The sequence below is a fragment of the Solea senegalensis genome, linkage group LG8, assembly GCF_019176455.1.
Source record: "Solea senegalensis isolate Sse05_10M linkage group LG8, IFAPA_SoseM_1, whole genome shotgun sequence".
NCBI classification, from domain to species: domain Eukaryota; kingdom Metazoa; phylum Chordata; class Actinopteri; order Pleuronectiformes; family Soleidae; genus Solea; species Solea senegalensis.
In genome coordinates this window covers 23,664,515-23,797,065 of record NC_058028.1, presented here as the reverse complement: position 1 = coordinate 23,797,065, position 132,551 = coordinate 23,664,515, and the positions used below count along the sequence as shown (strand labels likewise).

Here is a 132,551-nt window from a genome sequence, read left to right as displayed (position 1 = left end):
TTAAATAACATTTATTATAAAGTTATATAAGACAAACAACACAAAACAAGTCTCTTTAAAAACAAAACAATGGCATGAGTCAGTGTTTCCAACATAGTGTGTTGCTCATTGAATCAAATGATCAAGATAGAAGAATTGTTACACGCTGAACTTAGCTGAACTTACTTAGCCACGAACCATGGATGAGTAAGAAATACATGAATGGTAAAATACATAGTTTACTCAGGAAGATTTTCTGCATTTTATTGTTAGGGGAATAATTAAATGCTACAATAACAAGGTTGCAAAACATAAGGGCAAAATGTCTTCCACAGTTTCAGTGAATTTTCTCCATGTCTAGTAACCTTTGTCTCATTGAAGCCTGGTTTGAGTAATCCAAATTCTCTTAGACTTGTATACGTTGAAAGCTGTGTGACTACATTTCAGCCGATGCTGACTTATTTTCAGAAGCAGACCTCTCTGTCTCTGGTACAGTATGTCATTCAGGCTGGATGTGTTCACACTGTAAACGCCACAGGCTTTCAAGTCACATGGGGATTTCATGTCTGTCCTGTCCTGTGATTTACATTGTGATGAAAGTGCCTCAAGTGCGTACTTTCAGTGGGAGGAGCAAAGCATTTGCCGGTCTATAGAGTGGATCAAAGAACCCAGCAATACAATGTGGAGACATGATCAGCAACATCTGGTGACAGCCAGCGTAATCCTGCCTCTATAGTGAGAAATGCACGGTACCAGTCTTTAATAAAAGTCCAATAAGTTCCATTCATTTATTATCACCTGAAAAAAAATCACTTACTTTTATACATTTCTCAAAGAGCTCAACCATCTTCATATCAACGCCACAGAGACAAAGGACATGGTGACCGTCTTCTGCAGGAAGGTGATCATCGAGGGTTTGGACATTGGGATCATGGGTAAATATGGAAACCTGGGTGTTTACTTCAACAACAAACTTAACTGAATTATGAATACAGATGTCCTGTAAGAAGAGCCAAAGTCATGTTGAGAGGGACAGGAAAAGGCTGGATAAGCATGCAGCTCAGTCCTGGACTAACCTCTGGACCCTAGTGAGGAAAGTGGGTGAGATGGTGGCAAACAACACTCACCCCCTACAGTGGATAGAGTGCTGTGTAGAACACTGAAGAAACACTGTATCAGTATAAACTTGTGAAGTAATAATCCTGTGTCACAGCACATCTTCAGGCCTCTGTCTGCAGTGAAATGCTGTGTTTTGTATATTATGTGTTACTCTGTTTTCCTTGTGTCTTGTTGGTTTCCTGTTTTATTTTGAAGCCCTTTCTGGTGTGTGTGTTTGTGTGTGTGTGTGCGCCTACTGTGGTTAGTTTTACTTCCTGTCCTGCCCGCCCTGATGTGATTCACTCGCATCTTATTAGATTCACCTGTGTTGAATAATCCATGGTCCCTTGTGCATTTAGTCATGCTCCGTAATGTCCTTGTAAACCTTTCCTGTTTGTTCCTTTATGTTTCCATGTGATAATGTTCTGCTCCCTGTTCCTTTCCCTTTATTCTGTCTTATTTCAAACATCAGTTCAAACATCTGTCCAGCAATTGGTTCCTCTTTTTTTTGTTGTCAAAATTGACATTATGTACGTATCTCAATTTATTTTTTAATGTCTTCTATTATTTTGTTGTCTAAACATTAACTGTATTTTCTCTTTCTTATTCTATTCACATTTTGTACTTTGTCACTTGTCTACTCTCTGACCCTAGTAGCTAGTGCATTTCTCCTGTGTGGGATCAATAAAGTTCAAATCTAATCTAATCCAAAATGGCAGCACATCGTGGATTACCTGCAAAAGTGTGCCACATGCTCAAAATCCTTGGTTTATCTCGATGTCAATGTCAGCGCCATCAGAATGACAAGTCCATGTAACATTGTTTACAAACATGATGGTAAGAAATATTAATGGATAAGCTGTATATTATATAATTATAGTGTCAATATAATATACTGCATATATAGTGATTGAAAACACAGTGCTGCATGGGGGAGACTGATAAAAAAGACACTGGACAGTATTCATGTTGAATATATTTTATATTTAATTGACCTGTAACATTACAGTACCTTTTCACTGCAATACATAAAATAGAAAGTAAGGTGTTTTTTTCTTTAGCATTGTGTGATATTACATTTATAGATTGCCAAATCTATGCAAATGGACCATGAGAGTTCATTAAAATAAATACAAACAAACGTTTTTCATTTTAATTACGTTTTACACAACCATAAAATATTTTACTAAGTCATCAGAAATAATAAAACCAAGCAATGGGATGTGAAGTATGTGTTCTTCCTGTCTATATACAGTCTGTAACAGTTTTGTTTGCACTGCAGCTAATAGCATGTATTGTATTGTTCATCATCTCTTGGTAAGGGTTAGGGTTAGTTGCCCTCTGACAGGTCAGCCAAAACTCACAGACAAGCTCTTTCCAAAAGCAATCAGAAAATACTGTGAGGTTTCCATCCAAAGTGTGACCTGGGGCCAAAGCCAGCCTGGCCCTGGAGACTGAATTCCATGTGGACCTTTATATGGACATGCACACATTATTGCTTAATTCATTTCTATCACAGAGATGGGCATTAGGGAACTTCATAATGGGAACCATGGGAAACAAAGTTTGCTTTAGAGGTCACTGTAAATATTTCAAATAAATAATTATGAAATTTAAATGGATTACTCACACACATAATGGGTCTTTGCAGCATATCTCATTGTCTGAAGGACCGAAACAACACCTTGTTGTTAATAAAGAATTCTTACCTTGGAGGAAGAACTGATTACACCTTTCTTGCTTTCATCCTCTGATGAGGTTGATCACCTGAGTTTGTTCAATAGAAAAAACAAACTAGTATAGAATAGTATACTGTATACATACAGACTGCAGGCCCCTCTGTTAGTAGGAATGAGGTGGAGGATTGAGAGAAATCATAATTTCTTAATGGAAGAATTTGAAGCGACAGGATTGTTTAAAGAAGGAGTTGGAACTTTGGACTTAGTTGAAGAGGTTGGGACTACGGGCATTTTGGAAGCAGCCAGTAGAGGGCGACAGCTGCACAGGCGTCAACACATCATGTGTTAGAAGAAGAAGGACTGACGTCAGCGCGCTTGAGCATGCCTACTTCGCTCCAACATAAACAAAGACAGGACGCAGCACAAGAGAAACTGCTCTCTCCGTTTATTTTATATGCTAATATTATAAAGACATTTGGGAGCGACTTATTCCTGGAGCAATGGAAAACGCGTTACTGATGCGAGTGAGTGTGTTTACTGACCAGGGAGGGAGGAAATACATGGAAGATGTGACCGAGATTATAGTGGAGCCCGAGCCGGGAGAAGATGAGCCGACGTCGGGTGAGCAGGAGGAGACAGGCGGTGGAGACTGTGCGGTCAACTGTCCGGCGGAAAAAATACACAAGCTCCATAACGGTGAAGTCACCGGCTCCCCCGAACTACCAGGTTTAACCTTTGACCCAGAGCCAAAAGCAGACGATAGTTCATCGGCGACTCCGTGTTCACCGGGAGGTCAGAGCACACCGGGAGATCTGCAGACAGCGGCCAGCCGTTCCCGCCGTTCCGTCGCGTTCTTCGCAGTGTTTGACGGTCACGGGGGTCGCGAGGCTGCGCAGTTTGCGCAAGACTATTTGTGGGAGTTCATGAAGAAGCAACGCGGCTTCTGGTCCAATTGTGACCGGGAAGTATGCGCCGCTATAAGTAAAGGATTTGTGGCGTGTCACCACGCGATGTGGAAGAAGCTGCGTAAGTTTGCTGACACTTTCCTCAAGTTATAGCGTTTGAACACATCAACTGTCAACGTGGGGCTGTTTAATTGATGTAAACATGTGTTAAACGTCCACTGCCGACAACAGTCTGGCCTACTGCCGCTTAGTTTGGCCGGTTTTATGGTGCGTGCTGCACACTCAGCTAGCTAATAAAGAGAAAACCTCGAATATTCTTTAGACTCTGTAATCCACTCTCGTTCAGTTACATCCTAAAACTCTACTAACATCATGTTCTCTTTCTACAAGATGATATCACGGGTTTCACGGAGATAACCCATTTAGCTATGTTAGCATTAGCCGGTTCATTATAATAACAAAGCCTGCTACAGCAGTTCCCTCTCAAACACACACACACACACACACGTGTGTGTATATATACATACATACATGCACTCAACTATACACGTGTTTAAAGTGTACTGTTTTTGGCGGCTTACGTTTTTATTGTCGTCTAGGAGCCGCTGTATCTGCTGTCATACAACATGTTATTACAACACGCAATTTGTTTAGGTGTGGATGTGGATATGTCTGGACAAGTCAGCTGTTTTACAGCTGTTGTGTGCGTGCGCACACGTTCTCAAACATAGGGTGTGTGCAAGGCACAATACTCCGTTTCTTCGGGACAGACCTGTTCATTCGATCCTGAAAATGTAATAACAATTGTGGGTATAATGCTACTACTAATCATTTTATCGATCAAGCCCTTTTCAATCAAATAAGTTCACAAGAGGCACTTAAAACCCATACATGAGCTCAAAAACATTGGTTGATTCATTCATTTGGACAGTCAAAGCCAAGCCTTCTTCCTAACCCTAACCAGGTAACGCTGGAGTGTGTAATATTTAAATATAAACAAATGTCTATTACATTCAAATCCACTGTCAAATAAGTTCACATAATGCTCATAATACTTTATCTCCTGTCTAACAGTTTACTCTGCTGTTAAATGTGTGGTTCATTGTACTTGAGGTGGAGGTGTAATATGAGCAGTTATAAGCAGCAGAGGGTTATAACCTTTGTAAATACTGTATATTAATTTGTCTGTCTTATCTTCTCTCAGCGGAATGGCCAAAGACTCTCACAGGCCTTCCAAGCACATCAGGCACCACAGCCAGTGTTGTGGTTATCAGAGGGAACCGCATGTATGTGGCCCACGTTGGGGACTCTGCAGTAGTTCTAGGGATCCAGGATGATCCCACAGTTCCATTCATCAGAGCTGTGGAAGTTACACAAGACCACAAACCCGAACTCCCCAGAGAGAGGGAGCGTATTGAAGGTTTAGGAGGGAGGTAAGGCTTCATGCACAAGTCACCCTGCCTTTGTATTTTATTCAAATACAATAATAATGTTATTAGTTCCCTGGTGTAGCTGACTTCCTGCAATCAAATTTAGTATTTCGCAGCCTGCCCTGAACACCGTTATCCACATCACACCACATTTTATTTAGCAATAATCACATTTTTAATATTTTGTGACAATTGTGGGTAAAATAAATGATTACTAATTATTATGTTTCTAAATGATATTACCTCTGTAAATTGCTGTATGAACCCTGTCTCATTGACCTACTGAACTCTATTGAGTTGCATTTGGGAATCAATGACAATAATGGGAATTCTGTGTAGTTTTTATTTCTCTTTTGAGGAACAAGACAAACTTCAGATTAGTAACAGCTTTCATGTAGCAATACCCTCACCTCCCCGCTTTCTGGTTTATAAAGTGGGGATTGTTAACCAAGGAGCATCTCTCTTTTTTACACTAGTAGAGCAAAATGTTATCTGTATCAGGGATAAAGTTCTTTCTACCGTCTGTGGCACATTTACTGATAAGATTTCATAGTGATTTGCCCTTTGTTGTTCAATCAAATCTTTATACTGACAAAGCTGTGGGTAAACTCCACCGTTTCAAGAGTTAACGTTGTGCAAGTGGTTACAGAAGTGTTATGGAGTAGACAACACTATTACTACATCACTTAAAAGCCCTTCTCCACCTGGTTTAAAATCCAACCAACACCATCAAATATCTGGCTTCTGTCTTTATTGGGAATTGAAATTGCAGTTTTTTATTTATTTATCCGTTTCTGATCAATATGACACACTTGTGTTGCGAGTCCACAGTTCAAGTAGTGAGCTAAAATAGTTAAATTGCTTCAGCTTTTGAAAGAGGGGCTAAAGTGAAAGATGTATAACCACCTTTCCCCTATCAGTGCCATCCATGGTGCTGTCTCCTCTTGTGTGTTTCACAATGATTGTTTATGCAAAGTTTGTGATAACAAATAAAGACTCGCGTTAGGGAAGATAACAGAACTTTACTGGCAATGGGAGATGAGTGTATAGCCTTTAAATAGATTTGATTGTGTTTGAAAAAGCCACAGAGTATATCGTTGGTGTAAAAGATATAGAATGATTAGAAAAGGAGGATTAAGTTGAATTTAAATTAAACACACAAACTGAAAACCGTTACTTTGATACAAGTAGAATTTATCACAAAGAAAGTGCGGTTGATTAATGAACTGGCAGTTGAGTGTAATTGTTGTTGCAGCAGCACATGAATAACCTCTGATATAGTTTTTAAATCACCCTCTCTGTTCTCTCTCCCCTGTTTGTGCTGATAGTGTGATCAAGAAATCTGGAGTGAATCGTGTGGTCTGGAAGAGGCCAAGACTGAGTCACAACGGCCCAGTGCGTCGCAGCACTGTCATCGACCAGATACCATTCTTGGCAGTAGCCAGGGCACTAGGTGGCGTACTGTTGACATTAATGCCAAGCTATACTGTAAAAACAATTGGATCCGATTAGCCAGTCATGTTTTTGTCAAAACCAGTGGTGTCTTCATCATTGTCTGTCTTCTCTCCACAGGTGATCTGTGGAGCTACGACTTCTACAGTGGCGAGTTTGTTGTTTCTCCTGAGCCAGACACCTGTGTGGTGACCCTGGACCCCAAAAAACATCGCTACATCATCCTCGGCAGTGACGGTCTGTGGAACATGGTGCCACCTCAGGAGGCCGTCTCCATGTGTCAGAACAACAGCGAAGTGACAGTGAGTGTAAGCTGCATTAGCAAAGACTTTTTATGTAAATATAAAGTACAGTACTGGCTGTAACCGTAACTGTTGTTCCGAGCTTCTCTTTTTGTAGCTTGTCTGGCTGTTGCATTTGAGTACCGTGGGAAAAGCTGGACTCTACTTGACCTATGTCATACTGAGTGCCGCTTGATCGCTGCAGTTAACATAGTGGGAAAGTGTAGTGTCAAAAATGTATTAAAATTGTCCAGCTGACGGGAACCCTGTGTTTTACTACATACTGTTTAATAATTAATCAACTCTTTGGTAATATTTTTTGGTCTGATATAGTTTAATCTGAACTGACGGCCCTAAAAAGTCACCGCTGTGTTACTTCTCAGCTGTGACGCGTTGGCTGATGCTCGTAAAACCCGCTTGCTCGCTGACTCTCGCTCTCTTCTCCTCTCACACAGCATTGCACACACATATACACGTTTCCTGCCTCCAGTACTGGTAGGGCCAATCTGTCTTGTCCTCACTGTCCATACACAAAACCTACGCCCTTGGTTATAACGGTCCACTAAATAAAAATGTTGGGTTAAATTGTGCTCATAATTTCTGGGTCAGGTCGGGTCAGCCCAGACATTGTGAACAGGTTCGGGTCAGGCTGTTTTTTTTTTTTGGGTCTGATCTAAACTCTACTGACAATGACAGATGGCCACCTTGTGGCCTGCCTGAGACTTGCAATCAGCTCCTACTGCCCTGAGTACAAGAAACTAGCTTCCTCTTCTCATTGTCAGAAGTCACGCTAATGTAGGAAAATGCATTAATTGTCATGTTTCAGCAACTCACAAAATACTTTATTTAATAATATCTGGATGGATCGGTTTCTTGTGTACATTGTAATTACTTAATTGAAATGCTGTCAGTAAGCGATGTGAACTAGTAGATCTCGACAGACTAGAGTAGATCTTGGTGTAATATGTCTGTTTTTAGTTTTTGCTCAATCACACTCACACTTGCTTTGGTTTGATATGCCTGCACTCAGTTTTGCATTTTGAAAAATTTATTTAAATACCCGATGGTCACTTGTGTGGACTCCAGGGACCCTGTGTAGATTAAGGACTGGTTTCCTTTAGATGTGAGAAGCATACTGCTTTACGTTTTACACTACAATTTTACCATTTACTCACACATTCCTAAAGCACTTCTATATGTAACTCCCCTTTTAAAGGTTATAAAAAGTATGTGGTTTTAAAGTGGTTAAAAGGCCCTGCAATGATACTTGAAAAACAATCCAATAAAAATATGGGTGTAATAACAACACTCTCTGTTTCAGGCACCTTGTGGTGTATCAAGTGCCAGACAGCTCGTCAGCCATGCTCTTCTACGGTGGCGCCAGCGGATGTTGCGCGCTGATAACACCAGTGCCATTGTAATAGCCCTGCAGGAGTCGGGCACATCGCAGGACACGCTGCACCACGAGGAGGTGCTTCTTGACCTGTCCAAGGTGTCCCAGTGTCCTCCCACCTCCTTATCCCGTGCTGACACTCCTCTACTCCAGGTGTGCGCAAGGACACAATACCACCTATTAGATAACAAAACACACCTTTTACACAGATTTTTTCATTCGTATTATATTATGATATTTCACAATTCTAATGACTAATTGCTAATGTTTTTATTTGTAGGTGTAAGTACATTACATTACTTTACATTACATGTCATTTAGCAGACGCTTTTATCCAAAGCGACTTACAAAAGTGCATTTAAACATTTGGGTACAAATAAGAGCTAGGAGTAAGTAAGAGCTTCAAGTAGATCAAACTATGAAGTGCTAGTCATAAGTGCGATGTACTTAGTCGAGGTAGAGTCGGAAGAAATGTGTTTTTAGTCGGCGGCGGAAGATGTGGAGGCTTTCAGCTGTCCGGATGTCGATGGGGAGATCGTCCCACCATTTGGGAGTGAGGACAGTGAACAGTCTCGAGTTCTGCGAGTGCCTCTGCAATCCTCTCAGTGAGGGGGCAGCGAGCCGGTTTGCCGATGCAGAGCGGAGTGGGTGGGCTGGGGTGTAGGTTTTGATCATGTCCTGGATGTAGGCTGGACCGGATCCGTTTGACAAAAGTACAGTTTTTCATCCCTTGTTTTTTTCTTTTCCCCTGCAGCGGCCTCTAGAGGAAGACCCTCCCTCTGACATGTGTGATTTCCTCCCTGCCCTGGAGCGTCGAGATGGCTTATCAGGAAGCAGCAGCCTGTACCACGTGAATTTGTCTGACCCGTTTGCTCTGACTCCACTGTGTCCAAACAGTAGCACTGAGCTGCCCAGTCAGTCCAGTCCCAGTGACAGGACAGCTGGCAGAAGGACACCCAGCAACAAAAGAACTAATGATGGATCATCATCATCATCATCATCATCATCATCATCAGGCCACTCGGCCAAGAAAAGCCGGCGCAGGTCTGTAGACAGGCCACCACTGGTGCAGCACAACGCAGAGAAGAAACAGAAGGAGTCCCCTAACGGCTCCCCCATTCTCCAACAGCACAACAAGACAACTGTGTGTGTGTACTGAACAAGGTTGCAGTACTCACATCCAGGACTCTGACATTTTTTAAGGCCTTGGAGTTGAGCATTTGGACTTGACAGAACCGAGAACCTGAACTTTTATTTGAAATCTGAAATTGAGACAAATGTGACCTCAGCTCTCTGACCCATCACCCTCTGAGCAGGGCCACTTGTTCTGGGGCGAACACTCCAGTCATGTGCTACAACTTATGGCCACGCACGCACTTTGCAGTTGCTTATGACGGAGCACTGCTACCTTGATCAGCAATTTTTGATCACAGTTAGGTTTATTTCTGATTTACACATCATGTAAAGTTCAGGCTACAGCATATTAAGCCAACTCTAGAGTTGAAAAAACATTCTGGAGGCACTCATGTGTATTTCCTTTTGAGTAATTGACCAATTAATAGTTTGATCAGAAAATAATCTATGAACTTGGATCAGATAAAAAAACAAAATAGTACATATAGTATGTACTATAAAAATATCACAATGATTTTAATTGATGAATTTAGAATCTTCACAGACCTTCTGGCTGTGCTGGGACCCCCACCCGCCATGGTTCCAAAAGAGGCACCCAATCACTTCCCTAAAGAAGAAAATCCATCTGCTTCAGCCCAAACAAAAATGTACTGTGTGTCCTGTGCATGCACGTCATGTAAGAACACTCCAGATCAGCTAACCACTTGCTAATACAGCTATAATCATTAGAAGGTCTGATAAGAGAAAGGAATCCATTGTGTTGTTGGAGACTGATGAAATATCAGAAAAGCCTCTTGTGTGAGCATTTTTAGTTGAAGCTGTATTTGTTTGTTTGGTTGTATCACTTCAGTTTTACTTCTCTTGTGGTGAGTCGTGAAGCTAACAGCCATTCAGAGTGATTCCTATTTCATTTACACCTTTGCTGCTAATTCCCAGCCTTTAAACAGACCAGTTTGACTTTGACTCAGATTCAAACAGTGAAGACTCTTTTAAAGCACTGCTACTAAATCACACACACACACACACACACACACACACACACACACACACACACACCAGGGTTCCCACGGGCCCTTGAAGTCCTTGAAAGTTTGTGAATTTTAAAAAGGAATTTAGTGCCCTAAATAAACATGGATCCTTGAATGTGCTTGCATTTTGTGCAAGAAAGAAGTTAAGTTGATATTTAGGTCTCCCTGCATTGCTTGATGTGTGTAGACTAGGCCTACACAGAACAAACGTTAGAACTTATATAGTTCTAATTGTTGTTTTGGACACTGTCCACTGTCTCTCTCTGTCGTTGACGTGAGATTCCATGCAGAACAATGAGCGAGTAAGAGCGGGTGAATCGGCTCTTATTAGTTGCCCTCCCATCTTAAGCTGTGCCAGCACATCTGGTCCTTAAATTTTAGGGACTTGGTCTTGGAAAGTCCTTGAATTTGATGTCAATCAAAGTGTGGGAACCCTGACACACACACACACACACACACACACACACACACACACACACACACACACACACACACACACACACACACACACACACACACACACACACAGACCTAGCTGCCTCCCACTGTCATCCATGTGTCCCTGGCATCCACTTGTGTTTGCAGTTGTCCTGCACATTCTGGCAACTCAAAACAAGCTTATAAAAAGTCTGGTCTTCTTGCTCAGTACAGTACAGAACAATACAATACAATACAGTGCATCTTGTCGGTGTTTTAAAAAAAGAAGTAATCATTCTGAAAGGCTTCACTTTTGTCTGCAAACACTTGTATTTACTTGTGTAAATATTACACATTTTACAGTAGTGTCTTAAGAAGTAAGAAACAGTGTTCATTTAAAACAAATATATATATTTTTATACATTATTATATTGTATTATATATATATATATATATATATATATATATATATATATAAAATAATAACACATGGAATTTCCTTTTAGATCCACCTCAGCTTAGTGTCCTCTCAAGTTCCAAATAGCAGTGTGTACACCCTGTATTTTTATTCTTCTCATTTTATTTAATCACTGGAGATTTGTCTTGAATATGAAGGTGCTGCTAAAGTCACAAATCAGTAAGCTATTGCATCGTTTATGATGGGTGAATATATGTAGTGGGTGTTGTTTTTGTTTTTTATATATTTGACATGACAACATCTACCCTGGTGAAGTTTTGTTTTTAGGTTTTGTATCTGAATGCCTAAATCCCGCAAACGGTCATGTTACATTGTTGTGATATTTTTTTTCTCTGTGTTTCCATGAATGCCTTTCAGCAGTGCTCAAGCTTTGGCAGGAGTTGGTGTGTCTGTCTTTATCAGTATGGATTTTTTCCCTTCCCTTGGTTCATAAGGACCAAAAAAATATTGTTGTTTACAATCAATGTTTGTGATTAGTTAGCGCTGCCAGACTTCCATTGTGGCTGCACAACATCACGTCTTACATGTATTGCAATAAGAAAAATGCTCTGTCACAAGCACGTTGAACCCCACACATGTGACTGTTTCATCACCATCGTATCCTGCCACCTTATTTTATTTTGTTTGCACCAAGGTTACTTGGTTTTTATAGTGTTCTCCTTATACAAGCCATTGTTCCTTCCACTCTGCAGCGATACTGTTACTGATGTATGCACAAGGGTCATTTGTGAATAAATAACACACTGCGTTGACTTTCTGAGGGAATATTTTTGCACTACTATAGTGACGTAATGTCTCTGCGAAGGGACTTTTTTCATTTTCAAGACGACGTGGAAAGAATCGAATGTCATAATTTAAGAAGAAGGGTGTTCTGATTTGAATGAACACTACAGGAGGATTACACAGATGGAACCGATGTCTAAATCCTTGTAAAACCTTGTTTTATGATAATGTATTTTCATGGAGCCAAGTATGATTTTAACTAGAATTTGTAACATGGATTTTGAATCATTCAAAAATATTGTACATTATCGATTAAAATGTCAAGTAATGATAATGCTGATGTTTGATGTGTTCTTTCTGCAAATACAATCTCTTTTCTGAATTGATGTGCTGTTCTATTTTTATATAATCTCATAAATCTGCTCATTTACTCTGTTGAATGATGATACACCAGATTGATTCAGATGGTTGTACTACAGTACACAGTGCAAATGTAAAGCTGGACATAAAATTTAAATATGAGTCTTTCTGAGATAAACACATTATTAATGTGCTGTGTAAAAATACTGCTTGTTTAGCTTTGAAATACAATCATTTGAAATACATTTATGTAACACATTGTCATATGTTGAGGACATGACTTAAAAAGGTCAGGGTTTTACACTGAACAAACATACTGTGACTCAAACAAATTGAAGTCAATCTGTTTGAATTGTTTTGTTTTTTAAAGTAAGTGATTATTAGGTGTTTCACCAGTAAATGTCAATATGAGCTGATTCACTTGCTCCTCTGCCAATAAACAAAATCTTTAATTTGGAGACAAAACAAGGAATTTGACCACATCAACATTTTTAGGATTGGTAAATGCAGACTGACACTTTCCACTATTTTTCGATATTTAATGGACAAACCACTAATTATGAAATAAATAATTATGATTCAACAATTATACATCATCATGTCAGTGTTTACTTACATAACAAGCGCAGGTGTTTCTAATAATATTAATGGTCCTACTGTTTAGTATTACATTGGAGCAGTTAAATGCTATTAAGTCACCATTCGTGTTGTTATATACATATGTAGTTTTCGTAAAATACAAGTCAAGTTAAAATATTTGCAGTAAAAACAGTCCACTGCTATCTTTGCCGTAGAAAAATAAAACAGGTAAACGTTGGCTTTGAACCGTTCAATCGAACACATGTAAACATTGGAATAGCCGGTACCACGCGCATGTTTGTCTACGTAATTTCCGCAGCCGACTGTAAAGTTTGCTATCCAGGAACAATGCCACCAAGCAAGCCGCTTCAGACTTCAAAATAAAAACCCCGAACGCGTTAAAATAACCACTTAACAGAAATGCTGTTGATGCTAAGCAGTTTGTAAGAACGTCCAGTGTAAGTAATTTTTTCACCAAGATTATGTTATATGGAAAATATTGTCATAAATTCAGGATTATTAAATATAATTGTTTTATTTTGAAAGATATTACAGGAAAGTCAATGTGCACTTAGTCTAGTTTCCTGTCATGTGCCACAATCTAATTTGTTTGAGCGGGAATGCCTATCACACACAGGCAGGAAGAGAGTCAAGAGAACGAAACAGTCTGTGTTTGTTCGTACACTTTTACACTTTTATTTGGAGAAATTCAATGTGCAATAGCGCTTGTTATCGTTAAATATAAACACTAATGGGTCAAGGGAGCAACGCCGGTAAACACTGGTTGTATTAGGTAGTTAGCAGTTAGCTAACGAGTGACGTCTCAGGTTGGTGACAAATAACAACACACATGTTGGCATGTTCAGTTCAGTAATAAGCTTGCTAGTTAATGTCAACTGATGTTAACTGAAGCACCTAATTTTACACTCACTTGTTTGTCCGTGTAGTAATAAATTATGGTTTATATTAGCTTAATTAATGTTGTATGTATGTTTGCTTTAAAGTCACATTTCTGTGTAGCTGAGGGTGATCATGGCTACATCATCAGTGGAATATACAATAGGAGGGGTGAAGATCCACTTCCCCTGTAAGGCTTATCCATCCCAGCTGGCCATGATGAATTCAGTGAGTAACACCTTTACCACTCCAGAAGTTAAACAAGATAATAAGCTTGAATATGGATGTGTTCAAATGTGTAGATAATTATTACGCATTAATGCGAGTCATAATGTATTAGTAATGCATTCATACACTTGAAAACAAACAAACAAATAATGAAATTATGGAATCATGTGACGCTATTAGAACCTTTGGTGATGCAGCCTTGTTGTGCACAGTGCAGCGTGTTTGTAACTGGTCTATTAACCGGTGCTTCAGGTGTGTTCTTGTCTGAACTGGAGTCCTCATACAAGCCAGTCAAATTAAATACTCTTTGGATCTCAAAGCATTGTTGTATCCCTTAGTAGAGTATCGAGAAAATAGTTTGGTCCATAAAATGTCAGAAAATGTTAATCAGTGTTTTTCAAACCTGGAAATGACGATTTTAGTCTTTAGTTCTTAAACTTATTCAGTTTCAATGCTTTCTTTGTTATATGGAGCAAAGAAAGTAGAACATTTCACATTTAAGAAGCTGAAAAACACTCAAATCGATTAATGGATTCTCAAAATAGTTGACAATTAATCAAGTAATGGTTTCAGCCCTACTCAAAACAATGACTTAAGTCACTAATCCTTTGAGAGACATCCAACCACTCTACTGTAAATCTACGGTCAATTTAGTCTCATTAATTAAACTAACCCAATCTGCCCATATTTGGTTTGTGCATGAAGCCAGATAACCTGGAGAAAACCCTCACAGGGAGAACATGCAAATTCTGCATAGTATGGGATTCTAACCGGGGTCCTCCTTGCTGTCAGTGTGCCTGAATATGATAGTATGTCAAACAAAGTTATTGATGCTAAATATCATTAATTACTTAGTGTGGAGGAAACACTGTACTACGCAACACATTATAGAGTTAGTTTTGAACTACAGATGCTCTGAGTTTAAAGGGTAAATGTGTGTATCTTGTCTGCAGATTATAAGAGGGCTGAACAAGGGTGAGCACTGCTTGCTGGAGAGTCCCACAGGAAGCGGGAAAAGCTTGGCCTTGCTATGCTCTGCTCTGGGATGGCAGCAGGCTCAGTTTGGTAAGTATGAGGGCAAGTGGGTTGAGCTATTTTCAAAACTTGTGAACCTGTGTAGACCTTAGAAGATCCGGAGGGAGTGGGTCTTCTCACTAGACGGTTGGTGGTTCAAGTTCCAGCCCCCCCAGTCTGTATGCTGAATTGTCCCGTTTTCCCCCAACAGATAATTGATTAGGATTGCTAAGAAACAGAAAATGATATTGGCATTGTTGTAAATAAAGTTTTGTTAATTGCATTTCCTTCCGCATACAGACCGATAACAAGTTTCACTGTTCTATCCATGTTTCATTGTGTTTTGACAGCTAAACTGAAAGAAGGAGGAAGTCAAGCGGAGGACAAGAAAAAGTCAGCCTCTGGAGAATGTAAGAAGTCAGAGTTTGCCACTCCCTGTCAGTGTGTCTGTCATAGTCAAACTAGTGGAGCGTCAGTGTCAACAGCAGATACACCTGTTGTTGTGGACCTGACTGAGTCACCGTGTAAAGAGCCCAGCACAACAACACCACAGCTGCACCCATCATCTGAACATAGTAAGTCTGTTTGTGGTTACATGAAACTTTTTCTGATCACCCACCCTGTACACTGCTAACTGATCAATCAAATTAAAAGATTTCCAATTTTCTAGCTCTTGAAAATTTTGATTGATACTTACGCAATTCGTCAATTTGGGTTTTATATTATTACATTACATGTCATTTAGCAGACGCTTTTATCCAAAGCGACTTACAATAAGTGCATTTAAACATTTGGGTACAAATAAGAGCTAGAAGTAAGTAAGAGCTTCAAGTAAACCAAACTATGAAGTGCTAGTCATAAGTGCGATGTATACGTTACTTGTATACTTGTAATCTATTTAAATTAGTCTGTAGAGCCTTCCCTTCCCTCATAAACAGTCCATCCTCTACATCCATTGCAATCAATACACACAATGAAGAGTAAAAAACTAGTAATAATGCATTCTTCTGTCGTTGTATAATTTTGAGCAGCATGTAAATGTATTGTACTGGAGATCTTTGCACCTCTTTAGTTTTGTCCCTGTTTAAAACTTTCCATCATTCTCTCAAAATGTGAAGACATTCTCCTCCCTTGACCATAACTTTGGTATAATTAACTAACAAAGCCACTTGAGAACTCAGTTTCTGGCTCTTTAATCCAAACATTGTTTATATTGTTTCAGAGCTGTTCGATGTGGAGCCGCCTCCCAAGAAACAATCCATAGCCTCCCGCTTGTCCGAGAAGTTTCAGTCGTCACTGACCTCTGTCGATGAAGACGATGATGACTTCCAGCCAGACAGGAGAAACTTACACACTGAGAACAAGGTAGCTGTTGTTGTTTTTACCATGAATTTACTATGTATTAAATAGTATGTCAATGTATGTCAATGTACGTCTTCTTGGCATTATGTCATCAACACACAATATATAGTGGTTTGATGAATTTCTGTTCTATGTAACAGGAGTGAAAATTTGATACTGAGGTTAGTTTAAAGATATGTCAATAAGGAATGCACAATATTTTTAGGATTGGGCACGCAATGTAATGCCAGTATTGCACCTGCTGCTTTACAGTCAGCAGGTAGCTGACTGAATTAAAACATTAAACACGTTTCAGTGTCTGAGCTGATTCCATGAATGCCAATCCAACCACATCACCCAGTTTGCTTTGCAGCTCTGAACTGTGTTCTTAGTCTCTTGACAAGCTCAGTGATTTCTTCTACCTGACACTATATGACACAAAGGAGTATGTGACGCAAACATATTATTTAAACTAACTGCTTAAGTTTTAAATACCGTGTAATGCAAATACAGAGATGGAATAAAGAATGAAAAGTCTTTCTCGCCAGTCTTCTGTTCAGGATGTGTCTAAAAGTATAACCCTATGATGCACCAGAGCCATAGTTGGCATAACTCCTCCTCAAGAGCTGTATTATGTCAACGTGGAGGGACAAGTGTGCTGTTGGTGGCTGCACAGTGGAGCACAGTGTTTTACACAAACATCCAGCCTCAGAGAATTTTATATATGAAGCTAATGTGCTGGATAAAGTCAGCAAACGTGTGTTCGTGTGTTCGCACTACTTTGCATCAGACTGCGGCCAGCGGTCCCCGTATTTAGTCAGCGACCGTATTTCACCGACGTACAAACACACGCATTTTTAAGAAAAGGTCACATAGAGCTCATAACTGACCATTCTGACACTGTCCTAATTAAAAATATTTGTTCAGTACGTCCTCCATGACCGGAGCACAGACTCAGTCTGATACAGTCACATATAGCAGCAGTTTATGCAGCTTGCCGCTGGCGATCAGCGGTGCGTTCCCTAAGTATCCATGTGTCGGAGGTCTCTTCCTGTGACGGCACTCTCTGTGAAAATCAGTGAGGAGACCTCTGACGAGCGGCGAGCTGCCTAAACATACAGCGGCAGTTTAGGCAGCTCGTCGCTGGTGATCAGCGGCGAGCTGAATTTAATATTTTGTACACACTTACGAACAACTGGTCTGTATGTGTGTGTGGCTGTGGATTAGCAGGAGGGGACAGAGCTTACTGAACACAGACTCACATGCACACTTTAGGTGAGACCAAAGCAGTTGAATGTGTAGTAGGTCTGTGTGTGAGTGTTCGGTTCTTCCAGTAGACAACGTTTCAGAGCAGAGGATGTTGTTGAATTTTACATGAGTTGAAACCTAATACTAAACACTTGGTGACTGTTATAATCATTCAAATTTGTAAAGATGATTAGTAACACGTGTATGGTTTGAAGGGTTATTTGTGTCACTTCAGACAGTCTTCGAGTTTGTCCCAACACCAGCTTGAGACTCTGATACTGCTGCTGTGAGATTTTTTAACTTCTTTTATCTGACTGTGCAGAATCTGCTGCTTCCACATCCAACACGATTTTAAAGCAAGCACATTAAAGGGTGAATTGAGTCATAAAGGAGTGAATATGGTGTGAGGAACTGACACTACCACCTACAGTAAATGTAGATATGGTGTTATTAAGAGAAAACCTCAGAATTTAACATGCACTTGGCCAAGTTACATACTGCAGAACTTTAGAAGTAAATTAAATGAGTGAATCATTGGTGCTTCTGTATGTAATGCACAAATGATGACTTGTGTGTGATTGTTCCCCAGTGCCGTAAAAGGAAGCGTCAGGAGAGGGGAGTTGTATTCATTGACGACGATGAACCAGAGCTGGAAAAGAAGCCCCCGAATCAGACATGGGTCTCGGAGTCGAACAGCCCCCCAGCAGCCAGTATGTCCTCTTGCAGTGTGAGTACACCCTACACTCATGATGCACAGTTACACGAGTCGGACACCTTAGACGTTGTTGATGTGATGTGGTTTGAAAGACTGTCCAAATATTCAGCATTGGCATCAGCATAATATATGAGTGTAGTCCACACTCCATCCAGCAAGAATACAGGGTCTCAGTTCATGTGAACCGGAAACTGAAATTAGCTGTAAAACAAATACAGTGAATACAATTTAATTTTAGAAAAATCAGTATTTAAGATTCAATATTAATTGACAGCATTTTTGATGTAAAGCAGTGTTAATAATAGAAAAATAAAGAATACACTAGTACAGGTTTTCCTGCTTGTCCAGGATACACAACATTAAGGCCCTCACACATCATCAAAGCTGCTGTTGGCGATGTTGCCATTATTTTTATCAGAATTTGATGCATCCTGTAATTTTTGCTAATATTATTAGCAGTCAAAGGTTTTGGGTAACTTCCTATTCCTTACAACAACACTTTTCTTTGTTTGGGGACGGGCCTTAGGAAGCTGCCTGCTGATTGGCTACTGATTCTTGGAGCGACTCAATAGACTGGAAGTCATCACAGGCTTGGAGTCGCTATCTGTCTGGAACTCGTTCCCCAAGTTTTAACATCTAACGTTTGTCCGATTATAATCATTAGATATTTACAATAATTTTGTCGGATGACGACGGAGAACAGGTTCCAGACGGACAGTGACTCACCCTGCGACGTCTTCCGGTCCATTGAGATGTCACTCCAAAACTCAGTCGCCAATCAGCAGGCATCTTCCTAAGGCCCGCCCGCAAACAAAAAAACCACATCACAAAGAACAAGTGTATTTTCGAACAATAAAATACAATATTTTTGAATTATTAAATACATTTTTTTTGCTTCTTAAAAAGTGCTGTTTGAAAATATTGACACAAATCTAATTCTATGTTTAACTGATTTATGATCAAAATAGGCCCTTCATTTAGTAATCGATTAATAATTAGTCATTGCAGCCCCATACTCTAAATCAATGATAGCTGTCAGAATATCGAGCTATTTAAGACAGATTTAATAATAAAACAATCCTGATATAAGGATTTCACTGATGGTAGCTTTAATAAAATGAATTATAATATAAAAAGGTTTGACTCCACCAGTGAGACACTTTAAATGGCAGAGAGCCTCTCATACTATTATTTGTGCTTGTCCTTCCTCCTCTTCTATAGTTTGTTAAATCTGTGTAATACGAGTCTGCTGCACTATATCAGTGTCATGAATGTTAAAGACGCACCGATTGTTTAACACACCATGAACTATGTCGGTGCAGAAGAATTTAACTAATTTTGGAGACAGATGAGTTTTTGTGGTCACAACTTGTCAGCAACAGGTTTAGAATTACGTCACTATTCACTGTCACCACTAGGTGGTGTTACACTACAACACAAAACTGGTCAAGGCGAGAGTGCAGTTTGTACATGTAGATGAAAGAAATGTGAATATAATGGTTAATGAATGAATCTACTGACAGCTCCTATATGTAATGATTTTTATTTCTTTTGAATAAAAATTGCTCTGCATATTATGATCTACAAATTATTTAATTTAATTTAATAAGAGTCCTTTTAACATCAATGACCATTTTCTTCCAGTCAATGAAAATATGAATTCCAACAGCCATGAAAAATATGGAAAAAAGAATGGTAAAATAAAACTAATGTACCATTGTTCATTAGTACAGATTTTTAGGTAATATGAAGGTATTTGGCAGGTAGTATGTTCTGAGCATCATGTCGAGTGTTCTACAAATCTCTTTTGTCTGCTGGGATTGACTCGATCTCCCACTGCGACCCACCAAAGGATACGTACCAGAGAATGAATGAAGTAATGTTTTGAAGGGTGCATGTGTGGCAGTATCAGGTTCAAAGGTCAAAGGGAAATGTATCATTTTGGCACTTATATCTCAGTTGGGTACATTATGCAATTGTATTTGGCACCCTTCCATTCGGGTACCAAGCACAGTTTTCCAGCTCCTTTTTAAGGGTTGAGCTAGACACACTAAAGTTGGTTGATTGGTTAATTGTCACTTAAGTAATTTCTGTACAGTTTTTTTCTGCAGCCTTTTTTCAAACAAAGCTTGATGACTTTTTGTGATAAATAGCAACTCATCAAGAGGAAAAAACACGAAAAGCTTGATGTCCTCCATTGTTGACCTTTGTTTACTGTGTTGCGTTCTTCTTTGTGTAATTTATTGGTGGGCTACACTGTGTCATGCTGGTATGACATCATGCTGTTTACGTAGCTGACACAGCTATCACTATCTGGCCCACACTTTGTGGTTGAAATGCAAGCCAGATCAGAGTGTACTGTTCCAAACCACACCGTGGCAAGTTGAACTGCGCTGTACCGCTTAGTGGAAATGAGGTTTATTAAGCCACCAGAGGAAGTGCTTCCAGTAACACCTTGTTCATGTTCAATATCAGATGCTATCTCTGGTGAATAATCAGTGAGCCATAATCATTAGACCACTCACTCACTCATCTTCTACTGCTTTATCCTCCCCATGAGGGTCGTGGGGGGTGCTTGCGTCAATCTCAGCTGACATAGATCGAAAAGCGGGGTGCACCCTAGACAGTTCGCCAATCCATTACAGGGCCACACATATAGAGATGAACAACCATTCACTCTTACTCTCACACCTACGGTATATTTAGAGTGTCCAATTTTACCCAATCCCCATATTGCATGTTTTTGCAATTGACTGTGGGAGGGAACTGGCGAACCCATGCAAACTCCATGCAGAAAGACGCTTATTCCGACCAGGTTTACGGACCCGGGTCTACTTGTTCCAAAGGCAACAGTGCTATCATTAGACCACATGACCACATAAACTGCTGATGCAAAGCTTTACAGGAATGGTTGAACTCTCACAGCTTTGTCTAAACCTGCCACAGGTGTGTGGCTTGGATTTAGATCCTTGGATGACGGGAGGTGGAAAAAGAGGAGGAGGGAAAGTGAAGTTGAAAAAGTGAGTCCGTCTCTAGTTTCCCTGAAGCTATATAACCCAGGCTCCTTTGTCCTGTGAGTGCTGACTGACGGCCTGAATGGGGCCCTTTGAAGCAAGCTCCAGTTTTAATTAAGAGGGTTTGCCTCGCCTGGGCCGCTGATCTGTGAAAGCCACAGGGATAAATATTGAATGGGGTTCACCCGCTGGTTACTGTGCCTGAGGGATAAACAGGTGCTTCGGAGGGCAGATAACTGCCATAGACCCTCCTTGCACAGTGCGGTCATATCAGGAGGAGGGGGTGTTTGGTGTCATGTCTTCTGAGGTATTGACTATTGAAACACACCTTACTGGAATGAATTCCAAGCCCTTGAAAGCTGTGGAATGAGGAGCAAATTGGCGTCCAGCAAGAGGCGCCACTGATACCCAAGTGATCCAGTGCCTGCGGCCCCTTGGTGCCCTCTGACTGGCCCCCCGGAGTGTGAGATTTCCATCTATCAGGTGTTGGCAGGGAGAACGGCAACAGAAGCCTACCTGTGAATATTCTGAGGTGTTCAGTAACACCGCTGACCTCTGTTCCGTCAATTCCAGACAGCTTTAGCCACTGCATGCACTCACACCTGGTAGTGTGGTTATATGCAGAAAAGTATCACACCTGAGAGATTTTGGTACAGCTAAGAAAGGTTGCATACCCCTACTGAATAAACAATATCATTTAAGAAGTATGAACCTTTAGAAACTCACACTTTTTTGACAGTCTACATAATTGCTGGACCAATAGAAAAATATTTTGCTCACACAATGTGATACTTGACAGACGGCATTGTCATTTTTAGCGGCACCCAAGAGCAACACCAGTGAAAAGTCCTGTGGTGAAAGGACCATTATGTTCTTGTGGCGAGCAGAGCTGGTGTCCTGTTTGCCCCTTTTGCCAGTTATCTGCATTCCTTTCTAGGGGGGTGTCTGCACTGGGTTGTGGGGCCAAGCTTGAAACCTTGTTGTCCTGGCATCTCGGGAGGCAGGTATGTAAAAGGATACTCTTGTGTCAGCTGTTTCCTGCTGCAGCTTTTGACAAGGGCCTCTATTCATCAGCAAGGCCTTCTACTCTGCCCTACCCATCCCTCCTTCCCCCTCCTGCCAATGAATAAGTAATTATTGGCCATCTTGGAGCAGGATATTTGGATGCCTCTATTTAATGTGGCAGCAGGAGGTAAGGTGATCGGGCCCAGGGCCCAGGCTGTGAAGCGTAACTGTTCCAGAAGAGAAAGGTAACTTGAACTGGTGTTGGGGCCCTACAGCACCTCTGTTTATTTTTCACATGGGCTCAGGGCTCGTTATCCTCTTAACTCTGAAGGATGGCTCTCTAAGGGTTCTATCTGGCCCACACTCCACCACACAATGTAATATTTGATGGGAAAACAAGCTTGAAGAATCTGGGCTGATGGGTAATCTGAGCCACTTGTCTGTCATTAAGAGTCCTACCATTGAAAGTTGTGATGCGTGACAACACATACCAGTCATTCTTATCTAAAACCATTTGGGGAATATTGTGAGAATTTAGGGACAGATTTTATTTCTGAGCATGCGATTAGTGTTAATTAATGAAGAACTGTTCACAAACGTTTAAGGCAAGAGTTTCTCTCACTCATTGATAAAATCTTTTTATGTAGTTTTTTAATGCAGAAATTAAAAATATATAGTCAATTGATGTGGATGATGTGTTTTTCAAGGCCAATGCCAATCTTTGATAAATGCAAATACCTCTAACTTCAGAAAAGTGTGTAATATGTGTAAACATGGTGTATGTAAGCTGTGTGTATTAGAGCATCTTGAATAGAGGTCGAATGATATGGGGTTTTCTATGGCCAATTTTTAGAAATCAGGGCAGTTGATGGCTGACAATTGGTGCAGATTTTTTTTTATTCCATCTGATAATATATAACATTTTAAAGATCACAAATTATCGAAAAATTACTTCAGTAACCAGTTGTTGAACAATACTAAAAGTCTCTCAATCTACATTTCATGTCTGCCTTGCTGTGCAATTATATACAGTATTTTCAATACAAATAATATATAAACTAAATAGTAAATAGATGAAATGAAAAAAATTAACTTTTAGCAACATTTGTTTCTGGTAGCAAAATGCATAATTTGTAATAATTGGCTGATGAATGAATCATTATCCAACACTGTCTCTTAAAAAATGAAAGATTTCAGCCCAACTAATCAGTTGGGCCTTCAATTTTATCTTCAAGGCCAATGTCAATCTTTAGTCATCAGTGGAGCAGTTTTTTTGATGAAAAAACTTGTGTAACTTTAATCAACAATTATTGAATATTATACAGCACATAGCTGTATATTTTTGAGCTTTCTTTTTTCTTGGTGCTGGACACACATGCACCACATGTGGAGAATATGGTTGACTTATTTCCTCATCTCTGTAGAGCCAATCCCAGCTGACTTTGGGTTTCGCTCCACTGAACTTTTAGTATGCATTTATCTTTATAATGAGGGGTTCATGCACCACAGCGCTACCTTAACATTCCTCTCTGTGCAGCTGTTGACAGACTGTTCAACCTGATACAGTCTGATCACATTCTGCAGTGACATTCTCATTTACCTCAGGTTCCCAACCACTTCTGTTTTTCCTTACATATTGCACACTCGGCACTAGCATCACTGTCACCTAATGTGTGCCATTGACCACAATTTCTGACCCTACTTACTGATGTCTGCATATGCATATATTGTGTTCATATTGAAACACTTGCCAGCCAGGTGCCTTTGTTACTTGCACTCCAACATTTTGCCTCTTGCAAGAAGATTTGTGTTTATTTTATTACACTTTGTATGTGTGCATGGTGGGCTGATACAAACATGGCACAAACCTCTAACTTCAGAAGAGTGTGCAATATGTGTAAACATGGTGTATGTAACCTGTGAATTAGAGCATCTTGAATAGAGGTTGATCAATATGGGGTTTTCTATGGCTTATTTTTAGATATCAGGGCAGACAATTGATGCTGATTCTTTTACTCATCTGATAAAATGTAACTGTTCAATGATCACAAATTACTGAGAAAATGCTAAACTTGTTGAACAACACTAATGGTCTGTCTCTCAATCTACATTTCATGTCTGCCTTGATGTGCAATTACTGTGTGTATATATACTAGTATTTTCAGTAGGGATGGGATGATACCACGTTTTGTGTCCGATAACCAATACGATATTACAAACTTGAGTATCTACTGATACCGATATTAGTCCGATGCCATCATTTTAGGCCATTTATGAACTATAAAGCTGTTCATTTCATTTCAAAGACATAATTTTTCAAATTTGTAACAAATATTATTCTCCCAAAAAGAAGAATAATACAGCCCAAACATGACTTGGGTATAATGCTTTTGCTGATTTATTTTTTTGTTTTACAATTTTAACATGTGATTTATAGGATTTTTGGATTGGATTTCATATTTTTATCTGTCTGATATCTGATCCAGTGGTTTTGACCAGTATCTGACTGATACTGATTCCCATCCCTAATTTTTAATACAAATAATATATTATATTAACTAAATATTAAATACATGAAACAGGCAAACTAAAAAAATATATTTTTGATGAAAAAATTCAGTTTTTGTGTCTTAGCAACAGTTTCTGAGAACAAAGTGTTATTTGTTAAACTTAAGTCTCTGATATTTCTGATTGTGGATTAGAGATGAGCTGTGATTAGATGATGTATGGGAGGCACTGGGTGGTCAAAGAGTACACCACTTTAAAGAGCTCAAAACTTAAGCAGGATCAGTTTCATAAATGGTGCCGGCTACACAAAAAAGAATCCACCATGTCACTGGACAGCTAATTATGAAGCAGCTACATTTTCCCAGCCTCCACAATAGTGGCCTATCGTCTTTCAGAGCCTGAAAAGGTCAACTGGTACAGAGAGACAGGACACCATATGCATGGATACAAATTCTCCATACGTTTCCATATGTTTTTCATACAAAACATTCGAGACAATGGCTAATGATGGTGACTTGCTAGCATTGTGTATTGAAGTGTACTAAATAGCTGTTTATGCTATATTCTTGTGCTGTATGTGAGCTACAGTATAAAGTTGACCATTTAGAAAGGGAAAGATTTTAAATGTGTACTGTACACATAAGGTGCGTGTAAATGAGATTTAATGGATATTTATTTCAATTCAGGGAACCAAGAGTACAATGGCTTAACATCAGTATTGGACAGTTTTCAGCTTTCTTGACCATATTGTCAAACCAGGATTTGAAATTTCGAAGCCTTTTCCTGTGAGGCACCAGTGTCAACATTAAACTTACCATGAACATCAACTTGTCACTGTGTTGTATAAATGAGAAATTATAGAGTTAGCACAACTGGACAGGATGACATTAGCAGTTTCTGCAGACAAGATCAGGGAGTCGGCTGTAGCATGTACCAAGATTTGTTTAATTGTCATTTCTCCATTTCTTGTCTCCATCCAGGTCCCAAAACCCTGCCTTCTGTGCCCATGTGCCAAAGCCAAGGAAAGTGACAAAGTCAAAGACGGCAAAAAGCAAATCCCGAAGATTTTCTTTGGCACAAGGACACATAAGCAGATAACACAGATTGCCCATGAGCTGAAACGCACTGTTTACTCATGTGTGCCAATGACCATCTTATCCAGCAGAGATCACACCTGTGTCAACCCAGAGGTGGCACCTCATTTCAATCGCAATGAACGCTGCAAGGACCTGCTGGAGGCCAAGAATGTGAGGACAAACACACAAGCACACAAATGCCATTAATAATCTGCACCATGTACATGTACAGGCTGGTGAGATGTGACTGGAGCCTGATTACTGTAGTAGGTCTTTTCAGTTGAGCCCTCACAATGATTTGGTTTTAAATATGTACGCCTAATACTCCTGGACAATATTAAACCCTGTCCAGCTGTGAAAACCAGCAAACTGGTTACGCTACAAAATAACAAACAAGTCAAAGGGAACATTTTTCTGTAACTTTTTCTTCCCAATCAATTTCTGTCCTCCATAACCACACTGATACACCATTCCTACTGGTCAAAAAAAAGAAGTGGGTTTATGATCCATGGGAAAGTGTTTAATTGACATTCACTCTCACGTCAAATTACTTTACAGTGCATTTGTTTTTTCTTTACTGTCTTTGACTCTGCATTAGTGGGAACGCAAGATGCAAATTTCCTCTTTGTCTGCTTGATTTTTGGAAGTGATGTTCCAGCGACACAGCCAGTGCAACTCTAAGACACACATTTATCTTTCTGCCGTTGGCGTTGACATCAGCCACGGATGTTTGTAGTGAGCCATACTTTTTACAACTTTGGTCTGCACTCAGTATTTGCTTTATTAACCATACTTCATGTTATTCAACATTATCAACACCTTTAAATCGCTTACTCGGAGAAGTAAAAGGGCAGAAGTGAAAGGTGCAAAAATAGTAACAACAGTCACATTGTCACTGAGCTCCATTGTGTTGTGTTTTTTTTTTTCCCTTCCTTCACTTTCTGTCACATTTATGATATCACATTTCACACAAGGGTGATAAAGGGGTTAATAAGAAAAACACCACAGGGCATAATAGCCTCTAGCAATGGGAATGTTGTTAATCGCCTTTTTAGCAGATTCACCTGGGTTCAAAATTGTGGATTTACCCTCTAATTTTAGTATGAAAGAGGTGAAACACAGACCCTAGGGTAACTACATTTCATTTAATGATATAGCCTTAGAGCAGCAATTATACTGCTACAATATCTGCAACAGCAGGGTCTTTTTAAAGCGCTAAAATGTCAAGAAGCATTGAGCGAGCAACATGAGACACTTGTAAGCCCTCACACTGTCCTAAGGTTGAGGCGCCTACTGTAATGAGCACAATTAAGCTGTCATTGGAGGTGTTTACCTCCATGGCAATTGTCTAACTTTGTCATATGAAGTAGCTGGCCCAGTTATAACTGCTCACTGGAGTGGGTGTCATTGATTCTCTGTGTCTTCATCACCTCAGGGTCTAGTCTGGTTGGTGTGAGGTTACTATCCTGTACAGGCACAAAGCGATTCATATACAAAAGCACACATTGATAAGCTAATGGTGTCTTTAGTCACAACAGCTCCTTTCCGTTTGAACTCTACGTAAAGTTGTCCAGACTTTCCTAAATGTAGCTGGGCTGGCCGTTAATTACCCGAACTCTTTCATTCAGTGAATGCAGTGGTCAGTGTTCTTATGAAGAGTTAAAAGATTAAATTCAATGATCTTAAGTAGTGTCTGGAGGATATATGAATCCATTGGTGTACAGTATTTGTGTGACAGTGTCACCTCAAGCTGTTCAATTCATAAAGAACAGGGTGGGACATCTGAAGCAGGCACCTTTGCTGACAGAGTAATTGGTGGTCGGTACATGAGATGGTGCATCTTTACACATCTACATTCACTCTATGAGTGTCAGAACATGTAAACCACTACAATAGCAAGAACACTTGATCCCAGGCAGGATTTAAAATGATCTTTGTCAACTCTGCTAACAGGGGAATCTAGTTTCTCTGTTATATAAATTAATCCAAACAAATCAAAGTAACGCGAGTAACAGAACTAAGCAAGCTTTCAGTTTAAATGCTGCGTCACTAACTTACTTACTTAGGCCTTTGACCCCAAATAGCGCATAGGTAATTGAGGACACTCTTCCATCTGACCTGACTGTGGACCATCTTATCTGCCTCTTCAGCTGGTTCTGTTTTTTCAGTTCAGCCTCAGTGTCTCGTCTTAATTGTTCCCCGGTGATTGTACCATTTTCACCTTGAAGAAGTAGTTGTGAGGAACCTGCATTGTTCTCAGATGAAGTGTCGTTGTGTACCATTGTACATTTTACACGGGTCCTTGGGTGAAATACAGAAGATCAACATGTTCATCTTTGTGATTCACATTTTTGCTCTGTAATTTTAATTTCAATTCTTGATAGGTCATGTTAGCAAGCTGTTCACTAAGTAGAAAGTTGGATTAATTAGAGCCTGGTCACCAGCAGGGCAACGCCACCAGACGCCAGATGTTGATGATGAAACAGTTATTGAAGCTATCTTTTTTTGTATTTTACACCCGGTTTGATCACAGCCTTTAGGTCTTAGTTGGTTTGTTGCAAGTTTACAAGCTTTACTTAACTTCATTTGAGTATAATAAAAGTTCTTAAATTGGAAGGGGAACAAGTCAGGGCTCTGAGTCTGACACATTTTCTTGTTAGCAGGTGAACCTTCCAACACTCCATATTGTGCATTTGTTCAAATTCATTTCATTTGTTTTTGTGACATTTTGATTACTCTTTGTGCTAATCTTTTTGTTCTCCTGTGTGAAAAAATATAAGTCACTTTATGAATTCCGCTCATTATTATTATTAATATAATTTGTTTATCATTATGCTTTGATTTTTCCTCTCTTGCCTCTGTCTGTGCATATTACAGGGTAGGTCGTGCCGCTTCTACCATGGCGTCCAGAGAATGCGGGACCAGCAAACACTGCAAAAGGTTCATGGACTTCATGACGCTTGGGATATTGAGGACCTGGTGGCTCTTGGAAAACGTCTCCGTTCATGCTCTTACTATGCTGCCCGTGAACTTAGGCAGGGCGCTTACATCATCTTCTGCCCATACAACTACCTTCTGGACCCGATGATCAGAGAGAGTGTGAGTGGTTTTTAGCAGTCAGGAAAAAAGGTTGATCAGAGGAACAAATTATAAACCACTCTTCTCCCTCTCTTCTTTGTCTCTGTCTTCACGTTCATCTGCACCAGATGGAGATCGACCTGACTGGACAGATCTTGGTGCTGGATGAAGCCCACAACATTGAGGACTGTGCAAGGGAGAGCGCCAGCTTCACGTTGGACCACAACAATCTGTTGCTGTCCAGGGACGAGCTGGAGGGCATGATCAAATGCAACATCAGAAAGGACAAACATGAACCACTCAGGGATTTCTGCTACAGTCTGATCAAGTCAGTCAATCAGTAATTCATACGTGCACACTGGTGATTCTCATAATTAGGAGAGTAGATATTCACTTGGTGTTTTATTTTTTTGTAGCTGGATCCAGGAAAGCAAAAGCCTGATGTGTGAAAGAGGATATGAGACTGCAAGTAAAGTCTGGAGTGGAAAGGAAATAATCAGCATCTTTCACAGTCTGGGCATCACTGCGGATACTTTTGCTTTACTCAAGGTATTTTAAATATATTTACTTAACTGTACAGAAGACAACCTTACACCATCATGAGTTCATTGTGAAAGGCTGTGGCTCAGTTTATAGATCAGGGTATTTTCTGACTGTATGGTTGCTGGTTCAATCCCCAGCTCCTCCTCCTTCTACATGTAGATGTGTTCCTGGGCAAAATAATAGACGCCAATTGCTCTTGGTGTAGAAAAAGTTGTATGCACAGCATTAATGTGTATGTGACTGGCAAAACTGTGGGGTAAAGCACTTTGTGTGGTCATCTAAACCATAAAACATTACATAAATACAGACCAATAACCTTTTTTCTTTTAAATAAATAAATAAATAAATAAATAAATGTACTTTTGTTATTAGCAATCAGCATTTACACTAAGCTTTGGTCAACTTTTGTTTTACGTCCTGTCTGTTTCCCCTTCCTATGTCACCTAATGAATGTGTTTCATATTCACCCACCTTTGACCGCCTCATTGTGGACTTTTGGCTCCTGATTAAGTGTTTTAAGGACGGAAATTCTCCTAGATTTACTGTCAAAGCCTGGAAACCGTCAGACAGATATCACTGCATAAACAACATTCTAGATTAGTTATAGTCGTCCCGAATATAGAGCTATTTTTAATTTCATTGATGTGTCCTGATACTCTGGCCAAGAAGCGCATACTGTAGATTTTGATTGACATCCACTATGTGATTGGTGTAATTCCCTGTGAGAAGGTTACTGACATAGATGGATAGATTATTAATCCTGCAGGAAATTTGAGTAGCAGCTCAAAACACAACAACATTCATTAATGTAATACATGTAGGTAGCAAAATACTGTACTTACTGTACTTTACTGTAATGTAAATCAACACGGTCAAAGCCTTGTCCAAAGGTTATGCCGAATACTGTGACACTGACCTGTTGAGGGTACAGATCCAACACTGAAAATGAGATGATAGTTCCAGAATTTGGCATCAAGAACAAATCCATGGACCAACCTGCCTTGTGTCAACTATCCAAGCCGGTGGTACCCATGTAATGGTGTAGATAAAACACATGTGGGACATTTTGGGCCTGTAAATACCTGTTCACTATGTGCCCATTGTTTGGATCTTCACTGTGTGTGAGGGGAAAGCTCACAGCTCTTTTAGCGATACATCTGTCACATTTCTGCCGATATCGCTTGCATTTCTTATAGAAGTCAACACTGCACTCACTGGATGATTTGTTATATGTTTCTTCTTACATGTCCTCTGTCTTTTCATGTGACAGAAAAACCTGGAAGAAATTCTGGAGAAGGAGGAGCGTGTTGGTCTAGTCAATGGTAAAGAGGACATGGTGCAGATCCCCACAGTCACCTCCACTACTTCCAGTGTCCTCAAAAACCTCTTCATGGTTCTGGATTTCCTCTTTAGGGACAACTGCAGGTCAGAGTCAACACAAACACGTCAGCCATTGGCTGACATGAAGTGTGAGCTGTGTTGTGACTTTGTTGTCCTCTGTGGCTGTATAGGTTTGCAGAAGATTACCGGGTCGCTCTACAGAGGAACTATGCTTGGACCAACCAAGTCCCACCTGATGCTCCTGATGCCCAGGGCTTTTTTGCCCGCCCACGACACAGACAACGCCAGAGCAAAGTTAAGGCAGAGGTGTTGTCACTCAGCTTCTGGTGCCTCAACCCAGCTGTGGTAAGAGGGTTGATGTTGCAGACAACACCAATACATGACTTAATGGGCTCTAAATTGTAGTTACATATTACATGACAAACGCTGGTAAGTTTCCAGCCTGAAGTTAAAACATTCTCCTGAAACAGCCCTTGATGGTTGCGTTTGTGTGTTTATCTCTCAGGCTTTCTCTGACTTGAGTGGGGTGGTGCACAGCATCGTGCTGACTTCAGGAACCCTGTCACCCATGGGCTCCTTCTCCTCTGAACTTGGGGTGCAATTCACCATTCAGCTTGAGGCCAATCACGTTATCAACAAGTCCCAGGTCAGTTGCCCATGTCTTAAGTCTCAGAGTCTCTGAACTGTGTGTATTTTTTGTTCACACAAAGTCTACGTACTGGATTATGTACTGTATCATACTGTAGGAAGACTGCTTTCCAAATTAAATGATGTGGATTTGAGTTATGACTTGAACCTCAGGGCACATACAATTTGTCACACGAGAAAAAGGCAGAGTCATGTGACATTTCTAATTTACGCTGTGACATAAAGTTTCAGTTGTGTCCCTTATAATCACAACCTAGTCTGCTCTATCAGTGACAAATCACCCTGATTGGTACATCCAAGCTACATTTCTGAAAGACATGTGATTGTCTCCATCCATCTAAGACTCTGTTTGCATCTGTTATTAACATCTGTTTGAGTGATCTGATCACGAGTGGACAACACTGAGTTTATCTGAACATAGAGTGCAACACTTTTGATCAGCTCACTCAGGATGATTGTTAATACCAGGACCTGGTCTGAATGGTCAACATGAGTCTAGGTCCTCAAAAGAATCAATTGGAAATGATAAACTGTGGTTGTATCAGTAGATTAGACAATCTGAAGCTTTGACCCTGTGTTTGGTCCACATCTATCACAGTACCACTTGTGTCCAGCAGATGTCACAGTCTAACTGCTACAAATCTTTTAGTTTTCTATGTAATGGTTGAGAAAATATGTAATTTTGTAGTAATCTCCATATTTGCATAATTTGAGCTGACTAATGTAAAAGGTGAAATATACTCTTGGTCACAAATCATTGAAATCATGATTATTTGGACCTATTACTCAGCTTTTGAGACATAACGTACATAGGATAGTTAAATCGGAGGCTTTATGGGCAACAGAAACTGAATATACTTGCATTAACATAAAAACTTTTTGGTTTTTGTAGGCTTTGAATAAGCCTTTTATATGTACCTTTGGAAGTTGTCTTGCTTTACAGTGTTTCTAAGTTTATGTTCTATAATAGTCTGAACTGACAAACCAGTCAATGTGTGAATTTTATGTTTTGAAAGGAGAAATGCTCTGTCCACATAAACTTCCTGTGACGTCCTTCCTGCAGGTTTGGGTGGGCACAGTTGGTGCAGGACCCCAAGGCAGAAAACTGTGTGCCACCTTCCAACATGCTGAAACATATGCCTTCCAGGACGAGGTGGGTGCCCTGCTGCATCATGTGTGCCAGGTGGTGGCCAAGGGGGTGCTCTGCTTTTTGCCATCTTACAAGGTAAATCAATTTCACATATATTGTTCACAAAATTGCTATCAGTGATGCCAAAACCAAAATGTAATGCAAGTAATTTTTGTGTCTCTGTTGGAGCCATTTTAAGAGTTTAAAGTTTAAAGTATTTTAAATACATTTTGAATAATTTTTCCAGGATTTGTCCAGGATAATAGTCTTTAAATGATTGGGTAGCTTTTAAACAAGATTTCATATGTGATATAAAGTCACATAGAAAAAACTGTGGCACCCTCTAATATCATTAAGTACTAACCCGGGACTGAGCTGTCAAACAGTGTTGTATCACATTGTCGCTTCTGTCACTCATTTAATTGCTCTTTTATTGTCTGAGTGCAGTGATATGAATGTTTTTAAAAAATTTTAAGCACTTACAATAAACCAGTTTCAACATGACTGAGAAAGCTGTCAGAGGTCGAGAGATAGTATCACTGAGGGATATTAAAATGATGGTAACTCAGTGTATTGAGGTGGTGGTTAAGCATTTTGCTTTTAGATTCATTTTCACTTTTTACCACTAGGTGGAGTTACAGACCACAAAGAGGAGTCAGGTCTTGAGCTTCTGATGTTTAAATGTATTTGTATTAACTGAGGTCAAAAAAGTGAGAGTTTTCAAAACCTTTGACTGGATTCCAATAGATCCCACTGCTAACACAGCACAGTATGTTAGAATGGATCACCACTAATCAATAGAGACACTTGTCAGGTTCTTGGTAAATGTCGTCATTCTCACAGAACTGTATCCTCTTTCAGTTAATGAGGGTGCTTTCTGAGAGCACACTCGTAGACACTTTGTCCCCCTTTGTTTGTTATGCATTTTTGGCCATGAATAATTAATGTTCACTACAGCTCACTTGTCACATTAGCTTACAAAAGGGCAAGTGGATTTCATTTGTCGCCGTGTTTGTCCCCATTGCATGTTACATGTGGCTTCGGTCAGCATTTTTAGTCAATTAACATACTGTGTGTAACAGACAGTACATGTTTACAGCCAGTTTGATCTTCACATTATAATACAGTAGACAAGTTTCAAAGATTTTTTTAATTTCAATATTTGTAAATGTAAAATGTTCCAGTATATAAAGGAAAAATGGAAACAAGTTGAGAATGGATAAAAAGAAGAACATTATTCATGAGTCAAATATTGTCTTTTTGCCCTGCTATGTCAGAGCTCTGTACCACCATGTTGTGGATCACTCTCATAATGTACATGTATTACACAGTAATAGCTGTACAATTTTAAACATTAAACAAAAATCATCATTTATATGATGAAGATTCCTCTGCGTTCCAGCCTGGAGTCCTGGAATTTGTTCTACATACAAACAAATTATGTTAAAACGTTGTACCACAAACCCATTTCACTCTTTCACATTCCATCTCTGATGATACCATAACTTGATGCCTTATACTTTAAGTGAAAGCTTTTTGAAGTGTGGTTGTGTGAGGTACAGACACACAGTCTGCGCTGTCTAATAAAATGCAGATATGTCAGGAACATGATCTTGACATAAGACAGCATTTTCTGCCTGGAAAGAGAAGTGTGTAAAGTGCTTACTTTCCAGCACCAAAGTCTATAGAGAAAAATCAGTATTTTCAGACAACCTGCCGTACATTTAACATTTAAGCTGTCACAGATTGTGTTGGGTGAGCCTTTTGTGAAGTGGCTAAAAAGTGTCTCCACTGGCAGACACGTTTGCAGCAATGGCGACCTCTGTGTCTCAGGTTGGCGAGCACAGAGCAGACGATGCCTGATGAGGCCTTTTCTAGCGCTGATACAGAAATCAGGGCAGCTGATGGTGGACAGCTGATGCAGATTTTCTTTTGGCCCATATATTTATAAAAACTAATTATTTTCTCCTCCACTTGATCAATTTGATCTGTTTTAATGATAATAAATAATCAACACTGCACTCACTGGATGATTTGTTATATGTTGTTTTCTTATAAACTTTATTTTACTGGATGACCTCTAACTTGACCTTTGACCTGACGTATAAAGCATTTTGAATTCTTGACTCACCTTGTCAGCCGTTATGTCCTACACTCTCATTCATGCTCAAATACATCCTATCATGCAAGCCAGACATCACTAAAATAGAGTTTTGCTGTGATGAGTGGGTCTGTGCCATGTGAAGTGCACCCCTACAGTTGTGTCTTTGCCCTTGGCAGTTTTAGTTTTTGCCTTTGGCATATTAGCGTAGCCAGTATTTGATGTGCATTTCAGTATGACGCGTGCAGAGTCGCAGATTTGAATTGTCTACACTCCTCCACTGCTTACTATCAGGTTGCTTCCTCAAACAGCTGATGATACTGCCATCCAAACTGTGAGGGAAAGCTTAGACTCCGGGCCTCGATGTTTTCTCATTTTACCTTCCCTTTTGTCATCCTCCGATGCCAGCTGAGGAGCGACTGTGAGCAATGGGATGTTGTCTCATTATTGACAATCATGTAGGAGTCCTCTGTCTCTCTCTGTGCCGATGCATTAATATTTAATCTGCAGTCAACTCTTAAAGATGAGGAGATGAGGGGGGAAATGAAAGGCTGGGGTATTAATTGGAGCCCATAGAGGCCTCACTGGTGCCGCTGAGTCCCGTCTGCTCTGTAATCTGTGTGTGTGTGTGCGTGCGTCTGTGTGTGTGTGTGTGTGTGTATGTATGTTTGTGTAGGCTACACAAAGAGTGGCCATCCCTGAACACCCCTCTCACTGTATGAAGGTGATGGCTTTCAGCCTCTCATACGCTGCTGGTTTTTGTAATGGACATAAAAAGCTGTTGTTGTCCTCACATACACATGCAATGAGCTTTAATTGTCTTTAGACTATTGCCACTGTTTTTATTAAGGTTGCAATAATCAGTTGATTTTTAATTGACTACTTAATAAATCGCCAACATTTCTGATGATTTAGATGTATTTTGTTTTGTTTAATGACTTCCGTTTCCTTTTTTCTTTGGTTTGTGGACAAAAGGCATTTGAGGACGTCTAGATTTTGAGGTTTTTCGAAAGAACAATTGAGGTTTTTCACCATTTTCTGACATTTCTGGACCAAACCACTAATGTAGTCATCAAGAGAATAATTAAGCCAAGTTTTTATAGCTGACTTTGTCTTTTCATAGCGATGGCATTTGTGCACCACAGTCAAATGAACTCTATAACTTGCTCTGCTTCTATTTAAGACGCATGGACAAACAAAGTTTTCCTATAATCATGGTCTTACACACACGTACGACTTTCCTGCACCAGTACTATGGTTTTGTAGCACTTTAACCTCAACATCCCTTCAGTTAATGCCCTTTAAAATCACAGCGGGCACTACCATCTGCTCCCAGCCGCCAAAGGAATGGACCAATGCTCCACAGGAGAGAGGGGGACTGATGGTTTATTAAAAAACAAAACAAAACAGAGTTTTACTGAAGTGGCAGCAAAAGATGGCAGAGACTACAAGATGCTTTTAACAGAGATTTTGATAAGGGCCATTAGGTGACGTTGCCTCGCTGTCTGTGTGAAGACGCACCCACTGCTGGCGCCTGAGCTCTTCAGAGCATGTGTCAAATCAAAGTCAAAGCAGCACGTGCACCCTCCTCAGCAGCTCAGGGCCATTTGAGCAGCAGTGGTACAGCTCCAGAAACACTGTTACCTCAGAGTGAGACTGTGTCTCTGTCTGTGGCGTAGAACTCCTGATCTCTTTTGTTTTATAAGAGTTTTTACAGTGGAAACTTGGGGGTTACTGCTGTCTGACTAAGCTGGAGCTCGTTAGAATGTTAGATGGAATACGAGGAAAACAACCTAAAGTCAAATGGAGCTTTTAACAATGTGCAACAACTATTTCTTGTCTTTGAAACAGCAAGTAAGATAGGGCTGAAAATAATTCAGTAACAGTAATTTTTGCATTTTAATGTTTTTTAATATTAACAAGCATAACAAAAGTCCATTATATATATGTATATACTGTTTTTATATAAAGAATGAATAAAGGTTAGTCATACTAATTAATCAGTGAATTGTTGCAGCTCTTTTTTTCCTCTGTGCCGCAGAGCTCTGTTATCTAAAAACCACTGCACACATCATTGAGCAACATGACTCGTGGTCACATGCGGTCACTGCCAACATACAGTACATTATGCTGGCGGTTACATTTTGTTAAGTTAGTTAACAGATACACAAATAATCCTGCTGTATTTTTTTGTTTTAGAAAACACAATATTTTAATAATTAATGTGCACAATTTGAAATCCTCATGTAGATTTTTATGTGGATGTTTCTGAATTCAGGCTTCATCTCTGGGCAGCGGGCCGTGTTCTAGCAGTGTTCCATTGTTATTTGAAGAGTGGCAGGTCAGAGGTGGCAGGTGGCTTCTTGCCACCAGTGGTGGCGTGATGGCTGCTGTGATATTTTGTGACTGAATAATTTACATTGCAACAACACGTCTCCGCTCGCCACTGTGAAATGTGGCTCCTAGCTGCATGTTTCATTAATGCCGTGGCCTCCAAACCCTTCCATAATTCAGCAGGCACCAGAGGAGCTGCAATGTGTCGCCACACAGCTCACTGACACCAGGGACACGGGGAAGAGGATAGAGAAAGAGGCCGGATGCTGAAGAGGTGAACGATGGGGAGAAAGTAGGTGTGGGGGGGAATAGGAGAAGTGTAAAAGTGCCAGAAAGACCACAGTTCACTGCTTCTATCTGGTTCACCACCCTGTCCCAATTGGCAGAGAAATCTGGCCCACTTTACCGTTTCACCAGCAGAGGCTGGGCATTGCACCTTCCATGCCCAGAAAGGACTATCAATTATTCATACTTTGTTTCGCCCTCTTATGTGCTAAATACTCTACATTCCCATTTATGTTGCGTTGTAAAGTGTGGGACAATAAATAAAACCACTTTTATTTAACACCTTTTCTTTTACAGCTATGACGCATAGCTGTAATTGATTTTGTTCCTGTTGATCCTAGAGATCTTAAACATGCTTGAGTTATAGAGTATTTTCTATCTGTAAATAAGAGTGTAAATGGTATTAAAAATAGCCTCATCCATGACAAATAAGATGGAGACACAGTAGCATGAATCTTTATTTAAATCTGTCATTCAAAACCTCACTGTTAAAAGTTAATGTGTGATGATATGTAAAGAAACAGATATTTCTGATGTTGATCATTTCACTTTGTCAGTAACCACGTGGAATGTAGAAGCTCCATCGGCACAGATGGCAAGCTGCTGCTCCAGTAACCAGGACAGCAGCTCTTTCACGGGACAACAACTGGCATGAGGGCTCAGCATTCCCTGGGTTCTCTTCAGAGCGTCTGGGCTTCTGGTGCTTCTGTGGAGGAAGATGGAAGAGCTTGGATGATGTTTCAGAGCACATTGTGATGAGAGCTTCATTGTCCTATGACTCTGTAAGCACTAGTAGATATTAGACTAGTGATAATCTCTCTAAATAGTAACTTTGCTTAGAGAACCATGTTATTACATCCAAACTGTCACCATGTCAGCACGTACAAAAGAAAGCTGTTGTATAAACGATTGCCATGTAACCATCAAATGGTTAGTTTGGTACTGTAAGGTACGCATTTTTTTTCCTTTCCATTATAGTACCAAAATAACCAGCCCCTACCGCTCAATTTTTTTGGCACCCTTCCCTTGGGTTACCAGAGTAGAAGGGTACGGTAAGGTCAGGGTTAGGGTTGATTGGGCGACAGAAAAACTTTCACTTTCCATTTTTATGTGCTGTCTGTCTCTTCAGTGGCCACAGTCTGTTCTCATACAAAGCTTGATGTTTTCTTGAGACAAACGGACACAAACTGAGTAGGAAAAGAAAAGAGGGGTGGTTGTCATCCATTGTTGCCAGTTGTGTCGCATTCGATGACATTGTGCGTTGTTGTTGCACTGGTATGACGTCACGCTACGTAGCACGATGACACAGCCATCGAGCACAAATTACCAAGTTAAGGTACTCGAAACATAAGTCTGATTTATCCAAACCATACTGAGCTGTACCAAACTGAACAGTACCATGATGGAAACAGCTTTGGTGCTTATGTCAATTGATAATTTAGGCCCTGGTATAGCGCGCATAGCATGAACAAATCATGCATGACAGTATTTGCAATGTGCAGCCCTGATTTTGGAACCGCTTTGGGTGTGCAAGACCGGCAGGTGGAGTATTAAGCCTGTTGACCCTCAGACACCCCGACTCCCCTGCCCGATGGGCCTTTCATCTGTGAGCTGCTCCAACCAGATGTGTCCAAGGGAGCTGTAGCATCATTGTCTTCTTCTCCTATTTCCTGCGTCCAGACTCACCCGATGGTGAAGTCAGTTACTGCAGGACCCTGGCGCGCAAGTATACCAGGGTCCGCCATAAGTGCGCTCTTCGGCGCATGCAGCATGTCTACCAGGGCCTTCAGTTGACTGCACTCTTATAGAACTGTATTTACTCAAATTTTTGTGACACCTACCTCAAATTAAGTGAGATCCCTGATTTCAAGACCCTCTAAAGCAAATGCAGAGTTTTTCCCTCTTCACACATAGTGGCTGATAACATAAACATGAAAATAGTTATTACAGCACAGTAGTAAAATGTTTTTCTCCAGTTTTCAGTTCAAGATTTTTTAGGTTTCCCTGAAGATGTAGCTCGATGATGCACCAGAGCCATAGTTGCCGTAAATCTTCCTCAAAAGCTGTAATGATAGTAAAACCCTCTACTCGGCGGTTTACCCATTCACTTGTGAGTAACTGCATCTGCTTACACACTACTGCCTTTGTTTTGCTCATGTGGAGGAAATTTTCTACCAAGTAGGAGAAAATGCATGAATGAATGTATAACCACTCCATAGTTAATACTACATTATTATGAGCACACCATAGTAGTAGTAGTAGTAATGCTTTGTGCCAGTGATTTGAAAAAAGAAAAAGCGTAATGGTTGCACCATTGCTGAATGAGATTCCACTGCTCGCTCCTCCTTGTGGAATCATCTCTTTTCCATGTGCAGCCTGGCAGATAATGGCTGTTTTGTTTCGTGGTAGATCTGCAGTAAGTGCACAACATTAGTTATTCATCTCCTGCTCGAGATTGCACTGGAAAGCAATTGCAGGACAAACAGTTTGCTGAATTTGAAGATGCACGTAAAGGGGGAGTCCTTGCATATTTAGTGAATGTGTTATGTTTTATTAATTCAAGTGTCTTGCCCTCACTTGCTTTAGGAGGCACAGACATGATTAAATCTTTCCCATGCTTCATGTCACTACTATCAATATATATGTATATACATATACATATATATATATATGTATGTATATATGTCTATATATATATATGTGTATCTATATATGTGTATATATGTATATATATATATATATATAAAATATACAGCTATGTAATAAACTATCAAGTCTTTCTAACTTTTTTCCCTGTACTGAACATAACCTGCGAAAACATTTTTAAACACTTTGAGACGCATGAATCTGAACAGAGTCTGGTGTGGTGTTGTTGAATACTCCCGACTTCCTGCCATCTTGTGGCTCCTTCTGTTCCTGGTTCACACTTTACAGTTGGACACCATTAGCTCATTCAAAAGTTTTCTGTTAACTACAAGAAGAACTTCTACTTGACCCTTCTTACACGTTTCCATGTCAGTGAAGCTGCTCTTTGATTCTGAGGCCATGCTTATTCATGGATATAATCTGCACAGCACAAACATGAGTGGGGCCATGTTTGAATGAGGGCTTTTAGATCAATGTGCCTCCCTTGAGAGCTGCTGACTTTTTGTACTAACAATAGCACAGCCGCAGTGATTTTATTACAGACGGGGATTAAACACATCATCTCTGTAAGTGCAAGTAAGGAAAAGGCATCATGCTCTGTGAGGACACGGCAGCAGACCTTTACTGAACACTTTGTCGTCTTGTTCAAACTGTTTTTTGTTTCAGACATAGAATGTGTGATAATGTCTTACTGTGACTTACTTGACAGTGTTATATGTAAAATAATGTATAAAAAGTGCCTTTCTAAAACTCAAGGACGCTTTACAGAGACGAACAATAATAAAATACAGACAACATGATGACACAGTAAACACATAATGGAGTATAGGCTTTTTTAAATTAATTTATTTGTTTCCACAGTATTACCTCTGAAAAATTCTTGATTTCTTTTTCTAATTGTTAAACGCACCTATCACAATAAAGCAGTTTTTCAAATCTCACATTTCTGCTACTTATCACGATAAACATTAGAATTAAATATTTTAATTTAAAAAAAAACAGTGAATTGTGATTTGAACACGTGTCAAAACAAAATTTTTTTTTACATCTGAGCTGAAAACAGTTAATAGTAGGTATGAGATGTGTATCATAGTGCCTAAACTTTATATCCATGTATAATGAGCATTTGTTATATTGATATTGAAGAAATTATATGGTGATTTAATATTATTGACATTTTTTCTGCTGTTTTTTCATTGTAGAACTGCATTTTATGACAGTATATTAAGATTAATGGCATCACTGTTCCCTTTAATTATGGTTTTATTAAATAGTGAAACATTTCTCTCAACTGAGGTAAAACATTTGAACAATTATGTTACACCTTAATGTGAGGGGAATAAATTGGTTATTTACAACATTGCACAAAGAACTTGTTTGTTGGGTGACTATTGAAAGTGAACTGTAGAAAGTGTATTAATTTTAATAATAAAACTTCTGTGAGAGCACTCTGTAGTAGAGAACTCACCTGAAGATCCTGCACAGTTGACTAATTCTGTTTACTGTAATCTATTTTCACTCTTTCCAAAGCTATGCAAACATATGTGTTTATATCCTGATGCCTCTTGTGGTTTGATCAGATGTTGGACAAGCTCCGGGACCGATGGATCAACACCGGTCTGTGGGAGAAGCTAGAACAGCAGAAAACTGTGATCACTGAACCCCGCGGTGGTGGCAAGGGGGATTTTGACGAACTGCTTCATACTTACTACGATGCCATCAAATACTGCGAGGAAAGAGGTGAGGCTGGTTAACACCATCAGTACTTTGATTTCATTTGTATGGATTTGTACAACAGCATCAAAGTTCAAAGTTGCCATCATCTTGCTCAGAGTTCTATTGCACACTGCTCGTCACTGACTATGTTTTCACTTCTGTGTTGTAGATGGTGCTTTGCTCATCGCCGTGTGTAGAGGTAAAGTGAGTGAAGGGCTGGACTTTACAGATGACAATGCAAGGGCTGTGGTCACCATTGGAATTCCCTTCCCAAATATCAAAGACCTCCAGGTAAGTTCAGGTTGTGTTCAGAACACAACTGGCAAAGTCTGAGGTTCACAACCTGTCTTAAAATAAATGTAAAATTATATCTGTTTAGTGACAGGTAGGTAGGTAGGTTTTCTGCTTGGTGAGTAAATATGAGAAGACTCCATGCCATGTTTACCAAAAATAGTCATGTAATAAAACACTATCCTGGGAGTTTGCCACATTTTGATTTACAGGCACTCTGCTTCAGTACACACAAGGTCAAGTGCTTTCTGTGTCTTTTGGAGCCATTTTAAGAGTCAAAAGAATGTTGCTAATGAATTGTGATTCATTTAGTCCAGGAAATACATGACATGGATTTTTTTATACAGTTAGCATGTCTAGTTATAATGTTATAGATGTTTCTCTGAAATTTCAAATTGTGGTGTATGAAGCAGAGAACCACTGGTTTTGTAGCATAAAAACTTTTTAAGAAGGCTACATTTTGAATTCAAAAGTCCAAGCCCCTTCCTTCAGACTTCTTCCCGAAGCTCCACCTCCAGAGCGCAGGAACGCATGAGCACTGCGCAGCATCTGTAATATTCGGTACTTTCCGGTGATGCAAAGTTTTGGATAATTGTTCAAATGACAATGTGATGATCAGAAACAACAAAGATCACAAACCTTTAACCTACCAGTCCAGTAGAAACAGAGCCACCATGGCATCACTTCGCAACCCTTTCTGTTGTTGATTTTCAGTTGTCGCCATCATTCAAATTCAGCACCGATGTTCACTCAGGTCTTGGAGCGCTTTGCATCAGCCTTTTTCTTGGCAGTGACTTCCCCAAAAACTGTCTTTCACTTGCATCCAACACATATTGTTGGCACCATTTCTGTCACAGCGTTGCTGCAGTTGTCTTGTTGGGTTTAGCAAGCTAGCATTAGCCCTGGTGTTGTTTCCTGCGGATGCAGGATTAGTGCACGAAGAGGTGTTTGATTGATGCACCGCGATCCAATTATTTCTATCAGGCAGTTTAATAATTGGATGGTGGTGATTAATAAAATCTGTTTTCAGCAACATTTCTGACCAAGAGCCAATATTTTGGACACCATGAGAACAAAAATGCAGCTCAGCGACATATGTAAACTGTATTTACTGTCCACACTCATACACAAACTCACACCTAATAAGGGCATTCCCTTTTGGTGATCCGTAAAAAAATAATAATCCCAAAGCGATGCTGTGTCTGTGCCGTCCTTGGCAGATAAAGTTGACCTTTAAGTTTGAGTCTCCCTCAACGCCTCCCACCTCCCTTCCACCTCTCCTCTTCCACAGCCTCCTGTCAGAGCATAATGAAGCTTTCACTAACCTGTTCTGTCAGTGTTGGTGTAGCGAAAGCTGTCAGTTTCACATCGGTCAGCTCTCAGGGCATCGCTGCTGTTTCTTTTTAAAAAAAATCTGATTTATTTTTAACATTTAATGTTTATTTCTTTTAGTGAGTGCTGCTGTTTAGGTACAGGTAGATGGTCTAAATCACACTGCAAAATAGGCCATATGAGAGTTGTTATACCATATATGGTTTGACTGTGAAATGCTGTGCTGGATATTTAAAAATAATGTTGTCTGATAAGTAACAGCTGCAAGGATTTATTCTGCTATGTAAAACTAAAATGCTTCCCTATACCTAGAGATAGGAGTGGCTTGATACCACTTTTTCAAACGGTATCACAATCATCAGTATCGACTGGTACTGATATCGTATTGTCTTTTTTACCCATTTTAAGCAACTAAGCTGTTAATAGCACAATGTGTTGTTAATGTGCTGATGCATTTACCAACCAGCTATGACTAGTCATTTCATAATAAATGTTCCGCTTCAATAAAGGGAGAAATATACAACAAATGCCACATCTCAGTTAACATTGCTGTTACTAATAAAATAATTCTTAAAATCAGTGCACACAGCTAACATGCTAACTGAAGCAGAACAGCAGACAATTTGTTTTCATTTTCTTTTAACAGCTTATGAATAATCAATTATTTACATGATATATAAGTTTTGCGCATTGTATATATTTTTTACTTTTTTATTTTATTTAATTTGACCGCTATCAGACGATACAGAGTATTACATGACTCATCCCTATCCCGTTATTAGTGTGTCTACTGTGAGTGAAAATGATAAATACACCATCAAACACAAACAAAGCATGCACAGATCAGATAAAAAAAAGGCATTAGGTAAATAGGTAAAGCAAAAACAATAATCATGAACAATCTTTTTAATTTGAATAAATTAGTTTATAGTTAAATGTGGAAAGACAGAGGTTATTGTGTCACAGGGTTCTGCTGCAACTCCTCAATTTAACCAAACAAAAAAATTATGCCATAGTCGGTGGTGCAAACTGAGGTTGAAGAGTGGAGTAAGTTGATGAGTTTGAACTGAATTAAAGACGATGGATACGGCATGGTTATGTTATTGTAGATCTAAAATTATGATGAAACTGGCAAGTGACAAAACTGGGAAACAGCGAAAGCATGTGTGGTGACTGCGGCGGGTGTCTGTGTGTGCACTCCATCAGCGGGTGGGTTTGGTTATTGCTTTCTCAGCCAAACAATTAAATCTGGTGAATAAACATTATCCTTTGTACTTACTTACCCCTGAGCATTACTTTTTGTTTAACATTTATTTCTTCATAATTCTTACTTGTTTTGTTCCTCTTGTTTTTTTAGTCTCTTCACTACATTGCGTCTACTGCACCTCTTATCTTGTCTTTTAGTAGTAGAGTGGCAGTGTTGACTCTGGAGGAGCCCTCTGGGCCTGTGAAGTCCTTTGAGCTATTACCCCATTACACCACTGAGAGAATGCGGTCACTGATACTAATCACTGTCAAAGCCATGCAGCCAGCAAGTCTTTGTAGCGTTCTAAACAGCACTCACTTTACTCTTCTTTTGTGCTTCTTCTGCCTCATCTGTGGAGCTGACACGTTTACTCTGCTTTGTGTGAACTCATTTGACGATTGTTTGAATGTAACAGACATTTGTTTATATGTAAACGGTACAAACGACAGCTGTAATGTTTGAAACGTCTTTGGTGAGCACACAGGCAGACGCCCTCATGTGTGGCATGTTCATACGTTTCCCTCTTGCGCACTTTTGCTGACATGTTGACATCCTCTTCAGAGCACACGTGAACCCAGACACTTTATCTCACTCTTCCTGCCCCACACTCACATGGCTGCACCCTCACCGCGTGGATAAGAGCTTCTCTAGATTTAAAGCACGCCGGCAATCACACAGATACTGTACCTGCATGACCTACATGACGTGCATTCCCAGACAGACATAACTCTTAAACGCCGCGGCCTAAGCACATGGCAGGCAACTTTACTGGCCTGTTGTGTTATTGTGACAAAGATCAAAGTTTGAACTTGAGAAGTCTCTGCAGTGAAAGCCCTACCAAATGTGGTATTGCATTTATGTCGAGTTTTCCAGTGGCATGTTTTACAGTGAACAGTCATGCCCTGCTTGCGTGAGTCAACGATAAGTGGCCTTAACAAGCAATAAAAAGACACTTACAGCTGATAAGGCATCTCTCTTAGTTTAACGAAGGGCTCGGTCGTGCTGCTGTCCACTGTTTAAGGACATTTTAATTCTAGAGCCCGTGAGCGTGATGTCGAGGGGACTGTGGAGGAATGCTGAAGAGTTCACAGAAATCATCTGGCAGAGGGATGATGGATGCTCCAGGCAAACATAAAACACTCTACATATGGCTTCATCATCAGACCCAGAAGGAATGCTTTATAATACTGTAGATGTCCTCTGCCTGTGTCTTCCTTGTCACCACCACAGGGCAGCTTTATAAAGAAGTCAACCTTGTTTTTTTTCTGTTAATCCAGAATGTAGACATTCAAGAAATGAATAAACTACACACAATTACATTTAGGTACATTTTCTCACACTCTCATTATCCACGCTGAGCTTTATATGATTCGGGGAATAAATTATAAAGATAGTTTGATAAAAAAAATACAGTTAAAGATATGAGGAAGGTCCGGTTTCTTTGCACATTTTTACTATCACATCATCAATAACATTTGATGACATAAAAGTTGCTCTGCAAAATTCAGACGTGTTCAGTGATGTCACACAAAAAAATAAGTAATATTATTTTAAGGCAGTTTATTATTCTAAATGTATTAGTATTAGGGCTGAACCAATAATACTATATTCAAAATCGTAATTGCAGTTTAAAGTAAAGCAATTAGCAAATCACAAGGGCTTCAGTCCATGATTTTCTTGTTTTTTTTCCCAATCTAAGACCTACAAATTTAGCACATAGACATACATGGAAGCAGACCATAATTTCCTCATCCTTGCATTAGAGTATAGTGGATAAAGTTTTCATGGTGTTGTGTGGTTAGCATGTTTTTAAATCAATAAAATCAATGAATATTAAATGTAAAGTAAAGTGAAGCTTAACTTCAGGTTGAAAAAATTGGATATTTTCCCCAAATCATTTGGAGCTTTTCAAAAGTAACATGACTGTTGGTGCAGATGAGCTGGTTTGAACTCCTGATCTCCTGGGATTTCCACACTCCAATAGTAAAACCAAAAGTAACCAAATCTGCAATAATGATGTGATGCAGTCACGTCAGCGTGGGGGAGCAGTGTCTCAAGTTTCAAACAACTTGTGGAATCGATAAAAAAAGACCTGAGGCTATTTGAGAGCAAAGGGAGAAACTATACAGTATTAGTATTGTTTTCTCAAAAAAAATACATGCATGTAATAAATGCAAATACTGTGTATTTGTACTATGTACCGGTCTCATGAGACAGACAAAGGTCTGTGACCATGTTTCTAAGGCTTCTGGTACTATAATCCATTATTTTGCCATTCATATATTGTATATGTGGAGCCTTTATACACAGAGAATCAAGCAGCCTAACTTTATAATTCAGTAATGTTTTAAAATGAGATGGCAACTATTAAATAGTGAACATGTTTCTGTGTGGAGCCATCCTATGGGCTTATCCATTAGCTTGGGGAAAGTAGTATGATATTCTGATGTTCTTGCAAGTGTGTGTGTGTGTGTGTGTGAACCATAGGCGCACACACATGGACACTGTGTTCCAGACGAGCCACTCAGCTGTCACCTCAACCCCAGGAAGCAGATGAGGCGCTCAACAATCTCAGTGACAGACACAAGATGTCCTGGACTGCCAGGGGCATGCACACTGACACTGATGCACACACACACCCACACACTCACTCACACACTGTCTGTGTAAAATGTAGCTCAAGCAGGTGCACTCAGCTGCGAATCATGCCTTTTGGTGAAATATGTTTTCTGGAATGAACAGGTAGCTGTAGACGATGAGGCCAAAGCAAGCGACTGATCTCTTGACATTTTAACTAATCCTTTCTAGCTTGTAGCTTTCTGGCACATTTGCGGGACTTGCTAGCAGCCAGAATTGGCTTTTTCACATATGCAACCTGTCATGTTAGATTGGATGGTGACATGGCATAGAGCAGGAATGTGATGGCTCAAACGCTGAAATGGACTGTGATTACATTTAGATGACACTGCCGACTTGAGGCTACTGGCCTTTTCTGTTCAATCCGTGGCTTTAGAAGTGTATTCTTTAACTTCTCTGGTGTCTCATACATAGATAAACATGATGCCAGCTACATGAACAAGACCTACTGTGACAGGGCTATACGTTACCGCCTAGTGCTGCATTCTTGCAGGTCAAACATCTGACTGAAACAAGCCCAGGCCTTCATTTCACAAACTGCTGAATTTCTCCAGTGTGCAGGTGTACCATGGTGGCAGGTGTTACTCAGTTGTTTGCATGAATCTGAGGTGAGGTGAGGTGTCATTGTCTGACTTTGGAGGCTTCCTAGTGATTCTGCTCGTTATTGCACAGCAGTCCAAACGGGCCACAGTGGCATTGCGTGATGCACGTGAGGTAACAGGCTGCACCTGTCATGGCCCCGTGTTTGGTGGCTCAGGGCGGACACACGGTACCTGTCAAGAGTAGTTAGAGCCCGTTCAGCAGCCTGCCCTGCCTGGCATCCCGTCAGACGGCAGCTGAACTTTTCACTTGTCAATTCGGAAAGGTTAGCGCTAAAATCAGCAGTGACGGATGCAAATGGATGGATGCTTTCCTGGCATTTTTGTGGAGGGATGCTTCATGTCACATCGGGCACTTTGTCTGTCCCCTCCCATGTCCCATGTCTACTCTGTCTTGGCCATAGTTTAGCCTTTTTGTTCCCCTTTAAGAAGAGATCAAACTTTGAGGAAAGGTGATACTTTACCACTTCAGGCATTGGTTATTATTGGGCATGTTGTGTGCCCTATATCTCTTACCCACTTGATGTGTCCGGACATCGTTGATTTAATTAATTATTGATGCATGAAAGCTTCTTTCCCTGATTTCTTTTAGTCAGAGCAACTTCTTTGTATGTTTTGGTCGATAAGTATAATTTTAAAATGATATTGGATGTGATTAAGCGTGTTCTTTGTCATTTAGCCTTTATTTTATTCATATGCACGACTGATCAATACAATACACTGCAGGATTCTAACTGACAACATCCAAGCTGCAATATGCAACATGAGTAAAAATTCTTTATCTTCATCAAGATAAACTCTATACCTGCAAACGGGCAACAGACAACTTTGTCCTTGGTGGTTTCAGGTTTAGGATTGCATAGATGCAAGCTGAACAGCTCTCTCTTCATTGTGTTGAATACAGAGTAACACAGTTCCTTTGTGCCATAAGTCACTCATTGTTTCTAGAGAAAACAAGACAAATGGGTGACCAATGTAAATATGGCTGTTTCAGTTTTTTCCCATCATCATTGCAGAGTAAAATCCATTTTGACACCTTAAAGACAAGTTTAAGCCAAAAGCATCTATTTCGTTCTGAAAGTGTAGACTGATCTATCTGTATCTAGTAGGAAGTAGTATTTGAAATGTGATTCTGCCGTCATGTGCATTTATTGTGCCAATAATAGTCACAAAAAGCTTTTTTTTTTGTGAAAATCGAAATGACGAGTTGAGAAAATGATCAGACATGAAAATACACATTTGTTCTAAAATTCAAAGACTAGTGTGTTTATGTTGGGGCTTGAACCAAACCCAGCGGACATTAGGTGAGAGGCTGCGTATACCCTGAACAGGTCACCAGTCCATCACAGAACCAGAGCCAGTATTTGACTTAACATATGTTGTGGACTTGTTTTTTAAACATTCTTTGATATTTGGTTTCAGGTTGAACTGAAGATGAAGTATAATGACCAGCACTGCAAGTCCAGAGGTCTTCTCCCAGGCCATCGCTGGTATGAGATTCAAGCCTACAGAGCTCTGAACCAGGCACTGGGGAGGTAAATGAGTCTTCAATAAGCGTTATGTTCCTATAGCTATACACTGCTATCAGGAGAGACAACATGACTGCTGTTATCACCTATTATTAATGTGTTTGAGGCTGGCTGTTTTTTTACAATTGCAAAATTGTATATAGTTGAGAAGAACACACAATGCAATATAGTCATGGTTTGGCATGTCATTGATCAGTGGGTGTCTATTTCCCATTTTGCTCTCCTTGTTTGTACTTAAACCACCGACCATCACTTTACAGGTGTATCCGCCACAAGAATGACTGGGGCGCTCTTATTCTAGTGGATGACCGTTACAGGAACAATCCTAATAAATACATCACAGGTATGCATTCATGTGCTGTGGCTTCACTTGTAAACTACTCAGCCGCTCAAATTGAACACTAGATGGCAATAGTTGTCCACTATAAGACCACTTACAGTGTTTGTCTCTGATGTCAATGTCTGTGTAATCTCAGGTCTCTCGAAATGGGTTCGCCAGCTTGTCCAGCATCATGATACCTTTGGCAATGCGATGCAGTCGCTGGTAGCATTCTCTCAGGTACAGCAGCAGGTGGCAACACCCCATGTAGGCAGCCAGTCAGCCTGCTGCATGGCCTCATCTCAAAATGGTCAGCTCCCAGATACTGGAGAGAAGGAGGGTCTGTCTCAGGCCTCAGTTCCTCAGACACCAGAGTCGTGTGACAAACGGCCTCAAGCCCAGCAGGACACAAGCCCCTCTACATGCGTTCCCTTTACTCCTACACAGTTAAAAATGGAACCAAATGAAAAACCAGGTGAGATGCACAGAAGTATATCTATTTTACAAAATAATAATTGCTCAAATTTGACTGACCTTTCATTTTCTCAACAACCGCTCCTCCAGTCAACTTCAAACTAGGCAGTTGAGTAGCCTGGGAAGTAACCAGTAAATACATCCAGACATTAAAAAGGGAAAAAGAAAGAAAAATCAATTTGTAATAAATGAAAAGAATTGACATAACATTTTATACACACACACAATACATAAATAAAGGTAACAAATAAATAAATGAATAATATTTCATATTTTTTATAAACTGCTCCTGGCTTCCATAAAATGAGATTGTTGTTTTAAGTATATAAAGTAAAAGGTTTGTTTCAAGGGTACAACAAACTATTTTATATATCCTTATACAGACATATTTATGGTTAATAAACCCTTTAAAATGTCTGATTAGATGAATAAATTCCTAAAAGATTTGAACCACTAGCACCACACTGTTCCCAGTGTTTGGGACCTCCCTTTTTATCATGAATTATGACATTTAAAGGAACAGTTTTTTTTGTAAGACATTGATGTTATTGTGCTGAAGGACATGTGGGCATGACATCAGCACATGGAAATATGTTGAGATGACATGCTTGCACATTGCCTTGGTGAGCGCCCATTGTCTCTCTGGGTCATGACAGGGTTGAACTGTTTGCTCATTTAAATGTTGTGTGGTGGACGAGGGTGGTAGAAGGGCAGTCACAGACGCCCCCTCTCCTCCTTCATAGTTTGGGGGCGGGAGCCATGGGATCAGTTGAGTGGCTTGCCTCATTACTGTAAGATCTTTTGCATGCCTGAGTGGCGCTGGAGCGAGCTGATGAGCAGATGTTGGACTGTTGCTTTTAATTAAATCCCCTCGACCTTTGTTTGGGTTATATTGAGCGTAAGCTCACATTTATGTCTTTCTACATAAAACAGCCTTGGTGACCGTGCAGTTGTCTCATGTCATGTCGTCTCAACACATTTGCTTTTGCAGCTTTGTCACAATTTTAAGTTCTCAAACTCATAAAAAGTAAACTGAATTCTGTTTCCATGACAGCAGAGTCCCTCTCACATCAGAGAAGAGCAACTCAGTCACTGTTCAACATTTTCACCTCCAACCCCATCAGCTGTTTCAAGAAGGCCATCTTCAAAGAGAAGTCGGCCAGCAGTCCCAGTCAGCTCTTTCAGGCACCTAATCATTCTGAGCACCAGCAGGAACAGCAGATCACTTTTCCACAGAAGGAGACTGTGGATCAGAAGATCACCTCTACACAGAAGGAGACTGTGGATCAGAAGATCACCTCTACACAGAAGGAGTCTGAGGTGTCTTGTCTTCAACATGAGGATGTAGATGCCTCGAGTGAAGCCAAAGTGGAACCAGACAGTCTGGCTCTGGGGTTGTCTACAGCAACAGAACCTCACATCTGTGAAAGTGAAGCTCCTTCAGCAGACCATCCAGATGAGGATGACATGGACGATGAGACCATCTTCTTTACTCCAGAACTTTTTGAAGGTGAAGGAGAGGAAGGCACCTCAGGGATGGAGATAGAGACAGAGTCACCTGTCGGGGTGGTTTCAGGGGCAGAGACCCCTGCCCTGCTGACGGAAGGACTTTTCAGCTCGGATCAGACCCAGGGGCAAGGACAAGTCACTGCTCTTGATGGGCATGGTGCAATTACAGTCAGTGAGGAGAGCACAGAGCTATCACAGGGACATAAAGAAGCAATCAGAGTACAAAAGCAGGGTGAGGACGTAGAGCAGGTGGATAACCAGAGCAGGCGGACAAACAAGAGACTCCACCGGCTGTCCAGGTCCAGACCCCCTCCCACCCCACAAGGTAACTAACTACCAGGCTACCAGGATACAAGAGATGCTATAAACCAAGCTGAATGTACACTTCTCAGCCAAAAATAAGACACATTCCCCAATATTTTGTTGGACCGCCTTGAGCTTAATTATGGCATGCCAAGATCTTGCATTTATGTTGGAGTTGAATGGTTGTGTTAAGTCTTCTATAGTATAGTACATCCCAGAGATTCTAAATGTGGTTATGGTCTGAACTCTGTGGTGGCCAGCGCATCACAGTGTGTGTGAACTTGACTCATGCTCACTGTTTCACAATTTTAGCTTGGTGAATCTTGGAATATGCCTAGAAAAATGACAGAAATACCTGGTCCTTCAGTAAATATCAGGTAGTGAGCTGATTGTTTGGACACAAAAATGAACCAACGCCCGATCATAACAGTTGGTATGTTTCCATGCAGGGTTTAGTCAAGCTATTGCGCCGTTCTATTGGACTAATACAATTGGACCCTGCTTTGCTAGGTGGTGATACCAGGTAGTTTTTTTAGTTGAACTATTATTCCACTGCGCTTAACTACTAGTTGATAGCATGTTGAGCGCCATTCTGAGTCTTCCTACCATCCATGAACTTTAAAATTCTCAGTTCTTAGATCAGGCAGAGGATACATTTGGTTTCCTCTCCTCATCAGTTCAAAGCGGTACTGCGCTGGGTGTTGCCCTAATTTTGTTATTGTTGTCTTCTTTTGTCCACCAGTTTATTCTTATATTTCTAGTTCAAAGCCAAAGCCTGGGGGTGGGAACTATGTTGCATATGAAGAGCCCCTAGGCCAGTTTGTTTACATACAATTCTAATTTGACTCTACATTTGACAACTACATTATGTGGGTGTGTCAGTACTTTTTGATTTAGCAAAATTCCAGTTGGACTAACATGTATCTTTAAAGTCAAGTTTTAGTTGGACCATGATTCAGTTTTGTCATGTAACGTCATGTAAACGTATCGACTGCTCCCACAGACGTGTAAGTTAGGCACAAAATGAAATATCAGAGTATGAGACTCTTTTCTTTTTTTTTTTGGGCTGAGCAGTGTATTTTCTGTGTTTAGAAATAAAGTGCAAATAGTAAGTTCATTGCACAGTATGATGGGAATTATATTTTTTTTTACAATTCATACTATTGCTGCCTATACTGTTTCTCGAAACACTGCATCAAGGTTCATCTGTTTCATGTAACAGAGACAGTCTACTTGCCTCGGGCAACTCGCCCACACACTACAAGGTTTCATCCTGCTCCCATGTCCAATCACCTACTTATGTTGTGTGACACAACATCATCTCTTGGCCATTAAAGCCTTCTCTCAGTTAACACTTAACCAACATTACTGATGCTGCAGCACTGATTGATTCCGAATTTCTCCAAATCATTAAAATACAAAACCATGTTCATCTGCGAACAGCATGTAATGACATCATTTAGTTCTGTTTTTAATGATGTGTACGTTATGGACGCGGCACATTACATTCATGCATTGAACATGCCTGGTTGAACCTAAAACACAGACCTTTTTTCACATTTCATTCCAATTATGTGATTATGTGCCGTAAACATTAGCGGGATTAGTGTGTGGAGCCACATTTGTTCAACCATCAATACAAGCCTTCATGTAAAGTCTGTCACAATAAAATTTAGTGTAAGCCTTCCATGTTTTTTTGTAATTTTATTTTTGTTTTACAGAAGAATGTGTTTTAGAGACAGGAAATGGAAATACAACAGTAATTTACCATGTATTCAAATTAGAACAACTAATGATTATTTTAAGTATGGACACATCTTTTTCTCTTCAATTAATGAATGGTTGCAAACCCAACATAGTCACAAAAAATAAACAGAAATCACAAAAATTGTCTATTATTTTTGTTTGTTTACTAATTGACTAATCACTGGTAATAATAACTAATTTCCTTATTGAGTAGCACAGCCTAAGGAAAGAGACATAGACAACATGAGATCCTTAATATCTGTACAGTTGTACTGAAGTTTCAAATCAGACATTTTATAACATTGATAAACATTATATAATTAAATATCAGTTTTGCTCTGGAGTGAAAGCTGAATTTATAATAAATATAGCCTATAACATGGATATATGTTAAAATATTAAGATACAAATAACTGGCACAAAAACTCAAAGACCATAGACTGGAAAATAATGTTTATTGTCTCACCTCTATTATAGGATATATTAAAGATGTGTTGTCTATTTAATTAACATTTTATTTGCCTAGCCCAGTGACATTCACAGTACATTTGTAATCTTAGATTTTATTTTACTCTACAATGACATCTACTGACATCTTTTTTTTCCCCATTTGTGTCGTAAATATGATTTTTATTATTCTTGAGCCTTAAATGCATGTGTAGTACACTACGTATGTGTAATCAGCAGCTCATGGACATATTTGATTGTTTGAGTGTGAGGAGCTGAGGTGATTTAATCAAGCCAGTGGTAAATGTAGAATCATCAAACAGGGTAAGTTGAAGGGAGACATAGAAATTAGATTTAACATGATTACACTGATGTGATTTGTCTCATTATGGCATAAAACTTCACCACTGTGTGATTTGTGTGGACGAACAGAGTAGACAAGTGTTCCTTTAAAGCCTTTCTTTGCTCATCAGCTGCCCTCCCAAGACCCTTATATGTAATCGTGCATGACTACTCGTTAACATCATCAAAACGGAGCGTCGAGAGGCCAGTGAATGTGTGTTAAAAGCACTTAATAGGGAGCCCACGCTTCTGAAAGACCCAGTAATGGCTGTGAATGGCTGCATTTTTCCCATTAGACTAATTCTACCTCCCCCCCCCACAACCACAGATCATCAAAGCTACACTGAGAAAACATTGTTACCGGGAAATAAAAAACAGCAGACCAAAACACCAAAAAAATCGCATGGTAGAAATGCAACTGAAAAAGGGCTCCATCAACATAAACTGAAATCTGACAGGTTTGTCAAATGTGTTTGTCCATATTTAATTCTGGCTTTGGGAAGGGGCAGCGCTCACAACTCTACAAAGCTTTTAAAAACTATATACTGTACATTTGAATGTGTTGGTCAGCAGAAGCATAATAAGTGTTAAAACTTGGAAACACTTGTACATGCAGTCTTTGATGCTACGCAATCTTCACAAATCTGTACAGCAGATACACACGTGCCAGGTTTTTTCTTCCACCCGATAAAATATAGCAGTTTAAAAAAACAAAGGATACACAAAGTTGATACACAAAACACTTATTGTCAATCTCTTCTATTGGATTTTGTGTCTCCATTGCTGTGAACTTTGACATTTTATATAAAAAGTAATAGATCATCAAAATCTTAACTTTTTTTTAAATTATTTTGAAAACAGAAATGTATACACTTACATCAATAGGTGTAATTTTCAGCCTTTTACTGATCATTATTATTAAAAAAACATTGACAAAAATGGACCCAAATAATCGGCCCAACTGGTTCATTGGTTTACGGCAGTTGCTCTTAACTCTTTTCGTACAGCATCCTTGTGTATTATGGCTCCGGACAACATGTTTGTACTTTATTGCTAAAAATGCGACGTCATTTTAATTGACAGGTGGAGGCTTTGGAGTGGCGAGTGTAGATAGTGTGACCTTACAGCAGACTGAACCCAGGAGCAGCCAGAGGACAGACAAGGTCAGAGCAGATCATGAGTTGACCCTTAATGTGAGGATCAGATCATCCAGAATCAGAGCCAGAGGAGTAGACCGCAGCAGATCAGACAGAAACCAACAGAATGATTACCAGACGTGTCATGTGACAGAGGGTAAGGATGATGGTCACATACCTTTAACCATTGTGTACACGCCACAGTGACTGCTTCAGGAAAGTCCACTGTGGGTGTAAATGAAAGGATAGCTCTTATAAAAGTGTCCAACACCCGTGTTTATTCCAGCAGCAGCTCAGTCAGACACTGTGACTCCCAATCATGGAGAATCATGTGATCTGCAGAACACTGGAGGAGCAGGATGTAGTTTGTCAGTGGAAGGTCCAGGATGTCAGCAAACCAAAGCTCAAGGTACGTTCTGGACAAAGTCAGCACCACACTTAGCAATATACTGCACATACTTTAATGTGTATTTTTCCTATGGAAAGTAATATGTTAAAATAGCACCGTTAAAGTAAATGGTCTGTATGTATATACTTGTTTTTACTCATACATTCCATCTATGTGCAGTGCTTTTATTTCATACACGCTGCCAGCATAGCCGTCAAGAGCAACGAAGGGTTCAGTGTGTTGAATTCAGGCTACATTTAAATACAGTTTTCTACTTAAATATGTTTAGTTTGGTTTAGTTGGGACCTGTGCCCCAGCAGGTTAGTAAGTTGTAGTCATGTCTTTACAATACAATGGAATAGTAGCTTTCTTTTTAATGTCATGGTGCTGTAGTTTTAGCTCTCATGTATTCTGCTAACTTTGAATAAAACTTTAAACATTAAATGTCTCTGTTTTTCAATCAAGCCATAAAAGTACAGAGATCTTGCACACAGAAACACAGGAGATGTAGAAAGACGTCACCAAAAAGAAAGGTACGTGTCACGGCTCAGCAGAGGCACCAACACAGGCTGGGCATGTGCACCATGAACAGTGGTGTGGTTTCACTGAGACACTGAGCGCACCTTTGTGAACCAAAATATGTTACAGAAAATCTAGACATTAGAAAATGCGGATGATGATGCCACAACATGACATTCAAAATGTTTTTGTGTACAGAAGGTACAAATGTAATAAAAACGTTTCTGGGAGACCAGAGGGAATACGAGAACTCAAAGAAGTTGTGTTTAAAAACATGTTTTTGTCAGTTGGTTGAGCTGGTCCCATGTAGGACACAGGGCCCATTGAATAAGCTGGGTTCAATTTGACTTCCAGTCCTTTGCTGTGTCTTCCCCCTCTCTCTGCCTCCTGTTTAAGCTTCACTGTCCTGTACATTAAAGGCAAACATCCTGGTGCTGTTACTGCTGTAGTGTGTATTTCAGGTCAGTCTAATCCACGAGACAGTAAAGAAAATAAACTGAATCTATTCTTTTTTTGCAGAGAGGGAAAGAGCAGAAGCCATGCTCTCGTGGACTCTACTGCTCTATGTGTGAAATGGAACTACTTCCTGCAGCACATGGTAGTCTCTATTTATTTTCCAGTTAGAACAATGATATTATGACTCAAATGACAATTTGACATTCATTCCACTATGATTTGATTGTTCAGGCGCACCACGATGGGCTGCGTGTGAATTTGAACATCTAGCTTCACTGAGAAAAGTCAGATGTAGTCCCGGAGTAGTGAGCGGCCGCTGCCAGTGTCCACCACGTCGTCCATCAAAGCCGGAGAGCTCAGGCTCACTCCTGGTCGTCCAAAATCTCACATCCCTGAAGGCCCTGAGGACTGTTCTTCAACCCTACTGTGACAACAGGATACCTGGTGGGTTGGCAGCCATGGTAACCATTCACTCATCCTCATCCTTCTCTGTAGCTTTTCCCTTATGGGTCACAGGGGCAGCTGGACAGGGTCTGGACACAGAGTCTGTAATAACATCTGTCCTGAAATATGAACTAGAGCTGCAACTAACGATTATTTTCATAATCGATTAATCGTTTGGTTTATAAAATGTCAGAAAACCTTAAAAAATGTTGATCGGTGTTCGTCAAACCTGGAAATTATGATGTTCTCAAAAATGATGACTTTTAATGATTTTTTTTTGTTTTCTAGAGCAAAGAACTGAAGAAAATATTCACATTTAAGAAGCCTAAACAATCGGAAATCTTGTTTTAATCATGAAAAAATCTTCAAACCGATTAATCGATTATCAAAATAGTTGTCAATTAGTTTAGTAATCGATTATTAATTGATTCATCGCTCTAATATGAACAGGGTTAAATAGGACTGTTCACGCCTGGTATTACAATAAACCCCGAATGCATCCTGTGTCTTTGTCTCACATTCCACTACACATGAATATAATGACTGTACAGGTGTGTCCATTGTTTCAATGAGTGTGCAAATCATGACAAATCAAATCATAATCACATCCATACGTGGACACTGAGAAGTGTTGTGAAACTCCAGCAGATCAGAGACAGTCATCTCACTCATGCAAAAGAATGTGTCCACATGTGTCCAAGACAACCTCCCAATGTGTTTTTGTGTGATCAGATCTGAAGACACATTCAGAATGCATGTTAATGTCAGGTGTGAACAGGACGGACGTTAATCTGACGTATTTTTGTAGTTGTAGTTGTCACCGATACACAGACATTAGTATCATCCTTTCCTATTGTCTAAACTTGAAACAATAGGCTCAGAAAGCTCAGATGTGAACCAGAATTCTGTCCATTTAAAAGACTGGACACATTTCAGAGGAGACAGTGATTTTGGTCTTATTTGTAGTCAACATTAAATGAACCTTTTACTTGAATCACTTTCTGTCATCTTAGTTCCTTTAGTGTGAGTAAAGTGTCATTGCTTCTCATTCATGCAGCATATAACACCATCTGGAACTCTGAGGACTGCTCTGTTACCACGTTTCTGCAGTGCAGAGGATGTTTATCTCAAAGCCCTGCTCTGTCTCCAGCTTTAATGGCAGCACAGATCCAGTACCCTCACGACAGCGCTAAAGATCAGGTAAGACTCACACGTGTGTGTGTAAAAATACAAAAACAATATAGAAAGGCAAACGTTATTAGTCATGAATGATAAAATGAATGAAGTGGTGAGTATGGAAGTAAATAATTATCTGTACGCTCTTTGTTCAAATAGCAGGAAATGACCTTTATCTTGTGCTTGTGTGTTAACAGTTGAGATTGAAACTAGTGCACCGACAAACTGCTGTTAGCATCTGATTGAAAAGTAACAGATTTTCCGCTGCTTCCTGTCGTGTCTTTCTTTTCTACTCCTTGAAGCATATACGTTGAGATTCTTCTTCTTCCTCAGCTACGTCTGAACGTGCATGATGCCCCTAGAATGAGCAGTGACTAGCGGCATAACAAGAAATGTCCTGATGACAAATAACAAGGCATACTGTAAATGAACATTTTTCATTTCCCAGAGTATTGTCTATAAACAGTGAGACATGTTGGACATGTTGTCTTCAGACTGAGACGCACTCTTTTTCGCTGTGTTTGAAATGTGACAGATGGAGCGCTGCTGTGACGCAGTTCATGGTCCACAGAGAATAACATGAAGACGTCGGTTCGGTCAGTTATGGTGACGTCCTGCAGCTTAATAATAATTATAATGATAATAACACAGCAGCTCTGCTGTTTTCTTGCGGGTGTTTTTTTTTCGACTTTGCACCATCAACGTGTACAGAGTGGACACCTGCTGTGCAGGAGGCACATTTCAATCAATAACGACTCCCCCTCCATAATCTGACTTACAGTGGTAACGGAGCAGAGACAACACGGTACAAAGAATCACAGCTTCCAGCAGTGACTGAGCTGGTTTTCATGGCATCAGTGATTCGTTAATCCTTAAGCTGCTTTTTTAATGATTTGGTTCACAGACAGGAGGAGATGCCTCAGTAACTGTTAAATGTTTTTGTATTCATTGAAAATCACTTTGACTGAAAACCTAATTAATTTCTTTAAGAAAATAAATAAATCTATTCACTTCACAGATACAGTATATACCTTCCTCTACCTGAAATTTGTTGATCTTGAGATCTTCCTTATTATTGTTCTTCAGTTAATTAATCCCGCTTTTCTAAATCCCACATCAAAAATGCTACAGTTGCAGTAACGGTGTCGTCCTTTTTTGTCTAGCACAGTTGCTAATGTCACCACTGTTGAGATTATGGCTGTGACCTGCCAGATTAGACAGATTAACCCTGAAGGACCCCCCAATTTAAGGTTAAACTGCAACTTTCCAAACTTTCAGATCTGAGTTGTCTCATCCTGATGCAATCTTGACAAAACACATTGTTTTATATTTATATAATGAGTGAACAATCAAGACGAGGTTTGAGTCTATGAAACGGAAGATACTGATGTTATGTGAGCTGAGCTAATCGCTGTTGTTTGCTGGATTGTTTTTGTCGTGGTTTAATTAAGCCTGTCCTTTAATCCTTTATTGATTCTACATTTTAGTGCCTTTGCTGTGACGGAAAAATGTGGATAATCACAAACCCCAATTCTAGTTTAAGTTGAGGGAATAATTCATACTACAGCCTTTTCTACAAAACATAATTGCATAGATGCAATGACGTAATTATATTCATCAGTTATAAGTAATGTCATTTTTGACCACAGTGACATTTGTGATTTTTCTCAAATCTCAGTTTTCAGAAAAAAAGGGGGGTATAAATAAATAAATAAATAAGTAAATAAATGAATAAATAAATAAAAAATGCAAATACATTTCTTAATTACTCATATCATTTTATATCATTATTTCATCTCAGTCATACAGTTATATCACAAGAAATCAAACGTTCATCCATACCTTAGGTACCTTTATACATTTGCCATGATTACCAAATCACAGTCTTTAGTAAACAAAGAATAAATAAACGGACGAGTCATGAAAACATATGTCACATCAGAATCCCTGTAAACATCATCGTCACCTGTCACAATACTAAACAATTTTTACGTATATTATATCCATATGTTTTTTCCCTTGCCAATAAATGTTCAAAATAGACAAATGTGGCTGTGAACTGAGAACCAATGTTGATTAAAAAGAAAAGAAAAGAAAAGAAGCTAAAACCTCCATCAAACACACAGTTTTGATAAAAGCCTGAACATTTTGGTGGTCTGGATGACATTTTGAAGTAATCTTCATATCTCTGCCCCCAGTGCTTTGCTTGAGTAAACACTCTGGTCCTCACAGTGTTTCTTGGACGCCTGCGTGTGGCGTTTCAAGTTCCTGCTGTTGAGCTGTGAATTTGACGTACACCATATTGCATGTAAAGCTTTGGAGTCTGTCTGGGTGCCGCGTCCAGACACCCAAACACCAGTCTGCATGCAGCCCGGTTTATAGACTCCAGCACTGTTGGCGTGGGGCGGGACACACTCACAACAACTTTACTGGCATCACTGACCACTGTCATTTTGGCCTGTTGATTTCAATCTGTCATCACGTCCTCATGCTCCCCCTCCCCGATCATGTTCTGACTGTGTCGGTGTCCCGCCAACGCCTGCCTTCATATCTTTATATGTGACCTGTTGTTGTTATCACGTATAATTACTGCTCAGTAGTGACTGTTAACAGATAACAGGAGGGACGTGTGTGTTTCACTGTGCTTTGTTCTGGCACTGATGAGCCTGGAAGCTCGCCAGTGCTGATGTGTGACCTTTAATGAAATCTTCATGCCTCAGTGGATATCAAAGGCAATTACTTTCATTTCACTGATTTATTTGTAGCTCATAATGGATTCTCTTCAGTCCATGCAAATGAGTCGTTTTTTTTAAGAGATGTTAAACAACTTTCAATGGTTATTGCTTAAACGTTGCATAAATCTGATTAAAAATTAATATTGAGGCAATGATATGGAGAATTTACTCAATCAGCATCCGGCATATTTACAGTGTTGAGGCCAGAATGCTTTATAGGACAGTAAAATAGTTACTGTAATTTCTCAGTATAAAATGTTAGTTTTTAAAAAAGTATCCACGGTCACTTTTTTGAAACTTAAGAAGTGTTTTAAATGCCATTTTTCAGCATTTTTCTTATTAAAAATATTGAATTCTGATATGTAACAGTCTTTTAAAAAGAAAAAAATTGGAAATGCATTAGAAACGTGAAAAATTCAAGTTATACATTTAAATAAGAATATACACAGTTTGCATATAAAAATACACTCCATACTGAAATAGTGGCAATAGTTCTGAGGCATGTTTGGGCAACAGTTAAAGGGGGATTTCTAATTTGTTTCTACAAAATATTGTGAAAAAGCAATTTCATGCAATTGATGAAACACTCAAATGGATGATAGAAAAAACAGGTTCATACAAATATGAACACTATGTGCAGTGGGTTTGAATTTACCGTTTCTATTCCTTTAATCGATATCCATAAACTGCTTTATTTCAGTGAATCGCTAATGGAATTGATTTCTTTAAGCGTATGCAGCCTAATAAGGATTGCTTGACCGGATCATGATCGTCAGTCGAGGGTCTTTAACAATCTGTCTGCTGGAGCAGCTGTTAGAACTTGGCTTCAGTCAGAGGTTTGGAGCTTTTTGGATAATAAACCCAGATTTATTTCTTAGGGTCAGTGGAATTAGACACCTAATCTTCCTATGGGGTTTTGTAAGTTGACTAATCTTGATATAGACGACCATTGTTTGGGCTCATCTTTGTGTGCTAACACTGTAATCTGGTTAATACTATAAGTGTGATTGTGGCAACCATTTGTCAGCTAATAGCCCAGTGCCTTTTTAGTGGTGCATATTGTAGTAGGGTTCCAGCAGGAGAGCATTAAAGACGAGCAATTAGCCATTTGTGCACCTTACCCAATTTATGGTGGAACGCTGGCAGAGATAAGAAACTTCGATCCATTAAACTACTTAACTTCTTTATGTGGTGTCATGTACATGTAGTATCATCATCATCATCAGCAGCAGCTGTTGTCCAGTTGTATTTGTTATTTCACGTGCTCATAGCTTAAAGTTTATTTTCTGTATGATAAATATTGGTCATTGCTTGAGTTAGATTTGCTCGTACAAAGTACAAAGGAGAAGGTAGTAATTATTGATTTGTGAGTAGATCTGTCATTATCCTTATTTCAATCAATATAGTTGAACTAGTTTTAATGGGGATGTAATCGGAGGCTTCACTCTGCCACCTAAACCAATCGATAGCATTGATTGATCTGCTCTAAATTGAGGTAAGAGTCACATTTTGCTAAGAACAATGATATAATTTATCACTTTCATTCGACTTGTGGACATTTTAGCCACTTTAGCAGCAGCATGGCTCTATTGATTGCTTTGGTCTGCACTGACATATCTCACTGTATGATATTTGGTGCACATTTCCATGTTGTGTGATGTATTGTCTGTCACTTGCCACAATTGATTCAAATTAGCAGCTTCTGTGAACTCCAGCAGGTTTACATATACATTAATTATGCACTGTCCCTTAAATAAACATTAAATTAATAGGAAAGTAATGTCTAATTATGTCACAGATTTATTATACAAACCATTGGATTTGCCCCCCAAAGCGCATACAAGAGAATACTGGATCTAATGCCAAGTAAAGCTATAGTTTCTCATTGTTTTCACATAACAGCTGAAAAAATGGCAACAGTGTCAGTCTTTCACAATTACAAATAACTGACCTGTGCTAGTCATTTTTTGAAGGTTTTACCCAACACGTTCTCACACTAAATGATTTCAAGATTATTTGTCCTTAGGAAGGAAATCTTTAGGCTCAGATGTTCGTTTGCTTTGAAGACGTACAGTACATAGTATACTATGTGAAGCAGACACTTGTTAATGTGTCCTCTAAACCTGAAATCTTATATTTTAAATGGTCGTTCCATTAAACCTTTTTTCACTGCCTACCAGCTCTTAGTCACTGTATGGTTTATTGAGCTGCACAGTCTGCACGGCCTTGAATGATGGTGTCTCATAAATCTGTCCCGAGAAACATTTGCTTCTCATTTGGGAACAGCACTTTGCTTTAAGACAAGGTATAAAGAGATAGCCTCTTTATACTGTAGCACAGTATGATGCAAAAAAACAAAAAGAAAGCTGCATGTAATGCTGAAATATTAGCACACAAAAGCTCTGCAGTGTAGGTTCAGATCACTAAAAACAGTTCACAGGCATCTTCCACTTGCCATTAGATGCTGAATTACCAGGTGCCTGAGGGTCTAGCTTGGCTGTGAAGATTATACGAGAATTCTTTGCTCACTCGAGCTTTTAGACTTAAATTTAGTCTGTTAAAAAAAAACATACCACATGAAAACAAAGAAGGCAGTTGCACTGATGTCGGGGTGACATTATCCAAATGGAAGTCCCGGTGAAGAAACACAACACTGCGTTAAAAGGCTTACAAATGCCAAAACACTGCACATACACACTGTAATACTCAGACAAGACTCAAACAGCCCCGTAAAGTTTACACAGCAGCATATTTGTAATCTTTTGTCATTACAATTGCAACATAATCCATGCCTATGAATAGCAAAACTGACGGTAGGAAGTCTGTGTAAGTACAGAATTAAGAGCGGCTCACGTTCAGTCACTGCTCAACTGAAATATGTGTAAATGTATGAATGTTGACACCTCTCCACTGCATTACTTGAGTTACTTTTCAAACAAATGTTATTTTTTGACACCTCACAGTTCTAGAGCGAGACGTCTCCCTCACAGCAGAGCACAGTTCAAAACCAGTTCAAGACCAAACGTCAGAATACGTGTTGCGCCATTATGAAGACATTGTGATGTGTTAAGACACGTCTACCAAACAGTGTTTGTCGGGAAGAACCATGAACTTTTCCTCACCTTTAGCAGATGCTTTCTATGCCTTAACCTGACCACTGTCAAAAAATGGTCACCATCATCATCGCTGACCCCGAAACACAACGACATTAATATACAGAAGTGTAAGCATGTAAATACTGTAATTCATGTGATTGTTGTGTGTGTGACTGTATATCAGGAGACAAGGTCAAGAGGTTGGTAGTCGTTACATGATCTAACATCCCAGTTAGGGATGGCTCGCCGCCACTTTTTTGTGTCTGTTACGATACAATATCACAAATGTGAGTATCTACTGACGTGGATATCAGTATGATGCAGTCATTCTAGACCTTTTAAACTATGGAGGCTGTTTGTGCCATTTCAAGCTATTTCAAAGACATAATTCTCCAACTGTGTAGCAAATATTCTTCCCCCATAAAGAAGCAATAAACAGTATAGGGTTTTTGGAATGTATCGGATTTTACATTTTAATCCGTCCGATATCCGAGTCCCAATCTATTCTAAAACTGGTATCAAGTAATATTTGGGGAAGACCACAGCGAATAACAGTTGCTGAGACTGAAAGGGTTGCAAAATCGCCTTAAATGCTCTTCTGTGTCTACAAAGTTGCGTTAGACTTAAATTGAATAAAAGATTTGAGTATGGTTGTGATTCCAGGGTGGATTTTTTAATTTTTTTTGTTGTGCTGTCTGTTACTGCTCATGCTGGGCAGATGTGGGGAAACTCCCTCAGATATGCTTAAGCACTCCTACATTTGAGAATCCCTCTGCAAATATTTCAGCAGATCATGTAACTACTCACTCATCCCGTGCTAAATTCTCTGAAATGATGGATTGCCTTTTCTTTTGACAGAGTGCAGGTGAAAGGTGACATATTAAGAGCTGTCAGAGAGCTACTTGCCAGAAGGCTGGGTGAAAGTTGGGGACTTACACATATTCAAGGTAGCGTGTTGAAAAGTGGGAGGAGTGACGGTGCTGTGCTGTTGGTGGTCCCATCAGAGTAAATATTGCACGTGTTGGGGCCCTGAGGGCCAGAGCCTCAACACACTCAGTGAAACATCCCTGTAAAATTCATCTTGGGTGTCCATGCAAATGAACGTGGGACGGGACACAGCGTGGGCCCTATGTGTGTGTTATATGTTCACAACATATTTTGCCCTTCCATTCTAGCATTCTCACACCTATTCTGACCACACACAATCATATGAATAATTCAGGAAAATCCCGACACTGAGTATTAACGGGAAAACTTCTTTGTTCTGGCCTCTTAGTAGAATCTGTAAGTGATGACAGACAAGACTATTTAACAACACAAGCTCTTAAAATCAAACAGGACACTCTCAGTGTTTTAATTCTGTGGCAACAGAGTGGGGAGCTTGTCCTGACTCATCACACTTTCAAAGCCTGCTGGCACACCTCGCCGTGGGAATGACACTTCTCAACCCATCTCTGTTTGAACAGGTTAAATCCACTTTCTCTGTGCTCCACGTCAGGCTTTCAGCGGCAGCAGCTTCTCTGATTTACAGTGGAGCGCGGGCTCAATGCGAAAGCAAAGGGTTGAGAACGTGTTGAATACAAGTGTGCACACAAACACACCTACTGCCTACGTTTGAAGTTTGAACTAATCCTATTTGGGTGGCCATTTTTGCACAGAATTACTTTTTATGGTGAGACAATGTCGACAACAAAGAGTGAACCAATACCTAAAGAATATGTGACATACAGTATATATCACAGTGTTTATCTATATATATATATATATATATATATGTATACAGTGTATACATATATATATATGTATATATATATATATATATATATATATATATATATATGTATACACCCTGGACAACACAACTGTACTCCACCAATCCTCCGATCTTTTGTTCCATTTTAATCTCTTTCTTCCTTTTTTTGTTCCAAGTGCAATTAATGCACTTAATCAATCAGCTGTTTTTAAACAAACACTTCTTGTAGCTTAATTTTGTCAGGTTGCTTGCAATATTCTGTGTCCTGTGTTGTGTCCTTATGTCTTGTGTCTTTTTAACCACTGCTGCAAACCTAATCTTCCCCAGAGGGACAATAAAGGTTGGAACTTAACTGAACTCTCTCTCTCTATAAAAAGAGTATCACATGTACAGTAAAAATGACAATAATATATAACAGTATAAACACCAAATATTTAAGACCTATTTCTCATTTACCTAATACTATATAAAAGTGCACACACACACTCTCATACACTTCATAACAGTCGAACCTAATACGAATGCGTATTAAAAGTGGGTCAAATCAGTTCTTTTTTACCCAAAGAACTGATGCACACTGGACATTTTTGACCATTTTCTGTAAACACTAGAGTTGGTTATGAGTGAAAATCCCAGCAGTTTCAGAAATCCTCAGACCATTGAGTAATCAACAACCATGCCATGTTCAAAGTGACTTAACTCACCGTTTCTTTCCCATTGTGATGCTCTATTTGAAGTTCATCAGGTCGTTGCTGTCATGTGATTAGCTGTTAATGACCAGTTGAGCAGGTGCATCCACATTCTATACAGAAACAAATGTTTCATATTGGCAAACTGTTTCATTTGTGTCATCAATAATTAATAGAGTTCACAAGTATTTGACGCAAAGTTGTCACCAGGAAGAAGACACAGTAAGAAACCAAACATCTGTAGACAGTAGACGCATAAATAAGTGCTTCAAACCTGTCTGACTGTTCATGTCATTATTTATTTTAACACTGTAACCAATTTGTGATAAAATGGAACAGTCTCTTCACTGGGAGGAGATTCATTTTCATGTCATTTATGATTTAGTTCTTCCCGCTGGACAAAAGTCTTGTAAACTTCAGACAAAATATTATCCTGACATTAGCCATGCTCATCATTATATCAGAACCCATCATCAGTGGCACATCCCACATGCTGATGCTGCTCTTTTCGTAACATAAGGCTGATAAGACATAGAGCTGAGCACGCAGGTGTCCTCCACAGACTGTCCCACTTCCAGCAGTCCAATAGGAATTCAGTCACGCATCAGTGTTCACCACTTGCTCCAGACACCCCCTGTTCGTGTCAGAAAACAAAAGCCGCGGGCGTCCCTGCAGCACACAGTCGCTGGGGCAGCAAAGGCAACACCTCTAAAGCAAACAGACTTGCCTGCTCTTTGTAACAGCAGCATAATGCTCAGCTTTTGTCCCCTCCACTCCTCCACCCTGGTGCTCCGGCTTCAGAACAGGTGCCGCTCAAAGTTGCCTTTCTAATTCATTGTTTCTTCAGTTCCAAAGCCCATCTCTCTTTATATTTACCCTCTGACTTTGTAGGTGACTTTCTCTAAATGTACTCAACAAACCCTATAGCCTTTCATTTAGCCATGAAAGGCTGCACGGAATAGTAACTAGGCATTTGTGTGTGTGTGCAAACTAGTGTTTGGGCTGCTATACTTTTATTAAAAGGAGAAATGACAAGGTTCTATTTCTGATATGAGTGAGAGCAGAACTATATTAGATTCATCACTGATGATGACAGTAGGTGGTTGTATGAGGTACTTACACATGATCAACATTGACATTGCAGAAAAAAAAACACCATTTCTGAGCACACTCAGACCCAGACACTACTGATAACATGGCAGGGACAGAGGGAATTATAGATTTTAGCCACTTACAAAAAGGCTAATCTAATAAAAGCTACCCCTGCTTAAATCTGTAACATCTTAAGCATATGTTTACCACTTTATCTCTCTGTCAGACAGTTGTTTCTGCTTGGAAACCAAAGTTATTAAAGCTCTCGCTCTCCTACACCAGAAACCGTAAAAGAAAATCAATCAGTATTTTTAGCTCAGAGATATATGGGAGATGCTGGTCCACTGCTGCCTTATTTGGAAAGTTTGTGTCACTAAATCCAAACAAAGGATTTTAAATTTGAACTTTTGTATAGTGTGATGTAAATTTGCAGATTTTCTCTATGGACTTTGGTATCGGGAGAGAGCGGTTTACAAACCTCTGGCCAGAAAAAAAGTGGCGTACAGCAGTTGTTGATGTGTGTTGATGTGTCAATAGCTCACATCCACTTCGAACTATCCCTTAAATTCCTCACTTTAGAAATAGTTTTGACATATTCAGTTTTCATCTGAATATAAACATATAAATTAAAGTTACGTTACAGTCTTGGGTTCAATCCCAGTTTAGCTGGGCCCCTTCTTGTGGAATTTGCACATTTTCCCCGTGTACTCACGTGTACACACAGTCCAAATACATGCAATCCTAGAGGTGTATCATGAAAACTGGGTATTTTACAACATGCAAACAGCAGTGAAACCCATTGTGTTTTATTTAATGCAGTGCTTAATTTCAATGATTGCAGGCAGCAGTATTTATTAGGGCTAAAATTACGGGGCTCCTTGAATGCATCTCGTAGCTGTTGAAACTCTGTTACAATAATCACATTTGTGTGCTGTTTGTTACCTTGCAAAATAAGGGGAATAATTCTTACCTGTTTTTCAGCCTCCAGATTTGCCAAATCTCTACTAATCCTACAATACAGTGTGGTCACCTATTTATTTTGCCATAAAACAGGCTTTTCTAAGAGGGGAACTGCAGTTTTATGTTGCTTTGTAATGTTGTTTTATTGTGTGACTGATGTTTAAAATAAACCAGCAGTTCCCATGTTCTGCGCGTGTGATTGGATATGACACCCCATAGACTCTGAATGAGTTGCCATGGCATCAGTATGTCAACACACATTTATATAATTCATATAGTGATATGGCCTTTATTTTTACACAAATTCACACAAAACATTATACTGGTATTATCATGGTCATTATATCGCACAGCGCTTCACGCCACCTTTCAGTTCACAGATACAAAGTCCAACGACATTAACGTTTTAAGGTCTTAAGTGAAAGTGATACAGCTGAGGTCAAAGTGGAGACTTTTCTAAAGAAACACAGTTCAAAGAAATTCAACCAGAGCTCAGATGTAATTAGTGTTTTGTAGAACTACTTCTTCTTTTCCTTAATCTTCTGATGCTTATGCTCATCTATCCTCATCCATATGTGCTTGAAGTAACATGGGGGCGTTATCCCTTTAACCCATCACTTAACCCTCACTGCTCCCCGTGACCAGTCTGGGGTCATATGGTATAACCTGCATCAGATCTGTGTCACCATTCTCAGGAGCGGAGACATGTTGTAGAATTCCACTTCTGACATGCCTGAATGATGTATGGTTGGACAAATAATATGCAACCTTTTTCTGAGGCAGTCATTCATGTTTTGTGTTTATGTTTGGCATCATTACTAAATACTCTACATACAATTCATACTTTGTAAGTGAAATATGAGCAGGAGCATTGGTTTCCATCAGGGTAACAGTTTAGTAATGATAATTACCACAGTTCCATAGAAATATAGTAAAGGTATTTATGCATTGCAAAAACCCACATTGAGATTTAACATGTTATTTAAATGTTTTTCTCTCCATAAAGTTCAAATTAACTGGTTACTTTAACGTAACTCAACCGCAAAGTTACATTTTTGATATTTATCTTAATGAGTTGGTTATTTTTTCCTAATAGCCTTTTTTGGCCACATTGTCAAGCCCTAGTTTCTATTGTCCAGAAAAATATGATTATGACAGCGACGTGATATATCATGCTTTTCATGAGCAGGCTCTGTCAATAATATCTTACTTGAAATGTTTTGTTCTAAATGTTTGGGTGGGTAGGGCACGAGTCTGCAGCCAACACCAAACCTGACAGGTTGAAACAGCGTTTGAAAATCTGTGTAGTCTTGGTTGGTTTTTGGGAACATTCCATGCAGATCTGAATTGATATAGCTGATTTAGCAAGGAATGAATCAAGTAAAAGCACATGCACAGCAGAGAGATAAGAAAGAGGACAGAGATGCAGTGGCTGGTGTGTTATGAAACAAAATGACAATACTTTCAGATTGCCCCCCCATTTATGTGGCTTTTCGTGATTGTGTGGACACAGAAATCTGATTGTCAATTCCCACTTTCAAATCAGATTTGAGTCACTTCATTATGTGAGCCTTGATCACTGCACATCTGATGTGGCCAGGCAACATGAGTCAGTTACTGTTCTAAAGTACAAAATCCAAGTATCTGTACTTTATTTATATTTCTAGCAACTTTCAGCACTAAATACAGTAAGTTGTGAACTTTTACTCCAATACATTTACCCAAACTAACTTTGTTACTGGTTTTACGATCAAAAGGAGAGTTGGTAAATGGTCTGTGTTTATTATAAACCTTTTTTAGTCTTGATGACCACTCAAAGTTGCTTTACACTACAGTTCTGCCACACCCATATTCATGCCCCGCACACTGCTGGTACAGCCGTCAGGAGTAATGTGGGGTTAAGTGTCTCGCCCAAGGACACATAGACTAGCAGAGCCAGGAATTGAACCCACAACCCTCCAGTTGAAAGACACCTCACTCAACCACTGAGCTACTGTCACTCAGTTCTAACTTCTAAATAGTTTTAATACTTTTACTTTTACTCTTAAAACTGATATCACAATACCACTCCTGATACTTAAGTACAGTAATTGTCATATACTATAAGACCTTTACTCAAGTAATATTGTAAAAGGTGACTTCAGCTTCTACCAAAATCGTTTTCTACTACTCATGTATCTCTTTTAGGTACTTTATACAAGATGTTACGCAGTAACATGGCAAAATAGAACAAAAATGGAGGTTTCTCAAATATGAGGCTTTCTGTTGTTTGTCACACATGCAAAAATCTTTTTTTTGAGTTGCCGTTGCGTTCGGATACAAGAAACTTGCAATTATGAAGAGCCCACTGAGGTTCTCAGTGCTGAACAGAAGTCAACATAGATCACATTTGTTTTATTGATTTTATTGTCGAGAGAAACTCCCTTTTAACAGTAAGAGATTCGCTGTGTATGTCATTCTCTCACATGGGATCTGTTATTAGGAGAAGCCTACACTGCACCAGGTTCACTGTTACAGTCTATGCATAACATAGGATATTTGATCAATATTAACTTCATATATATAATATTTCAGTATTGAAGTCCTCATACTGCCAGTATCTGTCCCAACGTGAACTTGAAGAATTTAATACCAAAAAGTCATTAACATTGTTCTTATGTGAGTCTGTTTTTTGCAGACACTGTTTGTTCAAATGGTGTAAAAGTGGGAGGCAGAACGTGGAGATAAAAGGCAGCGAAGAAAACGTGTCGGTAACTGCGAACTATAATCCCCGTGTACCAGCAAAGCCATACATCAGTCAGTCGTGTAGGTGGTAGAGGTGCAGCAGCAAATAACTTACTCGAGCTAAAGCCACAGGCTCATGAGAGTGCAAACATGATTATTGACAGAAACACAAAAGGAGGTTTAAGCTATAGTCTCATCTCAGCTGTGTGAAATTTCAGTCAAACACAGCCATGTGTAAAGAGGGTGGGCAGGTGACGAGGACCCACCCCCACAACCAATTTGTATGCAGTTTCCTTTATTCTCTCCTCTCCTGGTTTTCAGTCATGACCCAGTTCTTTTTTTGGGGGGGGGGGACAAAGCCCCTCGCACCCCTGTTGTGCTTTTAACAGCTCCGTCTCAAATTAATCGAGCCGTCTGTATTCCTGTGTGCGTGCATCATTGTATACTGATCATGGGACAACCTAATAATCCCTTTTTTGTGACACGAAGGTGTTGCAGACATGCTGTCTTTGCCTTTGCCCACCTCCCGCTTGAGTCGTTAAGCCTTGTCACCCATGACACGCTGCCCTGCCCAGATTCTAGTCGTCCTGTCTGTCTTACTCTCTGTGGACAGATAGGGGCACTGTTTCCTTACTCATGTGATGAAGCCGATGAGAAGTGTTTGAGCAGTCTCAGCGATCGCTGTTGTCAGGCTGCTCCCCTGGTGTCCGCTGTGTCACTCACAATAGAGAGACATCTGTTTCTGAAGCTAATTGTGCTTGTTTGCTATCCCAGCAAAGCTCTCTAAAGTGACCAGAGTCAACATGGCGTCCCCATCGTTCACTTTGTTATGTCACTTTTGTTTAGCCAATCCCTTGACACAGGTTTACTGTGTCTAGAATTAAGTTATGAAAGAATGTTGTTCTGAATACGCCAGCCATTGTGGAGTGAGTACAACATGAGTGTCCCAAGGGAAGAAGCATGAACAATTTGAGTCAGCAGCAAAAAGTCTGTTCACAGCTCTGTCTGCAGCTGACTTATTGAGGAGTGGTGCCCGGCTCGAGTCTGGGCTTGTTCTAAAACCATTTACTATTATGGCATTGCTTGAGTCCACCACATAAACATTTGGAGATAGATTATAGCCAGACCAGTGTGTTTTGCTCCCGGTGCCACCGGGTTAACATGTGAGCAGAGATGACATCACCATCGCTCCTCTTGAAGTCTCACAAGTTGTGATTGCTTGGCTTTGATTTTCAGTATCTGGCCCCAGTGCCTGTTTGCTTAGCTGGCAGAAGGCATCAGTTATGACCTACAGTCACGCACTTACATATATATATATATATGAGATTTATTTGATTTGATTGGACTCAGATTATGTCTACAATTAACTTTTGCTACAAACTGTTTTGCTTTGGCACTGGTAAAATGTTTAAACAGAAAACTCCGACCATATTCTCTTCCTGTGTCTTCTGCTTTGTTTTATTTAGCAACATGATTCTCAAACTGTGGTTCCTCAGCTGCCTATGGTGGTACTTGGAGGGATAATCAACTGTTCTGCTGTATATATCAGGTTGTGTGAGTGTGAAATGAAACAAACAACAACAAAAACAATAAGACATTGAATAATAATAATTAGAGACACCTTATCGCTCGCTCCATCTTAATCTAATTTCACTATACCAGTGTCTGACGTATATGTGAGGAAGAGGATGATGATGAGAGAGCACATTATCTTATTGGGAGTAAATCTGCGTCCTGTGAAAAGTCTGTATCTGACACTTGCAGGTCAAAGTTCAATTTGTTGTGCGTTCTTCTGCATACTTTGGTTGTAACGAGTATTTTTTTGAGTGACTGTTGCCTTTCTATCATTCTGAACCGTTTCTGCACAGAGAACTGCTGCTCACTGGATAATGTGTATTTTCCAGACTGTTCTCTGCAAACTCGAGAGACAGATTTAACTTTAGCGGCTCATCTTGACCGTGTCTGCGTGCCTAAATGCACTGAGCTGCTGCCATGTGATTGGATGACTAGATATTTGTGTTAACACACAGTTGAACAGGTGGATCTAATGAAGTCCATTCACCACTGTATTCAAAATGCTGTATAAAAGAATTTAGCTGCGTCATGTAATGTCACATCCATGTGCATCAGCTTGTCAGGATACACAACTCTCCTATTTGTACGCATTAAAGCACCAGTCTGTGAAATGTATGTGATATATTATTATTTGGCAACTGAAACTGAAATGAAAATAATGACAATCATTTAAGTCTTGATGCTAACTGAAGGCTTCAGTTCTAGCATTACTTGGCTCTACTCTACTCAGTTTGATATCTGGCACGTGGTTTTCCATTACTTCATAGTACCTCCTCCTCAACAAAAGGGGCGGGGTCGTCATAGCACGGCTGCGTGGAACTGCTGTGACGTTGTTTTATACGCGACACAAACTAGTGTCTTTTCTCTGCGCTGAATCCTTACATCTACATTTAACTATTTAACAGACGTTTATATCCAAATCGACTTACACGAGAGGAATAAGCTACATAGAAGAAAGAACTCCACTACATAGGAACACTTCTAGAGGGTGGGAGTGCCGAGGTGGATCCAAGTGCAGGAGGAGGGGGTAGGGGTTAGGGTAAGTGCGAGGACAGATGATGCTCTTGGAAGAGCTGGGTTTTCGAGAGCTTCTTGAAGATAGACGGGGACGCCCCTGTTCTGGTAGCGCTTGGTAGGTCATTCCACCAGCGTGGAACGACACATGAAAAGAGTCTGGATTGTCTTGTGCGGGGTGTTGGCACCACCAGACGACAATCCTTTGATGAACGGAGTAGTCGAGGGGTAACATAAGCCTTTAGGAGAGCATTTAAGTCAGTGTGGGGGCAGACCCATGAAGCCCTTTGTAGAATAGAATAGAATAGAATAGCCTTTATTGTCGTTATTTTGTGGACAACGAAATTTGGGTGCCACTCCCTTGGTGCAAAATACAAATATATAAATAACAATTTGAAAAGAGAAAATACAAATATTAACAATAAAATAAGAATAAGAAATGTTGTTTACATTTTTTCTCCAGAAACTATGACTATGTATAAATTAACATTACAAAGTATTAACATTAACAAAATTAACAAAATATAGCAGCAAGACCGGTGTAAACAGAAAAAAAAGAAGGCACTTTAAAAGAGAGAAGTGATTGTCCTGTGTTTGTGTAAACAAGGTGACTGAAGCAGCAGTTATTGCACTTTCCAGTGGTGTTTCCCTTTGAATGTTTTTGCTTTAGTTTATTTATTTAGTTCTGTGATGGCTCTGGGAAAGAAGCTATCCCTGAGCCTGTTAGTCCTGGTTCTGTGGGATCTGTACCGCCTGCCTGAGGGTAACAGGTGGAACAGGTGGTTCGCTGGGTGGAAGGAGTCCTTGATGATGTTTCCAGCTCTGCTTCGGTAGCGAGAGCTGGCAATAGTGGGCTCTTTGTGGGCTAGAATCAGTGATTTGAATTTGATGCGGGCAGCTAAGGTTAACCAGTGGAGCTCAATGAACAGAGGGGTGAATTAGAATCAGTCTTTTTAACTGATCTAAGGTTCGGCATTGTTCAGTTTGATTCCTGTGTCGGACGACACTCTCTGACCAAACAGTGGCCGGCAGTCTGTCGATGTCACATTTTAGTATCGGCTCAGCTCGCTTGGAACCTCGCCAGAGCAGGTGCTAAAAAAAAGCACCAGGTGACAGGTACGATCGCTAATGTAAAAGCAAAAAAAAAAAACAGGTAGAGTCGAGTCGAGCTGAACCGAGCAGTGCTGGAACTGTATGGTAGAAAAGCGACAATGGAGTAGTTTCTCCAACATACTCAGAAGGGAAGGTTGAGTTTTCCCTCAGCTCATCAGTACATCCTGCTGACTGACTCTGTTGTTGTCCTGTGATGAAAGGCCACAGATATAATGCTCTGTAACACCTCTGTATTCTTGTAACAACAAGTTGGTTTTGGACCGTGCTTGACGTGTGTTGTAACTTTATGAAAAAGACACAGGTGTGAAAATAAAAGTAGGGTTTAAGCTGCGTTTTTTTGTCACTTTTTGTGTGTTTGACCTTATGTAACACCATAAATAACTCTGAGAAACAAGAATAAACATTTATGCATTTTCATATATTTTTTTAATGATTCATTGACCGTCGCTTCCTAACAATACATCCCCTCACAACTAAACTCATTCTTAATCACAGTCAAACAAAGGAAACCTGGAAAGTACTCGTAACAAAATACATTTTCTGATATTTGGTCTCAAACTTACCAGAGTAAAGTGAAAATGTATCTTTTACAAATTTAAATAGAGAGTGCAGTTTAGCTTCTGTTAGAACAAAGCCATGGGATTTCAATTGAGTTTGATTCTTCTTTTCTTGTCTCTGACCATTTCCTGTGTCAGTCTGGGGAACTAGTATAGCAGGAATAACAGGATTTGTTATCGCCTGACATTCACACCTCGAGAGTATCTCTTCAAATTTGTTGGATCACTGTTAACAGAACACTTCATTAGGTGCTGAGTCGTGGATTTCAGGTGAAAAATCATTCATTAGAGTTTTTATTTTGGCCGTTTTTTAATTGGACCGTGTTTTGGATTGGACGTCTTTGTTGTTCTTTTGTATATTAATCAAAAATGTCTCTATTCATGTTTTACTTTCCTACTGAAAAAACATTCAGTTTTGATGGATGTAAAGCTCAGGAGTGACATCTGAGTGAAATCTTTTTCAGGTAATGTCACTAAGGGTGTCAACCTTTAATGTATACACAGCAAACACAGGGATTTGGCAAAATAAACCGCCGTGTCATCTAAAAAACACATCCCTGGTCACAGTCACCTCGTGAGCACACACTCTGACACGGCAATGAGACGAACACACGCAGACGCTCCGGGAACAGGCTGCAGAGAAAACAAGGGAGTGGAGCTTCTAGCTTTAAAACTCTCACAGCAGAGCGAGTGGGTGCCACAGAGCACTCTACCTCTCACCTTTTCAATTGTGATTGAACACACATGTTTGCTTGTCTGTCTGTGTGTGTATGTTTGCACATAGGTATGAATAAAAGTGCAGTGTTTGCTCTCTTAGTCTGCTTGACAGCTGTCTCTTAGCTTAAGTCCCATCCAGTCTAGCAGCGCTGTCTCTTAATGGAAAAGCAAAGCCAAGACGGTCATTAATTTGAAGGCAGCCATTTGTACACGGTGACTTTGACAAACGGCCTGGTCATGGATCACTGTCCTAATAATTTTACTCCACACAATCAATACTCACTTCACATAGAGGATGTTCATAAATACTTAAACAGGAGGCACTAATTTGTCTGCGTGATTACAGCGGAGTCTCAGTCATCATGTCTCTTAAATACACTGCTGATGTCATTTCTCTATTCCCTCGTCTAATTGTCAGTGGTGTTGTCTACATTTGTATTTAAGTTCAACAGCAGACCTTCACTCTGTATTCTCCACTGGTTTGTATGGAAGTCTATTAGAAAACTCAGAAGAAGACTCATTCAACATTTTCCTGAGGAGTTTATTAATTGTGTCTTCTCTTCAGCACAATATCCATTTAGACCAGTGACAAACCAGTGTGACCCAGTTGTGAAGTGTTCTGTAGTAGTAATTCTAACTATTTTACTGCCGTGTCTGTAACACCTACAACGTCAGTCAATAAATGTTGAATAAAAGCTCTTCCAGTAAAAAAAAAAAGGAAAAAAAAGCACGGTACAAAATACTAAACTCTAGGGCTGCAACAATTTAATCAATTACTAAATTAATCGTCAACTTGTTTAATTATCAACTAATTGCTTTGTTGATGTTTTTTATGACATTTTTCAACATTTTCTGACGTTTTACAGACCAAACAAGTATTTGATTAATCGAGAAAATAATCAGCGCATTAATCGATTATGAAATTAACCGGTAGTTGCAGCTCTACTAAACCCGAGGCTTCAAAACCGGAGTTCACAATCCATTTTGTCAGGATTGAAAGACATTTTTTATTATGGTAACAGTTACATGTTTTAACAAATGTGTGTAGTCATGGTATTAAAATGAAGGGTTGGTGTGCGGTGGGAAACAAACTGCAGTTTTGGGTGTTTAGCTATGACACATTTTGTTGACCACTCCTTTCACCTCAGCTTCCGTCATCCTGCATGCTCTAAAATACATGCTCTGGACTCTCTCCTTTCTCCTGATACAATTCTAAAGGCCTCTAGGGGGCACTGTAGCTTGTGTAGCTTGTAGTTTCCAGACACCAGCCGAAAGAAGAGATGCTGTCTCTTCAAAATAATTTAAACATTTTGGATAATGGAATAAACAAGCATATTCCAGAGCTGAAATCCTATTCTTTAGCTTTATTTTGACTGTAAAGTTTAGGTAAATGTCATGATGGACACCAATAATATATACAAACATACTGTACTCCTCAAACAACAGGAGTACTTAACAAGATTTCAAGAAGTTGTAGGATATTCATGTCTGGAATTAATTATTTAACATTTAAGTGACATATAACTAAAATTAAAAATGTTTATAGAGGGATTAAGAGCTGTGAAGTCAGTCAGACTAAACAGGATGTTGTTAGAGTTGTTGTGACAACCAGACAACTGGAGTTGAACCTGAGTATTCCTCACAGATGTACGTAATTGAAAGTGCATGTTACTTGCAAGGTTACACTAAGTTGGGTTTTCATTTTTAAAAGGGTACGCACAATATAGATGTGTCTTTAAGTTATTTAACAGTTATAAAACACAATTACTGAAGTACTGAACATTATTTTAGACAACATTTTGCCTTAATTATACTATACTATACTATACTATACTATACTATACTATACATGTATGTATATATGGATACCTATATCACAAACCTGAGTATCTACCGATATTGATATTAGTCCGATACAGTCATTTTAGACCATTTATCAACTATGTAACTGTGTAACAAATATTGTTGTTTTATTTACATTTTTATAGTCTCTGCATAGGAGTTTTGGATTGTATCCGATTTGACATTTTTATCTGATCCAGGGATTCTGACCCACGTCGGACCGATACTGACTGATACCGACACTGCAGAAACTGTTCTGTATAGAATACTGGATTTGCATGTACTGGACTTTCTCCTTGATCTTTGTATGAAATAGAAAGCATCGTTGTGCAGAAAGTTAAACCAGGGCTTCATACAGGGCTGGAGACTTGAGATCCCCATAATCCCAGAGGATATTAAACACATCATAATAATTCCAGTAAATTGCTGTGAATTGAATTGCCACAACTGATACTTGAATCCGTCGTAATCGCCTCACATGTGGAAAGAAAATCAACAGGTTGATGACACAGGTTTGACCCCATTCAGACCTGGTACTAACATCTGTTAACATGGGGCAGATCGCGCTAAGTACTGGTCTGAATGCTCCCACTGCGTCCTGCATTCATCCTCAAATCTGATCACCAAAGCCACGTATAGAGGTGGTTTGAGGACATGTGTCCACATTCCAGAGCGTGCTTAAATGCAGTCTGTTCTCAGGATGCCTTAGAGACCTCCTCCTCCTCAGCTGAGGTCATCTGACTCGCTGCAGTTTCTCACTATTCTTACACTAATCAGTGCCCACACGTTCATTTATTTAGGGCCTCTGCCACACACAATATAATTTATTAATATAATGAATTAATAAATATGTATTTCACGTTATAGTCGTGACAGTTTGATCCAGTGAAGCGCCTTGTCTCCCTCTCTCTCTGTCACACAGGCAAACGAACGCGACGCAGACGCGTCAGCACAGTCAGACTTGTTAAAAACATCATTTGTTTTTTTGCAAACAGACATGACGTCAATGTGTGTCTGAATAAAGGGTGAGGTTGCCAGATCTGATCACATCCAGGAAGAATTTTCACACCGGGTGTGAACACTGATACATGGTGTTATCCACATGCAGTCGCATTATTGAGGACAGATGGTAATACCAGGTCTGAACAGCTCCCCCAGAATTACTCACCCCTAGTTTGGGAACCACTGTGTTAAACCACCCAACAGGATACACAGTAGAGATTTAGCTCCATCCTAACGTCTGTCGACAATAATAAGATAATAATGTAGTCTTTTTTCACAGTGAGGGGCCATATTCTCTATGTAATGTTTTTAGTGTAGGAGTGGATGTGAATATTTCTTCCTCCACCAGTGGTTATCTTCATCACTATCTCCCAGCACAGGCAGACATTTGTCTGTGAGGAGGATGCACAGACTGGACTACACCTCAGGGAACCTGCAGTCAGAGTGGTGCAGAGCTGCAGACATACTGTCTTGTGTTAACTTCCTGACTGTGTAATTATATCAGGATGTTGTTTATGCTATCACAGATGTTGCTAGTCATTGCTTGGGCTGTATGTGTCTCTGTGAGATGAGTGCCAGCGATAGCAAACCATGGCCCTGTGCTTGTGCTCTTTAAGCAATTAGTGATTTCCTCGCGCGACACACCCTTTCACCCAACTGCTTGTTTTGAATGACTGAGATTTAAAAAAAAACGCAGCTCAAATCTCATGCATCTCTGCTTCTGTTATGCAGGAAGTCGTTGTGAAGGTGTTTTCAGGATGAGCCTGGCATGGCTTTGCCCACCCTTCCTGTCCCTGGTGATGAAAATCACTCAGCTTGTTAAGCCTTCAATGCCTCATGACAGAGGCCGAGGGCTTCATGACAAGATACTAAACAAACACTTTGTGGTGATAAAGGACAGATTGCTGGTCCATACAAGAGCGTCTACTAAAGACCGTTCCACTAGAGACACACTCGAACTTCTAACCCTGCATTCTTTGTTCCTACTGTCTGTAGCTATCATTGACACACACAATTTATCCTGTACATCTGCAGTGTGGAAATGTTAACATGAAGATTCTCACCGTTGTGGTTTAGCAAGAGTAGTGGACGTTTGTTGACGACATTTATCGCGACACGCTTTTGCATTTCCAAGCTGTGTCTTGACCAAAGTGTCAGGAAATCGACTCCATGTGAGTCTCATTTTGCCTATGCAACCTTTCCTGCTACCTTTTCTTCCCTTACAACTTTATAAAACCCATAGAAAAGTGACTATCCCCAAAGCTTTTAGATCAAAGGTCTCAAACCCACGGCCCAGGGGCCACATGCTGCTCTCCAATTGATTTTATGCGGCCCAACACTTCATATCAAGTTATAAAGAGTGGATGTTTTTGAATGAATTTTGCATCATTAATACATTTTTATTGTCAATGATATCTCACTCCATGTCAACGCTAATACTTTTATTTTGAAATTCTATGAAATATCGTCCATATCATGAAGGAATATCCAGATATAATTTATAAACTTTTTCACTTGATCACTTGACCGACCCCCTCCTGACCAGACTCGATGTTTGAGAACCCTGTTTTAGATGGAAGTCTCATCTCAGGATGGCTGACTGTACTGTGAAGTGCATACTTGCAGAAGTTAACAAATTGGGCCACAACCTACATCCCCCAGATGGAATAATCTAGTTACACACCTTATCTGACATCACGTTTATTTGTGCATCTCCACGTCATCATCCTGTAACAGAAGATTAAGTGTGAGCGAAGCAAATAGCCAGACAATTTAAATGTGTTGTATTCGGCCAACACTGAAGTTTACTCCCTCCTACGTGACAAAAACAAGCCTGATATGTGTTAGCATGTGTCCTGTGAATGTTTCCTGCCAAAAGCTGCTGTCAGAATCTTTCCTGTAGCTGTTATGGAACACATTATGTAGTTTTCAATCCAACGTAATGGGATCACACAACAGCTACTTTAACAGGATGTGTGACCCATTCTTCAGCCATCTCCCTGATCAACTTGGCTGTGCCGCGTTAAGTAGAGACCTGATTTGATGGCCAGGCTTTGGCAGATCGTCACAGCCTAAGCCCAGAGAGGATGAGCCACAAATCACCTGCTAAGACTCTTTGGAGTCAGAGCTGAGGACCTAAATCCTTAAGTTTACCTTTTCTTACCTGTGCTTAGTCCTCTTACGGTACGCTCAGTTTGCAGGACACAGGCCAGCCGGCAGGGTTACGCCCTGGAAAAGTAATCCAACACCTGCTGTAAGGAAACCAGGTGTCCAGATTAATTTGTGTTGTATCACAAGGACCGGGTCTGGTTTTTTACACCTCAGCTACTTGACCCAAGAGAGGACATGGCCTTATCAAGCAATTGTTAGTGCATGAATCCTCACATTTTACATGTGTGAACACGACTTTGTCCTCCGGTCGCGTTAAAGCCCGCCTCCTCATTGCGCGTCCTCCGACCTATTGCAGTTTCTCAGTCAACTCAAAGTACTTTTGTGCTCATATGTGGATTTATTTACATCTACTGCCGCAAAATAACTCTGAACAACTGTTAAAATCGCATTTAAACCCTACGTATGTGTAATTAGCGCTGTTGTGTTAGCTGTTGTGCTGATAGTCACACAGAGACATTGCCAACACACACATCTGTCAGGCCGGTTAAAAACACAATTTTGTTTTCACAAGCACAAGCGCGTATTAGCATACAATCACATGTGGTCACAGCCAGGACACATCTAAGATACATTTCAATGCCAAAAATGATTATTTAAGAGAATTTCATTTGAACAATGTTGCTGCAAAGTATAGATTCATTTCCTATTTTAACCATAGACTGTATGTAAAAGGGGATTTTGTCCCAGAGTCTACAGATTGAAGCCCATGTGGAAGTGTCTGAATCCTGTATTCTATTACAGGGTCATACAGAGGGGGCTGTATTTTAAATATTGAATTTTAATATTCAGACACAAAACCAATAAGCTGTAAAACACTTATTGTGCAAATACTAATAAAATGTCATGACCTACCATAGCTTGAATGCAGCCCTGACTGCGTGCTTGTGGCAGAGCTGGGTATTTGTCGAAGTCTCGATTACAGGATGAGATGCAGCTGGTGAGGCTCTGCCCTGACAACAGGACACCTGTCTCCACTCTGCTGTCCACTCAGTCACACTCACACTAACCCACGGGGAGACACGAGAGGATGGAGCGCGTGACAAACTGATGAGATTCGAGGAGACTTGATATTCCACACTCTGTGCCTTATGACAAAATTCACATGGACGTAGGGACTAACAGTCAGTGCCATAAAGAGATTTGAGACACATTTGATGCCAGAAACTGTCCCTATTAGTCTGTTTTAATGTTTGGAAAACATTAACCTTTAATGTGCTTTGATTACTTGATCGATTACGCCGGGGTTTCTCAGTCCTGTACCTGGGGACGCACTGCCCCGCATGTTTTAGATGTTTTCTTGCTCCAGCTCACCTGATTCCAATAAATGCATCGTTATCAGGCTTCTGCCAAGCTTGCTGACGAGCTGACCATTTGAATCAGGTGTGTTGGAGCAGGGAAACATCTAAAACATGGCAGGGCAGTGGGTCCCCAGGACCAGGACTGAGAAACCGTGGATTACACTAATCAAAGCAAGGTTTTGGGGATTAGAAACCTTTAAAAGAACTTCCAACAAACTAAATCAAACTATGGAGTGGTTACTAACAACTGTCGCTCCATGACCCATGTGACGCCTGCATTCTTTTATTCCAGCAGCACTTTATAAGAGTGTTATAACTGTCTGCCTCTATGTGCAGTAGCAGTTACTGATGGCAAATATGTGGTTGTCAAGTGAGGTCAAATTATTGAGTAGAACACATTTAAAAACCCAGACATTTAAAGTGGAAGTAAATGTAAATGTAGCCCTTTGGCTAATTCTGGCATATTTTCATAAATGTTTATTAATATAAAATTGTCCATGTCAGAGCGGACACAGTGTAGTGGTGCAAACTGAACCCTGAAATATTCTGTTTTTATAAGAAATTGCCAAGTTGTAAGAGGGCAATAACATACAGATCATATTTAATATATGGATAATTTCTTTTCTTTAAAAATGTCTAAACATTTTGTTCAGAAATTTATGTCACAAATGATCACATTTACACGTTCTAGGTTTGAAGAAATGATCTTAGGACTTTAAAATCTCATTGTTTTTTGCTTAAACAATGACACGCTGTTTTGTCATGGAAGTGCAAACACTGCTCTGATAAGTGAATGCCACTGTGAAGATGGTGAATAGGTACGGCTTAATGCCCTGCACCTGTGAAGGTTCTGTGAAACCGTGAAGGTTAGGAAGAGAGGTTGTATGGCTTTTACGTCGAGCGTGCAAAATGATGAACTTAGCTGTCTCTTGCCTCTCACCCAGCCTTTCTTTAGATACTTAATCACCTTCAGTAGGATTGTTCCTCCTTCTGAGAAGCTGCCCGTCAGCAGCATGTGATCCCAGATAAACCGCACTAAATACTTGATCCGGACCAGGCCGACAGCTAAAGACGCAGCTTTAAGGAGCCGGCTCTGAGCATTGTGGTTACAGATTTAGTGGAGGACAAACATCTCAGAGGGATATATGTGACTGCCCTGCTCTGTCAATCCCACCTTTACTTAGTCTGGATGGACTGTTGCCAGAGTGGCTGCAAAGATATTAGTTTTATTTTCTGTAAGTGCAGCGATAAGAGTGTGAAAATGAACTACTGCAGAGTGACACAACAGCCTATTTGTAGTATATGGGTGAAATAAAAGCACTTTTATTTGCAAAGAGAGAATTTATGGTAGAAGTATAAACAGTAACATAAATGAACTCAGCCCAAAGGAGTTAATGTAAAGCATTATTGAGAGTTTTTGAAAAAAACACAAAAAACACTTCCTAATCTGTGTTTTGAGTCTGCGCTGCAGTACACTAGTATATTTCAAATCAAATAATGTATAAACTAAATAGTTAATACTATTTACATTTACATTATAATACATTTTTGGATGAATAAATAAAGTTGTAGTGCATTTATCAACTTTCTAAGAATATAAAAATATGTAAAGTTACATGAATAAGTGACAATCTTCCCAGTTAATCAACTGACTGATTCAATCTACCTTCACATAAAAAGAACAATTGCTTTTGTTTTAATATCAATCTACCTTCACATAAAAAGAACAATTGCTTTTGTTTTAATATCACTACACAAACAAAACTGAATTCTCCTTTTTTTTTTTGGTTGACCCCTTTACCCGTTAATCATCATCAGTGGGGAATGATTTTTAAATCTCTGCCATCACATGACTACATTTAGCACTTGTTATTGTCTTATTTCAACACACCAATTAGAGCATACAATATACATTTTTCATGCCCTGGATAACTAGATACGGCCTTATTCATGTTAATGAGACATTAGTGACAAACCAAGACAAGTGCAGATACTTCACTCTGATATTTGAGAGGCCTGTTTGATGTAACACATTTCATCCAGTAGAGGGTAGAGGTGCTCTAACAGGACACTCTCCCACCTCCAAGCCTCATTGTCTCATTGCATACCACTAACCTGCAATCCCACGTCTCCACAGCCTGTTTGTACAGTGTGTGTGTGTGTGTGTACTGATGTCATACTTCCTCCCCAAACGCACAGCAGGAAATCACTGTCACACTTTTTTTTCTCTTCTGTCCATCAGTTGAAAGTGAAAAACAACGTAAGGAACCCTCTCCCTCTGTAATTGTGGGTAAACATAAGCACAATGTCCTGAAACGCAGGGACCTTTCAGGACTTGTGTAAGTCTGGGGAAGTTTCCTTTCCTTTGACTTTGTTAACCACGGGCACGATCGTTCAATAGAGCCACTAAGCCGAGATGAATCTTGTCGGAGTGGAGGTGAAAGGGGGCAGTTTGTGGCTTTGTCTCATGGCGCTTGTCTAAAAAGCCAGACATCAAATAGGCTCCAGCCACAAGTGAAAGAGGGCTGAACGGGTAAAGGAAATAATTAGGGAACCAAAGGGTGCGTCTCCTAACTCGCTTTTAGATGATGGCAAGGCAGGCGTTTGCTCACGACTAATGATCTGCCTTAATCATTAGTGAAGGTTTTGGTTTTGGTTTTTAAAGTTAGCTATTATTAGCGTGTAGCATTTTGGCTGCAGAGAAAAAACATTACCATCAAAGTTAAGTGGTTTATGCAGTTCACACTTGACTTTTAAAGTCCAGTGAGTTATTTACTAAACGCATGGCGTCACTTTACAATCTACATGAGTATTTTACTTTTCTTATTTACTTATTACGTGTCATACATGATGAAATTGTTGTCATTTGACATTTACTCTTACCTCTCTTTAAACTGTGTATTATAACAAAATCTAGCATGTATGGTTCTTCGGGTACAAAAAAACACAAAGAAAAACCCATTCAAAAGCTTTCAAAGTAAATATTTAGTTGTACATTTTGAACATTTATGTCACTGGTAACAACAGTTATTAGTTACACATTATGCTTAACTTATTGTTTAAACTGTGTGACATTCTGTTGGGTCAGTAGTTACAAACCTTTCAAATGTCGAGATTCCAGTAAATCATATTTAATAGTTTAATGACAGTATTCAAATATCAGACAGACGGGGGGAACAGATACAGACATGTAAGAATGTAAGGCCACTGGGGACAAACAAGGGGCTGTTTACGACTGATGATATGTTAAATACTAAGTTGAATAGTTTTTCAGTGATAAATGGGACTGCCTTGGTCCACTTGTGTCTTAGACACAGTAGATGCACCTTAAACCTGCTGCAGCAAAATGGAACATTACCCAGATCACATCAAACTGAATGTTATCTGTTCCCAAGTCAGATTTTGCTTATTAGGAACCAGATGATTTGTGGATCCTCTGGTGCAGGTTATCAAGTATATCCAGCTGCTGCTGCTGCTGCTGCTGTGGACAAATGTGGGGGGAAGTGGAACTTCTAAATATGGTAATGGATAGGAAAAGGATCAGGTGTGGTTTGGACTCTGCTTCGCTGCTATCAGATGTGACTTTCTTTCCCACTGGATGACGATACTGTCAGTCTTTATTTAACTCGTATAGGCGAGTGATTGTTGCAGGATTTAGGATATCAACATGACTGCGCTGTCAGTGATTTCCTCAGTGCGTGGCTGAGGAAATCCATGCACTGAAACACGTCAGTTAAACTGCTGTACATTTATTTATTAGCGTTGAGCAATATCCACAAGTGTAATTATTGTTTTTCTGCCTTGTTAATGCAGTTTTTGTTGTTTACCTAAACAAACTATATGAACACACCCCTGCTGTCGTACATAAGTGGACATTATTTCATCCAAATTGTGGCTTGAGTTGAAGCACATGTAGACACTTATACACTTATACCAATACATACTGTATCAGTCAGCGATAACTAATTGCCCACCATGAAATCATTTATTGGTTTGTGACCTCTCGTTTTTAAATCCTGTAGTATTTTGTCCGGCGCCATTGGAAGAGTGGGGTGGACCTGAATGAGAGCCCGTCCACTGCATGTCCACCTAAACCTGCAACTATTCACCTATAATTGTCTGTCAATCACAAGGTGTCCCTGCCTCTGTACGTCCATTGCTCTGTTGTCTTTTTGACTCTAAATGGGACCAAAAATGAGCCGTTCATGAAGATAACCTCAATAACCTCCACATTCACTTCACTTTCTGGACCCAAGACTACGTCCATTTTCCTGTAGAAATAAACTCAATTCTCCCAGCTTTTTGTTTTTTTCATGAATGTAAAATCTACAGTATGGTGCCTGTAATTGTATGAATGGGCCACATATGTGTGCTTATGTGTTATAGTGCAGGGTTTCTCAGTCCTGGTCCTGGAAAAACATGGAGATCCACTGCCCTGCATGTTTTAGAGGTTTCCTTGCTCCAACACACCTGATTCAAATACATGGGTCGTTATCAGGCTTCTGCAGAGCTTGCTGATGAGCTGACTATTTGAATCAGGTGTGTTGGAGCAGGGAAACATCTCAAAACATGCAGGGCAGTGGGTCCACAGGACCAGGACTGAGAAACCCTGTTGTAGCGTACCTCTACTTTGATACAAATATGTTTTGTTATTATGTCCCACATCAAAGATTATTTGAAGTCCAAAGACAACACTCACTTTTGTGCTGTGACATCAGTGCTGAGGAATCTGTCCCATATCAAATGCTCTTTTTAAGTGTTAAAGGTCTGTTTTTCTTGCCTTAATGTCTAATACAGGAACGCATTGTAATGATTATTTTACAGATGCTTTTATCCAAAGCCACTTTGAAATGTAGGGATTCTGTTTTATAATACGATTTTAGTTTGGTTTATTCTGCTGCCAACAGCTGTATGTTTGATCAAGGGACACAAACACGTTTTATTGTCCCCCCCTAATAGAGAAGCGTGCCCTTCTGGCCCAGTCCTCCAGCATCCCACTCTTCTGTCCACTGTTGGTAATCCATCTGAGAGTATTGTGTTCGGGCCTCCTGTAAACAGTGAATCATTTTCATGAAGGAATAAAAGTAAGGAGAGTTAAAACATCCCAGCATGTTCACTTTCAGTACCTCAACAATGTCACCATGTGCCTGTGGCACCTGAAGTAAAGCTAAATGAGAAACCGCCCGACTTCCCTTGTCCTTTTCATGCCAGATCTTTCTGCATGTGGATCAAATAAGAATTATCCACTAATTGACTGTTTACAGGGCTCCAGAAAAGCCCTAATGGACTTGATATTAAATCCCCCTCTGATATTTAAAGTGTCTTTTTGGAGCCACTTGCCGAAAAAAGCGAGCCATTTCTTTTTTACAAGATGGCCAAGTTAAGCCCCTCAGTGTGTCGAAATGGGCCAGCCAAACCCAAGCGGCTGTTACAAGGGATTATGGGACGACAGTAAGGAAGGGCAGTGCGATGCAGGGGAGAGAGGAATGGCCAGATCTCCCCTCAATGACTTCCAGATGGACTGCAAGCACTAGGTTCTCTCACTGGATGTACGTACTCAGCTTGGTTAACTTCGTGTTCCATAACAGGCTTAAACCTAGCTTCTCTGTAATGAGAGTGACTGGAGTTTTATGTGGAAAGTTGGAAAACATAAATTTCAACGTGTCTCCACTGTCTTTTAAAGCCCTGTTCGTGTTTTGACCGAAAAAACTATGGAGTGAGATTGTTGGTGTAAACTTGTACCTAAAACAAAGCCATATTTGCCTCATTTGAACTGTATTAATACCCATAATAATGGAATATTTTCTCTGTAGTTTCAAACACTGTTGTGTGTTTTTAACAGATATGGCTGGTCCCAAGTGCAGTCCACTTCTGCTCTCTCATCCACATTAAAGGCTGAAGCTTGAACAGAACCAGAGGATCACCAGCAGCTTGGGGCGTCACAGAGTGGTAGGTAAATCAGGTAATAGCTCGGGGCCACAAAAACCACCCTGCAACAGCAACCCTTCATTTTTATGATCAGTTATGCACAGAAGGTTGTAAAAACACCCCGGTTAGAAACTCTAGTGGCCCTTTCCATGCATTCCACATTCCGTGTCAGCAGAGAGTTGCATGTGCCCACGGTTCCATGCACACTAAATGTCGGTCTAGTGTTCCACACATGTGCAGTTGATCCCACATTCCATTCCACACCAATATACTGTCTTCCTGGAGCATGTGAAGTCGACACGTACAGTCCACGGGGTTACAAACGTTTGGGCTGCGTCCGGATGTCCGCATAGCGGCCGCGTGTACCAGCATGGTCATGGGTGGATAAAGAAACGTATAACATTATATACACCTTCGCTGACCTCTGCAGACTTGCTGACCCAGAAACCCTGTGTTACTTTAAGGAAACAAGGCTTATGTATTAGACCTTCAGTTCCGTTCAGTCCAGAGGCCCCAAATTCTCTTTAAACGCCTCTGCAAACAGTGCCAGAGATTTATTTCTGCCTGTGTATTAATCCAGTTCTTGTTGGTTCCATGATATAAACTACAGTATGTGTAAAGAGGTATTCTCTGTGTTATAGTGTCAGAGTTTATTCATGATGAAATTCAGTTCACATATTATGTTTGTGATGTTATCACACATTTCAGGCATTGTCCAACACTCATATTTATCATTTAAAGCTTAAAACCTACCAGCCATGTACAGTTTATTAATATTTAGCTAAGCCCGCAGTCTTAAAACTACCCACATGTTAGACTCAGGATGCAAAACCTGGTCTCCAGTATTAAATTCCTGCACCATCCGCCCTGACCATCTCCCCATGACTTATGTGTGGTTCAAGAATGTATCGGACTAATCCAGACAGTCTTTCTTGCATATGAACTTAATTTTTATGGTTTCCATATGTGCGCTCTCGCATGTTATATCACATTTGCTGCAAATGACATTATAGGATGTACCTTTTTCTTTCATTCCAGGAAGCAACTGGCTTAAATGTTTTTTTTCTTCCCATTAATGGATTATCTTGAAATTTAAGAATTGACGTGGGAAAGAAACTGATGCAGACTTGATGTTTACTGTGATGGATCACAAAAATTAAACACGCTTCAAGTTTCAAGAGTCTGACAATTGATTTTTATGCCATATTGAAATGAATGGAAGCCATTTGTCAGCAAACAGGAAGACTTCCATGTGTGATCTGCAGTAGCTGAAATGTGCTTCAATAGGAACCAGGTTAGAGTGTAACTTAACTAAGACTAACTAAAACTGTTTTTGAACAGCTAATAAATATCACCATGATCATAATTAATTTCACAATAGCCGTTTGGTGATTTGTTGATTTGAGTGGTCGCTGTGTGGGAAGAGCCTCCCTTGAAATGCATCAACAGCTGAGAGAAAGATAGAGAAAGAGGTGCTGACATGAACCAGGACCTGACCATCAGCATAACTCATGATCTAATAATTCTCTCTGTGTGAGACAGAGCAGTGCGCTGTCATGCTGAGGTGCTCATCCTGCCATCTCTACATTCCACACAACAAATTGGCCTCACCTTGATTTTTAATTTGTCATAATATGACAGTTTCTCCAGTGGATCATTTATTGTGTTGGTTTTTGATTCAGCTGGAGAGTCCGATGTTTAGCAGCCGTACAGTGAAAGCAGTGCAGCTCTATACTGTAGTCGTGGAGCGACTGTGTCTGAAAAACAGCTTCTTTGAAGCCTTGTTTAGTTTGAGTGCAAACTACGTCACCGTAGATCTTTAAAAGCTTTTTAGCATTTATTTTACAAGTTTATTTAGGAGGGAGGTTTGCATTTAAATGCTCAGCTTTGGCAGCTTACAGTTTCCAAAACCACAGGCAAACATATACTCTACTTTATAGGGTTTATGTTTTTTTTTAACCCCAGTTAAGATGAAACTGAGCTCACATCTGTATGAGTTAACGTTAAGACTCCGGAGCCTCCTTTGCCCTGACGGGGATTTCATCACACTGAAGTCATCGCAGAGTTGAATAAATGATGGAAAGATACTCTTACTACATTTGTAGATTTTTGATATTAATATTAAATGTCCAGTTATGTACGTGGCTCATTTCAACTGGAAACAACACAGGGTTTATGTCCATTATGTGATTTGATTCTAACGTTTATTAAGTGGCGGAATCCGTGATGAATCTGTGTTTGTACTTGTACTGTCAATGCAGAGTAATATTATTTACACTTTAAATAATAAGTACACATATTTAGTGACAATAAAATGCTGAAAAGACGTCACCACAGTAATGGCAGTTTTTCTTACGTTTAGTACGTTACCAGATTTATCTACAGCCACAGAAAAGTTAGGTAACTCAAACCCTTAAAGAAAGGTTAAAGAAAGGTCATACGTAATTATAAAGGTTGGAGAGAACAGTGCATACTTGTCAGTGAATGGATGTGACTAGTTCCCTCCAAGCTACAATAAAGGCACTGAACATTAATACTGATCGCATCCAATATGAATCTATGTCCAGTGATTTTTTATATTTTAAACAGTTCACATGCGACGTGACAAAATGAACTCAGTTTTTAATTTGAAAATGCAAAAATGATCATTTCTTACAGTAGTTTAGTACCATTGTGCTGTTCTCGAATGAAAAACAGCAAAAAAAAATAATAGAGCTATGAAAATGTTTATTTATCAGATGTGCAAAAACGTCAGTATAATAATGAAAAATGTTATATGGATTTTAACAAAATGAAAAAGGTAACAATACATAAAAATACGAGGGATTACCCACTTATTACCCTCTTATACTACTACAAAACTATCAGCTTTCCTGTCGAGGCTGTTTTGTGTTTGCAGTCAGAGAATTGTTTCCAAGTATAGTCATTCGAGAGTGGGATTTGTATGCAGCTCTTTTTCCTTTTATTTTTTTAACACTACTAACTATGGATGAGCAACAGTCGTTTTAAGCTCCCATCTGGTTCTGCCTCTGAGTCCACTGCTGTTCTCTTTAGAATATTGTTTGGAGCCAAGCTTTGACAACCACCCACATGCACAACTAGCACAGATCTACAGAGTGAGTGTGTACGGAGCAGTTCACAGGCAGCAGTGTCTAAAAATGCTTGAAACATGCCGATGCACTCCTGAGATGACTGGAGTTGCTGCAGCGTTACTGAATTAATGAATGCATTAAAAACGAGAAAAAAACAAATTTGGGATTACCAGCGACGCTCTCCCGTCAGCTTTGCTGTTCAATAAGAGAAAGATACGAAAAAGAGAAAGACTTGATTTTACTTGACTCCGTGTTCATCCTCTTCATCACCACTTGATTATTTCAGAGTGAAGTAAAACCAGTTTGACCTACTTCTTTGGACCGAGGATCAAAAGATGCTGCATTCCAAAAGAGTGAAATATTTTCAACTCGGTGTGCCGCAGATGTGCACAGAAAAACAAACGCATCACACGGGATGTGTGTGGCGAACCTGCTCCATTACTTCTGGTTGTGCATTTGAAATAATGCTCTCAGAAGATGCTGCATGTGAACAGACCAATACACTGACATCTCACACTGGCTCCTTTTATTGAGCTCCTCTTATTTGTGTGTGGAAACTTCCTTATCTAGCTTTCTAGCTGAAAGTATTATTATAAAATTCCCACTCTGTGTACAATTAACTTGTTTTGTCCAACTCAACCTGCTCTAAACTCACTCCACTTTACTTGAAACATCCTTATATAATAATAAACGTTTAATTTTGGCACATGAGAAGAATCAGGATTGTAAATGTCTTAGGGACTGAATTTTTGTGAAATGGACAGAGACATTAGTAACAATCAGATCAGACTTTCAGGTCACTTCCTTATCATAAACACAACCACTGTAATTTCATGCAACTCATTTCACATAAACTGTATCATCCATTCATCCGTACCTCTTGTTTTCTGAGGGTTCGGTGAGCTGAAGCTGTGGTGCTAGAAATACTCACCAAATATAATGTGTTCAGTCTGTGAAGCCACATGAGGCAAATTATGATTTATACATTTGGGCTATAATTATAAATTATGATGGATTGAACCCACCTGGAATAACTATATGGAAGTAGAATACTATACTACATTGTTGATATTTGCCATTTACGCATCAATCCCGTCACTCCACACACTGCAGCACTAAGCGTTGCATAATAGTGAGAGGGAAGTAATAATAATAATAATAATAATAATAATGATAATCTACACCCAGCGGGAATATAGACTCAGAGTCTGGCCTATAAGAAGTTAGGGCTTTTGAAATGCTAGTGTGGTGTAGTGTGGCAGCAAGCAGGCAGCTTAAGTGTGGTCAGTGCTCTGACAACTTAAGTAGGCTGCCATGATCAAAAGGGTGTGTGTGATATATGTTGTTCCTCAGGTTGACTGCTTGAACTAGAGCTTAAAAAAATACCTATTTATTTGAGTAAAATGTCCTGTAAACTATAATTCCTGGCTCTGTGGGGATTTTTCTTAATTGAACTACTGTTTGTGAATGTGGATGACATTTTCAGCCGCTGGTCATGAAGGCAGAAGCCACAAATACAGAAGGAAAGTGAGAAAGTGTTGAGAGAGGGCTGGTGTTTTCATTTCCGTTGACAACACGAAACATAAAGCACTCAGAGAGCACACACACCTCCGCCAAGGCCACTCACTTCCCCACAGTTTCAGTACACGTGAGCCATGTCCAGATTTCCACTGGGTCTACATCTCCAGAAGACTTCATCAAAATCAGTTCTTTACTTTTGAAGTTATTTTACTCACAAACAGACACAAACGCAGCGAAGATTTAACCTCCATGGCAGAGGTAATAACGTCAGCCTCATCCTCAGAACTCATTTTATTTCAGTAGAGCTCTACATGAAGCCATTAACCTTCACTGCTCTGTTGTCCTTGGAAGACTAGCCTGTAAATCAAAACATATAAAAGCCCTGTATAAAAAAAGAATAGCTCATTTTTTATGTTTGTTTTTAAAACATCTGAGAATAAGTTGTGTAAACAAGATTAATGCTCCCTTTGTCATAATTGAAGGACTGATCATACCTGTGCTTTGCATCTCAGTATGAAGAAACAACTTAACTGTATGTGATCACAGACTTATAGCACATAATGCTACATATCTATAAGTGGATGTCAGCCACTGCCTTGCACATATTACTGCAGTTGCTTGAGAGTTAATTCATAGCTGTGGCCACCATTGCTTATTGGCATCGACAGGCTGCAGTGGAGCAGAAACCTTGAATAATTTCAGACTTGTACGTTGGACAGAAATGGTTTTTCTAGTGGTCCATGTTAGCTCTCAGTCCAGTGAGTCCCTGCACTGCTCAGCCCCACTTGGTACTGGTAGGACGGATCGCGGATGGATATGGTACCTTGAGTAGGATAGGCTGAGAAATCTCTGTGAGGTCGGAGAGGTGAGCCTGGCTTCTTGTGGTACAGAGACGGATGGCCTGATCGCTCTCTGGAACCCGGAACAGCTGGAGAACAAGAAGAAGAGGAGGAGGAGGATGGAGGGATGATGGGCAGCTGCACTGAAGAGGAGTTGTAGACCCCCAAGTCAGCCTGCGGCCTCGACACCATGGACGGGGTGTGGTGTGGCACCATCGGTGTGACTGCGGCAGCGTTGGTGAAGTGAGCCGTGAAGGGCTGGTACGGAACGCCCTCCACGCTGTAGCGAGGGTAGGGCTGCATCGTAGCCCACATGTTGCAATTTACTGAAGGGGAGTTGGCCAAGTCGTCAGAGTCTCCTGCACCAGATCCAGACTCTGCGTCCATACTGCCGTACATACAAGCCTCTCGAGAGGCGATCGCCTCTGAGCAGTATGGACGGGACAGCAGGGACGATTCGTAAGAAGGTGTCGGACGAAAATAATGCTCCTCTGAACCCACGGATGGCGAGTCCAGATACGGCCGCTTACAGCCAAGCTCCAGGTGTCGGGCATTATCTGCAAATTATAAAATGAACTTCGTTGGTTTTATATAGAACAATTAATGGGAATTGCTCAATTGACCCATGGCTAAGCCCTCTCCTTACACACTGCACATTATGTTAGCTTTAAAACGGCAAGATTATGGATTAAAATGAAAAGATCTGGTTACAAAAAATCTGCAAATTTTCAGTTTCTCTTGAATATATACCTAAACATACTAAACATATATTACTATATATATAATATTAATGTATAACACCAAATGATGCTCAAACCTCAGATCCTGGAAGCTTTGTTCCTTTACTTTTCTGTTCTTTTCTCTTTCCTCCTCCAATTTATTGTTTTTTGTATATTATATATATATAAGTAAATAACATGCAGAATCAGAACCATAATTATAAAGGTTAAAAAAAAAAAATAAAGTTAAATCTAAATGACTTGCATTTACCCCACTGCACATTGGTTTACTGTATTTCCACGTGCAACTTCATATATCACCAGAAACCCACAGAAAAGTGATGATCACCAATGATGCTTGGATGGTGTCTATGGGTGACGGTGATACTTACTGTGATTGGTACAGCTGTTTTAAAGGGCGGGGCTTAGCTATAGCTCAATTCTGTAGGATTACTGAACAAAGACAAAGGAGATACCTCTGTGTTTGAAGCAGTGGTACAGAAGGCCGGGATCTCTGCTCTGAGTGAAGTGGTTTGCGATGGAATCCTGGGCGTCTGCGTTTGACATGGGAACCCCAGTATCGTACTGATACGACGACAGGACTTGAGGATGTCCCGTCAGAACTCCCGCTCCGAGTTTCCCCGCAAGGTGACTATGTGAGGAGATGAGCCTCTGACGAACCATGTTCTTTGAAATCACCGGGAACTCTTTCCTTCAGAGCGACAGAAACACCACAGAGTCAACAATTCGTCTCAACACAGTCTTTCAAGGAGACAAGGTGGATTCTTATATTGAGACATGAGATAACTTATTTGTACACAGTATTTCAAGTATTACAAAAGACTCAGTTTCATGTAAACATACCCTTGTAGTCTTGAAACGCGCAGATCTCCCTCTTCACTGCCACGGAATCCCTTGGCAAATGGATTGTTTTCTATTTTCAGCTGTGTTATCTATGAACATTAAATTAAATGATTGAAGTACTTGTTGAATTTAAAAAACAAAACAACTCTTATATTTAGATTGATCAGTGCATTAGTAGACGTCATACCTTGTGGTTTTGATAAGAGGTTACAGAGATGAAGGCTGTCTCATGAAAGACATGAGTGCAGTAGGCCGTGTTCTTGGATCCAAAGGCGTTGTTCTCATCGGCTTTGACTATGTGTAGTCGGGGCTGGTACTTGTGCATCGAGTTCAGGATGATCTATGGAAGACACGTTTCATTTTAAAGTTGTTGTATAGCAACAGTTGTCAGGGTACAACAGACATATTAATTATAGTTTGACAGTTCCTCATGACCTACTTTCTGGCTTGAAGAGAGACCCTAATAGATGTACCAGAACTAATCAATAAAAAAATTACACAATAAAATCCAGAAAACATTAAAAATATTTAAAATTCATAATAAATATAAGTCAAAAAGAATTTGTATAGAGTGTTTGTCCACCCCATTGCTTATTTCTCATTGTTAATTGGAGAAGCCGAAAGCGAAGAAATAAATTGGCTGAAGTACTTTAATAAATGAAATCTATTATTTGAATATGAACACTTGTCACTTAATTGATAATAAATCTGTGTGGCAGTGGGGCTTGGTTAGAGCGACGGCTGCTGGAGGAAAGGAAGGAGTGGCTCAGCCGGTGATCAGACAGCTGGACAGAATCAGGTAATTAGTCAGCTATATAAGCATGTTTGTAACCTGGTTCTGGTCTCTTGCAGTAGGCTGGGTCCGCACACGGACACACAGAGAGAGAGAGAGAGAGAGACTGAGAGACACAGAGAGTCAGACCAGCGCAGCGCAGGAGAGCGCTGACACACCAGCCACAGCTGACTGCTTATGTTTTGTTTGATTGATTATTTTCAGTTACAATAAACCAATATATTTGCTCCCTCAACGCCGCCTCCTCGTCCTTCCCGAACCCCAGTGAGTGGGAAAGGCTCACAGTGGCACCTGAACAGGGACACATGGAAGGACAATCTCCGCTGTCGCTGGCCCTTCAGCACCTCGCTGCGATGCAGGAGAGCACCACCACGCTGCAGCAGCAGCAGTCCCAGCTCCTCGCGGACATGGCGGCGTCACAGCGGGACGATCGTGCTCTCCTGCGGGAGCTGCTGCAACGCCCGGCTGCCCACGGCGCCGACCCGGAGCCCGGTCGAGGACGGTCTCCGCCCGTCGCCCTGCAGCGGATGACCGCGGAAGATGACCCGGAGGCATACCTGGACATCTTCGAGGGCACGGCGGAGGCGTGTGGGTGGCCGGAGGAGGAGAGAGCGCTTCGGCTTCTTCCCCTGCTCACTGGCGTGGCGCAGCTGGCCGCGCACAGCCTGCCGGCGGCGGCGCGCCACGACTACACACAGCTGAGGAGAGTCATCCTGGACCGGCTGGGCAGTACGTCGGAGGGACACCGGCGGCGGTTCAGGGGGCTCTCCTTTGAAGAAGCCGGGCGCCCCTTTGCATACGCGCAGCAGCTCCTGGACGCAGCGAGGCGCTGGCTCCAGCCGGGGACCCACTCCGCTGAGGACGTCGTTGGACAGGTGGCGCTGGAGCAGTTCATCGCTGGGTTACCATCGTCCACAGCCAATTGGGTCCAGTGCCACCGCCCGGCCAACATCGAGGCAGCGATCGTCCTCGCGGAGGACCATCTCTCTCTTCCCCGGCGGAGCATGAGGGAGGAGACCAGGCCAGCGACGATCCCTGCCAGCCGTCCCACTCCAGCCCCGAGGAGGAGGTTCCCAGCGGCATCGGCTCCTACACCACACCCACGCACACACACACACACACACACACAGCCGGAGCATGCATCGCTCCGGTTGTCTAATTACCCTCTGCCGTCTTTCCCTCAGGGCCCAGCCTACGTGTCTGATCACCTGGCACCCCGGGGGGCTCCTCAGACGCCAGGGCAGGTGTGCTGGCGGTGTGGGCAGCCCGGCCACATCAGAGCGGAGTGCCCGCTCATGGAAGTGGGGCAAGTGGTTCGGGTTGCCGGGCCGCCGGCCCCCTCCCCCGGTTCGGAAGGGACGTACCGTATACCGGTATGTATACAAGGGGGTACACATCAAGCTCTGCTGGATTCTGGTTGTGAACAGACCATGATCCATCAGCGCTTGGTTCGACCGGGGGCATTGTTAGAGGCATCGTGGGTGAGGGTGAGGTGTGTGCATGGGGATATTCACGATTATCCGGTGGTGGCCCTGGAAATTTGTTTTAAAGGAAAAAAACATAGAGTAAAGGCTGGAGTTAGTACTCGCCTCACGCACCCTCTAATTTTGGGAACAAACTGGCCGGGGTTTACGAGCTTAGCAGGGGAAACCATGAGGGTGCGGTCACGTAAGTCAGGGAAATGTGAGTTATGTGCTGTCCTTAGTGGTGAGGCGGAGGTGCCGCATCCCGACGCTGCTGGGGGGGGGGCACAGATGGCGCCCATGGAAGATTTTCCCCTAGCACAGTCTCGGGATGAGACCCTCCGCCACGCCTTTGACCAAGTGATGAAAATTGATGGTTGTCCGGTTCACCCTAACACAGCACTCTCTCACCCCTACTTTGTTGTGGTTAAAGACCGTTTATACAGAGTGAGTCGTGACGCTCGAACAGGGGAAGAGCTCTCCCAGTTGTTAGTCCCAAAAAGCCGCCGAGAAACGATTTTCCAGGCGGCTCACCACAACCCCATGGCGGGTCACCTCGGATATGATAAGACACTGAACCGGATCATGGCCCGATTTTACTGGCCGGGCATTCGGGCGGATGTAAGTCGGTGGTGTGCATCCTGCCGCGAATGTCAATTAGTCAACCCTCCGGCCACCCCAAAAGCGCCCTTGCGCCCATTACCATTAATGGAGGTCCCTTTTGATAGGCTTGCCATGGACCTCATCGGGCCATTAGACCGGAGCGCACGGGGATATCGCTTTGTGTTAGTTCTAGTGGACTATGCAACACGATATCCCGAGGCAGTACCCTTGCGCAACATCTCAGCGAAGAGTGTTGCACAGGCACTGTTTCAGGTCATCTCCCGAGTTGGGATCCCGAAAGAGATCCTGACTGACCAGGGCACATCGTTTATGTCACGTACACTACGCGAGCTATACGAATTACTGGGCGTCCGCTCAATCCGGACTAGTGTGTACCATCCCCAGACCGATGGCCTGGTGGAGCGGTTTAACAAAACGCTAAAGAACATGATTCGTAAGTTCGTACACGAGGATAGTCGTAATTGGGATAAATGGTTGGACCCTCTGTTGTTTGCAGTGCGGGAGGTGCCCCAGGCCTCCACGGGTTTTTCGCCCTTTGAACTCCTGTTTGGCAGGAAACCTCGGGGTGTCTTGGACCTGGTTAAGGAAAACTGGGAGGCGGGTCCAAGCACCAGTAAAAATGAGGTACAGCACGTACTGGACCTGCGAGCAAAACTCCATTCACTGGGTCAGTTATCACGGCAGAATTTGCTCCAGGCCCAGGAACGTCAACAGCGGCTGTACAACAGAGGGGCTAAACTTAGACAGTTTTCACCGGGAGATAAAGTGCTTCTATTGCTGCCATCGTCTAGCTCCAAATTACTCGCCAAGTGGCAAGGGCCCTTTGTGGTCACACGACGAGTGGGGGATGTTGACTATGAGGTTGTGCGTTCTGACAGGGGTGGAGCAACACAGATTTACCACCTTAACCTCCTCAAAGCCTGGAGGGAGGTGGCGTCTGTATCTCTGGCCACCACGGTGATTGAGAGAGATGAGCTGGGACCGGAGGTGAATAAATTAAACAGGTCGGCGCCGGTCCCCGTTGACGATCATCTCTCGCCGGGCCAGAGAGCAGACGTGGCCTCGTTGCAGCGGCAGTTTGCCGACGTGTTCTCTCCCCTGCCGGGACGCACAAACCTCATACACCACCACATAGAAACTTCCCCGGGGGTGACAGTGCGTTCACGACCCTATCGCCTGCCGGAACATAAGAGGAAAACTGTTCAGGCAGAACTTCAGGCTATGTTAGAGATGGGAGTAATAGAAGAGTCCAACAGTGACTGGTGTTGCCCCATTGTTCTTGTTCGCAAGTCTGATGGGTCAATACGGTTCTGTGTGGACTACCGTAGAGTCAACGAGGTGTCCAAATTCGATGCCTATCCAATGCCCCGGGTCGACGAACTCCTGGATCGGCTGGGCACGGCTCGCTTTTTTACGACACTGGATTTGACCAAGGGCTACTGGCAGATTCCCTTGTCGCTAGAGTCCAGGGAAAAAACGGCCTTCTCCACTCCGTATGGTTTGTACCAATTTGTAACGCTTCCATTTGGGTTGTTCGGGGCCCCAGCCACGTTCCAGCGCCTCATGGACCGGGTGCTGCGGCCTCACTCTGCATATGCTGCGGCCTACTTGGATGATGTCATCATTCATAGTGAGACCTGGGAGCAGCATATGCAGCAGGTGGGAGCAGTGCTGGAGTCCCTGAGGAGGGCGGGGCTCACGGCCAATCCAGGGAAGTGTGCAGTTGGACGGAGGGAGGTACGGTATTTGGGGTACCACTTGGGGGGAGGGCAGGTGCGGCCACAGATACAAAAGACCGCAGCGGTGGCAGCCTGCCCAAGACCCAAGACCAAAAAAGAGGTTAGGAGGTTTCTGGGGCTGGCCGGTTACTATAGGAGGTTCATCCCGGCCTTCTCGGAGCTGACCAGCCCCCTAACCGACCTGACCCGAAAAGGTGCCTCAGATCCGGTCCAGTGGACGGAGCCGTGTCAGCTGGCGTTTGAGAGGGTTAAGCAAGCCCTCTGTGGGGAGCCACTTTTATACACACCTAACTTTTCTCTCCCTTTCATCCTGCAGACCGACGCCTCGAACAGCGGGCTGGGGGCCGTTTTGGCCCAGGAGGTGGAGGGCGTCGACCGCCCCGTACTGTACATTAGCCGAAAGCTAGCTCAGCGGGAGGTGAGCTACAGTACGGTGGAGAAAGAGTGCCTCGCCATACGGTGGGCGGTCGGTGCCCTCCGCTACTATCTCCTGGGGCGCCCATTCACCCTCTGGTCGGACCATGCCCCGCTCCAATGGCTCCACCGCATGAAAGATGCCAACGCGCGGATCACTCGCTGGTATCTGGCTTTACAGCCTTTCCGGTTCAAGGTGATCCATAGGCCGGGGCACCGCATGGCCGTGGCTGACTTTCTCTCCCGCTCTGCGGAGGGGGGGGGGAGTGGGCTAGCGGCCGGCGGGGTCCCGGCCTAAGTCGGGCGGTGGGGGTATGTGGCAGTGGGGCTTGGTTAGAGCGACGGCTGCTGGAGGAAAGGAAGGAGTGGCTCAGCCGGTGATCAGACAGCTGGACAGAATCAGGTAATTAGTCAGCTATATAAGCATGTTTGTAACCTGGTTCTGGTCTCTTGCAGTAGGCTGGGTCCGCACACGGACACACAGAGAGAGAGAGAGAGAGAGACTGAGAGACACAGAGAGTCAGACCAGCGCAGCGCAGGAGAGCGCTGACACACCAGCCACAGCTGACTGCTTATGTTTTGTTTGATTGATTATTTTCAGTTACAATAAACCAATATATTTGCTCCCTCAACGCCGCCTCCTCGTCCTTCCCGAACCCCAGTGAGTGGGAAAGGCTCACAATCTGGTATTGCCTTCATTGTCGTTTCATCCTCACTTACTGTAGCAATGCCTATTTAATTCATATTTTAAATTTCCAGAGCAGACCATCAAACCTGATACTAAAACCATGAATGACTTTATTTTTGTGTGTTTTGTGTAACACTTTGGGTAACATGCTTATACAGCATCTTAAAAATGCACTGTTGTTCATATCAGCACGCTGGTTCTCTGCACGTCTCATCTCCATCACACCTGATGGGGACTCTGAGTGTTTGTGCATCAGTGTAGCAGGCAGCATGTGTTTGGGTTGTTCGGGTGGCTGCAGGTCGACTCACCACCACCGCTCACCACAGACGAGTGCTGTGCCCAGTGAAGCGTTAGCAACAATAGTGGGGTCATCACTAGTCCAGCTCTGTCAGGGCTGATGAATGTCAAGCTCTGCACCTCGGCTCCCCTCCTCTCTCAGACACTCTCATGAGGAGCCTGCTCCTCCTTCAGGAGGCTCTCCACGAGAGGCAAAGGTTGAGGAGGGCGCAGCGAGCAATAAGCTCGGGTTGAACGCTGAACGGCGGCGCGCTCACATGCTTCTGTTGCTGAGGCAGGCTGGAGACAGCGATAAACTATTGGTCGGTTCACCAGAGTCTCTCTGTTGACCTTTGTCTGCTCTGCTGTCTGATACTGGAGACTCTTGGATCAGTGTCTGAAGGCAGCCATCATGGAAGCCTTCCTTAAAGAAAATGCTCTTTTATCTCCCTTGATGTAAAATCATTTACTTGTGCTAGAGAGGACAATAAGAATTATTTATTAGCACTGACTGTTCATAACAACACAAGCCTGATCGCCAGACAATAACGTCAACATTGGCTCGTTTGAAGCCGCTTTTTTTCTCTGCTTCATGGTTTATTTTAGGGAATAATTGCTGTTACTGAAAATAAGATACTGCTGCAGGATGAAGCACTAAACTTGTGATCACAGGAGATAAAATGAAGTACAGCTAAAAGTCTGAAGTGCAGGTGACTACCAGCTGTAAACAGCATTTAGTTTTACTGCTGATGCTGGCAGCGTTCACTGTCAAGACAGGATGGTGGTTTATGTGGGTTTGGCACAATATTGAGAAGAAACAATCATTACTGCTAGATAAATTCATCAGATAGAAGTAGACTGATTCATCAGTTCACACAATTTAAAGGTACAGTGATAATATTTAGCAGCAATTATTGGTAAAGCTGAATGTCCCTCACCTCGCCTTTCCCTTCTCTACCTTCTCTACTAAGTATGTTGGAGAACCTTTGTAGCATCAACACTCTGAGGGGGTTTAGTTATGTGAATTATTGTAAGAAAAAAACCATGCAGGTGCTGATGTAAATATAAAAGACTCATTCTGGGGTTAGGGAAAAACACTGACTCATACAATCAGTTTTGTTTAATCTTCAATTTCTGACAATTAACTATTTCACCTAAATTTTACACACGGGGCATTTAATTATCTGCATTGGTCAATTAAGTCACTTTCTTCCAAATATGTGATGACCTGTTTCATGTTTTTTTATTTTTTTTATCCAAAATATATAAGTGCAGTGCAGACAAACAATATCAAGATAGGCCGTAATAAATCCATCCATCCATTATCTACCGCTTTATCTTCCACCGGAGGGTCGTGGGGGGTGCTGTGCCAATCTCAGCTGACATGAGGCGATAGGCGGGGTATACCCTGGACAGTTCTTGTTCAATAAATGTTTATAATAATAATTATTACAATAAGAATAATACATTTTATTTGTTAGACTTTCTTATTTATTTATTTATTTATTTATTTATTCATAAGTGCCATATTTTTTTTAATTTAACTATATTTTAGATGTAGAAATCCAAACAAAACATTTGTTCATCCAAATTTCATCCAAATTCATCCTATTTCTTAAATCTTTTCATCCAAAACAAAACAAAAAAAAACATTTTGGTTGCCTGCTAAATTAAAAACTACCCTGGAAAAGTACGTAGACCACAGAACATTTGTTCTACATTGCACTCAGTGAACTCTGTAGACCACAGATTCACATCATCTCCTGATGACACAGAATTCTATTTTAAAAGTGAATAATAGCAGAAATTCCAAACAACTCGTCAGTATGAGCTCAGAAGGAGGAGCTGCAATGAGTCTGTAATGAGCATAAGTAGTAGTGAATGGAGGTTTCCTTCAGTCTCCTTCGAGAGCCTCTGACCTTCCACACACCTCCTGGTCTGGGCGTCATCTGGGCTCCGCTCGGCCTCTATAGTTGCTGTGTCCTCATTACTCGCCCTTATCACTGACCAGGCACTCAACTCAACCTGACAGCCGGCCCCGCCACAGATCTGAGAGGTTATGAACCTAATGAGCGCGCCCATTGATGGGATGGTTTCAGACAAGTTATCCCTGAGTCTCCGTGGGGAGCGCTGCCACAGTCACACTCTTCACCTCCCTCTGCCTCTGCTGTCTGTCCCTCCATCCTCTACTGTGCACTCCATGTCTTTCTCCCATTCTTCTATTTGGAATCTGACCATAAAAATATAGCTTTGTGATTATTTATGTCTCAAATAAGCTGTTTATTTTACAGATACTTAAAATATTTTAGATGACAGTTAAATTTTTGAGATTGTAAACAGTTTGATTGGTTGTTCATGAAATAGTGATGGTCTGTCTTTATTTTGAGCTTTTCTAGTCTTGATGACCACAATTTAAAGCTGCTTTACATTCTTGTTCATTCACCCATTCATCACCCATTCGTACGGCACATTTTTTATCACACTGCCAGGCAGAAGCAACATGGGGGTTAAGGGTCATGCAAGGACACGTTGCCGTGTTGACTAGCTGAGCTGGGAATCGTACCCACAACCTTCCAGTCAAAAGATAACTCACTCTCCCACTGATCCACCCTCTTCCAGGCAAGATATAATACCCGTATCACTATTTCCTTTCATCAGATATCAATTGTTGAGCTTCACTTTCGTAAGTGACAGATGACACATGTCAGCTGGAGAGCGCCACTGATTTATTGCATGTGTATATATATATATATATATATGTATATGTATATATATATATATATATATATATATATATATATATATATATATATATATATACATATATATATATATATATATATATATATATATATATATATATATATGTTATAGATCAATAACACAAAAAAAACCTGCGTACTGTACCTGCTGCTGAGTTGAATGCAAACATACTGCAAACGTACTGTAATGGACGAGAACGACGGGATCGTGTAGAGATCAGACACTCACATGTCCAAAAGGGTCCAGGTGGTTGTTTGTAAGCTTGAGTTTCTGAAATGACACCAGCTGCCTCATCCAGTGAGCTCCTGTGGCAGGCGAGTCTGGGTGAACGTAGAGTCTCCCCGGCATCGCTGGTTCTGCCTTTCCAGCCACCATCCTGACAACAAACAAGAGATTCATTCAATTAAAGATGGAAGAACAAAATAACATTTGTATTTTTCTTCACAATTCACAATAATGATGATGTTGAAGGGAGAGCCCATAAAGTAAAAGTATAAAACCACTTTATTAACACATGATCTTTAATGTGAAATGTAAGGGCTTTAAGAAGTCAGTGGTTCCTCATGTCAGTCTCTTTTACCATACCTTTGTTGATGATGGGATTACAAAGACACTCAGCCTCTGCTAAAACATCATGACTAGTGTTGCTGAGGAACAGCAGAGCACAGCGACTGCAGGCCGCGTCACAAGATCAAAAACCAGAAATCTTTTACAATTAAGGTCAAATGTGTTCTGGTTTCTTTGTTTCCTTTGCAAGAGGGAATGGGAAACTTGATTCCTTTGATGATTTTCTCATGTTTTTATATGTGTTTGATATCTTAATATGTGGATGCTCCAGTTCATGATTTGTTTACTTAGCCTCTTTTCTGTTGAACGTGATCCGTCATGTGACTTGGACTGTCTGCACACTCGTCATGTCTCTGCCATTCGGATCACATGACCACTAGCTATTAAACAGTCCAGGAATGGCGGTTTTGTGCTCGCCCTGATGAAGCCTGAACGGCTCAAACGTGTTTTTACTGTTCATGAACTATCACAGCCGTTGTGGTGTGTCAGGTGTGTGTTTGTTTACAGACCTATTCAGAGGAAAAATCTCTGATTTTACTGCTGTCTCCACCAATAAGTGACTATTTTTAAAATCTTGTATTCAAGTGACAAATGTATCAGCTAAAGCAGCAATAGACCAGTAAATCATGTGTTGTTGCCAGCAAGAAACTCAGATTTTCTCTATGGACTCCCTTCAATTTCCTGTCAGAATATAAAATAATGGGATTAAGTAGGAAAATAATCCTCGCAGAGAGTTGTGCAAATGTTCAGAACACACTTCTTTTCTTTTCTCTTTTTTTGTTAATTTTAATTTATCCAGTAAATATCCATTGAGATTAATAATCTATTTTTCAAGAATGTCCTAACCAAAAGAAGCAAAAGCACATTTTTGCTTGGATACAAAACAAGCAATTAAAACATGGAGTATTAGGGCCAAACTAGAAAGAAAATTACATTTAAAATTTCGAGAACAAAGTCTCACAATATTATGAAAATAAAGTCGCAATATTACGAGAATAAAGTCGTAATATTTAAAAAGTCGTAATAGTATGAGAAAAAGTTGTTATGTTATCAATAAACCAACGGAAGCAACGCAGAGTTGTGACTTTATTCTTGAAAAATGTTATATTTTTTTCTTTGTTGCGCTAAAACAATTTTAGCATTACGTTGTTAACATTTTTAAATAATAAAACATTAAAATATAAAAAGAGTAAAACAACACTCTTGCACAGCTACATGTTGCAGGTGCAAAACTCAACAATTTCCCTCTGAAACCAGACGAGGGAATCAAACGGACCTGCAAGACCATGGACCGAAGTCTTCCTGACCCCTGAGTCCTCACTGTCAGCACTTTCAATCTGAGCCAGCTGCTGTGTGCTATGTTTCATGTGTGAAATGTTGGTCTGACATTTGACACGTGACAACGTTTACTTGCTGACTAGAACTGGTAAAGAAACGATGACATGGTTTAATATTAGTCACAAGCAACTGTCGTATCAGTCCAAGTAAGGCTGTTTTATTCAAAGACCTTTATAGAGTCTTGATCTAAACCTCATTGATTGTTAGTAGTATTCTTATTTATTTTTATCAGTGGCAGTGAGGAAACCCTCGGCCACTTTACATACTTACCATTTGTTGTCACAGAACTTGTAGCGGTGGTCGTCAGCGGGGACGATGTCACTGAGTAGGATGTACTTGGTTTTGGGGTTCATCCCAGTCACTTTAACCTTGTAGCTTGGAAACATCCTCCTGTTAAAAGGATTAAAGTTGTTAGAAATGCTTGTATTTGTTGTAGGAACTGATCCGAGTTATACAAACGGGTAGTCTGGCCTTAATCAGTGAGCTTTACATTTATTAGACTTATATACAGTCTGGTAAAAAAGTCCTCGCTCCCAAACAGAAGCCAGGCTTGATGTAAATGGGATTTTTTTCAGAGGTGAGCAAGGTTTTTTTTTTCCAGGGGCCACAGTGACATAGATGAAGCAGGTGAAGGGCCACAAATGAAAGGTTTCAGAGAAATAATAATCATTGAAAAGATCTTTTACATTTAAAATGTAAAAAAAAAGATGGAATTAAGTGTAATCTGTTACAAACACAACAATGAACCATATGAAAACCATTCGGAACAAAACACCCACCCAACTGAAAGAAACAGAAAAGAATAATCAAAAATCTCCACTGGGCAGCCATGTATGCAGCAACTTCAAACATAACATACAATTCCTTTCCTGTGACTTTTCAAAATAAAGGTCTGGCTGCTGTGTTTGACTTGTTAAATGCTTTTAAACGTGAAAGTGAGTATTGTCTCACATGTCTCGCTATATCAGACTTAAACACACTCTTGTTTAAAAACACAACATTCTGAGGCAACTTTTCTGTTTTGAGGTGCTCATCTTAGCTCCGCCTCCGTCATCATAACTGCCAAAATCATGTCTGTCAGTCGAGCTGTCAACTTGAGCTAACCCATGCCGCCGTCACGGGGCTGGATGAAGACCTGTTTGCAGGCTGGATCTGGTCTATAGGGGCCACATGTTGCCCATGTGTGTTCTCCATGATGGACGTGAGGTCAGTTTCATTTGTGCTGTGTGTGAGTGTGTGTGTGTCACGTAGCATCATCACAGTCAGTGTTGGTGAAGATCAGATTATCTCATTGACTGCGGTGAGATAATTGACTGCAAGATGATGGGACTGGGGGACGAGCAGAGTCTGACGCTGTCCTTTAACTGCACATTGATTTAATGACAATGACTTGTTGTGTTGCATGTTCCACAGTTGGACCACAGTTACCAAAGCTCTTCTTCTTGGTGTCCCTAATGTCCCTGGGACAAGACTAAAATCCTCTTATACTTATGAGGCCGAGACAACCAAAAATATAATATTTAACTCTCTTTTAAATGCCCTGAGACATAGCACAGAGTATGCTAATACAGCAGTAAAGGCAATAAAAACACACAGAGGAGCTACTTTTCCTGACTTCAGCTGGGAGACCAAAAACAGTTTCATCCCATCTGCACTAAAGCAAATTTCACAACGGCCTCTGCGCCTCCTATTAAAGCCCTAAGTGGTTTTTAATGGCAGCTGAGACTGGACAACAGTTTAGACATCGGGCTCTGCAGTTTATGTGTGTGTGCTGCCCGGTGCAGTTTGTTAAATCACTGGTGCACACACTTGATTCCGAGGGAGCCATGGCATCAAAACACCTACAGCCATACTCGCTGTTGTGTGTCAGCGCCAGTCTTCAAAAAGGCTCACGGTGCTAACACCATCCGATCATGTTACAGTAAATACTCTCTCACATAAGGTAGAGAGAGAGGCTAGGGATTGAGGGCAGGTAATTTAAATCTCTCGCTCAGGCTTCAAATCCAATCATTAGGAGAGATCAGTCCTGGTATCATGCTCACTGAGAGATGGGTTAATCCTCGAGGAACATTTGAAACAGACCTCTGCTCATCTCTGGCTCCTCTCACGCCGCACACACACACACACACACAGAGCAGATGGAAGCCTGTGTCAACACATGTGGCCTTCTGAGTTGTATAAAGTGACTGTAACTGGCCAGTGAAGGGCTCTGCTGCTGCACGGCGCAAACTGAAGCGCTGCAATCTCAGACACGTATGGATGTTGATGAGTCACAACGGGCCTCAGTTCTGTAGATAATATACAAACTTAGCTCGGTCCAACAATAACAAACGTTCTGAGGATCTCCGTGTGCTTCAAACACAGTTTGGCCAACGGCCGTGACGAATGCTGCCTTTAGAGACACTCGACAAAGAAGCCGACTCATGCACAGAGAACGACGGCTGCTAGAGAACTGGACCATATAAGACTGTATTGCACTTTGCAATAAGTTGATCATGGTGAATTCTATTACTGCCATAATCATGAAGTGTTATAAAAAAAAAATATATATATATATATATTTAATACAGTCCTAGTGATTTATTTTGTAGCCACAAGAGTCTGCACCTTTTTAGTTATTCCAGGACCCCATGAATATTTGGTTCTGACAAATGAATATAATATGTTTTAGAGACACTTGGTGGAAAATATGTACTTATTTTAATTAAATGTCCCAAACATCAGCTCGGAATAATTTCCAAAAAGGGCTGAATCTTAAAGAGCTTTGAATAACTACATGTTTTAAAGTGCTGGACATGTAATGTTGTATATTTTAATCCTTCAGGATAATATTTTATCCTTCAATATGATGATCTTCTTTACTGTTATTTGTTGTTATGTCTGTCTGTTGAACATGCCGGTGCCTGTCCTGGGCAGGAACTTCTTGTAAGAGATACTTTTAATCTCAGTGAGGCTTAAATAAAGATTAGAACACACACACACACACGTATTTACATGTGTGTGTACGTTAACTTTATGGGGACTTGTCTTCTTGTTGGGGACCAAAATCAAGTCCCCATAATGTAAATGACTACATTTTAAGGTAAGGTAAGACATTTATTAAAAATTAGGCTGAGGTCAAGGTTAGGTTAAGATTAAGGTCAGGGTCGGGTTTAGGGCACTAGTAATTATGGTTAAGGTTAAAGTAAGTCTACAGGAAATTAATGTGGATCAATGCAATGTCTCCTGAAGTCATGCAAACCAGTGTGTGTGTGTGTGTGTGTGTGTGTGACCTTGTAAGGACCAGTAGTCCTCATGGAGACCAAAACCTGGTCCTTATGAGCAAGATTACCATTTCTGAGGAACTGGTTAAGTTCGGGGCTAAGATTTGAATTGTGGTTAAGTTAAGGTTATAGTTAGGTATAGTGACGGTTAGAAGTCAGTGCAGTGTCCTAACAGGAATAGGTGCACAGACCTGTGTGTGTGTGTGTGTGTGTGTGTGTGTGTGTGTGTGTGTGTGGGTGTGTGACCTTGTAAGGACCAGTAGTCCTCATGGAGACTAAAACCTGGTCCTTATGAGCCAGATTACTATTTCTGAGGAACTGGTTAAGTTCGGGGCTAAGATTTGAATTGTGGTTAAGTTAAGGTTATAGTTAGGTATAGTGAAGGTTAGAAGTCAGTGCAGTGTCCTAACAGGAATAGCTGCACAGACCTGTGTGTGTGTGTGTGTGCGTGTGTGTGGGTGTGTGACCTTGTAAGGACCAGTAGTCCTCATGGAGATTAAAACCTGGTCCTAATGAGCCAGATTACTATTTCTGAGGAGCTGGTTAAGTTCGGGGCTAAGATTTGAATTGTGGTTAAGTTAAGGTTATAGTTAGGTATAGTGAAGGTTAGAAGTCAGTGCAGTGTCCTAACAGGAATAGCTGCACAGACCTGTGTGTGTGTGTGTGCCAGCTGTTTCTCTTAACATTCCCACATGTTCTGTCCCTTCAGTGATCCATTTCCTCTCTGGGAATCTCCAGTACCACAGTGAGATCAAACAGAGCGCTGGGGGATGATGAAGCGCTACAACCGAGCAGAGTCAGCCTATTGTGGGCGCCAAGTTTCTCTTATCAAGCGGCCGCCGCTCTCTTGACGGGCTGTGTACAATGAGGCAGAGTGAGGGAAGAGCTTCACTGGGTGCTTAGATAAAGGGAGGATTACGCCTGGACAATGACACTCACAATAACAAGCCTTCTGGGCTCAGCGAGGTGCTGCATGGGAGTGGACTGAGCCGGTTTCTGCTCAGAGTGTTGGGAAAATATGAGACGCTGTGGTTGACAGCGTGGTTGTTCTCTGTCTATATCACCTCTGACACCACATCTGCTCTGCTGACCCTCCTCACATGTCACAGCAGTTACCGCTTTCATCACGTCTGCTCGTCTAATCCATATTCATGTATGTGTGTCCGCCTTTGTGTTAGTGCTGTCCAAAAATGACGCGACTAAGTTTAAATATTCAATGTGTTCATGCAGTTAATACTTCTGTGGCAGCTGACCACAGACTTTATATAAAAGTGGATGTAGTCTTTCAGTCACCTACAAATGTGAACCAAATGATACCAGCTGTCAATCACACTGGTCTCCACTCACTTTGTCCTCGATTTTCCTCTACATGGGAACAATAATTTAAGATTTGAAGATCTGAAAATATTTACTGATATTATGAATCAAGTCAAATGTGGATTAATTTTCCCATAGACTTCCTTCCAGTTTCTTTTTGCCACCAGTAATATCGCTCCCCTGGTGGCTATTCAAGAAATCATTACTTCAATTCATACAACATCATTTCAACCGAGGACTTGACGTTTTTCTGATGCCCAATCAGCTGACCGTTGTGGGTGGAGTCAGTCTAGCTCCACCCTGACCTTACATTACTATTTTGCTCAAAAATGGAACAGATGGGACTGTTCCTAATGGAAATGCAAATGGAAATGCAAAAAAATAGTATTGTACCAAAGTAAACCGTTTCACTGGATGGAAACATGACTTTACACTGACTGATGATGACGATGCTTAAGCAGCTTAACACAATTACTGGAGTTCCACAACTGTCACACTAATTGTGAGTACAAACAAAGAGTGACAGAGGTCCAGTGGGTAAGACTTAGTGACATCTAATGGTGAGACTGCAAAGTGCAACGAACGGAGGATCCCTCGACTCACCCCTCTTCTACCAGAGAGTGTCAGGCAACTGTGGCGGCCTTCTTGTACCAGAAATGGTGTAAACACTTTCACTATTCTCTCTCTCTCTCTGCCATTCATTCATTTGTCTTCTTTTCCTTGAATGTATTAGGTGTACAGTATGTGGGCAGAGTCCTTCTTTTCTGTTTGCGTAGCATAAAATGTTCAATCACAAAATACTCCAACTTCTCTGAAACAAATCCCACTTGCACAAACCTTAGGGCGGCACCACAGAACCACTGTGTGCAGCTCGAGCTGACAGCCACTTTATCATGTCATGTTTACAAATGACTCACATAACACTTAACATTTTGACATGGCTCCCTCTCACAGCCTTTCCCCCGCTCTTTTAACTCAGCCACCTGCAGATCCACTCGGCCTCTGAGGAGTCTGCCCGCTTCATTTTTTGTACTCTTTCCCACTGACGCTCGACTTTTCTCAGTAAAATGTTCCAATTTCACCCAAGGGTCAAATTGCCAGGTGTTAAACCACGTCCTCATTTTACTCTCAGGTGGTGCTGCGACTCGCCTTTGACAGGTTGCAAAAAAATGCTAAAGGTTCCAACATAAACTGAGAAAGTGGACAAATTGATGCGGTTTCTTGCTTTTGTATATAATCAAAACACGTTTTCTTGATTCTTCAGCGTCTTAAATGTGAATCTTTTCTGGTTTCTTTGCTCCATTTAACAAAGAAATCATTAAAAATGAATCATTTTAGTTTGTGGACATTTGAGAACATCATCATTTCCAGGTTTGGCAAACACTGATCAACATTTTCCTGACATTTTCTGGACCAAACGAGATAATAATCGAGAGATTAATCGATTATGAAAATAATCGTTAGTTGCAGCCCAATACACAACTATACTGCACACTTGATGACACTCATCAGATTTATGTGCAACTGTCTGAATAAGTGCACCATTAGGTGTGTAGTCCTTTTGCATAATAACAAGGTGAGCAGCTCCACACGCACTATTCATAACATCCATAAATAATCAGGTCTGGATGGATTTCACGTACAGTTTGTTTTGAAGCCGGCTTTGGTGACGTCCAGAGCGACTGTAGGTGAAAGCACACAGGACACAGGTTCCCAGCACAGCTGCACAGCTACACCACTGCCTTCAAAGGGCTTTAAGGATTGAGAGCCCACTTTATCAGCTGGACAAGGGAAAGCCCATCTCTCACAGTTATGCAGCATAAAAGAAAAAAAAAATGTGGTGACCTTCTAAATGTTCTGACTAGAAAAAAAAGAAAAAAGAATCCCATGAGGAAAGAGAGGCGGAGGTCGATTTGCGAGTGTACTCATTCTCTGGTTAATGTCTGAAGGCCTCACTATCTAATCCTCAGGTCGCATTAAATCCCAGCAGCCAGGCAGTCATTTGTGTTTTCAATTATATAGTCACTCCTGCAGGAACGCTGCGTCTCCTCCTGAGAGACAGACTTACAACTGCGATGTGTTACTAGTATACAGATGATGCTTCTTACTTAAATTCCTTGGTTACTTTTAGACATTTCTTAACTGCACAGCTATAAATCCTAAAAATGTCAATCACAAAAGAAATGGAATATATGTATATATGAGGTAGTAAGAATGATGTACTTTTCAAACAAACAAATAAAAGTACACGTGTTTGTGTAAATGTCTAAAGTTAACAGCTAATGTGGTTTAACATGACAGGTCACGTCGTTCTGTGGGGAAACGAAACAACAACGAGATTTCAGACATTCTGTTCAAAACTCTGATCTCATTCTCGTGTGTGTGTGTGTGTGTGTGTGTGAGGTGTGTAGCTCCTCACGTAACAGCTCACTGTGGCTGCTCCCGACTGCTCCGTCACTCCCTGACATATTTCAAACTGTCCGCCAAAATGGCCGCTGACTCATTTTTGGGGTTGGTATTCCCGATGAACGATTGCAGTGTACGTGCGAGGTCACTGACTAACATCACATTTTCTCCGACTTCTTCATCATAAAAGTCAGCTCGCGCTGCGTCGCGCTCGTACAGTGGAGCTGCTGCAGACACAGCCTCACTGAGCTGCTTCTGTCAGTCGACTCGGTCGATTCTAACATTTATTTAAATACAAATCTTTAGCATTAGCACCTGAAGTAGATGCTGTGAATTCTTCTTCCACCACTGATTATGAAGCAAAGTTACAACAATGGAATTAAGAGGTCAGACATGGCGCTACTTTAATGCACTTATTTTATGTTATTATGTTATAAAAAGTATTGTTTGGATGACAAATATGTAAAACGCAACATTTAAATTTAAATAAAGAATAAGGGGACAAATGTGTATACATATATACATATATATATATATATACATATATATAGCTACTGTATATGAGTTGAGTGGAGATTCTAAGACACGCGGTACAACTGAATAACGTGTGTTTTGTGCTGCTGTACCAACCTGCCTGCTTTAGTAATGATCATCTCTGTGCCGGCCTCGTGGAACTTCTTCCACAGCTCCCTCTCGTGAAGGACGACCTTGATGCTCTCGATCTTCTGCGAGAGAAACGGCAGAGAGCGGGAATCGATTTTGCCACAAAAACAAAAACTGTGTCAAGAGAGAGTTTCCTGTCAAAGATGCACAAATTACATAGAGCAGCTTTAAAAGCTTGAGCAAAATCAGTGACTTTTACACTTCTGTCTGAACCTCAGTCACAAACACGTACAAAAAGGCCATTGGTCTGCAGGGTGCACTTATAAGAAGCATCTGTCTCTCTCTCTGTGTGTGTGTGTGTGTGTGTTTTGGACATGAACTCTCCATGTTTACCTGCTCAGGCTCATTGGAGCTGGGAAGGGCGGAGGCTGAGGACGGGCCCAGTGGTGGCCGGTCTGGGAGGTGATCCGTCTCCACACTGGTCTGAACCCGGCTCATGCATTCATCCGTCACAGCTGAAGCCTTCTCTTGCAGCATCTCTGCAGGATTAGACACATACTCAGCTGTCAGAGGCATCAGCGAGCTGCTCTGACAGCACAGAGAAATGTCCGCCGTACATCAGAGACGTCATGTGACACTTCTCAGACAGAACACAGACTCAGGATCCAATACGAGCGCGAGAACTGTGGAAATGCACTGGTCAACTCGCTGCCATCACAGTCGACTCAGACTCTCAAACATACACATTCTACACCAGCCGTGTGCTGACATCACTAATGTTGCCTTGAGACATGATTAATATTTGCATACAGCACCTGCACTAATGACTATAATACTGATGTGCTGCACAATTATGATGTTTTCCTTTCTGTGAGAAATGTATTTACACTTAAAACCCTAAAATCTTTATTAATATTTCATACACCATAGGCCGAAGCAATACGGCTTAAAAGTTTATTATGGTGAAATAACTTTCCAAATGAAATTGTTTCCGATTGGTTTTTGCTTTAAAAGTATTTCAAAATAAACGGTCAAAACTAAACATTTCACACATCTGAGGTAAAAGGTTTAAAGCATGTGTTAAATCTCAGAGTGTGTTTGAGCAGTATATAAATATTATACTGTTTTTATTAGTGTAATAATAGAATTATCAATCCACCTTCACACATTATGTCAGCAGGGCTACACACACACACACACACACACACACACACACACACACACACACACACACACACACACACACAGGTTTGGCCCTAACCGAACTGCAATTCAAATTTTACCTCTAAACCAAACCAGTTCTCAGAAATTAGGTTCTACCGCATTAGGACCAGGTTTTGGTCTCTTTATGCCATATACACACACCTTAATTGTGTTAATTGTAGGGATGGAAGGATGGACAATTATATAGAATGAAATGTTAGATATTTGAATTATATTCAATGGCTTGTTGAAAATAGACAACAGTGTCACTTTTTTAAAATCTCACATTTCCATGAAAAAAAAGCAGAATTGTCACATGTGCAGGAGTAATAATGTGTTCATACAATCATCAGTGTTTGTTTTCATGCGTTCACATGCATTTATCCTTCACGTGGTGTGTGCTGACAGTTAACTGTTCAGCTGCAGAGGCAGATTTCTTTGCTGTCTCATCGTCCTCCTCTTCCTCACATATACTTCACACGCTGGTGTAGTGACATTAGATTAAGATGGAGCGAGAGATAAGGTGACTCCTGTTATTATTATTTGAGTCATTATTATTTTGTTTGTTTCATTTTCTACACACTCCATAATAAAGTAGAACAGTATTTCTGATTTTTTTTTCTCTGATTTTTCCAGACGTACCACAGTTTGAGAACCTTGGACTTTAGTATTATGTATGAATGTGTTTGTCATATTTGTATATGAACGTACAAATAATACAAACAAGTATGGCACTATAATAACAGTTTAAAATGCAAATGTATTATTGATAATAATAATAATAATAATAACTATTATTATTATTATTATTAATAACAATTAATAAACAATAATAATTAAAAATAATAATAATTAATAATAATAATAATAATAATAATAACAATAAATAAATTATTATTATTAAATAATTATTATTAAAAATAATAATAATTGTGTCTTATCCACAAGTCATAAACATGGACACACCGTGAAGCAACATCTCACTGATCAATGCATTATTTTCCATTAATTATAAACATATGATTTGATAAATGATATCTTTGATATATATATCACAAATTCCTGAGCGGATCTAAATAAAGCCAATAAAGATTTAAAACGGTCTTTAGGCTGATGACATGTTGTCACATCATGTTTCACTTTATCAGAGTGTTAAAGTGAAACCCTGATCTGAAGAAGAAATATTAAACGTGCATTAAAAACTAGACGTATTATTATTATTATTATTACCATTTTTTAAAAAAGGAGAATGGAGCAAAGGTGAAGAGAAAAATCAGGTGAAAGTCATGTAGTGCAAGACACACAGTGGAGGATTCACAGTATTTATCCTTGTCATCATGTTGACGGTTATACGTCCCCCTGTCTCTCACACCTATTCAAACACTGCACACTGTCTTTCACACTGTGTCTCATCCTCCTCCTGCTGCTGCACACACACACACTGACAGATTAACACAATTATTTGTGCTTGGTTTTGATTAAAAACTACCGTTTAAAACTTGAAAACTATATATTTTACTCTCTGATGATGCTGTTGCAGCTTCAGACTCACTTTAAGTTTGTGTCCCTCCCTTAAGGTCTTTTTAATAAATCTTAACGACCAATCTTAATCTCAGTCCAAAGAAACGAGGTAGAAAATGATTCAGTGTGTGTGTGAGTGAAACCTGTTGCTTTCTCTTCCCTGAAACAGTGAAACTGTGAAATGAGTGCATGGCGTTCATTCCCCGCGGTTTTGGACACACACCAAGGATGTGCATGGGCCTATAAACACAACAGAGTGGCCACTCTCTCGGCCACGAAAGAACAGAGGCGGCGTCCAGTGTAAACTGATGGAGACGTCTTTGAAAGCTAATAAAGATAAGATTCTTTTCTGGTTTTAACAGTGTGAACCCAGATCTTTCACTCGTCCTGTCTCTGAGTCACAGTCGTGTTTCTGTTCCTGTCACTGTGGAGTTTCATAGTGAAAGGACATTATAACGTGAACGTGTATAATATATAAAAACAAACACAATCCCAATTGTTTCTACTGTTTGTGCAGTAAGAAATCAGTTAAATGGAGGAAAAGCTGAAGGCCTGAACAGTAACACTCATGTTTATAAAAAAGCCCAATCATTAAGAAATAATGAATCATTAAGAAATAAAGAAAAAAAACATGTAGTGTTTAACGTGTAAGTGTTGAAGTGTAATTATTGAAATGAGATGTGAGGTTTGACACTGAGGCAGCTGTAGGTCACAAACTTTCAATCTGCCGCCATTTTGTGTCTGCAGCTGAGCTGCACGGAGGCCTGAGTTTGACAGCCTTTCATTCCTCCTCAGTGCAGCTTCACTGACCCTGACTGCAATACAGAACACACTTATTGTAAAATTGTGAACATGAAATACAGGCTGATGAATCTGAGGCCTCACATGTAATCCAAAAGAATTAAATTATTCAATGTATTTTTGAAGATTATTAAAATAATGGAGCAGGGAAGTGAAGAGGGGAAAGGAAAGTTCTTCATGCTTTAGAAAAAATGATGGCGAACATTAAAAAAGGGAACATCCTCCATTTTAAAATATATGTAAAAAGCTACACATGTACTGTATTTGTCAGTATATATATTTTTAAATAATCACACAATTACTTCATATTTGAATTTGCAAAACACACCATTTGTTTCCTACAATATCCACCTGCTTTAAAATGATAAATATTATTATTTCATAATAATAACAGGTAATGATGCCTCATTGCTGTAAATGTTTTCATATTGTAAAATAATTTAATACATCTAGTTTGCAAGTGTAAATTAAATAAATGAGAAATATTTGTTATTTGATTAAGAGAAAAAGTATTAGTCAGTAAAAATAAAAACAGCTGTGACTCCCTGTCTCATCAGTGTCACATCATCAGCAGCAGGAGCTCATTACTCTCTCACACACTTGGACACACAGCGCTGTTTACAAACAAACACATAATCAGCACCTCTCTCTCTCTACTGTACCTCAAACACTCAGTCATCTGCTTAAATCCATCCCTCCGTGTTCAGCCCGCAGTGAGCAGAGCAGCAGCGGGGCGCTTCACCTCCAGCGCCCGCTCCTTCCTTCCTTCATCCAGCGGCCTCTGCTCTGGAGGCTGGAGCTGTAGCGGCTGCTGTGTCGGCTCTGTCCGCAGGGAAGTGCCGGTATGTCGGTATGTGTGTGTCAGTGAGCTGTGCCTCAGTGCCGCTCAGCTGCTGCGCTCTGCGCCTGTGCGCTGCTCACTGCGCTCTGACGGGGGACTCAGTGGGGTGTTCTCTGACACACACACACACACACCTCACATATCTTAACCAGTTAGTGTCTAACCTTAACCACAGCTCACCTTTTACTCTGAACCTTAACCAGAGGCTCAGAAATAAAGTTGTGCGTCATAAGATCAGACTGTGGTCTCCATGACAACTGGTCCATGGTCCAGGTTGATGCCAGAAAAGGTCTTAAACGCACACACACACACACACACACACACACACCCTCTCTCTCTCTCGGACGGTGTTTAAATAAAAGTGTAGGTCAACAGTTTGACCTGTAGATTCATTCTCATAAATGATGGAGAAGCAGAGATTTAACAGACGCACATTCACCTCATCATTGCTCCTATGACCATAATTAAATCAAACACAAACAAAAACAAATATACATCGCTGACAGACTAATACTCATCTTCCTCAGAGAACGAGTTTTTTCTCCTCAGCAACTTTGACCTTAACCTCATTATTATTATTAAAGTTCTGACAGAAAACGATCTTCAAATACATCGATCTTAAAACCATCCTAATAGAACATTCACTATATGAATCTAAATCATTGATACATGTACAGAAATTAAAACAAAGTTATTGGATCCATCGATCATCAGCTGCAGCAGTTTACTGTACAGGCCTCATGTTCTGCCACAGTGTACTTTTGTTCATTAGAATTTGTTACAATATGAAAACTTAAAATAGACAAATCAAAATAAATGAATAAATAAATGATCACAACGCGACTACAATGAGAGGCCTGAATAAAACAACTTTATAAAAGCAGTTCTTTTACTCAGTGCAGGCCCATCTGAACACGTGACGACCAGGATGTAAAAACCTACATATTTGAACTCTTAATATTTATATATATGTAATAAAACTATGTAATATAATTTATAAAATAATAATTATTCAATAATGTAATATATAAAATGATATAATAAAATAAAAACGAGACTTTGAAGAGAATAAAATAAGGTGATTGTGTATGTGAGGACATTTTACATTCTGTCACCTCTTAAAGGGGCTTTTTAAGGGTCAAGGGTAAGGTTAAGGGGTTAGGTGATGCATTGCGTCTGTGAATGTCCGCACTGCGACTGCTGCGCAAACGTGCGTGGGTGAGGGCGCAGGTGATATATGCGCCTGCGCTTTTGTCGCAAACGGCGCGCGTTTGTAAATCACGTTGCCAACGAGACTTCAGTGTCTGCTGGTGACAGGAGCTGCCACCGTTTGTCACGTGTGTGTGCGTGTGTGCTGCTGAAAAGTGAAAATTGAGCTGTTTTATTCTTCATCTTTAATAAACGCACCCACACACACACTGTATTCTCCCTCAAAGTCAATAAATGTCATCTCCTTTTTATTTTATTACATTAGTAAAAATATCTGTCCTGTTACTCAACAACTGAGCCTGAGGACACGAGAGCAGCTGTCACTCCACAGTCACTCCACAGTCCTCCAACTACAACATGACATGACTTCATCTCTATCTCTGAAACTAGGACCATTAAGGCAAAACACAAAAATACCACAGGTTAAACACTGGGATAATGTATCTGTGACCTGTCATTATGCAGCTTATAATAATAATAATATCAAAATATTGCAGTATATCATTGCAAATTAAAAGTGTAGCAAAGTGAGTGTAATTTACAGCGGATAAAGCTGCTGAGACGTGACACTAACCAAACAAAGATTTGTTCCAGAGAGAAACTTGTATTTCACACTCAAAGCAAACTTTTTTTTTTACAATCTCCATCACAGACAAATGAAGACTTTTAAACAAGAATAAATAATGTTTTTAAAAAGTCATTGCTGGATGCGTTCTTACCTCCTGCTTGTCCCTCAGCTTCGTCCTGACCTCTGCTCTCCTCCTGTCTCCTCTCCACTGAGGGAAAGTCCCAGCTCACAGTGCACAGCCCATGCGACACCTCTGTTACTCTGCTGCGATCAAAAAGTTTTTATTTTTTTTTATAGCAGCAGAATTGAGCAGAGGTTCTGGAAGGGAATTGAACCTCCACACACTCCCATCATCACACGGTCAGAGCGGGAGGAGGTTTGAGCTGCAGACAGCCTCACACTGCATGGAAATGTACCAGGAGATGACGTCCACTCAGTGATTGTTAGGAGAGAAATGCAGAGCAGCATTCTTGTGCCTTCAAAATATCACATTTTCTGTCCAAACTATGCTTTCGTACAAGCTTGTTGGTGCAAATCTTCATTTAGGTTTATATAGATTAAAACATTTTGCTTCACAGTTTTATAGAAATCTGATACCAAAGAGTCCACATTCAGTTATTTTGAGTTTTTACATAAAAAAAAACTTATCTTTCTAAATATATTTAAAAAAGCATCCAAGTGTTTGCAATTCAAAAGTGAAAAATGTGTTGTCTCCTCATCAGACACAGTTGTTTTTGTTTAATTACCATTTTATTTACTACACGTGTGATCAGTTTAATATTCTTCCTTATTCCCTAGGACAGAGGAGTTGCATTTAGACTATTTTATTCTATTCTATTCAAACTTGATGGGTGGTTTTCATTATGTAACTATGAAATGTTAAATATATTTAAATCCTCATAGAGATTCATTTTACTGCTCATAAATTTTAAGCCAATTAAGTGATTTTTTTTCTTGCTAAAGATGTTTTTCCTTCCATTTTTTTTGCATCTCTTTGGTCATGGCTGGTGCTTTAGGCTTCATGTCACAGACACCTCTGCAACTGTCAAGCTGAGCAAGTGTCTCATCTTCAAAGTGCCGTGGTGGCTGAACTGCTTTGATTTCACTGATTTGAAACATAGCTGCTGTTGGTGTCATGGGTGAAGGAGTGAGGGGTGGTGGGGGGGGAGTCACTTTCACCTTTCACAGTGGTGGGAGTCGGACTCTAAACACTCCTAAAACATTGGATTGTGTAATTGAAAGGAGGTGGGGATTATGGCGTCTGGCTGATACACGGCACCACGTTTCTCTCGCCGTGCGGTTCTGCGCCTCCTCGTTTTGTCAAAATGGCGGAGGCTCCATTCTTATTAGCAGGATACAATGTCGACCCCTCCCCCTCTCTTATTCTCCACATGACTCCATGTCTTATCGCTGATTGGTCACTTTCACTCCTCCTGGCCAATGTTGAGTCCCGAGTGGCCTCAGTACGTCACGCGTGAGGTGGAGATCTGCGCCTGTGCTCCCCTCCTCAGGCCTCCGCTGTATCATTGTTCATGGCTGACCTCCAGTAAAACTCCACACACAGATCTACGTCTATCATGACTGGGTTGTCCTGAGCTCTTATTCAGTATAAAGATGAAATATCTTATATCATCATCTTATAAACGGAGCAGCTGAAAACCTAAAACTATACTCGTTGATGTTTTTGCACTGGATCAAATGACTGCGTATGATGTGACAACTCAGCGTCTTCTAACAATCATGTTTTAGATGTTTCAAATGAATGGTTATCAGGCTTTTTGCAGAGCTTGTTGATGAGCTGACCCTTGTACTGTAACTGTGTAATCCCATTGATTTTCTCCATAATTTTCGCCATAATCTTGTAACAACACAAAGTTGCTTCTACACAGGCTCTGAGATATAACAATATTATTACAATATTATATATGCTTTTGTCCGTATAATACAAACTCTATCATTCACAGTGTTTCAAGGGCCACTTCAACTACTTTCCAGAGATAAATGTGTTATTTAATCATCAGACAGTGCATCTGAGATACATGTCCATGCAGGAAGACTAACGTTGGTAAAAAAGTCAACATCAAAGTCACTTCCTTCAAAGAAAATCACTAAAAGATCTGAAAAAAATTAAAAAAAACAAACCCAAAAAACTGGTCAAATTTAATCTGACTCTGTAATAAAATGTGAATTAAACAAGCAGCATCATAATGGTTTTAAGTTTATTCTTCATTTAACCAAGTGGTAAAAAAAATGGGTGAAACCACCTTTAAGTAGAAACACTCCCTTCCCTAAAAAAACAACGTCTCTGATGAGTGGCGTTAACTGTCAGCTCATGTTGGCCGTGATCTCCCTCCCTAACATGCTGTAAACTCTATACACAAATGTAAATACTACACACAGTTCATTTTCTTACATTTTACAATAGGTTTCGCCCAAAATCAAATATTTTATAGTTGTGATTCATCCTGTTTCTGGATGACCTGGTTTCAAATGTCAAATGGATTTTTGTAAAAAAAATATCAATGGAGGAAAATGTCACTGCTGCTATTACAGGAGTCTCCAACACGGTCCCTTTCCAAGGAGCTCGCCAAAGCTTTCAATATTCAAACATAAACCTGCTTCCATTTTTATCCAGTCAAACTCAGTTGTTTCCTGCCCCGTTCTGTAATAACTGCTCATAAGAGGCCAACAAAAATGCAAAAATGTGAGTTGTGGACACCAGCATCTCATCATCAGAGCTGTGTTCAGCATCAGCAGCAACTTTTCAGCCAGACTTCGCTAACTTGTCCAGAACCAAACACCAGCCAGCAGAAGTGAATCATGTTATAGGTCCAGGCCAAGGAGAAAACCTGGATGTAACATGAAGAAAGAGAGACTCCCTTTTTTTCCCAACTCTTGTGAAACCACCATCAACCACAATGATGCAATTTTAAAGGTTTACAAAGACAAGATGAGATGAGTCAGCAGTCTGTGTGAGAGTCATTCAAGTAGAGTCCAACAGAGCTGGATCCCTCTGTGCAGGACCGATCAGCTCCCAGCCTCCACCCAAACCTAACCATGCACACCTGCAGCCTGTCAGGCACTGTCTCTCTCACACACACACACACACACACATGCATTATATCACCCACCAGATTGAATCTAAAATATTAACTTTATTAACTCATCTGCAGGACAACCACACGCACACACAGGTATAACTGCTGCCCACTTAAGTGAGAGTCATATTTCTGTTCCTTGTGAGAGGATACATACTGTGTATAACCTCTGCAGCCATTAACCCTCACAATAACTGTAATCTCTGAGTATAAAATCATCATGGGATGTTATTTCAGTTGTCCTTTACTTTTCCAAAGGTAACACAAGCATATGAACAACCTCATTCTTACCCTGTTGTGAGAGGACCTCATTATTGTTCAACTGCATCACAGTCACATCAACCGATGGAGTTTGTTCAGTTGTCATGGATACAGATCTGCTGACTTATATGTGACCCCAGTGAGTATGAGGATTTCATCTACATCTACTTTGAGGTCAAAATCCCTTTGTCACATTTATTCCTGGACCCCAAACTCCACAGTCCTGACTGATCAAATGTATGACTTTAACTTTCTGACACATGTAATCATAAGAAGGTTCAAGTCCAGAAACGTCTCAATCCAAAGCGTGATTCACTTCAACGGAAATAACCTCAATGTCGAGGAAACAATTCTGCCTTTAAAGAGATGGTTGTTATTTTTTTATTTTGCGTTTTTTTTTGAATATGTCACACAATATGTCTTCATTATGAGGCTGGAATAAGCTCTGCATGGACTTTGTTTGAGACTTTAATCTACTGTGGTTAATTAATGGAAGGCCAGTGGTTTGAGTTTAGTCACAAACAGTGGTTTGACTCATTTGGAAGTTGGCTTGGTTTCCTCCCTCAGTTTAAACATCTATGTCACAGATATTTAAAAATATCAACTATTTTCACTGACACAAAAATACATTCTGTCTTTAGTTAGATAGATTACTCTATATGTCCCAAATATAACACACTTAAGTCTATTCAAAGGAATAGTTTAAGCCATTTATCCTTATCCCCAGCTCTGTTTTCATTCATAACTTTAATGAGTGTGCACATCCACCTCAGAGCAGATAAACTAAAGCTCAGAGCAAACAATGAGGTCAAGAGTCAACAAGCACCCGTACATGAGGCAGAGCAAGCTCACGGTCAGACAGACAGACACAGGTTACTCGAGTATTCTACTGAGGACACAGAGCTCAGGCTGTAGATAACAAACAGTGGAGTCACTTCTGAGATAACAGCAGCAAAAAGATCAAAATTATACTGTATGTGAATCCCTCAAATCATCGATGTTGACGATGGCTCCATGTGAGTGTTGCATCTTGTGAATGTGTCACCTTACTTCCAGTCCAACTTTATTTATAAAGCACTTTCAAAACACTTGAAACAAAGTGCTGTACATCAGAGATGAATACAACAAATACTATAATATTGAAACACAAGACCTAATAGACCTGAAAACAAACAATAAAACAATAAAATACTGTAGAAAGTATAGAAACAACACAGATGAACAAGTCGTACAATAAAACCAATGGTAAAACCAACGTCTCATCCTGGGTCCAAAGCCATAGAGAAGAATGGGTTTTAAGTACGTTTTTAAAAAATACTCGACAATGAAGGGATTTGGAATGAAGGAATAAGGAGGTGGAATGAGGGAAATACAGGACAAGCAAAGCAGCTTGTTTTTAAGTGACCGCATCCTTGATCCAGATGAATGAATGTTGTGAAACAACAATGGTGACGAGTGAGAGCAGGGATTTCTTTAACTAACTGGACCAACAGGGTGGAACTGTTACTGACAGTTGGCAACATGTTACATATCATTTAGGAGACGCTTTTATTCATGTTCATGTCAGGACACACTGGCTGCATTCACATTAAGTTTATTTTACCTGTCTATGGTTGTTTCTCAGATTTAAAGTATTAATAAATATTCAAGTTTCTAGACGTTTACTCTAATGTACACAGTAATAACACAGGGTCAACGGTGCAATGCAACATTAGCCACAGCAAATATTAAGTTCATACTTCTGCAGCTAACTCCTCCCCAAAAGACTGATTTTGAAAAATGCCAAATAAGTGGGCTGAGTCCTGAGCAGTGAGGAGGCGTGGCCTGGTAGTGAATTCTGACAGTTACAACAGTCTAACAAGGTGCTGCTCACAGAGAGAAAGAGGACAGAGCAACAGTGTAACTGTGTTAAAAAAGGGGGAGGAGTCTGAGACAAAGAGCCTTGTGCTGATCAGACAAGAGAATTAGAAAGAGCATACCAATATATCCAATGGCTAAATTTGTAATGTAATGTAAGAGCTGGTGTTTGACCAAAGAGGCAGCAGATGCACTGATTTTCATCACAACATTTTTAATTTCAATATTTTACACCCATGGTTCTCAGAGTATGGTAAAGTACAGCTTCCTCTGGTGGTACTTGGAGGAAAATCATAAATACTGTTCTATCTGCCAGGGTGTGTGATCACAGTGGAGCTGAGGAATTCATATCCTATCAAATTCATTTTGCTTTTCTTTCTTTAGTTTGTTTTTGGCCAAAAAAATGACATCTGGTTTACAGATAGCACATATTGACAAAGTCATCATAACAATGTTCTCACAATAACGTTTCTGGACAGTTTGAATGAAACGGCGTTAAGAGTTGTTCATAATTACAGTGAAGTTACAGAGAAGTGATATTTTTAGAGTCAGAGTCTTTACATGAGAAGATATTTGCTGGAGCCAATTATAATATATTATTATTATAATAATATTCTGGTGGTGCAGATTATTCTTTCATCCACCATAATCACCACCACAAATGAACTCTGGTGCTTAACTCTGTGCTTAAATCTGAAGGGATTAATAAAAACTAACTTTAAACTCATACATCATTGTATCTGTGGTGTGATGTATATCTCTTCATATGTGCACAATATGTAATGAGGACGCTACTATTACAGTGTTACAGTGTATCACACCATGACACTGATCAGTGTTTGCAACACTCTGCACTTTTAAAGGCTCAATCTGCCATTTTTTGTGCTGGTATTTTTTTGATTTGTAGATAATTTATTTCAGTCTAAAGAAAAAGGAAGGAAAAAAACCCAGAAATGAAATGTCTATATGTATATATATATATATGTATATATGTATATATATATATATACATATATATGTATATATAATTACCAATATCAAATGAAGTAAAACTTAAGTGTAGTCTTTGTTGAAAACATAAAACGTGTGTAAGAGCAGACTATCAGAGTTACAGAGCTTCAAACCGGCTCCCGTTTATCTGGCCTTGTTCTTTCTGCTGCGCCTCATAATCTCTGCCGTCTCACTCGCTCCCTAAAGAGCTTGTATTTGAACAGTGTCATGCCCTTTGTTTTTCAGAGGTAAGTCCCTGGACTCTTTGAAGTGGGCGCCATGTTTGCACTGTGACCATTTAATGTGGAGCGCAGCTTGATGACATTAGTGTCAGGGTCGATTGCTGATCTCAGCTGGACTTCAGAAGCCGCTCAGCTTGTGGCTCATAGGCGTCATGTGCCACCAGGTTCAAGATCTGGTCAAACCCATAGTCTTACTTACACACATTCACAGCCCAGCTCCTCCAGTTTCTCTGATCCCTGAACATGTGACAGGGGCAGACATGGGACCTGCTCATTCTGCCGACTTCAGGAACATGAGGCCAGAACAGTGGAAGTTGTTGCTCAGACCTCCCATGATGAAACCTCAAATGTTACCTTAGATGTTCTTCTATGTCTCAGGTTTGGCTCGTGTGCACAGACTGTGGAAATCAAGCATTTTGGTCTTTCCCTCCTGCCTTTAGTGTGTGTATGTGTGTGTACTTGTATTTATTGTGAGCTCCACAAAACGTACAAATCTATCTTTGTGTAGACATTTTGATCATTTTAAGTCCTTTTTAAGATTAGGCACTTAGTTGTGATGGTTAGGGTAAGGGTAAGGGGCTAGGGCATGGGTCTGCTACCTTTAGTATGAAAAGTGTCTTCTCCACCAAATAAAATTACTCTAGAGCCGTATTCAACCCATAAAATTAAGATAATAATGTGGATAAAGTATATATACAGCATTATATTTTGTGGCGTTTATGAAATGTAACTGTTGACATTCATTTATACCCAACATTTAGTGGAGAAAGAAAATACATTGAAATAAAACACAGAGTTATATAGGTCTTGTCTTTCCATTGTTTGTGGAAACTTTGAAATACATGAAGCAATATTTGGAAAGCCTGTCTGACATAAGTATATGGATCCAAAGATGGACATGTGTACTCCTTCATGTACACATGACTTCATTTAAGTGTTGGGAATGGCTTCACATATTTCAAACACAAGTTGGTCAAGGCTTTTTTTAATATTGTATTGGAAACAAAATATTAAAACACTTTTATTTATCGCCTTGATCCCTAAATAAGAGGTGTTTTTCAAAGGTACACATCTTCACTAAGATATAAAAAGAAGTTTGTTTGTGTCTGTATTTTATGCAGATGTGTCAAAGATGGCTTTACTGAAGACCTCAGTTAGTGGAATGCGAAGGTGAATTGACTGAGACACGTCATGTGTTCACTGATCATTGATCAGTGGTTGTTGTTAAGGATTTCATTAAAAAATCCACTGTCCACGTTTAATACATGTATGTTGTTTAATGAATTTAAATCTATATTGTAGCAATGAAATGATTTGTGTTTTCTGCAACTGAAATCAATATTGCAAAAATATTATTTCTTAATTCTGACTTCAGACAATGAAATAAATTAAGAGCGAGATTATAACAAAAATAGATCAAGTCTTGAAACATAATAGACTTTTATTGCTCTCATTGTGCAATGACAAAGAATTCAGATGGAACACGAGCTGAGGAAACACCTAGAACACCACTAGAACAATGGGACAATGGGACTACATCATCTTCTCAGATGATGTAAGGACAGTCTGGGAAAGAGTTAAAGAGATGTTAAATTCAATAATAAAATCAATAATCAATTCTCAAGTCATCAGAAACACATCAGAAAACTACCTGTTGGGAACTAAAATGGGTGGATATTACAGATTCTGCATTCTTGTTTTTGTAGAGCTGATGATAATGGAACATGCAGTTAATTATGAAAGAATAGATCAACAACAAGACATTGGCTTTGTTTATGAATAGAAGAGATTTAAAAACCCTGCAGGCTGGACAAAGATGGGTGTGTGGTGCAGTGGATGCCTAATATTTCATTATTGTTGCCTGTAACCTCTGGTGCATGTTTTTAAACGTCATCTTCTGAGATGTTGTGCTCTTCCAAAAACTCCCCCTGTCGTTGGACCTTTGTCACTGTAACAGCGTCAGAGGCCGCGGCGTATTTTACATTTGAACCTGCGTCATAAAGTCATAAAATACCAACATGTGTGACACAGACGAACTTGTCTGAACTCCCTCTCATTCTCTCATTGTTGAAGTTAAGTGGGATTTTATAGTTTTTGTCCCGTCGTCTGTGCTGTTACTCGACCATCTTGACTCTGAGCAGCCATTTATCTCGCTGCACTTCACTATATATCTGTTTTTATTGGGTGCGAGTGACTTGTCAGCGGTCACCTTAAATGTTTTTCAACAGACTTTTCCCCCTGTTGTGTTAAGTCTTTGTTCTCATGAAAGAGCTGGCAACTGGCACTGGGTAAGCAAACAGGCTTAGACAATCGATTTACATCTATTAGGAGGATCAGGGAGTTTTTTAAACAGAAACGTGTGTTTTCTTCTATTTTGAGTATACTTTGTACTTGTGTTCCACAAGAAAGCCATCTGAAGCCCTCGAGAGTAGAAACATTGTATATAAGTATGTTATAGAAAGTGGAGGAAAAATACAAGAAAAACTGAATGATGAAATATGCTGTAAATATAAACATGTGGTACAAAAGTTCAGATAATCTGTAACAGATCAATCTAAAGACAAAGAAAAGCACCTTAGACAGTGACAATAATATACAATAATGAAGAGGAGAATCTCATATATAATGTAAAGTATGACAAAGGCTGGAGAAATAGAAATTGGCATTAATAAGAGTTCCATTTCCATTAGCTTATCCTTATTCCAATTTCATTTTCAAAACTTACGGAGAATTCTGAATCCAGAAAAAGACAAGATATACAAGCACTGCTGACGTTTCATCATCAGTATAAACTCTATGTTCAATATTAAATCCTTCACACTTCCCACAAACAAAAAGCACTAACAGTTTACTAACAACTAGCTGTTGATAGCATTTAATTAAAAACCAAAAGATTTTTCTGATATTACAAATCAAATCATCACTATAACAAATGAACAACTCACTTTACCTTTACCTGAGCTGTTGTTTGTCTTTAAATGTGAGTGCTAATGTTTGTGGATCTGCTTTATAATTGTGACGGGTGTTTTACTGGGTTCAGATTTGGTGACTGTGTTTCACTGAAGTTCACTGAAGTCACTGTGAAAGCGGTTAGAGAAACATTTGAATCTGTGTGACCTGGAGCATTATGATGTGCTTATAAAGGGATGAACACGGTCTGTAAACAATGCTCAGACACATGACTGATGATAAAAATAAGTCCACACTATTATTTTCCCTGTTTCCCAGGTTTCTGTCATTGTCTGACACAAGTGTCTGATTTACCAACAACACAGAACTGATGTTCACTGGGTGGTTTTGTAAAACCAGCAGTTTCAAAAACACTTCAACTACCAGTCATGTCGCAGTCAGAGTCACTTTTTTTCCTCAATTTCTGACAAAACGTGGAATAAAACACTTAACAAAACCTCCAGGGAAAAAACACATGGAGACAGGTGTGACAAATATGACAGGGAAGAGGTAACATGGGGGCAGCCACAAAAGTGGACAAAGGAAAACACAATTTAAACCAAAGTTATTAATGTCTATCAGGAAGACAACATGTTAAACATGTTAAATTACACATGTAAAGACACATTTTAACTTCATAGTTGACATTGTAACACAAGGTCATTGCTGATCATATAACCACACCGAGTGTCACTTTAATGTTTGTGTAATCTGTCACATTCAAACTATTGTCAAGTGAGTTCACAGTACAATGGTGCAGTGACACATACATTAGCAAACAACCAATGCTCATATTTTTCTTCTTTTTACAAAGACCAAATAGAAGTTACACACTGCAGCTTTAAGGTTAAGATGACACAGTCAAGAGTTTCAAACATGGCTATGGTGGAGAAGGAAGAGATGATGTACTTTTCTGTTGAAATGTCTTTGTCACATTCTGTCCTCAGTTTGCTTGGACTATAATGACGACACATGATTTCCAGTGGAACTGCTTAGTTTTTATCATATTTGTCATCTTTCTGACGACCAAATAAACACAGAGGATGAAGAGGAAGCTCAATCTCTCCAGTAAAGACAGAGATGTATCCACAATATAGCGTCTGCACTCACTGTCTGACAGTAAAAGTGAATGTAAATCAAACTTAGCATTTAATCAACTTCCTCCTGCTGGTTATTTAACATGGCAGGTGTGTCTGATTTAGCATCATGGTCACTAATTGGTTAATTAACTCAACAGTTTTCCTAGAAGTAGAATATTTGTAACACGGTTACAAATATATATGTAATACTCAAGTTTGTGATATCAATATCAGTATCCGACAAAATATATATTATGTAATATTATGTAATATTTGCATTTCCATTGTCACATGTTAAGAATCGTCCCACCGTTCTGTTGTTTTTAGAATTTTTAGCAGTGACCCATGACCCATGATGTCATGCTACTAACGTAGCACCCCACACACTGGAAACACAAGCCAGATCCATTCCAAACCACACTGTGGCGAGCTGAACTGTACTGTACCACTCGGTGGAAACGGTCCAAAGTTCAAGTCTCATGTCCTTTCTGTGTGGAGTTTGTGTGTTCTTCCAATGTGACTATAACCAGTGAGGCGATGAAGCTAACCACCATAGCACTGCGTGTCCCAGCATGTTTCATACAGTGTCATTAACGCAAAGTCTTGATGAAACTCCACCAAAACAGTACAAGTAAAACAACAAAGTAAAAGCTAAGAATAAAAAGCGATCGCAAATAAAATAAATAAAAGTAAATAAAAAATATGTACCAACAAAATAACTTGAACAAAACTCTAATAATAAGTATAAATAATAGTTCAGGCGACTGGCTGCAACAGTATGAAATAAAACAAGAATAAAAACAAACTGCACTTCCTCTCCTCTGCACCACTGCATTGTTTTATAAGAATATTCCGGTGGATTAATGACAGTTTTAATTCGAAATGAAGTCTCACAGTTCTGCTGCTGGCTTTTCAAGAACAACATGGATTTGGCTTTACTTCTCCTAACATCACACACAGAAATCTCTCACGCTAATTCTCCAACTGTCACGCTTACAACAGGCTAACATGTCATGTAGTAATAAACACGTAGAAATGCTACACACTGTCTTTGTATCTAACCGAGCAGCAGCATCAGTCACGCTCGGCGTCAGTGCAGCAGCGCAGAGTTTATCTAAGCAGGCGTGGGTGTTTTTCACATACGTCTGAGCCTGGACAAGTGTTGTGGGGGGATTGTGTGTTTTTAGAAGAGCCGGCAGGTTTAGTCTCCACGTCTTGACTCGACCCAGGCGTTCGTTCATTGTGACAGCCATTGTTTAGTATTTTGCTAATCTTCTGTATTCATCTCGGTGTGTGAAGGCCAGGCCTCTTAGTGTCATCAGAGCAAATGATTTCTCTGGGGTCAAACGCGCAGATCCTGCATAGCTCCTCTTTCTGTCCTCTTTAAACACGTCCTGATCAAAAGGCAACACGCTTGTGCAAAGGTCTGGATGTGCAGCAGGCTCCTGCTGTGTTTGTGTCTTGGGTAAGTGAGAGTGGTGTAGGACAGTAAAAACACGCTCGCCTCCACTGTTACCTTTAGTGGTAATGAGTGACAAGGAGGAGGAGGTCGCCCATGCGGCGCGGCTTTCTCCAGCCACTTCATTAACTGTCCTGCCGTGTTTGGCTTTGCTTTGATTTACTTGCTCCGATATCTCTTAGTTTGTAATTTGTCTCCAGAGCAACGGCTCATAGGAGGAGG

The 132,551-nt window shown here is 40.4% G+C and overlaps 3 protein-coding genes across 6 annotated transcripts; 2 read left to right on the top strand and 1 right to left on the bottom strand.

The window, feature by feature from the left end:
- The first annotated feature begins 3,144 nt into the window (after positions 1 to 3,144).
- Positions 3,145 to 10,405, top strand: LOC122772942 (protein phosphatase 1D-like). Of its 2 annotated transcripts, none has more exons than XM_044031256.1 (6): positions 3,145 to 3,782; positions 4,866 to 5,094; positions 6,420 to 6,544; positions 6,664 to 6,845; positions 8,146 to 8,370; positions 8,972 to 10,405. In XM_044031256.1, the coding sequence occupies exons 1-6, from the start codon at positions 3,257 to 3,259 to the stop codon at positions 9,374 to 9,376; spliced, it is 1,692 nt and encodes a 563-aa protein (XP_043887191.1). In that variant the 5' UTR covers positions 3,145 to 3,256; the 3' UTR covers positions 9,377 to 10,405. The 2 variants fall into 2 exon arrangements, with proteins under 2 accessions (XP_043887191.1, XP_043887190.1); XM_044031255.1 differs by having other exon boundaries at positions 6,664 to 6,851.
- Positions 10,406 to 13,557: 3,152 nt separating this feature from the next.
- On the top strand, positions 13,558 to 89,828 carry brip1 (BRCA1 interacting helicase 1). Of its 3 annotated transcripts, XM_044032959.1 has the most exons (27): positions 13,558 to 13,763; positions 13,941 to 14,061; positions 15,015 to 15,126; positions 15,426 to 15,650; positions 16,298 to 16,440; positions 18,254 to 18,391; positions 25,887 to 26,153; positions 28,860 to 29,081; positions 29,189 to 29,388; positions 29,477 to 29,609; positions 30,874 to 31,028; positions 31,115 to 31,289; positions 31,450 to 31,590; positions 32,656 to 32,817; positions 41,668 to 41,827; positions 41,973 to 42,094; positions 49,331 to 49,443; positions 49,698 to 49,780; positions 49,914 to 50,231; positions 51,285 to 52,064; positions 55,661 to 55,870; positions 56,000 to 56,122; positions 56,567 to 56,634; positions 57,140 to 57,218; positions 57,308 to 57,520; positions 58,578 to 58,720; positions 88,877 to 89,828. In XM_044032959.1, the coding sequence occupies exons 2-27, from the start codon at positions 13,969 to 13,971 to the stop codon at positions 88,931 to 88,933; spliced, it is 4,635 nt and encodes a 1,544-aa protein (XP_043888894.1). In that variant the 5' UTR covers positions 13,558 to 13,763; positions 13,941 to 13,968; the 3' UTR covers positions 88,934 to 89,828. The 3 variants fall into 3 exon arrangements, with proteins under 3 accessions (XP_043888894.1, XP_043888895.1, XP_043888896.1); XM_044032960.1 differs by lacking the exons at positions 56,567 to 56,634; positions 58,578 to 58,720; positions 88,877 to 89,828 and having other exon boundaries at positions 57,308 to 57,371; XM_044032961.1 differs by lacking the exons at positions 55,661 to 55,870; positions 56,000 to 56,122; positions 56,567 to 56,634; ... (2 more) ...; positions 58,578 to 58,720; positions 88,877 to 89,828 and having other exon boundaries at positions 51,285 to 53,729.
- Positions 89,829 to 93,853: 4,025 nt separating this feature from the next.
- On the bottom strand, positions 93,854 to 118,600 carry tbx4 (T-box transcription factor 4). The gene is made up of 9 exons (XM_044032931.1): positions 118,439 to 118,600; positions 114,645 to 114,790; positions 114,279 to 114,373; positions 106,933 to 107,052; positions 104,986 to 105,133; positions 96,185 to 96,337; positions 95,998 to 96,086; positions 95,610 to 95,845; positions 93,854 to 94,971 (listed from the first exon to the last, which is right to left on the bottom strand). The coding sequence occupies exons 2-9, from the start codon at positions 114,786 to 114,788 to the stop codon at positions 94,319 to 94,321; spliced, it is 1,638 nt and encodes a 545-aa protein (XP_043888866.1). The 5' UTR covers positions 114,789 to 114,790; positions 118,439 to 118,600; the 3' UTR covers positions 93,854 to 94,318.
- Between the last annotated feature and the right edge of the window lie 13,951 nt (positions 118,601 to 132,551).

Excerpts from the sequence above, each read along its gene's own strand:
- LOC122772942 (XM_044031255.1), top strand. The coding sequence starts at position 3,257 with ATGGAAAACGCGTTACTGATGCGAGTGAGTGTGTTTACTGACCAGGGA. Across the intron at positions 6,545-6,663 it reads GGCAGTAGCCAGGGCACTAG|GTGATCTGTGGAGCTACGAC; the intron begins GTGGCGTACTGT and ends TTCTCTCCACAG. Across the intron at positions 8,371-8,971 it reads CTGACACTCCTCTACTCCAG|CGGCCTCTAGAGGAAGACCC; the intron begins GTGTGCGCAAGG and ends TTTCCCCTGCAG.
- brip1 (XM_044032959.1), top strand. The coding sequence starts at position 13,969 with ATGGCTACATCATCAGTGGAATATACAATAGGAGGGGTGAAGATCCAC. Across the intron at positions 55,871-55,999 it reads GACGTGTCATGTGACAGAGG|CAGCAGCTCAGTCAGACACT; the intron begins GTAAGGATGATG and ends TGTTTATTCCAG. Across the intron at positions 57,521-58,577 it reads CTGTGACAACAGGATACCTG|CATATAACACCATCTGGAAC; the intron begins GTGGGTTGGCAG and ends TCATTCATGCAG.
- tbx4 (XM_044032931.1), bottom strand. The coding sequence starts at position 114,788 with ATGCTGCAAGAGAAGGCTTCAGCTGTGACGGATGAATGCATGAGCCGG. Across the intron at positions 107,053-114,278 it reads ATCATTACTAAAGCAGGCAG|GAGGATGTTTCCAAGCTACA; the intron begins GTTGGTACAGCA and ends TCCTTTTAACAG. Across the intron at positions 96,087-96,184 it reads CCTCTTATCAAAACCACAAG|ATAACACAGCTGAAAATAGA; the intron begins GTATGACGTCTA and ends TAATGTTCATAG.